Source organism: Macaca thibetana, chromosome 17, assembly GCF_024542745.1.
Source record: "Macaca thibetana thibetana isolate TM-01 chromosome 17, ASM2454274v1, whole genome shotgun sequence".
NCBI lineage: Eukaryota > Metazoa > Chordata > Mammalia > Primates > Cercopithecidae > Macaca > Macaca thibetana.
In genome coordinates this window covers 60,581,205-60,725,383 of record NC_065594.1, presented here as the reverse complement: position 1 = coordinate 60,725,383, position 144,179 = coordinate 60,581,205, and the positions used below count along the sequence as shown (strand labels likewise).

Below are 144,179 nucleotides of genomic sequence, written 5' to 3'. Positions count from 1 at the left end.
CCCGCTTCTGATCCATAGATTGCATGTTATTGCACCCCTCAGCGTTCAGGGCCTCGATGGCCTTATTAACAAGCTCTGGTGCTGGGACTGAAATAGAAGACAATGGTACCTTTTAGTTAGAGATGTTCAGCCAAGCTCCTTGGGCAATTCACTTAACTCTGGGTTTACATACCTTATGCAATGACTACTTAGTTTAACCCTTCCTTTATCAACATTAATGTTCCTTTATTTGTGGTCTTTTATTTGCTCATTCGTAACAATTCGCCTCATCAGGTTAGTGTAAATGATTTAGCCATTTATAATAAGATATTTCAATCAAACTTTGCAAAGTTAATGTAGAGACACAGAATATTCGCATGACTGATCAAATGTTGTAATCAGTAATTATTATGTTTTAAATTTGAAGACAATTTAAAATAAATTCATAAACTATAATTCTAAAAGGGGATTTGGATTTGTTTTTGTTCACTAATCTATTAGTATATCCCTATTATATACTATATGCTAATTAGTATATTAGTATATCCCTAATATACTAATCTATTAGTATATTGAAGTTAAAATAAAGTGCACTTAGGCAGAATATTGACACCTTTTTTATAAAAGCAACCACTGATAATAAAGTAAATGAACTTTGCTGTAGTTATGGTCTTTTAGTGGCAAGGAAGAATCTTCATTAAATTACTCCAAGTAATGTACAATTTCACATCAGAATCTGTGTGAATAGGAGGAAAACAGTAAGTGCTAAAATGGGACCGGGTCTCATAGGAACCCAAAACTACAGAACCAGGACACGTGGAAAACACAAAGAAAATGGATCACATAGGATATGTGTCTTTACTTACTTAGAGAACTTTTCTTGCTGTCAAGAGCAGAGATTTCCTGATGTGGACTGCTCTATCAATGGCATCTTCTCTCTGCATTAATTCTGTTTCTGCTTCCAAACCTGAATGTCTCACTGCAGCTCCAGTGTAAATTTCTTTCCTCTTTTGGCATGTTTATATAACTCCAGGTTAATTTCATAGTTTGTAAATAGACCATGTCTTCAACTTTATCCTATAGATTAAAGAAATATAAGTATTATAAACTTTATCTTTCTGGAAAAAAAAATGAACCATGCTTTGCTGACCACCAACAGGAGACAATTACCTTTTGAAAATGCATCCCATACATAACAATTCAACTGGAGATAGACAACTCCAGGCTGTGCTGACTCAAAGTTTTGACCACATCTTGGCCCTTGCTTGGTGTGACTGTAATTCTGTTTTCCTCAGCTCTGCAAAGCATGCATTCTTTTGCAACAACCCATAAAAGCAGAAAAATAGGAAAAGATAATTAAAGATTCAGATATTTAAACCCTATTTGGCAGTTTCAGAAAAATTACATAAGATAAACAATAATCAATATACTTACTACTTAGGAAGATTTCATTTTCTTAGCCTAATTTTGAAAAGTATAACTCAATGTCTGCAGAGCTGATTTATGAAAGCACATCAACTGAAAAATCTCTTTTACCCATTCACAGGGAACTTCCTCATTAGAAGTTGCTATATCTTAAGTAATGTGCTGAATAAAACAACGCCCTATTTTGTCTTAGGAATATTTAACCTGGATACCATTACACTATTTTTGAGTCAGTTTTAACATCAACTTTCAGTTTTTTTTTTAAAAAATCTCCATTTGCTTAAATGACTGGAAGTAGGAAAATGAGTGAATCCAGAGAAATTTCTTGGTGTGAAAATTACCAAATATTGCATTTATTTTTATATGTTATTTATTACTATCATGTACTTTATCCCATCTACATATTTCTTTGGCCTGGAAAAGAGATCTCGTTATATAATACCAAACTCTCTTCCCCTTTAGAGAATACAACTGCAAGACTGAAATGGGATAACAGTTTAGTTAGTCAAAATTTATTGCCTAGACCCTATATGTCCTATATGTATAATGTGGAATTTGATTATTTTGCTGAAGAAAATGAATCAGGGCTTATAGACTAACGCATAAAAAGACTGAATAAGAAATAAACTATAATGTAAACAATGGATGTATATTAAATATAAATACACAGTATCAATAAATAGTACTGGTAAAGAAGGATCATTTGTTTTCAGGATAGACTTTCCCATGAGACGATGGGAATTTCCTCACAAGCAATTTTCCCCTGACTTTCTCCCAATAGTACTGAATGTATCACTGATTACATGCATTCAAACATACACATGCAGACAAACACACAAACACAGACATAGACCTCTGCACATCATTATCACTCTCCTCCTCCTCTCTCATAATTTTTAATGGGAAAAAACTTTTTTCAATATACTAGATAAGTCTGAAATTTAAATCATTTGGGAGAGGATTTTAATAAATTCATGGTCATGGCAGTAGCAAAGATGAAATAAAACGATTTATTTAAAAATTCAGTCTTCAAATGAAGTCAGTCGATTTGTTAACAGACGGTTGTAGAATAGGATTGCACCCACAGTTTCAACAGGACGGATAAGGGTCTGAATGTGAATTTTACAGAAGAAAGTGAGCCTGAGGGAACTGAGGCATACAGAGTCTTATTTGATAGCATTTTCAGAGAGTAACATTTTTATCATATTTGTGGTCATAATTATCATGTTTGATAACATTTCAGAAGAGAAAAAAATGTACAATGCATCTGCACTTTTTGTGTTTTGCTTTGTTTTTACCACTTCTCATACTCACACCAATGTCCTACATAATGCTTTCTCTATATTGCCTCTATTCTCAATATTTTTATTTTATTCTCAATATGAATATTCACTTGTATTATCTCTATATTTTACATAAATATATATTATGCTAAAAATAAAAATAAATTTGAAAATCTAATAATGGATGTCATGCCTAGGTTTCCAAGGGATTATTAAAAAGCAAAGCTAAGCACAATGTGCTTTTAGCATATATTTTTATATTTACCATATTTCTTGACTTGTCTGTCATCCTTTCCTGCTTCTTTTTTTAAGACTGAAAGCACTGTGCATGTGTGTGTGTGTGTGTGTGTAAGTAAAAAGCCTAGAAGAATTTAACAAATCAATATCTTAAACATGAATAATGATTGAAATGATTATTGAAATAACTTGAAGTTTTCATCTTCAATGAGGTGTGGTGAGAATTACTATAAATTGGAAAAATATGGGCACCAAGACTATTATGTGCTTTCCTCTATCTCCTGACCTAGAAAAAAAAAATCAACAGAGAAATGGCCTCAAACTAAACTACATTATCAGAGGAGAAAATTAGGGAAAAATCAATATAGCAAACTAAACCAAAATTAACACTCCCTGTAGCATTTTGATATGTTGCTAAGGGTTTTGTGTCTCATTCTGTTGGGGTCCGCATGTTTCCTAAACAAAGGAATGAACACACAAGACAACACAAGACAAGACAAACATGGCGGCCGCCTCAAATGGCGTGCTGTGCTTTATTTTATACAGTCGTTTGTGGAATGTTGCCAAGTCACAAGACACATTGTTGTTTTTCTGACCTTTCCCTGACTTTCTGGATTTTCAAGATGTTTACACATAAACAAGCCCCCAACGCCCTGCTTCGTTTGCAAGAGCAGGACTTATCGGGAACGCCCTGCTTCGTTTGCGAGAGCAAGACTTATCGGGGACGCCCTGCTTCCTTTGCAAGAGCAGGACTTACCAGGAACGTCTCATTTGCGAGCACATAGTCCTCTACACATTCACATCCTATATCCCTACATGTCCACCATCTTTCTTTCTACCTCTTGGTATAAAACAACATAAGTAAGTTATTTTGGTATACAAAGTCTACTATTGACAACAGATTCAATGCATCTCACCTCTACAGGTGAATATAACAGGTAAATTATTTTGGCATAATTTCTCTAAGCCCTTTCCATGTTATATGTTAAAACCAGAGTAACTTTGGATTACTTTTAAAAGATATAAAATCTATGTGACAAAGGCATTGCCCTCTGAGAATAAAAGCAGATAATAACAAACATAAAATTAAACATTGGAGACAGAGGTAGCTTTTACCATTTATGATAAAAAAAGAAGTTACACATAGTAAAATCCTGAAACAGCAGTTAATATGTAAGTGTATAGGCAGACAAACATGATTCAATTCATAAAATAAATGCCTGGAATTTCTAGTCACATTCTTTCTGGTAGAAATGTGATCATCATTATCTCTATGTCAAAGAAAAATGACAATGATACTGATAGTGAACTTAACAGGTTTCAAGTAAATTAATTAATACACTTTAAGAAATGGTTTTGGGATCTTCTAAGAGTGACTATTAAAGAAAACAATGTTGACGTTGATACATAGCTTGGGAAGAAAGACAAATTCTGAATCTACATTTTTATAAAGTATCCAGATGAAAGTGAAAACTAAATAAAGTATTACCATTACATCAACAAGTCATAAAATACATAAAATATTATCATATTTGAACAGATCTAGATTAAATGAGTTATTTCACTTTTTAATCTACTATGATGGCACAATACTTAAATCAGTGGTTTCCAAAGTACAGTCTCTAGCCTACAATCATCAGTATCTTGCAGGCACTTGTTAGAAATACTGGTTCTTAGACCCACCCAGACCTAATGAATCAGAAACGGTAGGGTGGGGCCCAGCAATCTGTGTTTTAACAAGCCCTCCAGGTGATTCTGAGCCACCATAATTTGCACCATTTATTTAGATAAAACTACAAAGGAAGGTAAATTATTATTTTCAAATTGTAAAAGAGTACTACAAAACGTAGAAGCACATTACAGAAGAAACTAATTTTGTGTACATATTTTTCCAAGAGTTAAAATAAGGATAAAGAATAACTGTGTTAAATAATAAACTGGCTTAATTTCAGAGTATTTTACAATATTCATAAAGCACTTTTCCATACATTACTTATTTCATTGTCCTGGTAACACCTCCAGATTACTTGCCAAACATATCTTTATAAGCATATTCATTTCCTAGAGGTATTGAACTATACAAAATGCTGAATATCAGCAAAATAATTTACATGGATTAGCGATAAAATGACCCTACATGAAAGAAAAAAAGTGACAAAACATGAAAAAATGCTTTAACAGGTATTGCTATATTTAAAGAAAATAAGGGTCTGGACATAACTGTTGCTTTTTTTCTCTTTTTTTTTTTTTTTCTAATCTTCAATATTTCTAGTCACTGTTGCCTTTCTTCTTCACTTTTTTTATATTTTTTCTAGGTCTGCAATTACACTCAGAGACATCGGCCAGGGTATAATTTTTCAACAATGGGAAAAATTATTATAACCGTATTACTAATCTTACATGACCTACATCCTTCATAAGGAGAAATCTGAATGAAACTTTAATGCTTATGAATACTTTTAGCTCCATGGCCTATTTGTTATCCCTAGGAGGTGGGTATTTAATCTGTCAAACATTTGTATAACACCAAAAGCAGTATGACCTTTGACCTGGGTCACTAAAATTGCACCCCATTCCAGTGACTTTTTGATTTCACCCAGCAGGTCTCATACATTTGTACTGTGCCTTATGGAGCGTTCAAGCAGAGTATGATCTTTGACTTCTGACCACCTGTGTCCCATACTTTTTGTGCGAAAGAAATAAATGACAGGCTTGGAGATTAAGTCTAGCACTCCTTTTTTTTTGTTCAGGTGTATTGCCAGCTGAGTTGAATGACCCATGGGTGCCTTAATTTATAATAATTTTTTTTTTACTGTTATAACTTGTAGCAATGCATGTGTTACTGACAAATTATCTTAACATTCTGTGTCACAAATGGTTCTATTCTTTGGTAAGTAGCTATATCAATCCAATAGAAAAGTATAACACAGTGCATGCACACATGCATACACATCCTTAATTACGGCATGTGTTTTCCATATTAATGTCATCGTCATTGTTCTTAAATCCAGGATCTGTGACATTTTGGAATGCTTTCCATGCGTGTACAAGTGGGTTGTTTTACCTATTACTATTCCAGACCTATCCTGAGAATCACATTTGGAGATTCCATCGTGAGCCACTCTCATTTTAGCAGTTCTGAAAATTTCTATGAGAACCAACAAAAAAAGAACCTCGCTAACAAAGCATAAAATCTAAATTTTCTCTTCATTTGTCAATCACTTTAATTCATTCATTCAAGAGATAATTATTGAACATCTACTATGTATCAAGAGTTACACCAAGCACTGTGGAAAATACAAACGGGAGTTTCTTTTCTCCAAGAACCTGATAAAGGAGTTAAGACAGATGCACAAATAACTATAGCATAGGATCAGACTGCGTCAGTTTCAAACAAGAGATGCAAGCGATAGTTGGCTTGACTAAGAGACAGGAGGAAAGGCTTCATGGAAGAGGTGGTATTGATCCTAGGACTTGAATGATATAAAATATCAAGAAATATGTATAAAGGAAAAGAAAATAATTTCAGTGGGAATGAACAGCACAGATTGTTAAAGGAGTGGGGGGAACTAGTCTTGTTTAGCAAAATAGTCCATACTGAATACATAAAAGACAGGAGAAGAAAAGAAGTGAGACAACTAGAAAAATATAGAGGGAGCTGGATTAAGGAGGATATTAAATTTCATGCTAAGGATTTTTAACTTTATAACAATAAGGAGTTAAGAGTCATCAGATTTTTAAATCAAGGAAATAAATTTTGATCAGAGATTTTAAAATAAGATTGTATCAGTAGACGATATCACCATTATTGGAGTCACGTGAGGCTGATTCCTATTTCCAAGTTGTAAACATATTAGTGATATGAAGAAGCATGTTTATCATTCTTCTTGTGTCTAAATTTCCTCACCTGAAAAAGTCAGGTTGCTTTTGTATCAGAGTTGCTTTGAGAATTTATTTAGGTAATATTAATATACGTAAAGCATCTGTAAACTAAAGAGCTTCTGCACAGCAAAAGAAACTACCATCAGAGTGAACAGGCAACCTACAGAATGGGAGAACATTTTTGCAATCTACTCATCTGACAAAGGGCTAATATCCAGAACCTACAAAGAACTCAAACAAATTTACAAGAAAAAAACAAACAACCCCATCCAAAAGTGGGCAAAGGATATGAACAGACATTTCTCAAAAGAAGACATGCATACAGCCAACAGACACATGAAAAAATGCTCATCATCACTGGCCATCAGAGAAATGCAAATCAAAACCACAATGAGATACCATCTCACACCAGTTAGAATGGCAATCATTAAAGAGTCAGGAAACAACAGGTGCTGGAGAGGATGTGAAGAAATAGGAACACTTTTACACTGTTGGTGGGATTGTAAACTAGTTCAACCATTATGGAAAACAGTATGGCGATTCCTCAAGGATCTAGAACTAGAAGTACCATATGACCCAGCCATCCCATTACTGGGTATATACCCAAAGGATTATAAATCATGCTGCTATAAAGACACATGCACACGTATGTTTATTGCAGCACTATTCACAATAGCAAAGACTTGGAATCAACCCAAGTGTCCATCAGTGACAGACTGGATTAAGAAAATGTGGCACATATACACCATGGAATACTATGCAGCCATAAAAAAAGATGAGTTTGTGTTCTTTGTAGGGACATGGATGCAGCTGGAAACCATCATTCTCAGCAAACTATTGCAAGAACAGAAAACCAAACACCGCATGTTCTCACTCATAGGTGGGAACAGAACAATGAGATCACTTGGACTCTGGAAGGGGAACATCACACACCGGGGCCTATCATGGGGAGGGGGAAGTGGGGAGGGATTGCATTGGGAGTTATACCTGATGTAAATGACGAGTTGATGGGTGCTGATGAGTTGATGGGTGCAGCACACCAACATGGCACAAGTATACATATGTAACAAACCTGCACGTTATGCACATGTACCCTAGAACTTAAAGTATAATAAAAATAAAAATAAAAATAAAAAGCATCTGGGCTATAATGGCTGAACAAAAATCTTGCATTTCTCTATTTTTCTCCAAGTGTTTAAATGAATGGAGAATTGGAAACTGGAAGTAGGAAAATAAAAATGTAAATGTAAACCAGGGTGGCTTACATTACAGCATATTAAGATTTTATTTTAATAGCAGTTTCTATAAAATACAATAGGTCTTCAACATAGATGTGTACACATGTTTATGGCATATAGATACAGTAGAATAATACTTAGCTGATCTAATTTACACTACTTAATTTCAGTATCATGGATGAAAACATTTCAAGTTATAGGTCAAACTTCATATTTCAGTTCACACCTTAACCATGTAGATAACATGCTCCAATATTTGGTTGCACAAGTCAAATGAGTCATTTCAGTATGAACTCAGCTTTAAGTCTCTTAATTTACATAAGACAGAAGCCTCTTGTACTTTAGCAGAATTCTAAACAGTATTTTCATCTTCTAAAAACCTATTCCTCCTCATATATACATAAAAATATGTAAAACAGTAGTTTATATAACTTTTACTTGTATATATGAAATAGTATAACCAGTAAAATTGTTAACAGAATATCACAACACAATTCTCAATTAAAATATGAATAGTTTGAAATGTGTACATAACTTTTTTTTGACTTCACAATTCAAGGAATGCATATAAAACTCAAAATGGGTCACTGTGGAAGACTAAGTGTCTCCTGTCAGGGTATTGGATTCAGCATTCCACTTGTGGCATCTCCCCCCCCCCAAAAAAAAAAATCCTCTTTATTAATAGCACTTGTTTTTCGAACATTAAGTCATTAATAAGCAATGTGACTTTAGATTTTACCTATTTGCCTGTGCGTGAAGAGGCTACAAACTCTCAGTCAGAAGATGTCATCTGGAAGTTGTTATGGTAGAGACTAGAGGTGTTGGGAAAAAAACAAATGTAAATAAATACAATAATGAAATCCAAAACACTCATGAATATTTAGCTATGTTCTGGACATTGCCAAATCTGACTCCCGAATTTGGTCTTCTCAAATGTTCTCCAACCCCTAACCCTCTCCACAATGCCTGCATCTTCTCTTGTGAATGTCCCAGATTGTAAAATGAAGCTGATGAGGACCAAAGACTAGCAGACTGACTGACAAAAGACAACAGAACAAGGGGTGATGAGGGCACCAAAGAGCTGAGGAACTCTGCAAACAGTTGATGCCCTTCCAGTCTGGAGAAAGATGACCTTGCCTGGAACCTCAAAGTAATGGCTCTCACATTCTATAAACAGATTCTTTACATGTGCCTATGAAATAGCATAACCAGTCAAATCAATTGTTAAAAGAATATTATAATACATCTCCACCTCCCTCTCTATCCTTCATACATTTTTTTGCTTCTCCTTTTGTAATGGTTGATGGATGGAAATTGCTACAAGTGCCACTAAACTTGACTCAGCAGAACCTAGGCTAAGTTGGAACAAAATTTTATTTACAATCATGATATAGTCCTGATCTCTTAACTTACACACTGGCAATGATTTTCAATGTCACAGATACACAGATCAGTGTCCATGCATGTCCTCATGCTGCAGATGCTCAAGAAGACTTGCTGAGTCTCTGCCTACCTTAAAAAAAGACTTATTTATTTATAGACATAGAGTTTTTAGTTTGGGGATTATTCCTATAAATGTGGCAATTCTTGTGCTCACATTCAGTGAAGATGGAATGAATTTGTTGCGTAAGAAAATAGTATATTGTGCTTATGTTTTTAACTATCAACCTACCCTTACAAATTTGCAACCACGGTTCTTTTACTTTAAGAAAACAAGTCATGCATTAACCTTCACCAGGGAAAATTTATACAGAAGAAATTCTGCATCTAAATATGTTCTAGAAATATGGCAATCTAAATAATTATGTAAATATACCACCATATCTTACTGAAAATAGATGGAAAAAGGAAGACGGTGAATGGGTGAGTGGGTGGGAAAGGGGCATATTCAGTCTTTAATTTATTTCATTTTACATTTTCACCTCCTTACCTTTCCTACCTTTTCTTTCCTTCTTTCCCTTGTCTAATGACTGAGGAAGGGCAAATTGCTGCAAGTGTCACTACTTAAATTGGAGGAAACTAGACCAAGTTGGAACAAAATTTTCTTTACATCATGATACAGTCCTCATTACTTGGCACTGGCAATGATTTCTAGTGACACACACACACACACATATATATATGTATATATATACACACATATACCTGTATATATGTGTGTATATATATACATATATATATAAACACACACACACACACACATATACACACACACACACACACACACACACACACACACCAGTGTCCTAAATAACACTGCAAAAATGGGAAGGTTTGTTTCGCTTTCACAGAAACAACAATTTTACTCCTTGTTTAAGGAATGAAAATTTCCAAATTTGAGAATCACTGGCTTAGTTAATTAATAAAGAAATCTTAAGTTAAAGCTGTGTCCAGTTCCCTGCTCAGTCACTTCCCAGCTGTGTGATTACAGGTTAAACTCCTTGAATCTCAGTTCCTTCAACTGTAAAGTAGCTAGGGTTGTAGTGAAAATTTCATGCATCAATGCAAAGTGCTTACCATGTGATTCTTAATAAATGGTACCTATTCTTATTAATACCTCCATACCATTTAACTGCAACCACTCACTGCCTTTGGTAAGAATATTGTTATGACACAAATAAAAGCTGGAAACAAATGAGTTTTTTTATAGACTCTAAGGATTAGCTTTAAAAATGATAGAAGCAAATGACGGTGACCTCCAATGTACTCATAAAGATTTTTAACTTGCCAAAATAAATTTTTATTAAATTTCATCGATATTGTCAATAGTTGTATCTAATAACATTTTTCAAAAGGGCAGAAAACAATAGAGAGGACCAACAACAGCATGGAAAGTAACCAAAGTGTATAAGAAAAATAAGGGGGCTGGATGCGGTGGCTCACACCTGTAATCCCAGAATTTTGGGAGGCTGAGGTGGGTGGATTGCTGGAAGTCAGGAGTTTGAGACCAGCCTGACCCACATGGCGAAATTCCATCTACACTGAAAATACAAAAATTAGCTGGATGTGGTGGTGCATACCTGTAGTCCCAGCTACTCAGGAAGCTGAGGCAGGAGAATTGCTTGAGCCCAGGAGTCAAAGGTTGCAGTGAACCAAGATCACCCACTGCTCTACAGCCTGGGTAACAAAGCAAGACTCCACCTCAAAAAAAAAAAAAAAAAAAAAGAAAGAAAGAAAGAAAAAAGAAAGAAAGAAAAGAAAACTAAGGAACCACAATAGGAAAGTGTGTGACTGTCTGAGAATTTCTGCTTGCTGTGTCCTAACAAAGGATAGACCGAGAATCAACTAAAATAAGAAAAGAAAGATTAAAAATTAAAACAGATTACTGAAATCTTTAAATTCTCAAATATTAGATTGAACAGTATGAGATTGCTATGAGTTGCTTCTATGTGATTTAAATAATGAATGAAGAATGCAATAATTATAAAAATGCTTTACTTAGAATATACACCAATTTTTACCATATTGAGAGAGAAAAATAAGTAAACTCTGTTAAATTATCCTGTATATAAAGAATAATTTAATAGGACAGTTTTTTCTGCTTCTACTATTTTTAGCTTACAAATAAGAAATAGAGAATTTTTAATATTTATTATTGATTATGGTGGGTATTATCCTAACAGCTTATAAGTTTTACCTCATTCCATCATGACCCTTTTTTGGGACATGATAACCCAGTGAGTTGAGGGCTATTATTTCCCTATTCTACATGTAGGAAAATAGGATGAAGTATCTTAATAACTTAAGTATCTTAATCGAAGTCACTAGTTTATTTAGTGGAGCCATCTGAATATGAACCTGGACCATCAGGCTCCAGAGCCCAAACTATATTCTTTAATATAGAAAGGGAGAAAAAAAATGAAGCAACTACTAAATATCATTTAAAAACACAAAGGATATGGTAAATTTGGTGTGATAATCTTGTATTTTTATTATCTCATTTATTTAACTTACAAACAAAAATGAAATTTTATTATTTAAAATGATTATTGACATGATTAAATTGACACCACAGTTGTTAAAGGTAAAAAATATATATATCACGAAAACATTAGTACAAAATTGTTAGGAGCATCAACCCTAACTTACAATGCAAATCTTTCCTAGTCCCACTTTTAAATATGCATAAAAGTAACAATATTTAGTCCACATAAAGGCAAGTAGTGTAACTCATTACTAAATATCAGAAATAATTCCATTTCTTAATAGCGAAAAAAGATAATTGTTTGTACAATAAAAAGTAATTTCCATTCACACTTTAAATTATGTTTTCTTTTATATATTTTTCAACCTACACTAAGCTCATCTCAAAATTCTTATTGTCATTGAAGATTTTATGAGAAGCCTGGAAGTCTACATAATGGGAAGGAAAGATGAATTTGATTCACCTTTCTGATTGATTCTAATTTTTTATTTTAATATTAGCCAGTGAAATACCCCAATCCTAGAAAAATAACAACAGTGTTTTCTATTTAAGGGAAAAGTCAGAGAAATTGAGGTTGGACGGGCCCATCAAAGAAAATAGAGATAATTGCAATTTAGCATTACAAATTAATTTCCTTGGATTCTGATATAATACATCACTCTTGAGGTCTTAGTTTATGGTATAGTATGGTACTTTAAAAAAAAAAAACATATTTTACCTGTGTCATAACTTTTAGAGCTGACAGTCATACCCTGCACTATTATAATTTCATTAAGCTGGTAAGTCTCAACTTATGAGGTCTTCTGGGGAATAATTCTAATATATACTTTCCACAGAGGATACCTTGTTATCAATAAGTGCTATGCTTCCAATAATTAATTATATCCAGCCTTATTTTGACATATTTTATAATTAGTCAGTGTATGTCTATATTTTATATTGATACCATTTATTATATATTTGGCTAAAATATTACTGCCATAATTATAAAATAGAATTTTTTAATTGCACATTTTTTGCTCGCTGAAGCAAAAACCAAAAATTTTTGCAAAATACGTTAAAAATATGTATTTCTGCATTAAGAGAAACATTTTAGCAATAATTTTTTACCATCTTATTTGCAATAATAGTACATACCAAATAAATGTCTATGCACTGTTTTCAATTATAAAGAAGTACTTAATGCTTCTGTTGCATAAAGCACAGTTCTAGATAAGGTAGAGAGTACTTTAGAAAATGACACAGTCTGGTGTGGGAGATAGGGCATGATAAAAAGTAGTCATTGTCACACCAGAGGTAGGATAAATCACTAGGAAGAAAGAAATTAAATCCAGGTGGGCTCAGGAAAGGCTTCTGAGTGGAGATGGTGTTTAAACCAATCTTTGAAGGATGGAAGTTCTCTTTTGAGTCACATTCTTAGATACATTTATATTATATATCGATAAAACATTCTTCTAATCTGTATTAGTTAATACATTTGAGTTATTCTTTCAGCATCCCTCACTCTGCACAGTTTAGTCACTCAACATAGTTTCATTTTATGAAGTAAACTATACATTGGAATTTATTTTTTATAAAATACAGCTATACAATGTGCTTGTGTTTTAAGCTTAATTACAAGAGTCACACAGATTTCAAAAATTAAAAACTTTACTAAATTAAAAAGTTACTGTAAGCTAAAGACAATTTATTATTGAAGAAAGAAAAATGTTTTTGTATAAATTTAGTGTAGCCTAAGTGTACAGTGTTTTGAAAGTCTACAGTAGTGCACAGTAATGTCCTAGGTCTTCACCACTCGCCAGTCACTAACAGACTCACCCAGATAAACTGCCAGTCCTGCAAGCTCCATTTGTAGCTCAGTGCACATATACAGGTGTACCAGTTTTTAATCTATTATACCTATTTTTACTATATCTTGTCTATGTTTAGTACCCAAATACTTGCCACTGTGTTACAATCACTTACAGGATTCAGCACAGTAACAGGTACCACAGGTTTCCAGTCTAGGAGTAACAGGCTATATATACCTTATAGCCTAGATATGCAGTAGGCCATACCAACCAGGTTAGTGTAAGTACATTCTGTGATGTTCACACAACAACAAAATCGCCTGATGGTGCATTTCGCAGAACTTATTCCCTTGGTTAAACAACACTGTATATGCTTTTAAATGAGTAGTGAAGATCATAGCACTGTGCCTACTACCATAAAAGAGGTCCTCAATTATTAACTATCAAATTAATTTAAAAATTACATAATTGCATATTTGATTCGCTTCTTCTTGGAGCCATTTTATCCATACAGCTTGTCATCATGTGCCACATACATAAAAACAGTAAAGGACTTGGGCGAAGGCTCTGCCTTGTCTTCGACAGCTATCCATCTGTAGTAAATATCTGCATCTCTTTGCCGCTGAACTTCCACATAATTTGGTTAACGTGTGAGTGTGACCTTTTATCTGCATCTGCTTTAAACTGTGCTTACCATTGAAGGTCTGGAAGATACTACAAACTTAATAAATGCTTGCCTCATTTTTCATATTAAAAAAACTATACGGATATCTATAGTAAAGGACTACGATGAGGATAAAATGGGATAATACATGCAAAAATTTTTAAAATTTCTACACTGTATGTCTTGTGTGTTACATACACACAGTTTCACATGTGTGGCTAGAGTTTTTCCCTTCCCTTCTTCCTCCAAACTTTTTAAAAATAGTAGCATCCTGTTTTTCTTTTTAACAGGAAACCTCTGACTAAGAAGCAACATGTAGTTTTAGAAGTAAAATACTGTTGAACCAACTATCATTCCCAAGACCCCCCACTATAAACATGTTAGCAGCGGTGATAAGCATTGTTTCAGCAAACTTGGACTTTTAAAATGTAGACAATTTAGTTTACTCTTTGCTATTTGGTTTTTAAAGAGTCTTGTTCAATAGGAAACTAGCTGCTAGACAGATTGAGTTCCTCCTTAGAAAGCAGATAAGATTCATCATGGACACAACTGCTTAATGCAAGACTTACTGAAAAACAAAAATGATGTTCCCCCCCAGTTGAAGACTTTCATTCTTTAAAAGCTGATTAAGTTTTAGAACCAGCTGTGTAAGAACTGCCAAGTCAGTGTTGAAAGGTGATTCTGCATGCAAGTATTCCAATTCATGTCAGACCTTAAAAACACAAAACCATCTTAAGCATTTGATGGAATCCATCAAATGACCATTACCACAACCACACATACAAAGGATGGACAAATTAAAGCAGCAACATAAAAAGAGACACATGATGTGACTCAAAAATAAGGAAAATAAGACAGGCATGGTGGTTCACGCCTGCAATCCCAGCACTGTGGGAGGCGGAGTTGGGCGGATCACCTGAGGTCAGGAGTTCGAGACCAGCCTGCCCAACATGGTGAAACCCCATCTCGACTAAAAATAAAAAAATTACAGGCGGTACATGCCTGTAATCCCAGCTACTCGGGAGTCTGAGGCAGGAGAATCGCTTGAACCTGGGAGGTAGAGACTATGGTTAGCTGAGATCGTGCCATTGCACTCCAGTCTGGGTGACAAAGTGAGACTCTGTCTCAAAAAAAAAAAAAGAGGAAAGTGAAGACATTGTTATTATAGCAAATAAAGTAAAAGCAAGTAAGACCATCCATAATGGGAGCTAAATGGACAGAATAACTAACACCTGAGGCTGAGGAGCAGAAGCAGAGTAACCCAAAAGAATGAACATCACAGTTAATAAGAGGAGACAATGTGTCCAAAAGGGAGTGAGGTTCAGCTCCCTTCCTAGGAGGAGAAGCGTTGCCAGGAAGGACATTCTAGAGAATAGAGATTGAAGACCATAAACTTTTGAGAAACTGAAGATGTACTGAAAAAGGTAGATGAGCAAACCCCAAAACACCAACCACAGTGGCTGTTGTTTAGGTCAAAACATCTGATTAGAATTTCTGTGAGTTTGCCGTATGACCTCCCTATTACAAATGCAGTGGTCAGTTCTCCATTCCTCCTCTTATGTGACTCCTCAGTCATGTTTGATGTTATTATTCATTCCCTTCTTAAAATAGCTTTGACTCTGAAACATCATTCTCTCGGTATTCTGGTCTACCTGTCTCACTGGTCTCTCCTTTAAAGCTTCCTTTTCTGTCATTTTCTATCCCCTTAACCTCACTTTCATGGGAATTTAATAAATACATTCGCTTTGGTCAGTATTTATACTAACAATAAAAGAACAGATAAGGACTTACCAGATAACTTAGATGTTTTTCTAAGTAATATCTGAATGTCATTATAGTACCATAGTATGTTTCACAAATTCAAAAGAAATTTGAAGAGAGAAAAGCTGTATGAGAATTTATTATGAATTACGTGCTAGTTTATGTATGTCAGATTCAAAATATCCACACAGGAACAGTCAGCATTATATTCAGCTCTACATTGTAATTTATACAAAGCATACCATCATCATCAGTCAACAAATTAATGTTGTCAACCTTACTCTTTTGTTTTTATAATTGTTTTTTCATTTTTTAGTTATGTCAGTGCTATAAGCATAACAATTTACTTAACTTTATGTTTATCTATATAAGGTGATGCTCGTATTTTATAACAATCTTTCTATTGTGTTTCTCATATTTGAAAAGTATTGTGTAGAAAAAGCAGGAAAACCATTATTTGAATTAGTTACTTAATGATATAAGAATGTATAATTCCTATAGGGGATAATGATATAAAAATTGATTACTTCTTTACAACATATGAACTCTGCTAAATAAGTCAATAATTTTGACCTTAATAATAATTTTAGTATTATAATTTTGAATCAAGTTTTCAATAGTCTGCATCATGTAAAAAGTTTCTATTGATTAATATTTTCTGAGCCACAGAAATAAAAATGTCAAAAATTTATAAAGAGAAAAAAAATCCTTTTTTATTTTGTAATCAGTTGTTATAAAATTACTGCCAGCAGTAGCTTTGTTAAGTCTATACAACACAAGGGTAGTAGCCATTTGATTGGAAATGATTGATTACCTAATACTTCAGGCATTTTAATAAATGGTTAAGATAGATTGAATTTTCTAATAAGACAACTTAATTGACTTTGTAAATATAATCTGAGGTTGACAGCCGGTGACAAACTCAGAAACTTTGTCAATAGAACTGTCATGACCACACTATTATAGTGACATTAAGAAAAAGGTCTTATCTGTGGAATTCCCATTTTCTTATTTGAAACTTAAGACTAGTTTCTTGAATTTTTCTCATTGATGGCTTTTTTGCTCTCTGTACTATCAGGTCTGTGATAGTGTTTGTTTAAATGTCTGGTTCATCCTCTGGAGTCTATATGGTTCAACACAGTAGATTTCCTTGAATCTTATCTAACATCTAACATAATGCCTTACACATGTTAGGCACTCAAGAAATATTTTTTTAATTTTAATGAATTTTAGCTATGTTTAATATATACATATATTTACATTTATATTTTTTCCATACCTTGTGCAAAGGACGGCAAAGGAGAAAATAAGTCATTTATATAAGATGCAAAGTTGGTTGTCAGGGGTTGTCCTGCAAATTTATTTGCACCTTCCAATCCAGATAAACCGAAAGGATTCGACTGAGGCTAGCTTACCAGGCCGTTACAATTGGTCCACACATTGTTGTGATTTTAATAATTTCTCCTGCTTATTTGTCCTTCAGAGCTTGTTTAGGAAACTGATCTGGAATAAGGTGTTCAATTCTCACCTCTACTGCTATCCATCTAAACATTCTTACCCTGATCCAGAATTTGGAAGCAAATTCCATTTTAGTAATTTTATATTGCATGCTGTGCTATTTTTACTTTCCTAATTTTAAATTTGTATTTTCTAATTCTTTACCTGCCTATGTTCTTAATCTGAAAATTCTTCATAAACATTCACAGCCTTCTGGTTGAGATCTTCCCTTCTTTGAAACAAATCCTTATGTTTTCATCCCTCATACAAAGGCCTGTTTAAGTTCTTCTGTAAACTCTGTTATGTCTTCACTGCCAACATTGTGGGATTAGGGATCAAAGAGGAAGCAAAGCCAACTCTTCTGAACTCTGATTTCCATTCATCTGAGCATTTTTAAAAAATGGCAAATTAACCAATCCTGGTGACTAGTAAGGCTCAAGTATTTTATAACTATTGTAACTATCCCAACAAAATAAAGGCATAAGGGCAACAGGTAAAGTGAAAGGTCTTCTAAGATATGGAAATAACTTTCTTGTGTCTGTAACTTTTACTTTAAATGTTTCAATCATACAGGTTTTATCTTAAATCCAATAATATATCAGTTAAAAATGCATCGTGAAAAAGTTACAATAATAAAATTATAGAGAATAGATCTCTTAAGTTGACTGATAAACTCTTCATGTTTTCAATATTTTATTGCAATTAAAATTTAACTTTTCCTAGTTATGAAAGTAGTACCACAAAATGAATGAATGCTAGATTGTCTGCTCCATAATGATGTTTCTTATTATGAACCAATTACTTCACTTATTTTCAAAGTTGATAAAAACCTTGCTCAATATGAGTTTTCTAGACAACTCTCTCACTGTGTCATTAATAGTCATAGCTCCTGGTTTTCTTTCTTTGATTCAGATTAAGCACAAAAGAAAGGCTACAAACTCAGAAACCACTTTATAGCAAGTAGCATGACTTCGGTTCTACAACTTTTTCCATGAGACAGAAAGCAATTGATGTATGTCTCCATGGCTTTATTGAAAGTTTTTATAAGTCTAGACAAAAACCTATACAGAAACTGCTTACAACCCTGTAACTACAGAACAAAATGTGTGCAGCCTGACTCTCCATGGAGAGTCAATAATTCCAGTTAGACTCCTGATTTCTAGGAGTAGACCATTTATTTGTTTATAACTTAGTTACAATTCTAAATATTTTCATGTCCTTATTTAAACCTCACTAAACTGAAGATTTCATGAACTAATAAAAAACTCTTGATATATTATTCCAGTCTTCACTTGAAATCCACTTATAACACAGTATTATAAATTAACATTTGGTGTTTTTTTTTTATTCTTACCTAAATGTAATAGGATAACAATTGCATAGAAATACATAATATTTTAAGTGCTTCTTGTAAGATCATAATATTTATTTTTGAAAAAACAGTCTACAGAAAGACAAGGGCAGAGTATTGGATAATAACCAAATGTCTTTGTAAATAATCAGTGCAAGCATTATAATTAATTGACTATTCATGCATTGAAATTGCCTCTTAAAAAGGAGTACTAAATCAAATCTATTTGGCTTTTAGTAAAGTTTGATTTAATCCTGTGTACCATATCTGTCATTAAACCAATATTGCTGGGCCTAGTAATGTTTAAATGTGTCGGAAGAATGAAAAGTTATGTTTACTAAGATAGGTAGCAGAAATCAGCCAGAGCTAGTTTAGGTAGAAAGAAATAATTCCATATAAGGATACAAAAATTCTCTTGGAGTAAGTCAATGCCTCTTAAGTTTCTAGAAAGAGAAAGTCGTAAAGTCAAACTACTCACTACCCGTGCACATCTACTATACGATAGTAGCTTCAATTATTTTCTTTCTAAGATAACTTCTTTGCTTCTCTCACCAAGAGTGCAGATGGATCATGATCTTCCATGTTATAGGTCTTCCTTTGGTCTTAACTCTAAATATGAGAAATAAACTACATTTGACCCTCAGGTACTCACTCCTGGCCCCAATTAATTATAAAGAGGGGCCAGAATCATATTTTGCCAAAACATGACTTGGCAGTGTGGTGTGGGCTAGAGTATACCTCCAGATTGGAGATAGTTTTTGGAAAAAGGAGAGTCTTGGTGAACTTGGTAGGCATTCAATACAAAATTGAGTCCTTCTTATTATCATTACCGGATTTTATTCGCAAATTAATGAAAAGACTTTCATAGCTGTTTTGAAAGTAGCTCTTGTACAAAGAACTTTTCTACAGAAGGAGGAATATAAAAATGAGGTAGATAAGATTCCTATTCTCAAAGTGCTTTATAATTGGATAGTTGCAGTACTTGAGGATTTCTCCAATTACCTCACTGTCTATTATGAGATTATCATATATTTCTGTTACAAAATGCAGATTTACTAACTTATAAAACGTATACATATGTATATATTTATGTATATGTATATGTATATATATGCTTTGCATAGATATTGCAAAGATAGGTAGATAGATATTGTACATATGGGTATATGTGTATATCTGCCAATAATGTCCTCAATAAATAGCAATAAGGGTAAAATATTTTAAAAATCAAAGATTTACTAACAGTGAATGGTGTGAGTCCTGTTTCCTAGATTTAAGAGGTATATAAAGATACAAAAGAATTGATCCAAAACTCTTCTAAAAAGCCCCAATGTCAGCTTTGAGTAGTCCACCAACTATTTTGTTTCTATTGTTTTGTAAAATTGTTAGAAGATGAGATATTTACAAAAGTGCTGAAGGTGTGGGGAAAGTTACCCCTGGAGAGACAGTGGCCCCCTCTTTTTACCCTTGCCCTCACATTTTAAAGCTAAAGTCAGATCATGCCACTCCTCAGCCCAAAAACTGCCAAGGCTTCACATCTCCAAATGAAAGACAAAAATCCTCCCAGTGGTCCTCAGACGCCACAAAATCTGCTCTTCCCTCTTCACTCTCTGATCTGTGCTAAAACTCTCCCTCACCCATTCCGCTCCTAACACACGACTCTTCTCACGACCCTTCACACATCCTAGGAGCTTCTGCACTTGCTGTTCCATCCACCTGGAGTTCTCTTTCTCAATTTTTATATGGCCCCTTCCCTCATTTTCTTTGGTGCTAAAATAGAAACGCTCTTTCGACACCCCAGCCTTTTTAAATCTCACCTGCTTTATTTGCCTGCCTCTATATCTGGCATAGCATATTCGCTTAGACTGAAGCATGAGGGTTATAGATGAATGTAGTCATTTTGTCATAGAGGGAGCTCTGAAGCATTATATGAAAACACAGATCCTAGAAAAGTTGTGAAATCATGTTGGGAGATAATTAAAAAGTCATAGATTCTCACCGGTCTGAAATAGTTTATGAGCAATCTACCCCAAAGTTGATAAGAAGTTGAGATTATGTGGCCATGAAGAAGAGGGTTGGCAAAGTTTTGTAGTGGCCCAAGTGTTATTTAATAGGCAATGAAGTGTATGGTATTGGAGTCAGAAGAAAAGAGTTCAAATATTAGTAATGCCACATCTTTGTTACAATGTTGGGCAAGACCATAAAATAGTTCATAAAACGTGAATAATAGAAACTTTAAAAATGAAAGAATAAAGAATGAATGTTTAAAGTCACTTATACTTATTTATTAAAAAGAAAAAGAAGGGCCAGGGGTAGTGGCTCACATTTGTAATCTCAGCATTTTGGGAAGCCAAGGCAGGTGGATGACCTGTGGTCAGGAGTTCGAGACCAGCCCGGCCAAGATAGCAAAACCCTGTTGCTAATAAAAAATACAAAAAAATTAGCCAGATATGGTGGTGCAGGCCTGTAATCCCAGCTACTCAGGAGGCTGAGGCAGTTAAATCGCTTGAACCTGGGAGGCGGAGGTTGCAGTGAGTCGAGATCATGCCACTGCACTCCAGCCTGGCTGACAGAGTGAGATTCCATCTCAAAAACAAAAAAAGAAAAAGAACTTATAATATCTGGTTCATTTGGTTGTAGTGAGAATGAGAGAAAATATGAAAATGTTCTATATAAAAAGACAATCTGTTATTATTGTTTTTGATGATTAGAATAGTAGTAAGATAAACACATTGAAAAAAACGTGAGAAAATTTGAAGAAAGATTATAAAACCTGGTGTGAGAAAATATACTCATTGATACAAAGATGTGCACAATTGGAATCACAATGTGATGATGAAAGTATAATAAATAAGAAAAAATAAAATAATAATAATGTAGAGGATTACTATGTGCCAGATACTGAGCTAAAATTTTTACAGCACTATCTCTCCAAACAATTATAGCAATCCTATGAGGCAAGGACCTTATTATTCCAATTTTACAGAGGAGAAAACTAAAATAGTAACCAGCTGAAGTGCATGTATGTGGCAAATGCCTCAACAGTGATGAGAATTGTAAATTTATTACTCATTTGGTGTTTTACCACTCATATTCACATTATTAATCTAAACACATAACAATATATATCTTTCATATAACCAGTTTCTAGTTCTTCTTTGAAAGTGAAAATAAAAAGTAAACAAAATTAATATTTGCCAGGACTCAAAAGCAGACACACACACACACACACACACACACACACACATCACATTAGTCAGAAAAGCATAAGGTCAGGAGTGTTTATGTGAATTCAAAATAACTATCCATAATAGGATACATCCTCAGTGGCATTTATACATTTTATTGCAGGATGTGTCTCAAGGAATTTGCAAATAAAATCCTCAGTAGTTCCAGCTGAGTTGTCCCTTACAGAGTCTAATGGTTCTCTCTCCCTCTGCTTCAACAGAGGTCACAGTGCCACCGGCCAGGGGAGGCCCCCAGCAGCTGAGGATGGGAACTCCCTCTCCCTCCTTCTTAGGTCCTAAGAGTGACTGGTGCGTCAACTTAACTGAGCTGTTACCACAGAATCTAAAGAACATGTAAGGAAGTTGTCACCGGTAGAGGGTCGTGACTGCAAGTTGTCCAGGGTTTTGGTATTTTGAAGAAAGAATTGGACAAAACGCCCAAAAAAGCAAAGAAAGAATAAAGCAACAAAAGAATGAAAGCAGGGATTTATTGAAAACGAAAGCACACTCCACAGTGAGGGGACCGGATGCGAGCAGCCGCTCAAGGACTCAGATACAGAATTTTCTTGTGTCCAAATACCCTCTAGAAATTTCCCATTGGCCACTTCATGCTTACCTCATGTAAATGAAGTTGTAGCTTGCAATCAGTCTGATTGGTTGCAGAAAGCAGCCAACCAGAGGCTGAAGTGAAGTTACAAAGGTCACGCTCCTGTGCAACCAATCAGAGGCTAGGGTGAAGTTACAAAGTTATACTTCTAAGCAAAGGAAGACTCGCCTGAAATCAGTCTGATTGGTTGTGGGCAGCAGCCATTCAGAAGCTGGAGTGAAATTACAAAATTGCAAAAGAAGACTACACCTGCAATCAGTCTGATTTGTTGTGGACAGCCAATTTCTCATCTGCCCAGCAGAAAAGGTCAAAGGGAGTAGCCTCTGGTCCTTCTGTTACTTAGGCATGAAAAGTTAGGATTTTCCTTTCATTTTAGTTCTAGGAAGTCGGTGTGAAACAGCCTTAGGTTCCCTGCCTCCAGATCCTATTCTTCTGCCTCAGAAGTGATTAACTGTCCAGGCCCCAGAAATTAAAATTCATCTCATCTCATGCTTGAATATAGGAAAAAGAACTGTAATAATTGCTAAAAAGCTGTGACTTAAATAAGGCCAAAACCCAAGGTCTAGAATGTAACAGAATTGCCACTAACTGATTTCTTTTATGATCTAAAAGACAAGCTGTGCCATGAATAACTTTTAGAAATTACATAGTTGGTATTTTTAAGATGTTGTGATTTTTAACTTCAACATAGCTGACAAGAAAGAGTTAAATGGTTTGAGGGGAGTGAAAAACATTTACTAGGAAAACAGCCATCTGATTGTGAACTAAGTCTTGCATATTAAACAGCACAGTTTTGTCTCTTGTCTCATAACTGTGGAAAAAAATAGGAAGTTTTTGGAAAAAAAATTAGGGTTAACAGGAGGTGGGGGTGGGGAAGTGTAATTTGTCTATGTGACATATTTCTCATTGGCACTGTGCCTAGAAATTTATTTCATTATTTAAATTCATGCATAATATTTTACTTATTTATAGGGAACATGTATTTGTTACATGCATAGAATGTGTAATGATCAAGTCAAGGTATTTGTGATATCCATCATCTTAAATATTTACCATTTCTGTATGCTGGGAACATTTCAACTCTTCTAGCTACTTTGAAATATACAATTCATTGTTGCTAACTATAGTCATATTACTCTGCTATTGAACATTAGAACTTACATCTTCTAACTATATGTTTATATCCATTAACCAACCTTCCATTATCCCTCCCTCCAACACACACATTCTTCCTGTCCACTGAAAGAGATCATTCTATACTCTAACATGAGATCAACTCTTTTAGCTCCCACATATAAGTGAGGACAGGGCAATATTTGTCATTTTGTGCCTGGCTTATTTCACTTAACACAATGACCTCCAGTTCCATCCATGTTGCTGCGAATGACATTATTTCATTCTTTTTTATGCCTAAATAGTGTTCCCTTGTGTGTTTACATATATGTACTATTTTCATAGTGGCCGTTCTAGTATTACATTAACAATAATATATATATGTATTTGTACACACACAAGGGAATACTATTTGTGTATATATATGTACACACTATTAATGTAATACTATTTGTGTACATATATACATACACAAGGGAATGCACACACACATATATACACTTGTATGTACACACTCACACTCACATATCACATTTTCTTTATCCATTTGTTCATTGATGAAAACTTAGGGTGATTCCATATCTTTGCTGTTGTGAATAGTGCTGAATAAACAAGCAAGTGCAGGGTTTTTTTTTTTTTTTTTTACTTTGGATAAATACCCAGTAGTTGAATTTCTGGATTGTACGATAGTTCTATTTTTAGTTCTCTAAGAATTCACTGCACTGTTTTCATAGGGGCTGTTCTAGAATCACATTAACAATAATGTGTAAGACTTTTATTTCCTCTGCATCCTCACCATTATCCATTATTTTTTGTCTTTTTAATATTGGCATTCTGACTGGTGTAAGATGATATTAAACTGTAGTTTTGATTTTATTTTTCCCTGATGATTAGTGAAATGTTGAGCATTTCTTCATATACTAGCGGCCATTTGCATGTCTTCCTTTGGGACATGTCTATTCATGTGCTTAGCCACCTTTTAATAGAATAATTTGTATTTTTACTATTAAGCATTTTTAGTTCTATGTATATTCTGAATATAAGTCACTTGTCAGATGAATAGTTTGCAAATATTTTCTCCCATTCAACAGGCTGTCTCTTCACTCTATTAATTGTTTCCTTTCCTGTGCAGAAGCTTTTTTGTTTAACATAATCCCATTTATTTATTTTTCTTTTGCTGCCTGTGCTTTTGAGGTCTTAGTCATAAAATCTTTGCCTAGACCAGTGTTCTAAGAAAACAATGGTCAGCTAGATTCTAGTTGAATTTGGCCGCTAGGGGAAATGAGAGGCTGACTTACTCCATCCCACATTCTTCTGGACTGGCCCAGAATCTCTAGCTGACTGGAGCTGACTGACCCTTCCTTGACATTTCCAGCTTTCATTGAGCTCCTCTTTTCTCCTCTACCCCACTATGTTCCCTTTATCCATAGCTTAGAGACAGCTTTCTGCCCCACCAGAGGATACTTCCTTCATGGAAACATTTGGAAATACATTGACGTGGGGAGCATCAGGGTCCTTATAAAGGTCAGTGGTGCTATCCTGCACAAGCTGGAAATGACAGTGGGAAATGCTGATCCGGAATTGCTCTTATTGATTGCAGAAGAAACAGGGAACCCTACAGAGGCAGAGTCCAGACAGCAACACTGTCATGGGTTGAATGTTTGTATGCCCTCACCCAAATTTGTATGTTGAAGTCCTAACCCTCAATATTAGGTGTTAGAAAGCCAGGTCTTTGGGAGGTCATTGTGTTTAGATAAAATCATGAGGCTGGAGCCCCTATGATAGGATTAGTGTCTTTATGAGAAAACAAAGAGAAAACAGAATGTACTACCTCTTTCTTTCTCTTTCTCTCTCTCCCCCTCTCTCATGTGCTCTCTCTCTTTTTTTCTCTCTGCCCCATGTGAGAATACAGCCATAATGTGACCATCTGCAAGCAAGGAAGTTCATCAAAAACTGGATCTTCTAGCACCTTGAACTTGGACTTCCCAGTCTCCAGAACTGTAGAAGTAAATGTCTGTTATTTAAGCTACTCAGTCTATGGTATTTTGTTATAATGGCCTGAAAAGACTAAGATAAGCATCCAATCATCAGAGATTGTTGGGAAAAATCATGATACAGTAATCCTTTTTATCCCCAGGAGATATTTTCTAAGACAATGAATTTCTAAAACCTCAGATACTATGGATCCTTATATATTCCACGGTTTTTTTTCCCCATATATACATAGTAATGATTAAGTTTAATTTATAAATTAGGCATAGTGAGACTTTAACAGTAACCAGTACTAAAGTAGAACAACTATAACAATATGCCAGCATTACTACTATTGGTGCTTTGGGGCTATTACTAAGGAAAATAAAGTTTACTTGAACACAAGGGCTGTAATACCATTAACAGTTGATCTGGTAACCAAAATGGCTATTAAGTTGCTAATGGGTATGGAACATATACAAGGTGGATACGCTGGACATAGTTATGGGCGGGACAGAGTGGGACAGCATGAGATTTCATCATGCTACTAAGAATGGTACACAATTTCAAACTTATCGTTTATTTCTGGAATATTCCATTGAATATTTTTTGGACCACAGTTGACCTCAGGTACCTAAAATCCTGGAAAACAAATCTGCAGATAATAAGAGACTACTGTAATAGAAGAAACAGAGTTTCTAATTTTCAAGGATCTCTGGTTGTGGTTAATTACTAACAATAAAATATATTTAAAAGTGAATAAAGTATATCATTACAAATATGATCAAAACAAGCAAAACTATAAGTCTAATGAGTGGAGTAACCATAGTGGAAACTTATTATTTTGACCTATTTTTTAATGTAAGTCAGTTTACAAATCCTGTGCCCCTTGATTGAGAGGAAGTCTGGTTCCTCCAGAAGAAAAACTTGAGATGCAACGAGTGATGAGTATTGTACTACTCAGGTAGCTCCTGAAGCTTTCTTTATATGGTCATCTATTTTTGTAACATATTTTCTTAATTTGGGATTTCTTTCTATTAGTCATGCAGTACATACATAAGTAATTTTTTCCCAGAAAGGATAACAGGAAGCTGTCTTACCTTGCATTTCTAAATATGTCTAAAATATACCATGACATTTAAAAGCTAGTTTAGCCAAGCATAAAATTTTGGGAAAAAGTTTTGTTTTTTTTTGTTTGTTTGTTTGTTTTCCGGAGAACTTTCTCTTTCCCTAAAAACTTTTGAAGACACAAGTATTACAGAATTTTTCAGTTGGATGTTAGTCTGATTCTCACTAAATTTTAATTAACATGTAGTTTCCTCCTTCTTGCTTTTATATTCTTAGAGGACTTGGTTGACACACCAAAGCCATCAGCTAATATATTTCACAAAGGTCAGAAACTAATATGAATTCATATGTCATATTAAATGAAATATTACATTTCTTATATACTCTCAGAGAGCTGTGGTGAAATTAAGTGGTTTAGGAGATTTGAAAATGTTAATAATTTTATCTGATACAGAAGAATTATAATATTTTTTATCCTGTAATGGTAATCTATAATCATCTAAGATTTACCTCTTCCTCCTCCCCCAAAAATGTCTAATTTAGTAGGTTTAAATCCTGAACATTTGCATTTTTAACACATGATTTTGATGTTCTTTAAAGTTTAAGAACTATTTTTCTGAATATCTGCCCTAATACAATCTGCTATATAAGAGGCACTAAGTAACTATATTTGAATGAGTGGGTGAATAAAATGAGTGAATCAAAGCACACTTAAAGAAAAAACAAAGCCTGAGACCCATTCTCTCTGTGGATAAAATGTTATTTCTAAATCTGCAGACTTGATGAGCTAATAGAGGATGACAAATAGTCATGCAGTGACAATGGTATATCAGCCTGTCTGAATCTCAACTCCTTCAGCAGCAAAATGGTAACAGTGTTCACCAGATTCCTATAAAGATTGCTTTAGCCAATTTACATCAATCCCTCAGCATTTAATAGGCACCAAAGTTATGGTAACTCTTATTCCAGGAAAGATAAATCTTTCATTTTCTTAGACATATAACTCAATGCACTTACTTGAAGCTGTAGAGCATGGGCACCTTTTCTTTTCATTCAAGTGTGAAGATCAAAGTCATAAAATGAATTTGACTCCTGCTAACCTGAGCATAATAATTTCAATGATATCAATTTTCTTCACTATGACAAAGCCTCTTTGGTGCTATCTTAGCTATAGAAAGAAACAAGATAATATTCTAGATGAAACTATGAATGAAAATATTGTGGACCAGCACTGATTTTGATAGCATGGAAAATAAAGCCTCTGAATTTGTCAGAGAGATAAAGAAGGAAAGCAAATCAGGCTTGTGAGGAAAAAAAATAGAGATACATCTTAGTGAGATTTATCCCCCTTGCACCCAACAGAAATTTGTGAGTTAAGCCCCAGAATCCAAGTAAGCAATGAGAGTCCAAAGTATTTAAAGCAGCTGGATTCTAGCAAACTGACAATAAATATCCAAAAGTGATACCACAGCAGATGCCTTAGGCAGGTGCCAATTGGAAAAAGCCTCTTCAAAAGATTTGCCCACCTCGTCCTCAGGCACATCATCCACAGTCATTAGTCATGATAAGCTATTGGGCAAGTAGGTGTAGACTCAGATACTTGGTAATTTGGGAACAGAGTTTCCCAGAGTCAAATTGGAGAAGTGAAGGATGCTATGTAATCTTAACAATAAACTATGAGAAAAGAGAATGGGTAGCAAAGGTCAGATTTTGCTGGAATAAAGAAATATGCAAAGCCTACATAGTTTCTATTAGAAATTACCTGGAGAAATAAAAGAAAAAATTTATATTACTAACTTATACAATGATGAGGAAACTTGTCCTGGTATTTCTTTATACTTGTGTTGTTTTGCAAAAGATAATATACTAGAGAAGCATAACTTACTACATCTAAAATAATGTGTGATTCCAGCTTTCTTATGTCTGCAAATGGATGATAATAGGACATCACACATCAAAAAAAAAATGTAAATTGTCAGGGGACTGTCATATATAGAGAATGCAAATGTCCACCAGCACAGTAAATCCTCGGGGTTCTTGGATACAGTGATGAGGGGCTACATGGGGCTGTGTTGACACCTTATATATGAAATATGAACAAATATGAGAGAGGATGGAAAAGTCATATGGTGCTTGGTGTGATTTTTCTAACCTGATGAAGTTTTAGATCCCTTGAGAAGTATCTGGGAATAGAAAGAGTGGAAATGGGTAATTTAGCCTACTAATACAAATCCAGGCTTCATGGAGAGTTAAGAGATGGCTCTAGCCTATCTGTCAGGGTTCGAAAGTGTGAGACCTACCCTCAAAGCTTAATAAATTTCCAGACTGTTTGCCATAGAGTAAATAATATGGCCTTGGTTGATTTTCTACTACAAATTTTGGGTAGTCTGCAGGAAAAGCTTTTCTACAAAATAAAAGGGTAGTTCTGACCCCTTGTGAGAGTGCTGTAGGGACAGTTAGTGCCAGAACGAAGGCAGGGGAGAGCTCTCAGACAAGGAGAACAGAATGCAACAACACCCCACCCCCAGCAGGTAGGATGCTCTGGAGGCAAAAGCAAGTTTTCAAGGTTTGCAATAATTGTTTCACTCACACCGTTACTTTGTCCTTGTGACTAAGAAAGCAATTTAAGCTGTTACAGATGGCTTCATGCTTAGCCTGGAGAGAGCATTTTATTCAGAAGACAGTGCCTGCCAGGAACCCTCCAGTTTGCCAGCTTGAGACTAGCAAATAATGAAACTTGATACATCTACAACTTGGAGCTCTTGGTTTCAATTCACTGAAAAGCTTCAAGCACATATTTAAGGTTCACTTTTTCACTCGAAGCATGGATCTGCAACATTTCAGTAGCAGACATTCTATTAAGTGATGGCTAGATGTCCTGCCAACTCTAAGTTCAATAGCCTGAGAAAAGTAGTATGAATACTCATGCTCTGTCCGCGGTCCCAGCCTTCTTATAGAGTGGGTAAAATAAACTGTAATTTATGGGAGAATTGAATTGAATGACCCAATAGGGAGCCTCAAAATATCTGAAACACCTTCCAAAAGCTGTACCACTAATAGAAACAAACCAATCCTCTGGGCTATGTTGAAAAAATGTCAATTAATAAATGACATTAATACATGGGTAGTTTTGCTGTCAAATAGAAGAAATTTCAAAGAACAAAGATAACATTATTTTTATGGAATGGCAAAACCATAAATGGATAATAGATTCCAAGTAAATTTCCTGAAATCTGCTAATGCTGCAGAGCTGCAGTTTCACGTTTATGAGAGCTCATCACAGTGGCTTTGCTTACTGAGACTGGACTCTGGATCATTAGCCCAATATAACCTATCAATCCCCAAAACAGCATATATGAATAAAAGATGTAAGACATTTTCCAGCTATGTTCAATTAACATATAAGCAGAATAGGCACTTCATCTGGAAAACATGACATGTAGCAAATGTCGAAAAAGAGTCTATTAGACAAATGCAACAAAAATGTAACTTGAATGTGCTTTAGCAACAATAGTACAGGGAGGAGGGAAAGCAGGAAGGAAGGAAGGAAGGAACGAAGAAAGGAAGGAAAAAAGGAAGGAAGAAAGGAGGGAGGGAGGATAAGGAAACAATTTCCTCATTAAACTGAAAGATTTAGGGATATTTTGTTACTGTGTTGCCACTATTCTCAGGAAGACTTTAACCATGATAAAATGTCTGCCAACAGTTGCAGAAACCCTCCTTGAAAATGTGATTGCTTTCTCAAGGGCTCTAATGAAAGTTCCAAAATTGAGACTCATTGGCTTCCACTGGGTCTCATTGCCATCTTTAAGTCACTGTAGCTGGAGGAATGAAATACTTTGATTGCCTGGGCATGGATCATATTTGTTCTTCTGAATGTAGGATTGATTCTATTTAACCACATAAAGCTAGGAGTAAGGAAAATCAGGGAACTGTAACTAGTAAAAGAGAATGGATATCAAGCAGGCTAAAGGAGCTTTTCTAATGAACTGTGAATAGATTTCATACCTCAAGAAGGGGATATAAATAATATTAATACAACATCTTCACATTGGCCTTTTACAGAAAGCTAATGCTCCTGTTCTATTCTTTGCACATCTAGCAGCCAAATGAGACTGGCCCCTGCCTTCACCTCACTCATCCTTCTTCCACCAAGAATGGATCATTGTCAAAGACAGAAATTGTTATTTGGCCTCCATCCTAATGGGTAGAAGGTTTGTGATGCAAAGTTAAACCCTAAGTCTGCAGTGGTGGGATCTGCTCCCACTGGTTTGACAGGTGAGAGTCTGGGGCCAGTTCCATTTAGTAACCGCCTGAGGAAGTGATATTACATTGGGATTCAGAGCAAAAGCCACATACTGATGAAGAATATGCCTTCACTTCATTTGCCCTCTGTGCACATATCTCTCAGGCACATTGCAGTTGGGGCAGAGTGGATTGAGAGAAAGATTCAAATATTTGACATCCTGCATCCTGGCCCAAATACCATCTCTTTTCACCCTTTAACATGATTTACAGTTGGCCCAGTTTCTGCACATGATATATGTGCAGGGAATTTGGAATTAGGAGGAAAGTGCTCCAAAAGAAAGAGTGAGATTCATGCTTTAGAAAAGGCCTCAGATGTTTATATAAAACTGCAAAGGCAGCTGTGCCTGCTGAGTAATATCCCACATGCAGTAAGCAGGATCTGGTGTTAGTGGGGATAGGGATTTATTTCTCCTTCCAGACAGGGTCTCCTGGGAACTCTAAATGGTAAAAGCAGTGAACTTCCATATGGGCTGGGGTAGGCCATAAGTAGTTTTCTGCATATGGGATTTTTTGGCCATGAGCCTCCTCACCTTGCTTTGAACTCTGTATTTCCTTTCCTTTGCCAGCTGAAGCCTTCATCCAGGATCAATGATGGATTTGTGATGGACGAAATTGGGAGATTCTTGCAGCCTGCTTGAAATATCTCTGAGCTATCTTTTCCATCACCAGTCAGTCCATTAACCCTCATCTCCGAACTCTTATAGGGTCAGTCAGGAAGAGACATGTGGAAAGGAAAAAAAAAAAGTGTTAATATGCAAGACTTGACTGCTGAATATCCAAAGGCAAGCCTGTTGCATTCTTTTTTCTGCAAAGGATCCATACAGTGCATTTGATAATCCCTCAACTTGGTGGCAGGTATCATACACCACAGATGTGGGTCTAGTCACATTGGGTAAAATATTTCATCACTTGAATTATGCTTTTTCTTCATTGATTTAGGTAGATGAATAGAAGCTATTGGAGGAGGAAAAAGAAAAAAAACTGTAATGATTAAGTTAGGCTGCATGCAACAACAAAAAAAATAATAGTAGTTGAAACATTCATATGTACTGCTCACATAACAGACCTCCAGAGGAATGCAGTAAGGTAACTTTGCTGGCTCTGTATTCATCTAGCACCCAGGTTTCCTCTCCTTTTCTGATATATCATTCTACTACATAACACCTATACGTGAGATTCACGTTATAGTTTAACAGGGCCACTGGAGCTCCAAATGTCAATTCAGCATTTCAAATAACAAGAAAGGGGAAGAATATAAGAATAAAAATGTTGTTAGGCATGGTGGCTCATACCTGTAATCCTAGCACTTTGGGAAGCTGAGGCGGTCAGATCGCCTGAGGTCAGAAATTCAAGACCAGCCTGACCAACATGGTGAAACCCTATATCCACTAAAAAATAAAATAAAATAAAATAATAATGAAATAAAATAAAATAAATTAATTTAAAAAAAATAAAATTAGCCAGGCGTGGTAGCACACACCTGTAATCCCTGGGAGGCTGAGGCATGAGAATGGTTTGAACCCAGGAGGTGGAGCTTGCAGTGAGCCAAAATCACGCCACTGCACTCCAGCCTGGGCAACAGAGCGAGACTCCATCTCAAAAAAAAAAAAAAAAAAAAAAAAAAAAAAAAAAAAAAAGTAATAAAAATGTCTATCAGCTAAGTCAGTTCTCTTTAAGCATTTTTCCTAAATTTACTAACAACTATTTAATGACACAGTCTCAACTTGCTGCTAGGCAGTTGGAACATGTGTTTTTTAGCTAAATGTAATGTCAATCCAAATAAAACTGGGTACAAACCAATAGCCTCTGCCACAGGAAGCAATCCCACATCCCTTCAAGATCTGGTTTTCTGATTCCCTGATAATTTCTTCCAACAGCAATATCCACATTCTTAGTTCACTACAGGCATAACTATTAAGCCCACTGATTTAAAAGAGAAGACCAAAACCTGGGGAAGCTATTGGTGCCTAGGAAACATTTAAAATATACTCCACTTTTTGCTCATACCAACATTCTTCTTCCCTTTCCTTTCTCCACCAAGAATTTGCCAAAATCAAGAAATAAGTGAGTTTATTGATCTACAGTACCATCACTGGCACTCTCACTTTGACAAATAGAAGGATTAATCCTTTAGACCTGAGGAATTCACACTTTCTCTTTGCTCTTTCCCACAAAGCCAGTCTACTAACCAAACTAGTCTAGGCTGTTGTGCCAATCAACAGTCATTTTGTTTAAGATTCACACTTTGCTTCAAGCCTCTCCCCTGCATTGGTCTATATTGCATGAACATTCCCTAGCTCCATTTTCCTCTGGATTCTTGACAGGAGAAGACAAAGATAAGTTCGGACAGAAGATTAGGGAAGGAGAAGAAGGGAGAACTGTGATTGTCCCATCACTTTTGCTTTCTGTTACATCTGTTACAAGTTGCCACTAGATAGCCCCTTCCTCCATTGTTCTAATTTCCATCAGGTAGGCCTTGCAGTGGTTCCAGCTCTCATTGTATGGGCTTGGCTTCTGAGTCAATACCGTCTTCTCCCATTGTCCTTCTCTTTCAAGGGTAGCAGCTTCTTGTGGCTAATCTCTGGGTTGCGTTACTGTCTTGTTTGCTTTGTCTAGTCTGTGTATCCAATTTCCTTCCTTTGTCTAGTCTGTGTAACCAGTTTCCTACCTTAAATTCACTTAGTTCAAACAATCTAAACTGCTTTCCGGTGAGTCCTTGGCAGATAAAATTATGCTGTAATAATCAATGCGCTCTCAAATCTCAGTAGTTTAACACATAAATGCATGTTTTGTACACAGTGCTGATGCAAGGCAGCCCCTGTCCAAGCAGTGGTTTAGGGATCCAGGTGGCTTACACTCTTACCTATGTATTTGGAGCATTTGGCTTTTGAATCACTGCAATAAGGGAAAAGAATGAATGGGTAATTCTAATCTGCTCCATTTTGCTTAATCTAGAAATGATACATGTCAAATTCAACTTCTGTCCATTGGCCAGGAGTAGTCATAAGGCCCAAAATGATTAGAAGAGATGCTCAGAAATGTATCCTTCTTGTATGTATGTGCATGTATATGTATGCACACATATACACACACTGAAATAAAGATGACTTTGGTAATCTCATGTAGCATAAAATAAATAAGGCAAAAAAGGCCCACAGTTTGGGTAACTTGGAATGTGGATCCAAGGCAAGTATGTATTTGTATCTTTTATCTTTTTTTTTGTCTTTTTTTTTTTTTTTTTTTTTTTTTTTGAGACAAAGTCTTACTCTGTCACCCAGGCTGCAGTACAGTAGTGCAATCATGGTTCACTGCAGCCTCAACCTCCCCAGCTCAAGTGATCCTCCCATCTCAGCCTCCCGAGTAGCCGGGACTATAGGCAGACACCACCACACCCAACTAAGTTTTGTACTTTTTGTAGAGGCAGGGTTTTGCCATGTTCCCTAGCCTGGTCCTGAACTCCTGATCTCAAGAAATCTGCTTGCGTTGGCTTCCCAACATGCTGAGATTACAGGTGTAAACCACACTGCACCCAACCTGTGTTTGTGTCATAAGAACACACCTTTACTCTTGGCAGTGGTTAACTACTTCAACTGCTTTTTTTTGAGGTCTCTCTTACTCAACATCCAAAGGCTTCCACTGTAGAAATGTTCTAGAATTACATTCCAGTGTGTGATTTCTACTCAAAGATGCATGAATATTATTAACTGGACTTAAATTGCACAAATCAGAATAAAATCTAATAATTAACTGTAGCATAGATAATACCTCAGTAAAATCCTCGAGAGGAATAATTCTAGTTGAGTATGATGAGAATTCTCAGACTAGAATCAAGCCAAAGCATTAGCTTTCTCATGCGCATCTATAACATCAGCTGGAATCATTAGTGAAATGAGGATAATAATTAGTATCCATTCATAATGTTGTAATAAGGATTAAGTGACTTAATATTGATAAACTGCCTTTTATCAGCACCTACAATTACTTATATAAATGCATGTTAAATCTGAAAGATCCATTTTGTACAAATGATGTATCAGTGATAAGTATTATTCTGTGCTATATTTTTAAATGTTCAGTCAAAGCCACCTAGAAATGAATGGCTACAGAAATGTTCTTTTTAAGTTCACTGTATTGTTAAATTAGGTAACCATGGCAATCCATCACAGTAGGTGTAAACCACATGCTGATTAGTCTTAAAATAAGGATACAGAGAGAAGGCAGGAAAAATCAAGTCCTGAGGAAATTCATTTTTATAGGCTGAGAAAGAAAGACTTCCCTAATTTGCAACCCAATCTTTCATCTACTAGCATAGAAACTTTATTTAACCTCTCTGAGGCTCCATTTATTTTTCCACAGAATCACAGGAATAAACATAGTACTTCTCATAGAATTGTTGTGAATTTAAATTCATTTATTAAATAGAAGAATTAAAGGACTTTATAGAATATCCTAAAAATAGTATTAAATAAGTGTTTGATATATTATTTTGTTATATCATTATTTACTTTTATTGATTGAGCTATGATTTTGAATACTTTTAACTATATTGTTTACTTAAGTGAGCAATTATTTATCTGAATAAGTTTACTAATTAGAATATGAACCAAAGGTCACTTAATATCTTGTCTTTAGAGAGAATCAAAGAAAATCGTAAGAACAAAATGCACCTATTTTCTCATTGCAACTGCCCTCCTTCTCTCTATCATCTCTATCCCAGTTTGTTGAAAAGTGAATGTAAAACAGGAGTAATACCTGACTGGAGATATGTCATGATTTTTCTTAGGAAAAAGGAAAGAGATTTGTCTAAGCTTATGATATAATTAAAGCTCTAAGTTGCTAAGAAGCTTAAAACTATTAAAACTTAAAAGAAAATAAATGTTAATAGAAAATAATAATTGTATATATTTGAATGAACTCCAGGTATACCCAAATAAAATGTCCACTCTAGTTCTGCTCATGCTGTTTATTTTCTTCATCCAAAAGTTCAGAACTTTCTCATAGAACTCTGGGGCATAGAACTCAGTGGTATTTCTACTTATATTTATGGGCTAGCTTTCTGCTATAACTTTTCTTCTGTGTATTCTGTTGATATTTTGGGGTTACAATTTATATATGAATAAATAAGAGCAGCACACCAAATCAACGTATCATACTGTGTAACACAAATGGATAAAATGAAGGCAATTAACCATAGTACAACACCAGAATGACACCCATTAAACAAATTTAAAGCTTTTCAAAATAGATAAATTAAATTAAAATGTATGTATAATTTTTTTAAATACTTGAGCTTGTTCTTCATTTTTTATTTAATTTCTAAAAGGAGCTAATGTATGCAGAAAGCAAGTTCATTTAACACATACTTGGCATCTATTATGTGCCAGGCACTGTCTTAGGTGCTTGGATTAGAGCACGGAATAAGACACAGACATTTTCTGTTCTTGGGAATTTTATATTTTAGTGAAAGATATAGACAATGAATAACAGTGAACATGAAAATAAAAGGTGACCAAGATATTTTTTGAGGAATCTAAAAGATAGTATAGCTGGTGCATATAAGCAAAGCTTAACACAGTAAGTTTGGCATGTGGGTACACCTCAGATTATATGTAGCCCTAATACTTGGAAAATAATTTTGGATTTTATTCTCAATGGGAAGGCATTTCAAAGTTCTAAGTATGACTCATGGTTTAAAAAATAATAATAATAATAAAAAAACCCTGGGTTTGTGTGTACAGAATAGTTTTAATTAAGAAAGAATAGAGGCAGAGAACAAGTTAGGAAGCTTTTAGAAGTTGTCCAGTTGAGAGATTATGATAATTAGCAACATTCCAGGTTGCAAAAGCTTTTCGCATTTGAAGAGCACATACATCAACAAAAGAACAAAGTAAATATGGGATATATTACCAACCCTTTGACGTAGAGACAAACTGACATGCTGAAAGGTTAAAGTCACGATTCAAGTTTTTTGCTTCCAAAAGGAGAGAGTATTTCTTTTTCCATTTTATCCCCCATTACATTTAAGAAAAAAGTGGGCACAGTTGTATGCGGTGGAATCAAAGCATGTTATAGAGATTTAAAGATATTTTATAGGCTTGATGAATTTGAAGTAGTTCACAAATCATAGTATGTTATGTGAAAAACATTGTGAGACAAGAGTGAGACTTCCACAACCACTGACACATGAACGTCCATAGGTTTTCAGATTAATGCTACTAAGTGAATGTGGGTCTCTTTTGAGTTCCAAGTGTGTGGTGTCATCCTGACCTCCCTGTTCAGAAGCACTTCCACACTCTCTTCTGTCATCCAATGTAGCTGTGAATTTGCCCTCACATCAATCCATGTTTTATATTTGTTTTGTTTTGTTTTTTTGGTGGAAGGGAGTGATATCCTCTCTTTCTAATGCTGCTCCTGATTCAGGGTGGCCTTAGAATAAAAAAAAAAATTCTGTATAATTGCTTATTTAAAAATAAGAGGAAGAAAGCATTTCTCTGAAAATTTGAGAATCAAATGAGAGATTTTATATCCAAAGTGAGAATAATTTTTCAAAATTTAGGCAATGTCCTTCAAAGCAGAGAAAGGCTTTCAAAATTTTATAATCAAAGTTCTGATTAGCTTTAAAAAGAAAAAAAAAATGCTTTTAAACATATATCAAACTACATGTGGAAACTAACATTCATTTTTAAATAGATACAAAGTGTTTGCTTCTGTCTCAAATACTCAAATGTGATGCTTCTCATTATTTATGTCAATGATAGAGCTTATATTTTTAGATTAAGAAAGTAATTATTTTTATATCTCAAAAACTGTAAATAAGATTGTCTGGTTTATTTATATCCAGAAGTTCATTTTTTGCTGGAACCAAATGTAACTCACTAATTACCTAATTTATATCAAAGTGCATTTATTTAAAGAAAACAATAATAATAGCAACAAAATGACCGTTTATCAAAGCCTATTCCTACTTTGTGCCCTGAATAACCTTACTCATATTATACAGCAGCCAATTTAACCTTTACAACAATTCTATTAAGTTTATTTAGCTAGAGTATTTCCATGTTAAGGACAAGGAAATAGAGGGTTAAAAGAATAGGAGCTTAAAAGTAAGTTCTGAAGTTCTCACAATTAATGACTGTCAAAGAGAGATTTGAACCCAGGCATCATCCTTTTTAACACTCATACTTTATTAATTAGGCTATATTGTTTTCTTTAGTAAAATATATATATATAAAACTAATTTTCTCATATCTTCCTTATAGTCAGTCATAGATATATGACAGCCATATTCCTGATAAATTACAATAAGAGTAACAAGTTCATATATTTCGTCTAATTGAATAGCATCATTGTGAAGAAAACTTGAAGGTGAGACTGTGGAACTGACCATGATACTGAAACCTATCTGGACTATCATGGTGACCTCTAGTTCTGCATTTTTTACTCCAAATTCTGCCTGCTTAGGATGATTTTCATTTCTTTACTTCACAAAGCAATTCTTTATATCTTTACTGGAATCCATGCAAATAGCAAACTCAAACTTTTTCTTAATTTTAACCAAATTAAGCTAGCAAGCATTTAAAAAAAACCTGCAACACACACACACACAACTACTTGTTGTTTATGTATATAGCAGACACTGTAAGCAGGTCAGGTCAAGAGATCTGCAGAAGAATATGAAGAAGAGAATTGGATAAGAATACCTAACAGACTTTGGTTGTGCCACTTACTGCTTGTGCAATCTTACTTATACTACTTGTAAAATGATAGCACCACCTCAAATAGCTGTTTTAGGGAGTTAATAACATATGTTGAATTATCACAAGAACTGGACACAAGGAAAGAGCCCAATAAATATTAGTTATCAAAATAATTGCATTGTAATTAAGAAAGCAAACAAAATCTAATCTCTATTCATAGAAGTCCTTTGGCCTGTCAGCAAAGAGAAAATCATCCTTTCTCTTTTTTCTTTGTACCTGCTGTAAATCTACTCTCCTCTTTCACCACTGTATGCTAGAAGGAGCAAAAAGAAACAAAATTGTGTGTAGAGCAATTTCATTTTCTTCAACATCTGATAAATCAAATTCTGAAATTTCTGTTGCTCAGTCTAAGATTTAACTGAGGCTAAGAATAATCTAAATACTTGCAAGGGCCTGATTAAATGTACAGACAGAACACAACGCAGGTCTAGCAGTAGAGGAGGTAGAAAATGATTTCTTTCTTCCACTTTCACAATCTCATTTCCTCTAAGCAAGATTTCTGGATGTTTGAACAAGGTATGTCCACAGAAAGATCTCAAAAGTCAATTATCGCAATTTCTTACTCTATGATTGCACATAAAAAAGACAAATGGGGCTAAATGATACTATTTTTTACTAAATTGACTACTGATTTTACCTAAAAAGCATTATGATGGAACCTATTTCTCCCTACCTAATTGTAGATTTTTAGAGATTGGGCTATTGGATCAAAGCATAATTGAGAACTCCGACCACTTTGAAATTCTGACAAATACATCAACACAAAGAATATACTAATTTGAGCACATATTCATATAGATAAATGAACATATCTCCAGATAAATATATCTATTGGAAATTTACACAGAATACATACACACACATATTTGGGGATGGGGGTGATGCAAATAACACCTGAAACTCATGAGGGCTCATAAACCCCACATAATATCCTTGATCAAAGAACAATTGAAAAATGAGAATCCACCCTTTCATAGGAGATGCTATATAGAAAATAAGTCTGAATCTAGTGTATCAGTTCGTTCCCATATTGCTGTGAAGAACTACCTGAGAATGGGTAATGTATAAAGGAAAGAGGTTTAATTGCCTCACAGTTCTGCAGGTGGTACAAGAAGCATGGCTGGGGAGCCCTCAGGAAACTTATAATCATGACAGAAGACAAAGGAGAAGCTGTCATGTCCTTTATGGCTGGAGCAGGAGGAAAAGAGAGTGGGAAGGTGCCCCATACTTTTAAACAACCAGATTTTTTGTGAGAACTCAATCACTACCATGAGAACATCACCAAAAGGGGAAATCTACCCCCTGATCTAATGACCCCCTGATCTAATGATCTAATGACCTGATCTAATGACCAGGCCCCACCTCCAACACTGGGGATTACAATTTGACACGAGATTTGGACAGGGACTCGAATCCAAAACATCTCTCTCAGTTTTTACATATTTGAATATCAATGGACTCATAAATATTTGAAACATAGAATGAATACTTCTAATCATTAATAAATATTGTTAACAGAGTGTCATAACAGCCACCTAAAAATGAAGCAAAAAGATACAGGGATCCGCTGTAGCTACCAGAGCTCACTAATAATCACTATTCTCAAACTAGGCCCAATATCTAGATGTAAATTTGTACTATAACTGAAACTTCCATCAGTGGTACCACAATATTTTACAATAGCCCAATGTAGCTGAGTTCAGCATACCTGGATTCAAATCCTAGCTCTGTTACTTGATAGTTGTAAACTTAAGCTAAATGATTTAATCCTTCCAAGTTTCATTATTCTAAATTGAGATATCAAGATCATGATATCTATAAGTAATATTATTATGACATGTAAAAAAAAGAAATACACATAAAATAATTGTACTGTGCTGGGCACATGATAAGTGCTTAATTAATGACTGTCATTTTAAATAAGCTGCTAAATACTTAGTTGTAAAACTATTGCAACATATTATTATGATTACAAAATATAAATATTATTATGTCATATAGGTCATTACAATTACAATTATTTTCTCAACTCTCTTAAGAAAAAAATATTCAATAATGCTTTGTTGAATCATGGAACGCAGCCAGTTGTGAATTTAGGGCAAGGATTGCAGACGCTTAGTCAAAGGAGACAAGAAGAGTTGTCCAGAATAAAAGCTAGACATAGAGAAATATATACAGCATGAAGGTCAGGAAAAGCTTCAGAGCCAGGGAGACTGTGAAGAGATAGATGTCCACAGATACCACAAGGTAGGGTAAGTTTTCAGTGTCCTTTGGGAAACAGAGCTTTGAACATGTTGAAAAAGGAAAGGTAAAGAAAGCAGGAGAATAGATTCAAAGTGATAATAACAAAAAATATCTTGGTTGGTAAACAACCCTTGCTTTAGTGAGAAAGTTTTTATATGCTCCCTGGTAAGGATGCATTTATCTCCATGGACGGCCTGACATGAACATTTAGAATCTACAGTAAGTGGACTGGACTAAGGGGAAAGAAAGAGAGAAAAGAAGTGATGACAAGCCACACCAGCACAGGATCAAACTGTTCTTTCAATAACTAGAAAGCATTCTAGAAGTTTCTCTCTTGCCTTAAAGTTCTTCCTCCAAAATTCTGTTTTTTTTTTTTAAAGATGGAGTCTCATTCTGTTGCCCAGGCTAGAGTGCAGTGGCATGATCTCAGTTCACTGCAACCTCCGCCTCCCAAGTTCAAGTGATCCTCCTGCCTCAGCCCCCACCAGTAGCTGGGATTACAGGCACGCACCACCATGCCCAGCTAATTTTTGTGTTTTGGGGAGAGACCGGGTTTCGCCATGTTGGCCAGGCTCATCTCGAACTCCAGACCTCAGGAGATCCACGTGCCTCAGTCTCCCAAAGTGCTGGGATTATAGGCATGAGCCACTGCACCTGGCCAACTCTGTACCCTTAAAGGCATTTATTTCACTTACCTTCTTACTATACAGTCAATTTAGAATATCAATGCTGAAATAATCATTCCATTTAGAGTTTTAATCAACATTCAGTAAGACCACGACAATACAGAGGAGGATATGTATCCTAAGTATAGCACATGTTATGCCTGATTCAATCAGAATGTATCATACTTAACTACAGCACTTGGTAGAAACATTTGGATAATTTTAATGTACTTGAAAATAAAGCATATAAGAATGGACCAAATTAAAAACTAGTTAATATATGTTAGAATATTATTTTTCTGGGAAAGTAATAATGTATAGTATTCAGTTTGACATTTTGCACACATTATTTATTAGTTTTTTCTGACCACTATTTCACTAATTTCTCAGAGAAGTGATTTATCCTATCTCAAATCTACTATAATACAGACCCAACGTCTTGAAATGAAGTCATGGAAAGAGCGATCACCTTGAAGTCAGGAGAGCTGCTTTCAAGGTCTAGCTTTACCGTTCGTCAATAAATGACCTCAGAAAATTCACCTAACCTTTATGCTTTTCAGTTTTTCACATATAAAATGAAGGGAAATCAAACTGTTGGTGTTTCAGATTCTTTTCCAGGTTGAAAAAAGAAAGAAAAGAACTTGGTTAACATTTTCAAAATCACTTTATTTCTTATTCATTTAAGTACACGCTAAATGTTTTACTTTTTAACCATATCCTTTTTTTCTTTCAACGGGGATCTTTGTTTTCTGATATACACTGTTACCTCTCTTTCCAACTGTTTAAGTTTTTTTACCTAAAAAAATATAATATAGTTGGAAACTCTCATCTTATGACTGATGTCACTGAGTCTTGAGATATAAAATAATTCCCAAAGGTGACATGATTAAATCCCACACAATGACAATACATATATGTATATTTATATACTCTTCACTTCAAATATTATAAACACTCACCTCAAGATGTGTTATTTTAAATAAAAGATAGTTCAAACACAGATAACGTTACATGTATTTTTATTTAATTTGAAAACATTATATTAAAGGAAGTATTTGGAAAGCTAGCATTTGTTACAATGAGAATTTTTCTCACATGGTAAAGTCAGAAGATTGAGTGCAGGAAATAAATTATCAACCAATTAATGTGCATTTTTTTCAGCTCTTACTCATAACCTCCCTAGCTGTCATTTCATATAACCATACCTTACCTGTAAATTAAGCTTTCCTTTTATCAGACTCAGCTGGGGGTTATTATATCAGTTTTAATGCCTCTAAAAAATGGTAATAAAGGTAGATTTATATCACAAATGGAAAATCTGAGAGTGGAGGACATTTTCCATGTGGCAGTCTCATAAAACTATCACTTTTAACAAACAACTTGAATTCAAGAGAAATTTGCTAAAATCTTTTAAGCATATTCGTGGTCTTAGGAGGAAGTGCTAATATGGAATCTGTCTGCTCTGCTGCAGCTGCCTGATTTATGAAAGCATAAACAACCCTGACTCATTCTAGGGAAGTTGTAATTACCATATGGACTGTTAAATGTACAGGCACTTCATAAGGACCAATGCAGTAGCTTAAATTAGAGTCATTATGCTATCCTTGCTCCCAAATCTTGCTTTAATCCCCACTAAGAAAAAAAAAAAGCCTCAGTTCAGTACCCTTCACTATCAATTCCATTGCACCTTGAGAATAAGTGTACATCAAGATGCTTTATAAGAGAGTAAGTAAAAGCTAATTAGCAAGGTAAGACATAAATGACTACTTCCTCAAATGTTTGATAGAGGCATTATCAATATGGGCACTCTATACATTATGCATTATGCTTTAAATCTTCTTCTAACTAAAAGAAAGAATGAAAATTTGGTTAACATTTTCATAACCACTGAATTGCATATTTACTTAAGCATACTCTTGTTATGATTTTTAACCATACATTCTTTCATTATATGGCCAGGATCTATTATTAAATGGCCTGGACCATTATATGGCCAGGATCTTTAAGATTCCACAATGTAGTAGGAGAGGCAAATACATACATACTTGAAATACACTGTTATGTTATCATATTAAACATGATTCAATAAAACTGTGATCAGTCCTGCCTTATTTTACCAAAATCAATAGTGAAAAACCACTATAAATACGATGAGCAGTTTCCACATTCTAGCAAGAAAGATTTCTGTCTAGAGTCCAAAGAAGTATTTATTGGCATTATATTTTTCTATCAATTGTTTAAATAGCCACTTGGTATCCTAAAACTCAATTCATTTTTAGTCAGCATCTTCCCTAATCCAGACACTCAACTCTGTGTGTTGGAGTACAATATCTGTACAAATCTCAAAGAATCTTGGCTATACCATTAAGATGTCCTGTAGCCAATGAGACTCTATTTATGGCATTAAATAATACTAGAAATGACTTATGTAGGGCTTAGTATGTGCTAGGCACTATTCTAAAAACTCAAAATATATCAACGTATTTAACCCTAGAAAACTCTATGAGAGACACTATTATTATTCCTGTATTATATTTGGAATGCAGAAGCACAGAGAGTTTAAGTAACTCCCCTAAAGGTACACATAATGGAGTCATAATTCAAACACCCTGGAGTCTCTTAACTGTATTACCGTACATCTCAAACAATGTACATCTCTATCTCAAACAATAAAATATCAGAGCTGAACTTTGAGATCATGGCATCAATGTGTAGTCTGAACAGGCACAAAACTGGATAGAGGTCTACTAGAGAATTACAAGTGTATGCCTGGAAAAAAACCAATAATATATGTAAGAAATAAAATGAAAACAATTTTTTAAAATGTGGTGACTAATTGGATATGGAGAACATAGGAGAAATAATTGAAATATGACTAAGAATTTGAACTTTGAAAAATGAGATGTCTTAATAGAAATAGAGATGTTTAAAAGAAAGAGTGGAGGAAAGAGAAAACCAGACTTAAACTTTCTATCACTAGGGAGGGAGCTCTGGAGGAGGCTCATATTGTGTATACAAAACACAAATAGATTCCATTATTGAGGAAGTTGGGCACATATACATTAAAAATAACTTTCACAAGACATTATCAGAGATATCTTATTCCTCTGGAAAATTCTGCAATTGCATCTATAAATAGATACTCACTCTGAAGGAACTTTGCTGACATAAAAGGTATTTAACATCCTTCAGGCTAAATGTTCAATGGGGAAGGATCACCATGGCTTGTTGTCCTGTGATATAATCCATCCCATTCCCTCTGTAATTCCTCTGCATGAAGTCAATTGATTTTGGCTGTTGGAAATTATTAAAGGGCTGAACACGAAGCAAGGCAAAGTGAATCACAAAAGGGAAAAAAATTCAGCCATGGGAATGTAAAACTCTGTCCAGGTAGCCAGGTGGTCTACATATGCCTGCTAGCACTATTTCTTCCAGTTGGCACATAACATCTGTTTCTACAGTGAAAGGGTGTGAAGAAAATGACACAAGTGGTAAGCACTGACATATGCAGGGGAAAGGAAGTGATTTATTTTATATTAAAGATTATTACTGTTGCAAAAAAAAAGCACAACCTGAATATGCCTCTGTAAGACTTGTATAATATGTGTGTGTTTAAGAGAAAGATTGTATATTTTTATTAAATCATAACACAAAAATACGGGGCTCTGAAAATCTAATTAGCACAATGAATAAAAACAGGAGGCCTATAAAAATTATATTCTGAAATAATGGTAGGATTCTACCAAGAGTTTAGAAATAAGACAGGAGGGAGGATAACCTAACAAAAATAGATAAAAGTATTTATTTTCATCAAGTAGAAATATTTTATTTAAAAGGATTGATGTTTACTAAGAAATAATCAAAAAATAATTTAAAATAATGTTAATTATAAATTATTAGTATATTAATAAACCACTCATTAAATTAGGAAATATAGTATTCAGCTATTGAGATTACTGAAAATGACAGCATTTCTAACAGAAGTATCCATTACATTAGCTCCATAGAATGAGTTTATGGAAAAGAGGAAATGAAAGGTAACATAGGATAAAGAATAATCTTTAATTTATTATTTAAATTGACAAAAGACTATATATTGATGTACAACATGATGTTTTGAAATATGTGTATTTCCACACACATAGGGTGCTCTCTCCCTAGTGATAGAAAGTTTAAGTCTGGTTTTCTCTTTCCTCCACTCTTTCTTTTAAACATCTCTATTTCTATTAAGACATCTTCTCATTTTTCAAAGCTCAAATATTGTGGAATGGCTAAATTGAGCTACTTAACATACATTAGATCACATACTTATTACATTTTGTGGTGAGACCACTTCAAATATACTCTGTCAGCAATTTTCAAGGATACAATACATTGTTATTAATTATAGTCACCATGTGTACAATAGATCTCTTAAACTTATTCCTCTTGTCTTACTAAAAGCTCATATCATTTTACCAACATCACTCCAAGCACCCCACTGCCCAGTCCTGGTAACCACCATTCTACTCTCTACTACTATGAGTTCAACTTTTTTAGATTCCACATAAAAGTGAAATCACATGGTATATATCTTTCTATGCCAGGCTTATTTCACTTAACATAACGCCCTCCAGGTGTATCCATGTTGACACAAGGACAGGATTTCCTCTTTTTTTAAGGGTGAATAATTCCACTGTTTATATATACCACACTTTCTTTACTTATGCATCTGTTGTTGGACCTTTAGGTTGATTTTATATCTTGGTTATTATGAATAATGTTGCTGTGAACATGGGAGTGCAGATACCTCTTTGACATAGGAATTTCAATTTGTTTTGATATATGTTGCAAAGAGCTTTTTAGTTTGATGCAATCCTATTTGTTTACTTTTGCTTTTGTTGCTTGTACTTTTGGGGTCATATCCAAAATATCATTGTCTGTATCAATATCATGAAGTTTTTTCCTTAGGTTTTCTTCTAGTAGTTTTACAGTTTGTGGTTTTAAGTCTTTAATCCATCTTGAGTTTATTTTGCGTGTGGTGCGAAATAAGGATCTAATTTCATTTTTCTGCATGTGGCTATCCAACTGTTTCAAAAACATTTATGGAAGAGATTGTCCTTTCCTCATTGTGTGTTCTTTGCATCTTGACCAAAAACCAATTCACCATAAATGCATGGATTTATTTCTGCACTCTCTAATCTGTTCTACTGGTCTATGTATCTGTGTTTATGTCAGCACCATGTTGTTTTTATTACTACAGCTTTGTAGTATATTTTAAAGTCAGACAATGTGATTTCTCCAGCTTTGCTATTGTTTGTAAAGATTGCTTTGGCTACTCAAGGGTGTTTTTTGCTTCCTTACAAATTTTAGAATTGCTATTTCAATTTCAATGAAAAAGGTCATTTGAATTTTGATTACACTTGCGATTAACCTGTAGATTGTTTTGGCCAGTGTGGCCTAATATGCAGCGGGGTGGAGGCTTCAAATCCATGAACATAAATTTATTTCAATTTATTTGTGTCCTGTTCAATTTATTTTATCAATGTTTTATAGTTTTCATTGTACAAGTCTTTCACTTTCTTAATTAAATTTATCTTATTTTATTTTGTTTTAGCTATAGGAAATGAGATTGTTTTCTTTTCTGGATAGTTCACTATTAGTTTATAGAAATGCTACTGATTTTTGTATGTTTATTTTGTATCCTGCAACTTTGCTGAATTCATTTATTTGTTCTAATTGTTCGTTTGTTTTTTCAGGGAGTCCTTAGGCTTTTCTATATATAAAATCATGTTGTTTGCCAACAGTGACTATTTAACTTCTTTCTTTCCAGTTTGCATGCATTTAATGTCTTCCTCTTGCCTAACAGCTCCAGCTAGGAGTTCCAGTATATGTTAAATAGAAGTGGTGAGAGTGGGCATCTTTGTCTTGTTCCAGAACTTCAAGAAAAACCCTTCAAGTTTTCATCAAGTCTGCTAGGCAGACCTAGAGACTGGGGCTGGGGCTGGGGCTGGGGCTGGTGCCAGGGCAGACCTGAAGGCTCAGTTCACTGATATCAGCCTGGAGTCTGGGGTTCTGAGGGCCTGCCTAGTGATAGGTTTTATTGGAATAGTCCAATATTAAAGTATAGATAGCCCAGTGTTCACTTCTTTCTCTTTCCCCAAATAGGAAGGTATGTCTCTCCACAATGTTGTGCCTGGGTTTCGGAGAGGAGAGACATAGGTAATGTAAAACTGTCCTTCGTACCCTCTTCAGTGTGTCTTTTCTGATTTCTGTTCTACACCCAGGTGCTGTAATCTCTTGCCTTGTGTTCCTGGCTCTTGTGAAGGTATTTTCTTGCATAGATACTTGTTTAAATTGATGTTTCTGTGGGCGGATATGTACCAGAAGTCCTTTTCTGCCATTTTGCTGACCTTTTTCTCCTGAAGATTAATTTAGATACAGAATGAACTCCAGGTGTCAAACAATTCCAACCCCATTCTTACAAATAAAAAGTGAAAATCCAGAAAGATGACAGGACTTAGGTCATAGAATTAAATGATCAGCGAAAAGATAGGTTTGGGAGATTTCTAGCAATAGTAAATGGAGACTATCTTTGGGGTTGCAATAAGAAATGGTAAGTGGTAATGGGGGAGGGATGCAATAGTATCACTGTCCTAGAAAGAAGGGGAACTGGGTGAAGAATTAGGCATAAGGTCACGGGGGTGGCAAAAACATTTTACTTACAATAAAAGAATGGAGAACATATTAGATCATAGAAAGTCAGAAAGAGCCATTGAAAATAATTACAATAAATTATTAAGAAAGCAAATGTGGGCAAGGCATGGTGGCTCACACCTGTAATCCCAGCACTTTAGAGGCCGAGGCAGGAGGATCACAAGGTCAAGAGATTGAGACCATCCTGGCCAACATAGTGAAACCCTGTTTCTACTAAAAGTACAAAAATTAGCCAGGCATGGTGGCACGCACCTGTTAGTCCCAGCTACTCAGGAGGCTGAGGCAGGAGAATCACTGGAACCCAGGAGGTGAAGGTTATAGTGAGCTGAGATCATGGCCACTGCACTCTGGCGAGAGAGTGAGAGTTCATCTCAAAAAAAAAAAAAATCAAATGTGATAAGTTGGTTAATAATTTATTAAAATTTTTCTAATAAAAGACAACTTTTTCCAAAGTCTTGAGGAAGCACTGAACCCACTGGTACAGCTTGGACATGCACAAAGTGTACAGCCAAGTATGTAATTACAGTTTTATCCCTTTTCCTGAATGAAAAAGGACTAAAAGACATTAAATACAGTATATGTAATAAAACATTATTGATCTATTATTTTTTAATATCTGAGGAAACTATCTGGCAGAGGCAAGAGAGTGGAAGGCAGAAGAAAATTTTTTTAAAAAATTGGAGGTTCTACTTCAAAATTAGAAAGCGCTTTATTTTAGTAATCATTTTATTTTAGAAAATATTTTATGTTGCAACATAGCGAGACCTGGTCTCTACAAAAATTAAAAAATAAATAGAATTAGCAGGACGTGGTGGTGCATGCTTATCATCCTACCTACTTGGGAGGCTGACGCAGAAGTATTACTTAAGCCCAGGAGCTTGAGATCACAATGACCTATGATGGAGCCACCACACTCCAGCCTGGACAACAGAGTAAGATTCTGTCTTGAAAAAAAAAAGAAAAGAAAAGAAAGAAAACATTAAAATAAACAGAAATAAGTAGTGTGCTCAAAATAAGATATCAAAATGATCCCTTCTTACATAATTTCTCAGTTATTTATGTGGTGAAACATGAAACAAAAATCTCATTAAATTTTACAAGATGCAAGATTCTGAAAGTCACTCTGCCTCATCTCTTTTGTGCTCTATAGTGTCCTGTGGCGATGTCTACTACAGTATCTATCTTATTGTGTTTTCATTGATCACTTCACATATTTCATGCCCTACCACTTACAGGACCCTTATTTTCTAAATCTTTGTTATTGTTGAGGATAGCTCATAGTCAATATCTGACAATGTTAAATTATTAAACTTAAAAGTACCTTTTTTATCATGAGAATAATACTATTATATAATATGCATGTAATAATAGTTTATCGCATATTTACAATAAATGAAGTGAGGTGGTACTGTCATGCAGAAAGATGCAAGTGGAAAACATTGTTCAAGCACTGTCTTCAGAAATGATATTTCCAGAGCTTATGCAAGGGCTTTCAAGGTAGGAAAAGTAAATGAAAAGCAGATTTTTCTCCCTAACAAAATTGCCAGTGGGTAAGGCAAAGGTTCAGGAAAACAGGAGGTTTCTAATATATTAACCACCCGTTCAATGTCTGGCAGCAATTAGGAAAATAAACAGGATCCTGAGTAGAATTAACAGCACCAATTAAATACTGCAAGCACATTTATACCGATAACTAGTGGTGCAACATCTGGAAAGTTATTCACAAAATTGATGCCAAGTATTTCTGATATTCTCAAACAAAACAAAACAAAACAAAATTAAAACTAGCAAATGGGTAAGAGGTGTGAGCTTTGTACCAAAAAAGTACTAATTCTGACTTTTTCCACAATTTTAAACAAAAGCCAGGATAGAGTTGTTTAAAAGTTTAAAGGGCACAATTACCTTTTTAGTCTATTTTTGTAGGCAAAGAGCTATTTCTAAATATGGGCTAAGTCATAGAAATTCAAAATATTATATTTAAGCTAGATGTAACAACCTTAGAAAATTGAAAGTGAGGTAAGGATATTGGCCTTAATATAACACATACTGGAAAATTTGACAGAAATGGTTTTGAATTCATAAAATCTTTAGCATTTTAAGCAACTTTTTTTCTCCAAAGGTTTTTAATATTTTTGTTTATAAACCAAAAATCCACTGTAATAAAATGAATCTCCTTATATCTATTTCAGCTGCATATCAGCAATCCAAGTTATGTATATGTTGAATTAAAAAGCTTATCATTAATCATTCTTTTGAAGTTTGGGAAACATTTCCCTATGGAGATTTCAGTAATTGTAGTTTGGTTCTCAGAATAGTCCTCAGTGTTTTCGCCCCCTCTGAAATATTGTGCTAATTGCCCTACTTTAACTACACCTAACCAACATATACATTTTTCCTAACTTGAAAGTTAATTCCAAATTCTAATTTAGAAGGCTAAATTAGAAAGACCTTTCTATCTCACAAAAATCTACCATTCACCTCCCCCCAAAAGAAATATATTTAATTAAAGACAATCACTAAATTTACCCTTTTTAAAAAAAGACACTCCTTTAAGACATGTACTCTTCTACTGAAATGAAGGGGAGAAGAAAGTGAACATGGAGGGATCTTTTGTCTCAGACTTTCAAACACAATTGTTTATTCAACAAACATATACAAGCATCTTAGGTAACAACCCAAGGCAGGCATTATGTTACCTGGAAAAAAACAAGGATGAATTAAATATGGAACATGTCTTCCAGGAAACTAGTAGAGTTTGGGAATATGAAAGACATGTGCACAAATACTATGATATAAAATATCATGCCATGAACTTTGGCAGAGCAATGGAGGGTCTTACATGCTGGGCCAAAGAGATTAGCCTTTACCAATCTCTTTACACAGTCTGTTCTGTGTTAGCTGGGGACAGTGAAATGACAATATCTGACTCAAACTTTAGGAAAAGTGTTTTAAAACCACAAGTAAAATGAAACACAAAGGATCGGGGTAGTTATTGAGAGAAATTGATGTTGGGTGACATGCCCTAAAATAATACTAAATAATATAGGCCAAACAAGACTGTGCAGCACTGGATTTTGAAGATAAGGAGAAATATTTAAGAAACTTTTTGCAGACTTGACTAATTCTGATGCTAAACTACACTAAATCATGTTGGAGAGCCAAACAGAGTAAGACATTATAAGGCTTTCAAGTTGAATTTGGATAAATAAGAGGATGGAAATAAAAAGAGTTGGGTTGCCTGGAAAACTTACGTGCTTAATTTAAGATTGCAGCAAATTGAGTTGATAGAGTTTTAGTTATATTCTTAATATTGAATGAGATTATGGGCAAGGAGAAGACTTGGGGAAATACATGTGTTTAAGGAGTTAGGAAATAAAAGGTAAAAAATTATTTAAATGCAGTTTGTCAAAGCAGAACTTGAAGAGTGTTCCTTCATGGAAACCAAGGGAAAAGAGTATGTCACAGAAGGGCTGGGGACATAAATAGAATCCTGCAGAGTAGGGGAGGAAGATGAGAAATGAAAAAGAGCCCGTCAAGTCTTCAAATAGGACCCATTCATTCCTATGACATTCTTTAATTCCAAACTTGCCTGCATCTAATTTACTTTATAAAACAGGGTTTACTCCTACCATCCATTTCACAGCATTTCAATAAGCAAGCCTTTATTTCATTGGAATCTACCTCTGTGCTTCACAAATTTCTCCAGCAAATTATTCAGTCTCTAGGATATTGCCTGGCCTGAAGAAATCATCAAATATTGGTATGTTGGATAAAACAAAGCTACTTGATAGGGGATTTGTTAGGGAGTAAGACTGAAAAAGGCTTGAGGAACTGTGAAGAGACAGAGTAAAGGGTCTATTTGAGCAAAGTGTGGACTTTATGCAGGTAGAATGTTTATTATTTGTGATAATGAGAAGATTACGAAATGACAGTGTTTAATCAAGACTTAAAGGTAAAACCCCAAATTACAAAACACCCTAGACGCCAACCTAGACAATACCATTCAGGACATGGGTATAGGCAAAGATTTTATGACCAAGATGCCAAAAGCAATTTGCAACAAAAGTAAAAATTGACAAATGGGATTGAATTAAACTAAAAAGCTTCTGCACAGCAAAAGAAACTATCAATAGAATAAGCAGACAACCTACAGAATAGGTGAAAATTTTTGCAATCTATGCATCTGACAAAGGTCTAATATCCAACATCTGTAAGGAACTTAAACAAATCTACAAGGAAAAAAAAACCCTATTAAAAAGTGGGCACAGGAAATGAACAGGCACTTCTCAAAAGAAGACATACATGCTGCCAACAATCATAGAGAAAACAGCTCAATATCACTGGTCATTAGAGAAATACAAATCAACACACAATGAGATACCATCTCACACTAGTCATAATGGCTACTGATAAAAAGTCAAAAAATAACAAATATTGGCAAGGTTGTGGAGAAAAAGGAACACATATACACTGTTGGTGGGAGTGTAAATTAGTTCGGCCATTGTGGAAGTCAGTGTGGCAATTCCTCAAAGACCTAAAGAAAAAATAACTAATGGTTACCAGGCTTAATACCTGGATAATCAAATAATCTGTACAACAAATCCCCATGATACAAGTTTATCTATGTAACAAAACTGATTTGTATCCGTGAATATAAACATTAAAAAAAAAAAAAGTGCAACATATACACCATGGAATACTATGCAGCCATCAAAAAGGATGAGTTTGTGTCCTTTGTAGGGACATGGATGCAGCTGGAAACCATCATTCTTAGCAAACTATCACAAGAACAGAAAACCAAACACCGCATGTTCTCACTCATAGGTGGGAACTGAACAATGAGATCACTTGGACTCAGGAAGGGGAACATCACACACAGGGGCCTATCATGGGGAGGGGGGAGGGGGGAGGGATTGCATTGGGAGTTATACCTGATGTAAATGATGAGTTGATGGGTGCAGCACACCACCATGGCACAAGTATACATATGTAACAAACCTGCACGTTATGCACATGTACCCTACAACTTAAAGTATAATAATAATAAATAAATTAAAAAAAAAAAAGTGCAAGTGAAATAAGGTGGAGCTTTTGAAATATCACAAATTTTCTCAACATTACCTCAAAAGTCATTAGATTCCACTGCACTTGTTTAAATCTCTCAGTCTTAGATATGTTCACCTTGTCTTTATTTCACACAATTTTTCTAGAGTATAGAATTCCATTTTATCAAAGTATCACATTTAAAAGTCAATAATTCCTTTAAATATTACCTGTGTTTTCAACTGTAAATGCTAAAAGTCTTTACCTAATGAAACTCTTAGAGTAACACTGAAATTCTACCAAAAAACCTATGCCAATATATGTAAAATATTCATACACATTACCCAAGCCACAGTTAATAAAAATGTAAATCCAGTAAAAGTTTCTAATAATTCTGCTTAATTAAAATTTTACCCCTGTATAATGAATTATTAGGAAATACTGTATTTTCTTATTTCTTCTTACCAACACCTAAATGGCATGGTTCTCTCCTCACCTCTGCCCCACTATTACCTTATTAATAAGTTATTTTTATTTCTGACAAGGAAAATTAAAACCAAGTTTTTGTGTTATTCTGCCCTTCTTTTCACCCTTAACCTGAACTTGGCATTATGACAATTGGAAAGGAGGAGAATTACGTCAGCTCTTCCTTGAGCTTTTGAGACCCTTTCAATTTCCTCTGGTGCTTCATTCATCTTCGGTTACTTTCTTTGGCTCATGACAGAAGGTAACCAGCAAGATAGGGCAAACGAGTTATGTAAGAGGTTTAACCTTGAATCATTAAAACTAACACTTGAGCTTCTAAGGTAAATTTCAGAACAATACAGTAAATTCCAATGCTCAGTACCAGTGATTTTGTTCTGACAAGCAAGAATATTATAACTTGGAATCTTCATAGTGCCTTTTTTTTTTTTTTTTTAACTTTTCTCTTTGAATTAAACACCTTTTTGCACATCTGCTCAGCTGGTAAACCCTCTACAACAGATACATGAAGTAGAAATTTGTCCTGTCCAAATTCGAGTTTTACCTGTATTTGTTGCCCAAGTTGTTCTGTGTGGATCAATATCAACTTTAACTGTGCTCCTTCTATAAATCTTTCATTTCCTCAAATTTGAATATTTTGGGTAGTGAGTTAACTGTTATAACTTGAAGGGCAAATATTATTCTATGCAAATAATATCCTTGTATTAGGAAAGCTTTACCACTAACCTCTTTAAATGGATGTCTTGATAGTATTTGTAAACTTCAACATGCTTTTAAAATTGGTCGTCTTTCTCCTTTATTTGAAGGACAAACATGTTGCCATTGATCTTCCCTTTTCTTCCCTTCCAGATGGATTATTTGTGTGCAATATCAAATGTTTGATTTTGTGTAAAAAAATGATCCAGTGCCTCACTAAGTTTTTTTTTTTTCCACTTTCCAAAAATCTCAACCATAGTTTTTGTTTCACTCACAACGTTGGCATGTTTATTTCTGGCAGTTTTCCTCTGTCTCTTATTAAACTTGACTCCAATTTGGATGGTTCCATGAAGGATGAGTTTTGGGGTTTGTATTAACTTGGTTGCGTTTTTCCTCTATCTGATATTAAGGCAGAAAATTATTTATGTGACACAGGCATGAGTTTCCATTTATCTTTGTTTGTTAACTAACTCTACTGCACTTCCTGTGGGTTAATTCATGCCCTGTGGCTAAAATCTGAACTCACACTTACCTAATACTATTTGGGAGTCTTTAGCCAGGACAGACAACCATAGAAGCATCTTTAGATGCTCTGGAGACAAAGCAAACAGATGACTATGGTTACAGTTTTCATTCTTTTCCATTTATCCCCTTTCTCATCCTCTCCTCACTGCCCTCCACCCCTGCCCCACTCCCTGACAAACACACACACACAAAACAAGAGTTTATTTGGGAGTAATTTATAGAATGGTTCTCAGGGTGGACCACAATAAGCCCTTCCTAATGTTTATCCTGCCAAAGCTGCCTTTTTTGCTCCTGTAAGTTAGTGAAGGTAGAAAGGAAGAAGAGAAAAAGAAGGAAGGAAGGAAGGAAGGAAGGAAGGAAGGAAGGAAGGAAGGAAGGAAGGAAGGAAGGAAGGGAGGAAGGGAGGAGGGGGAGGAAGGGAGGAAGGGAGGAAGGGAGGGAGGGAGGGAGGGAGGGAGGGAGGGAGGGAGGGAGGGAGGGAGGGAGGGAGGGGAGGAGGAGGAGGAAGGAAGGAAGGAAGGAAGGAAGGAAGGAAGGAAGGAAGGAAGGAAGGAAGGGAGAAAAGAAATAGAATCTGGACAGCCAGTCCTGTAACACTCAGATCTGTCTAACACTGCCAATCTAAAATCTAAAATCTAAAAACGTATGCCTCTTTTAATGGGAAGTCATCTTGATTCTAAGAAAAAATCTCCTATCACCACTAAATTTAGATGCTCATTAATTGGACATTTTGGTTTTAATCTATTTCTAACGCAAGGATTTACCTTTGCATAAGTAAGATATTGGCTTAAGATTCTGAAGTCCCTTTCACAAATCTTGTCAAAGCAAACCAAAGGTGGAGATGGATGGGCAGGATAAAAATCCTGGAGGTTCCCCACATCTCCTAATGATTCATGTGTGAAAAACTGAGTAGATAGTCCAGGAAAATCATGCTATAATTATTGGTTTTGAAACCTACATGTGAGCAGCACAAAGTAGTATGTACTATTATTGCCTTAAATTCTATGCATTTTCCATCCTTGGGCCCTAGCAAGATTACAGAGAGAAGTGGTAAGGTCTTTTTTTTTTTTTTTTTTTTTTTTTTTTTTTTTTTTTTTTTTTTTTTTTTTTAGATTCAGCCCGATCTTCCCCATCACACTAATAGACATACAAGTGTAAGCTCCATCTTCCCCATCACACTGACAGACACTAAGTGTTACATAGGTAAATTACAGAAAAAAAAATATAGAAATTTATGTACAAAACAATTCATTCTGTTTCTTTCTAAATTCTGATGGCTCATTCCAGACAATGGTGTGTCTTTCTTGGATATTGTTCATATCTATGAAACAAAACACTTTAGGTAAATATTTAAAATAAAAAAACAGTCTATTATATTTCTCGAGTACTCTGAAAATTTATTTCCATAGTAAAAATGGATGGGAATTAGGTAAGTATATTAATTTTAATATTAATTTCACTCTTTCACTTACCAAGTCACTAGTGATAAATTCTCAATGTACGGTCATTCTTAAAGATCACAGAAACCGATAGGAGGAGTACACAAGCACATCAGATTAAGATAAGGTAGAATCAATAATAGAAGGGTATCACACGGGAGCTAGAAAGTTATGTGCTTTAATCTCATTTTATAATAATAAAAACAAGATCTCAAATAATAACACTAACTATAGTTAAACCACTAAGGAAGTGACCAAAGCTAGGTGTAAAGTCTGTCTTTTGACTTCCAGTCCAGTATTCTTTTCCACTCTATCATAAAAGAGGTAGAGTGGACATTTTTTATTATCTTAGTCTGCATTTTTCTGTGCCTAGGAAATCCCCAACCTTAAAAGACTAAGAACACTTCCCACAACTGAAATTGCAAATGCGAGATATTTTGTAACTTTCTACACAGGGAAGGCAAGAATGCATGAAATCAGCTGCCAGATAGTCACCCTTCACAGATTTTAGAATAGAAACAAGTAAGGCAAGGAAACCAAGGATTTACAGACCTCAGTCTGGTAAGCCAGTAGCAGCAGTCACAGTCATGTCCCGGTTTTGACATCATTGCCAAGTGGTTCCGGAAGCAATGCCCACAGTCCATCTAATGACAGTGGGTTCACAGTGAATCTGCAGTATTCGTGTCCACTTGTGGTGGCAATAATGTCTTCACAGGGCCAACTTGAAGAATTTTGGGTGTGTTCAAGACACAGAACAGAGAGGAAAGGAGAAAGATGGCCCAAGAATAAACAATCAAAGGTCATCCAACTTTCTGCCTTAGTCTAGATACATTGGGTTTTCCTTGTCAAGCAGTTCTCAGGACACCTTTAGCCATAAGGCCTCCTATAAGCTGTAAATGGGGTTGGAGTGTGTACCATGAACAGCCATTAATTCCATCAGACCATGCGATACCGCACTTGGTAACAAAGGGGAGAGTTAGTCATGTTTTTTTCCCTTAAGTTTTTATGTTTGTTTTCTTTTCAAATATAAATTTAGAAACTAGTTAAAAATTATGACTTCAAAAATAAAAGAAAAAAATAATTTATATCTGGCTGTAAAGATACAATGAATCTGGTAGGATGGGGAATACCAAACTACTTTATAAAATCCATAGTTCAGACTACAAATACTGAGATTACGCAATTCAAATGTGTACTGAGTGTTTTATTTGCCATTTACAGAACTGTTCCAAGCAAATGACTTCCATGAATCCAACTTGCTTAAAATAGTTTAAAAGATCTGGACCTTGAAGCAAGTCCTTGCTTTTTGTTGTGTTTTGTTGCTGTGCACTGGTGTAAACAGTTGCTATGTTTCATGGAAGGTGTTAATGCCACATCTATTGGGAATTAAAACCATTCTCTGTGACAGTAATTGTTATACCTTCCAAAATAGCATCACTGTCTCCAACTCCTGTGGGATTTCCGAAAAAGTAATTTTTTTTAATCTTAAAAGTGTGGCTTTCCCGCTTAGAAAACTGAAGGCTTGAATTTTCCTCTTTGAAATGAGTTTATATATTGGCTTTAATAGATCCTACCCATAGGAACATAAATTAGTTCAACTGTTGTGGAAGACAGTGTGGCAATTCCTCAAGTAACCAGAAATGCCATTTGACCCAGCAATCCCATTACTGGGTATATACCCAAAGGAATATAAATCATTCTCTTATAAAGATACATGCACACATTTGTTTATTGCAGCATTATTCACAATAGCAAAGACATGGAACCAACCCAAATGCCTATCAATGATAGACCGGGTAAAGAAAATGTGGTACATATATACCATGGAACATTATGCTGCCATAAAAAGGAACAAGATCATATTCTTTGCAGGGACATAGATGAAGCTGGAAGCCATCATCCTCAACAAACAAGAACAGTAAACCAAACACCACATGTTCTCACTGATAAGTGGGAACTGAACAATGAAAACAAATGGACACAGGGACAGGAACAACATACACTGGGACCTGTCAGGGGAAGGGGGGGAAGGGAGAGCATCAGGACAAATAGCTAATGCATGCAGGGCTTAATACCTAGGTGACAAGTTGACAGGTGCACCAAACCTCCGTGGCACACATTTACCTATGCAACAAACCTGCACATTCTGCACATGTATCCCAGAACTTAAAGTAAAATTTAAAAAAATAGATCAGTGAAAGCAAAATTTATACTAAATACATATATGATTACAATTATCCATACTTCTGCAAATCTGGTATCTTTCCCTTAAACCTTGATTTTTGTCATTTCAATTTTATTTAATGTCTTAGGTTTGGTTTTCAAAAATATCTTCTACAGTGCTTAATGCAGTATCTTGCATGTAGGTGTTTAATTATTAGCAAGAGTCAATAAAGTCTTGATATAAAATATCAATCCATTATCAAAGTCATATTCAACTACCATTTCAATTTGTCAAATTTCCAGTTATGAGATGCTAAAACAATACGATCAATGTTTGACAAATCATATATTCAAATTTTCTATATTAGCAAGTCTAAGACATAACATGAACCAAATCATGAAAATTTGCCATCTTTTGTACCAAAAGAAAGTCCTCTGGAATTATATTGAATAAATTTGGATTCTATATTGCTCATTTAATAATATTCACCTTCATTTTATTATTCTGGCCTTACTTTACCTATGTATAAATTTCAATGCTGTAGTGTTGTCTGTTGGATAAGAAATATATAAATTGAAAATGATTTTAGCAAAACAATAGATCTTATTAAATACATTAGGAATTTTACATATTTTGATATCCAAATTATAGTTACCATAGTAAAAGAAAATTGACAAATACATAATAAAGAGATATCTTATTAAATAAATTATTCAACAAAAATGGAAGTTAGAAGACAGCATCATTTATTAAACCATGACTATTTCAGACTGGTTTCCTTATATTATCAAAGCATTCTTCTGAGTTAGGTGTTAAAAACGTTAGGATATAATAGAGAAGGTATCAGGTCACAGCTTCACAACAGTAAGGAGTTGAGTAAGTATTAAAATGTGTTTTCATTCAACTGTGCCTTAGTGGTTTGCTTGCAGAATTTAATGAATATCACATATGGACAATACATATAGACATTATTTATTGTCATTCCAACAGTTCCACCACTTTTAATTTAGTTATGCTAAATAGAGTATAATATTTCATTCCCTAGTCACTTCAAGCGACGAAAGAAAATTATCTGTTCCCAAAATAACTATAGAAAGGAATGTGTAAGTTCCAATAAAGAATGCTCTATAACTGAAATTTTGTAAGAATAAAGCTTCCTCAAGGAAAACATTCCCTGTTAAACTGGACTTGTGCTATTTTAAAATCATATGATTTATCCATTTAATAACATCTTTCTATGTGTTAAGTATGAAAGGACAAAGACTTGCTGGATGCGAGTCTGTCAGCACTCCACGAGCAGCCATAGGCCTTGACACTGTGGCTGCAAGGGCACAGAGTGACACAAGGAATGTAGAGGCCCAGCTGCTAAATGGATAAGAATATTTTGGTTATCTGTTGCACATAGATATCACAAACTTATTTTAATCAATAACTAAGCTAGATATTGATGCCACTAACATATACTGAGCAGCAATTATATGTGAGGCCTTATGTAAAGAATTCTCTAATCTTTCCTGTCTATTAGAGTTAGCAACTGACCAATAAGGAGCTGGCATGGCAAATAATAAAGATATATAATTTTAAGAGTAATAACTGTAACCAAAAATCAAAGGAGCTTCACATATCTTGGCACCTGCCTGTCATTTTTTTTTTATTTCTTATTGTTTTAATTTTGATTTTTAGAGACAGGACCTTGCTCTGTAGCCCAGGTTGGAATGCAATGGTGCAATCATGGCTCACTGCAGCCTCAAACTCCTGGGCTCCAGCAATCCTCCCACATAAGCCTCCTGAGTAGCTAGGACAACAGGCGTATGCCACCACATCTGGTCAATTTTAAAAATTTTTATAGAGACGAAGTCTCAGTATGTTGCCAAGGTTGGTCTCCAACTCGTTGCCTCCAGAGATCCTCCTGCCTTGGCCTCCCAAAGTGTTGGGATTATAGGCATGAACGACCATGCCTAGCCCCTGTCACTCCTTTCTTTCCACAGTGGTCCATGCCTGTACTAATCACTTCAGCTGGATTCTCACATCCTTTCCCACAATGCTGTGCCCCTTCCTTAGCGTTCCTGGTCTTGAACTCTGCTCTAATCTTCCTCCCTCAATTTTTCATGATTTAAACTTCCAAATCCCTCAGGATACTCCATGCATTACCAACAGAGATGTGACAGCATAGGCCAGACAACCCTTTTTTCATCCAGAAAAATAAACTTGTCTCAGAAACACACGGTATTACAACTTCCACAGTTTTGAGTTTTGGAGTCTGAAATGAGAACACATGGGGATCGAGGTTTGTGAGGAATGGACTTCCAAGTGTATTCCCCTTTGAGGTCCCTCCACCATTGTGTGGTAAAGGTATGTTATCTCATATTTCCCATGGTCTACAGTTTTCACATTCTTCTCCTGGACACACATAGACACACATACACATACATACTAACATGCCCATCACATAGGTATACAACTTCAAGAAACTTTTCTCCAAGGCGTTATGGTTAAATTAAGGTAAAAATGTCTTCTCTAGAAGGCAATCAAGCCTTGGAAATTGTTCTTGCCTAAATACACTGTTATAAAGGATATGTTTGTCTTCTTTTTGTATTAATAGCTATGTCCACATGACATATTAGTGCATAGAAACCAAAGTCGTTAAAGTGCCTGCTCTGAAGTCTTTATTCAGCTACCCTAATCCATTCAGAATGCAAAATAAGTTGTGTTTGAGCTCTTTATTTTATTCCATTAGGTAATAAACCTTAGTACACAGGTTTTAATGCATACATTCAACATACATGTTGGTCTTTAGTTAAAACAACTTAGGATCACAGAATAGATTAATTTACTTATTCTCATTTATCTAACAAACCCAGAAATAATATACTTGATTATCTATTTCCAAATTACCTTTCTAGGTTCTCCCACACTCTTAGAAAATTTCTTAAATTTCCTGGGACAAGCATGTAAGATTATTTTATATTCTAACTTTTCTCTGACTTCTTTTTCTAGCCTTCTCCTGCTCCATGCCCTAGAATTATATTAATTCAAGTCTCAATTCCTTTTATGTAGTCTCCACTATACCTAAATTCTCCCCCTTACTTTATAAAAAAAGGCACTCCCATCCTGTGTGCCTCCATGGAGGGTCTATCATAGCCCTAAATGATGATTTCACTTAGTATCATGTTTTACTATTGGGCTATATTCTACCTGATCTCACAGGAAATGACCATTTTCTCCTTGTATTTCCAGGAATTACCACGGGGTCTAGCACATTATAGGGGTTCAATAAATGTTTAAAGAATAATTAATATTATAAGTTTTAAAAAGTTTTCATATTCCTTTGCATTCATGAAAAAAATGGAGCTTAAAACAAGCACGTAGTTTATATGGAAGCAAACTAAGGGAGAATAAGTGAAGAAACAGGGATAGTAAGATAGATTCAGCAGAAGAGTCAATACAAGTTTGAGCCTTTTACATCTTGTCAGCTGAGACCCACATAGAATATTACAAAAAATTGTCCCTCCAAGCTTTCAGACTGCATTTCCATGTGAGCTGAACAGAACCCTGAGAAGTACCTGAGGCAGAATATTAGAGAAATACGTGTTGATCATGTGATATGGGATGCTATCAGCGAATATGGGATTTTTCTAATGCAGCTGCAGTTCACATCGGAGGGGGCCCTGAGGATAATACATGAAGTGTCAAAATAACATGCTAAAATTTCATTAAAAATGGGGTTCAGATATCTTATTCAGATATGTGATGGCTTCTAAGTGCCAGGTATAAAACCATTGTTTCTATCTTTTCTTTTACTAACATATGTTGAGATGTTTATGTGTTTTCACAATACCAAAATGCAAGTAAATTCAATATAAAGTGATACAGTCCTTTGCCAAATCAACTTACAAAACTATATTGAATATCTAAAATATTAATCCTTTCAACTAATTCTCATGCATTGTATAAGTGCACAACCAGAGGCTGAAAATTGAACGTGGCCGGCTAAAGCACCTGGCCTGAGCTTGGTTTATAAAGCTCTCTAAACAGGACATTCTACTGCTAATGTTACTGAATGGTTTGAATAATTGCATTCGATTTGTATAAAGTAGTAGCAGTCAATCTTTTATTTAATCACTGCCTAATACTCTTTATAAAATTCAGAAAATATGTGACATACATGATTTTTAAAAGATTAACCACATCCTCCCTTTGTTAAACAAATTTGAAGCTCTACATTTTTTATGTTTTATTCTGCAGGAGTAAAAGAAACCACATTCTAGGCATTAAGAGCATTGAATATGGGTTAAGTGGTTCTCTGGGTTCTAATTATATTGACTACATAAATATAGTATACATTGTGTTCCTGAGAGCATATCCTATGCTATTATAGACATATGAACAGCAATAGCATAATTGGCTCACAATATCCTAAGAAATCAGAAGATTTCATCTAAACTTCAAAGAATCATGCTTTCTTTTATAATTGTGTAACTAATTTAAGAAGCACAGATCTAGAGAATAGTTTTTTCCATTGAAACTACATATTGTTTTCAGAATGGGAGATGGATGATGGTAATGTTCTTTGCTTATACCAATTATCCCACAGGTTTTTTTTCTCTGGTTTGCACAACTGAGATCTCTATCAGGTAATTTCCTAAGAACTATTCCCATCTTATTCCCTTCTAATTTAATTCATTATCCTCCCTCTTTTGCAAAGCCAGAGTCTTCACACACAATGAGAATATCCCCAGACTCAGAGAGTAAACCATGACTCTTTTAAGTCAATACCAATGTTTCTTTACTATTACCCGCAATTGGTTTGGGTTTGGACATGTGAAAGTGTAATAAGCAGATTTTTATTAATCTTATGCATTGTCTGAGTCTTGTAGAAGGAAGCTATAGTGAAGTATAGTTCAAAGTAATTCTAAATCAGAAGAAATTAATGAATACTAAGAAAAATTTAAGCCAGAACTTTAGAGAAAAAAGATATCTTTCAACCATAAAATACTAGTAAGTTTTTCTATGCTATTATGCATTGCTATTGATTTTCTCTTTGTTTAGGAATACTTTCTCTCAATGACTCTATTACCCATAAACAAAAAAGTACAATGAAGGAATCAATATATCACAGTCTTGAACAATATAGAGGTAATGTTTAAATTATGTTTAAAAATATCTATCTTCTCCCAGATAAACTTTTGCATTTGGGAAACTCTCTTCAGATCTGGAGTTGCTTCAATGAGTAATGTTGACCTTAAACTTAAGGAAGTCAGTAGGTTCTGTATTTTAAAGAAGGGTTCAGGAGAAGTTACATAGCAAAGATCATGATGCTTTACAGCAGTCCTGGGGAAAAGACACTACTGACTTGCCCAGTGAATCTCTTTATCCTTTTGGCAAAGCCAAGGAAATCAGACTGGAGATTTGGCTTCACCAATTTTCTAACTAAAATATCTGAGTTAGAGAAACCTAAAGCTTTTGATTATAAAGGAAATTGTTTCCAAGCTCTGATCCCCTTCCCATGGATTTGGCAGGGAAACACAATATAACATTTTTGGAGTTAGGAATTTTCAGTAGGAGTTCTAATAAATTACATATCTCTGTACAAATATATTACAATTAATAACAGTTGATCCTAGTTAGGATAATGGATTGTAACCAAAGATTTATTCATTTGAGATTAGAAAAATTTCTAATCTGAGAGGACCTTAGGAATTATATAGCCCAATGCTATAATTTAATGAATGAAGAAATTGCAATAAAAGATTTTAGGTGATTTTTCCCAATGTCAGACCTAACGAGTGTCAGAATCATGACTAGAACCTACTTTTTACCACTTAGTCTCATGATCCATATATTAAAGCATCCTACCTCTTGCTTTCATAATCATCAGTGAATGATTGAATCATTGATTGAATCATTAATGATTGAATCATTGATTGAATCATTGATGGTTCAGGGTAAATTTTTACTTATGCATTTGTTATATGAAAATGGCATGCTTAATTTCAGAATCTAAACTGAAGTGTTCTCTCTGAAGTGAAGAAATAATCTGCACTGGTACCTTGTGGTTGTTTCCTACCAACAGGATCAAAAACATCTTGTGATATGGTTTGTTTTTGGATCTGTGTCCCCACCCAAATCTCATGTCAATTGTAATCCCCAGTGTTGGAAGTGGGGCCTGGTGGAAGGTGATAGGATCATGGGGGGTGGATTTCCCCCTTGGTGCTGCTCTAGTGATAGTGAGTAGGTACTCACAAGATCTGGTTGTTTAAAAGTGTGCGGCACATTTGTCATCTCATCTCTCTTTTCCTCCTGCTTTAGCCATGTGAAGATGTGCCTGCTTCCCATTTGCCTTCCACCATGATTGTATGTTTCCAGAGGCCACCCCAGACATGCTTCCTGTATAGTCTGTGGAACCATGCACCAAGTAAAACTCTTTTCTTTACAAATTACCCAGTCTCAGGTATTTCTTCATAGCAGAGCAAGAATAGAATAATATATCTTGTTTCTGAGCATGTAAAGTTTTATTAAACAGGCTTATCACACAAGTTTTCAATTAGTCATAGAGTGAATGCAATTATGTATTTTTCTTGTTTACAATAGACATATTGTTGTGCCATTTACAGACTTTCTAAAGAACGATCTTTTCCAAAACTCTAATAATATAACATGAAAATTGTTATTGACCAATGTTCAAGGGCCACAATTTGCTTTCAGTAAAATTTCAGTGATCCCTTCATTTTAGTAATCTGGAAACTGTATAAACTCTATGTTTAAATATTATTTGTTCATCATTTTGATGGCTGAATGTTTAATTGCTACTATTCCTTGATGCATATCATGTATAATCCCCAAATATCAAACTATAATAGTAAGTACCCCCAGATATTTTAATCCCTGTTTACTGTAATTCTATACCAATTTTATTTCTTATAGATTAGTAAGTGTATTTTCTGTCATTGTAATATAGCTGTGAACTAATTATTAATATTTATCCTATAATAATTTCAGGAAGTCCACCAATCCCATAGATTTCTTTTTAATGAGAAATACTATAACTATAAAATATCTTGGTTAATAAAAACTCTAGGTCCATTTTATCTCAATATAGGCATCATCCTATCTCTAACAATCTGATAGGTGGTTATCCACAGTCAGGTTTATTTCAGATTCCATTCTGTTCTGATTGTTAGAAAAGCACTTACTCTTCTAATTTCTTATCATAACTTCAATGCATTGGATTTAGTTTGGTATGTGAGGTAACAGAATAAGTCTACCAATTTTTTTTTCAAAGTGATGAGTTTTTTATTTTCAGTGTTAGGCATTATTTATATTATACTTGCATTTTCTCTTTTCCAGGTCCTGACATGATGACGATAATAATACCTGATATTTACAGAGCACCTACTATGTCAGAAATGATTCATTGTCTTCTATATGCTTTAGTTAATTTAATTTCCCCCAACATACCTGCAAAGGTGACATCAATATCTCAGTTTAATATATGAGAAAACTGGGACTCAGTTTCTAAAAGTTATACCAGCTAACAAGTGGCAAGCAAGAAACAAACTCAGGTTTCTCTAGCATTAGAGTCAAATTCTTCCCACCAGATACTCTGTCTTTTACTCTATGTCATGTTTCTTTATCCATTCTTCTTATGACAGAAGTCATCATTGGAGTTCTTTACTCTCAGTGCTCCTATTAAGTTTTTTCTTTCTCTTGGGCTGATATTTTGCTGTATAATTCATTTATTTATATATTGATATTGCTACTCTAATAAAGAATTCCATTTTAGTAAAACTTTCAACTTTCAACACAAAGACGCTGTTAAAAATTAAGAGTTGCTGGGCCCTGTTCTAACTAGCTTTTCCAAAATCTCAGTTATTCTTTTATGCTGTACATATTTAAGAACTTTTCAGTAAGTACCCCCAATCTCCCCCAAATACCAATGTGGTTACTGTGGAGACATAAATGTAAGTTAGAAAGCAGTCAGGCCCCTAATTGATACCGACAGTCAATTAGTGCTTCAAAGGAGCTGGCTCAGTTTTTGCACATAGAGAACATGAGAGAAAGAGTATAGTTTGTTGTGGCATAATCTCTGTTGCTTCATTGTGGACCAGAGCTATATATGCTATTGGATGGTTTCTACAGAAAACTAAGCAAGTTTCTCACTGGTTGCTAATGGGATGGTAGCATTATGGGAAACAATGATATTGTGTGATTTGAACCCATTAGTGTTCCCTTTCTAAAGTTCCAGACTGAACCAACTCTGACTCTGTTCAGGTCAAAAGTCTTCTTAATCTCTGTGTTGTGCTGATCAAACCTCAAACTGTCGGGTCAAATTATTTCCATTGGGCCAGTTCTATTTGTGATTAATTAAAATTTCTTCTTGATTGCATACAGTTCTTTTAAATGTATAATCCCTTTATTGTGTAGCGAATTGAGAATATGGTCCTAATTTAAAAACAAATATTCATGTGGGCCCCTCAGTATGATGTAAGCCACCAATTTCAGTAAAGGAAAAAAAGAAAAATAAAACATTTTACTATTTTTGCATGAGTGTTTGAGTGTAATAACAAAGAGAAAAATTATACCTGACTTGCCTATCATTGTAGATTGCAAGCATTCATTAAAGGGAAAAATACTTTATACAAATAGAATGCATGTGTATTTTTATCCAGAGGTATTTTAGTGTTAAAAATATATAAAAGGTGACACTATATGGAAAAATTTAAAAGGTGTCAGACCTTTTTCTCATTAGACTATAGGCCTTCAGAAATTCAGGTTAATTTTCCTTAAGGTTAATCTATAACTTTAATACCAAATTAGTCTGAAGTTTCTCTTTCTCTCTCTCTCTATAATTTTGTTGTGATTTACTACATGATTTTTATATTGTGTTTATTATGAGGGATAGGATACCTTTGTTATTTTATACATTTTCTCCCTGCCAAGGAAATATAGAATCTGTATGAGTTAAAGTGTTTGACACAAATCTTGTATTACCAAGAGGGTTGTGAAACATTCACCCTGTACAAAAATAAACTTGACTTTTCTCACCACAAAGGGCTCTCCCAAGGGGGGGGGTGGGGTCGGGGGGGGGGCGCGAAATATATACATGTAAATAAAGCAGTTGAACCAAACAGTCTGGAAACCTAGTGTATTACCGAGAACTGCTAAGTTGGCAGTGGGCCAAGTGGTGGGGCAACCTTTAAGTCTGTGTGAAGGGTAGTGAGGAAAGAGATGAAAAGAAAAAGAGAAAAAAAAAAAACAGAAAGGGAAAGACAAAAGGCAGGAAGAGGTGGAGAAGCGACTCTCAGAAAGGGACTAGCAATCAAAGAAATCTGGGAGATTCTTAAGGCCTGAGAAAAGGAAAGCTTATGAAAGGCTGGTGAACTCTAAGATGAATGAGGGAGAGGGCTCTGCTTGCAGATGTGCTAGCAAAGTGCCTAGTGGGTCTACAGAGGTCACGCAAGGAACCCAACCCTTTGCTCCTGCCAAGGCTGGTCACTGGCCCAAGTTCAGTGTAAAGTGATAATATACAAAACAAATGCAGAGTGCATTTGTGGTAAGACCTAGCATGGAAAAGAGTCTGGCATTTTAATTAAATATCAACAAAGATTCTTTGCTTGGCCATACATTAGTCAGGCTTCTGAAACTTCTCCTAGGCCCATCTGTATACTTCCTTGTAAAACTCAGTTTTAGGAAAGAATCTTGGTAAGTTAGTTTAGTAAAAACCCCAGAGCCCCATCCTTGGTATCTGATCATCCTCAATGTCTAATCAGGTTCTTCATATCCACCATCTGATCACTCCAGCCTGTTTTCAGCAAAAATCCCGTTAGGTCAGTTTAACCAGAATCCCCTTTATCCTTGAAGTTTCCTCTTAGTAATTTTCCATCCACTGATCTTGGAGTCTGCACCTTGTCTATAAATTCTCACTTGCCCACACTATATTCAGAATTGAACTCACACTCCCCAACTGCAAGACCCTATTGCAGTGGTCCCTATACCTATCCCCATGGTCCTGAATGAAGTCTCCCTTACCATGGTTTAGCAGGTATCATTGGGTAATTTTTCTTTAGCAATGTCATATGCCCCCGCATTGAGTAGTTTTGAAGCCAAAAAATAAAAGAGCCTTGTCTAGGCAAATCAAAGTTTTGAGTGAAGGAGAATCTGTTCATAATCTTTGCACTGAGACATTGCCATGGCCCCAAGTTGTACAATATATTAACATTATGAAAGAAATTGAGAAGGAAGTATTGTTTGACTAGATTATCTATTCATAACGGAACCCAAGAGGGCTCTGCCACTTGCTAGTTTTGAGACCTTGAGGATGTTATTTAACCTCTTGGTACTTTCATATGTTCATGTGTAAGATGTATATTTAAGATTGTCCAACTCATAGGGTTAATTAGATGATTTAATATTTGTGAAGCATTTAGAGTATGGTGCACAGGAATATATAGTGGTTTACTTGATTTAAATAATAAAGTTAGTTTTTCATAAAATTAACTTCTTTTCTCTATCATTTATACGCCTATGCAAACATAACAGTTTCTTTACAGGACATTATATTTATTTTTTTCTTCCAAATTCTTATCCAAAAGGACTTCCTGGCTTCACTGAAGGGCATTCAACTCTACCTTTCCTTAAAAATAAAAATCTTTACACAGAAAAAAAAAAAAAAAAACTTTCTAAAACATACAGTCTTAAGTAATCACCCTGTACTGCAGACTTCACCCTGAAATTAGCACAAAGACATTTTTAAAAATGGGAGATTACTTCGTACCATTCTTTCTTCCAAGTGTGAAGTCTTCTGTAGTATCTTCTTGCTTATGTTTACTCTCTAATACCCTTGGATAGCTTTAAAAATATTTTGTCCAAAGTGTATAGTTATATCAATGAGAGATTGGTCCAGTAGAAATTTATCTGGCCTCCACTGGAAGCACAGCACTCTGCATTCTATTCTAATGTGATCGAGTGGAAGGGATAGGACCCCTTTTTTCTCGTATTTTTGGTGGCCATTTATTGTCAACTTACATGCATAAATTAGGCATTAAAGCTGAGTACACGTTCTAAGAGTATGGAATATGCCGTCAATGGGCAACAAACTGATGTCCAACCTATGTTTTGGAAACTTCTAAACATCAGAATGTGGAGGTATTTTATCTGGAACATTAAACTTCTTCAGAGAAAGATCTTTTAATTACCAGTCTGGAGTATTGCCAGGCTACCAGCAAATGTGACATAGGTGTGGAATGGGAGCTATAAGTCTTAATGTTTAGGATATAGACATTTATATGACTTCATATTTTTACTTAGACATTTATGTCTATCCTCCTCTCTGTCTAGAGAAACTGATTTTATGGTAATCCAATTGAAATTTCCCTAGATAAAATATATAATCTCTCCTAAGGAAGGAAAACATGCAAGCAATCTAAATGCATATGATAAAGGTACCTGAAGGTCTAACTTCTTCCAATAAAAAATTTCAAATAATCTACCTGTGTCCAGCCCTTTTCCCCAGCTTTATGTTCCAGGGTTATGCTCACTATTTAATTTTCTATGATTTTAAAATAAATCAGCAACTGGTTTGATCATGCTCTGTAAACATTTACTTTTGACCTTCTTTTGCTTTGTCGTATCATTTACCATTTCCATTTTAAACTTGGGGGGATTATAGATCTTGACAAATTGTAGCAAATATGTCATTTGTTATTGTGTTTCTTGTTCGCTTTTTCACAAGGGTAATTTTTAAAAGAAGCAGGTAGATATATTTTGCATTTTCAAAACTCCTTTTGGTATACTTTTAATCAACAATGTAGTTGATTCAATAAATTGAACTACTTTTGAGAAGTTAATGATACACTAGAAATGAGAAATTCTAGTGTATGATTATTGACAAAATTTTAAGTGAATTCCAATTTTTTCCATCATGGGTGTTGTTATGGTTTGGCTCTATGTCCCCACCCAAATCTCATCTTGAATTGTAATTCTCACGTGTCAGGAGAGGGGCCTAGTGGGAGGTGATAGGATCACAGGGGCAGTTTCCCCCATCCTGTTCTTGTGATAGTGAGTTCTCATAAGATCTGATGGTTTAAAGGTGTGGCGCTTCCCCCCTTACTCTCTTTCTCTCCTGCCACTATGACTTGCTATCCCTTTGCCTTCCGCCACGATTGTAAGTTTCCTGGGGTCTCCACAACCATGTGGAACTGGGAGTCAATTAATCCTTTTTTCATTATAAATTACCCAGTGTCAGGTAGTTCTTCAAAGCAGTATGAAAATGGACTAATACAGAAAACTGGTACTGACAGAAATGGGGCATTGATATAAAGATACCTGAAAATGTGGAAGTGACTTTGGAATTGGATAATGGGAAAAGGTTGGAAGAGTTTGGGGGCTTAGAAGAGGTTGGAATAGTTTGGGGGCTTAGAAGAAGACAGAAAGATGTGGAAAGTTTGGAACTTCCTAGAGTTTTGTTGCATGGTTTTGACCAAAATGCTGACAGTGATATGGACAATGAAGTCCAGGCTGAGGTGGTCTCAGATAGAGATGAGAAATTTGTTGGAAACTGGAATAAAGGTGACTCTTGCTATGCTTTAGCAAAAAGACTGGTGGCGTTTTGCCCTTGCCCTAGAGATCTGTGGAACTTTAAGCTTTAGAGAAATGATTTAGGCTATCTGGTAGAAGAAATTTCTAAGCCGCAAGCATTCAAGATGTGAACTGACTTTTTCTGAAAGCATACAGTCATACGTGTTCACAAAAAGACAGTCTGAAATTGAAACTTATGTTAAAAAGAAAGTAGAGTAAGGCCAGGCGCGGTGGCTCATGCCTGTACTCCCAGCACTTTGGGAGGCTGAGATGGGCGGATCACGAGGTCAGGAGATTGAGACCATTCCGGCTAACATGGTGAAACCCCGTCTCTACTAAAAATACAAAAAAAAAAAAAAATTAGCCGGGCGTAGTGGCAGGCGCCTGTAGTCCCAGCTACTTGGGAGGCTGAGGCAGGAGAATGGCATGAACCCGGGAGGTGGAGCTTGCAGTGAGCCAAGATCAAGCCACTACACTCCAGCCGGGGCGACAGAGCAAGACTCCATCTCAAAAAAAAAAAAAAAAAAAAAAAAGAAAAGAAAAAAAGAAAGTAGAGTATATGTTTGGAAACTTTGCAGCATGACCATGTGGTGGAAAAGAAAAAATCATTTTCTGGGGAGAAATTCAAGCCACTGGATACAGAAATTTGCACAAGAGAAGCAAAATGTTAATACCCAAGACAATGGGGAAAATGTCTGCAGGGCACTTTAGACATTTTCATAGCAGCCCCTCCGATCACAGTCCCAGAGGCTAAGAAGGGAAAAATGGTTTCATGGGCTGGGCTTAGGGCCCCATTGCTCCGTGCAGCCTCAGGACATGGCACCCTGCATCTCAACTGCTCCAGCTCCAGCCAAGGATAAAAGGGGCCAAGGTACAGCTTGGGCCATTGCTTCAGAGGGTGTCAAACCTTGGAGGCTTCCATGTGGTGTTGGGCCTGAAGGTATGCAGAAGACAAGAGTTGAGGTTTGGGAACCTCCACCTAGATTTCAGAGGATGCATGAAAATGCCTGGATGTTCAGGCAGAAGGCTGCTGCAGGGTCAGAGCCCCCATGGAGAACCTCTGGTTATTTAAAAGTGTGTGGCACTTCCACCTTCACTCTCTTCCTCCTGCTCCAGCTATGTAAGACACAACTCCTTCCTCTTTGCCTTCTGCCATGACTGTAAGTTTTTTGAGGCCTCCCTAGCCATGCAGAACTATGAGTCAATTAATCTTCTTTTCTTCATAAATTACCCAGTTTTAGGTAGTTCTTTATAGCAGTTTGAAAACGAACTAATACAGGTTTCATACTACATTCAGTATTAACACATTATAATTTTTGGCCCAGAAACTGTACTTTTTCACTACAAATGCATACTGGTTATGATTTCAGGAAAGTATAAATTTAAATTAAGAGTGTAGACATCATGAATTGTAAAATAACATACAATCTCTGTCAAGAAGAAAGATGATATAAAATTTTACATTTTAGAAATATTATACTTATTTCTCACATAAAGTAAAAAGGAAAATAGGAAATACATAGTTTTAATTAGAAACAATTTTAAAAATAAGAAAATTTCACATTAAAAAAAATCAAGCTATGATCTTGCTTGAAAAAAGCAGAGATCTGTCACATTGCTTCCCTATTCATAAATGGCAAAAATCATTAGGAATTGAGTAACTAATGCCACCACTGATCAGACATGTGCTTTCACTTCTCCACAGTCCCCAGCCCTGTCTACAGAGTCTCTAAAACCCAGCCTATCTCAGATATTATATGCCTTGTTCTTACTGGGTAAAAACAAGGATGTATGTGTTTCCTCAACATAAGGAAGATTATCCAATAAACTGGATATATGTGTTTCCTCAACATTCTTATGTTCAAATCCAGATCTGAAGGTAATGGTACTAGGAGGTGGGGCATATGAGATGTGGATGGCAGAGCCCTCATAAATGGGACTAGTGCCTTTATTAAAGAGACTCGGGGGGGCGGGATGAAGCAAGATGGCCAAATAGGAACAGCTCCAGTCTCCAGCTCCCAGCACGAGCCACACAGAAGACAGGTGATTTCTGCATCTTCAACTGAGGTACCGAGTTCATCTCACTAGGGAGTGCCGGACAATCCGTACTGGTCAGCTGCTGCAGCCAGACCAGCGAGAGCTGAAGTAGGGCGAGGCATCGCCTCACCTGGGAAGCGCAAGGGAGAAGGGAATCCCTTTTCCTAGCCAGGGGAACTGAGACACACAACACCTGGAAAATCGGGTAACTCCCACCCCAATACTACACTTTATCAAGGGTCTTAGCAAACAGGCCCAGCAGGAGATTATATCCCGCACCTGGCCAGGAGGGTCCCACGCCCACGGAGCCTCCCTCATTGCTAGGACAGCAGTCTGCGATCTAACTGCAAGGCAGCAGCAAGGCTGGGGGAGGGGCGCCTGCCATTGCTGAGGCTTAAGTAGGTAAACAAAGCAGCTGGGAAGCTCAAACTGGGTGGAACTCACAGCAGCTCAAGGAGGCCTGCAGGTCTCTGTAGAATCCACCTCTGGGGACAGGGCACAGCTAAACAACAACAACAACAAAAAGCAGCAGAAACCTCTGCAGATGCAAACGACTCTGTCTGACAGCTTTGAAGAGAGCAGTGGCTCTCCCAACATGGAGGTTGAGATCTGAGAACAGACAGAATGCCTGCTCAAGTGGGTCCCTGACCCCTGAGTAGCCTAACCGGGAGACATCCCCCACTAGGGGCAGACCGACACCCCACACCTCACACGGTGGAGTACACCCCTGAGAGGAAGCTTCCAAAGCAAGAATCAGACAGGTACACTCGCTGTTCAGAAATATTCTATCTTCTGCAGCCTCTGCTGCTGATACCCAGGCAAACAGGGTCTGGAGTGGACCTCAAGCAATCTCCAACAGACCTACAGCTGAGGGTCCTGACTGTTAGAAGGAAAACTAACAAACAGGAAGGATTCCCACACCAAAACCCCATCAGTAGGGTCACCATCATCAAAGACCAGAGGCAGATAAAACCACAAAGATGGGGAAAAAGCAGGGCAGGAAAGCTGGAAATTCAAAAAATGAGAGTGCATCTCCCCCTGCAAAGGAACACAGCTCATCACCAGCAACGGATCAAAGCTGGACAGAGAATGACTTTGACAAGATGAGAGAAGAAGGCTTCAGTCCATCAAACTTCTCAGAGCTAAAGGAGGAATTACATACCCAGCGCAAAAAAACTAAAAATCTTGAAAAAAGAGTGGAAGAATTGATAACTAGAATAATTAATGCAGACAAGGCCATAAACGAACTAACAGAGATGAAAACCATGACACGAGAAATACGTGACAAATGCACAAGCTTCAGTAACCAACTCAATCAACTGGAAGAAAGAGTATCAGTGATTAAGGATCAAAGGAATGAAATGAAGTGAGAAGTGAAACCTAAAGAAAAAAGAAGAAAAAGAAATGAACAAAGCCTGCAAGAAGTATGGGATTATGTAAAAAGACCAAATCTTCGTCTGATTGGGGTGCCTGAAAGTGAGGGGGAAAATGGAACCAAGTTGGAAAACACTCTTCAGGATATCATCCAGGAGAACTTCTCCAATCTAACAGGGCAGGCCAACATTCAAATTCAGGAAATACAGAGAATGCCACAAAGATACTCCTTGAGAAGAGCAACTCCAAGACACATAATTGCCAGATTCACCAAAGTGGAAATGAAGGAAAAAATCTTAAGGGCAGCCAGAGAGAAAGGTCGGGTTACCCACAAAGGGAAGCCCATCACACTAACAGCAGATCTCTCGGCAGAAACTCTACAAGCCAGAAGAGAGTGGGGGCCAATATTCAACATTCTTAAAGAAAATAATTTTAAACCCAGAATTTCATATCCAGCCAAACTAAGTTTCATAAGTGAAGGAGAAATAAAATCCTTTACAGATAAAGAAATGCTTAGAGATTTTGTCACCACCAGGCCTGCCTTACAAGAGACCCTGAAGGAAGCACTAAACATGGAAAGGAACAACCGGTACCAGCCATTGCAAAAACATGCCAAAATGTAAAGACCATCGAGGCTAGGAAGAAACTGCATCAACTAACGAGCAAATAACCAGTTAATATCATAATGGCAGGATCAAGTTCACACATAACAATATTAACCTTAAATGTAAATGGACTAAATGATCCAATTAAAAGACAGAGACTGGCAAACTAGATAAAGAGTCAAGACCCATCAGTCTGCTGTATTCAGGAGACCCATCTCACATGCAGAGACACACATGGGCTCAAAATAAAGGGATGGAGGAAGATTTACCAAGCAAATGGAGAACAAAAAAAAGCAGGGGTTGCAATACTAGTCTCCAATAAAACATACTTTAAACCATCAAAGATCAAAAGAGACAAAGAAGGCCATTACATAATGGTAAAGGGATCAATTCAACAGGAAGAGCTAACTATCCTAAATATATATGCACCCAATACAGGAGCACCCAGATTCATAAAGCAAGTCCTTAGAGACTTACAAAGAGACTTAGACTCCCATACAATAATAATGGGAGACTTCAACACCCCATTGTCAACATTAGACAGATCAAAGAGACAGAAAGTTAACAAGGATATCCAGGAATTGAACTCATCTCTGCAGCAAGCAGACCTAATAGACATCTATAGAACTCTCCACCCCAAATCAACAGAATATACATTCTTCTCAGCACCACATCACACTTATTCCAAAATCGACCACGTAATTGGAAGTAAAGCACTCCTCAGCAAATGCACAAGAACAGAAATTATAACAAACTGTCTCTCAGACCACAGTGCAATCAAACTAGAACTCAGGACTAAGAAACTCAATCAAAACCGCTCAACTACATGAAAAGTGAATAACCTGCTCCTGAATGACTACTGGGTACATAACGAAATGAAGGCAGAAATAAAGATGTTCTTTGAAACCAATGAGAACAAAGATACAACATACCAGAATCTCTGGGACACATTTAAAGCAGTGTGTAGAGGGAAATTTATAGCACTAAATGCCCACAAGAGAAAGCAGCAAAGATCTAAAATTGACATCCTAACATCACAATTAAAAGAACTAGAGAAGCAAGAGCAAACACATTCGAAAGCTTGCAGAAGGCAAGAAATAACTAAGATCAGAGCAGTACTGAAGGAGATAGAGACACAAAAAACCCTCCAAAAAATCATAGAATCCAGGAGCTGGTTTTTTGAAAAGATCAACAAAATTGATAGACCGCTAGCAAGACTAATAAAGAAGAAAAGAGAGAAGAATCAAATAGATGCAATAAAAAAAATGATAAAGGGGATATCATCACTGACCCGACAGAAATACAAACTACCATCAGAGAATACTATAAACATCTCTATGCAAATACACTAGAAAATCTAGAAGGAAGGGATAATTTCCTGGACACTTACACTCTCCCAAGACTAAACCAAGAAGAAGCTGAATCCCTGAATAGACCAATAGCAGGCTCTGAAATTGAGGCAATAATTAATAGCCTACCAACCAAACAAAGTCCAGGACCAGATGGATTCACAGCTGAATTCTACCAGAGGTACAAGGAGGAGCTGGTACCATTCCTTCTGAAACTATTCCAATCAATAGAAAAAGAGGGAATCCTCCCTAACTCATTTTATGAGGCCAACATCATCCTGATACCAAAGCCTGGCAGAGACACAACAAAAAAAGAGAATTTTAGACCAAAATCCCTGATGAATATCGATGCAAAAATCCTCAATAAAATACTGGCAAACTGGATCCAGCAGCACATCAAAAAGCTTATCCACCATCATCAAGTGGGCTTCATCCCTGGGATGCAAGGCTGGTTCAACATATGCAAATCAATAAACATAATCCAGCATATAAACAGACCAAAGACAAAAACCACATGATTATCTCAATAGATGCAGAAAAGGCCTTTGACAAAATTCAACAGCCCTTCATGCTAAAAACGCTCAATAAATTCGGTATTGATGGAACATATCTCAAAATAATAAGAACTATTTATGACAAACCCACAGCCAATATCATACTGAATGGGCAAAAACTGGAAAAATTCCCTTTGAAAACTGGCACAAGACAGCGATGCCCTCTCTCACCACTCCTATTCAACATAGTGTTGGAAGTTCTGGCTAGCGCAATCAGGCAAGAGAAAGAAATAAAGGGTATTCACTTAGGAAAAGTAGAAGTCAAATTGTCCCTCTTTGCAGATGACATGATTGTATATTTAGAAAACCCCATTGTCTCAGCCCAAAATCTCCTTAAGCTGATAAGCAACTTCAGCAAAGTCTCAGGATACAAAATTAATGTGCAAAAATCACAAGCATTCTTATACACCAGTAACAGACAAACAGAGAGCCAAATCAGGAATGAACTTCCATTCACAATTGCTTCAAAGAGAATCAAATACCTAGGATTCCAACTTACAAGGGATTTAAAGGACCTCTTCAAGGAGAACTACAAACCACTGCTCAGTGAAATAAAAGAGGACACAAACAAATGGAAGAACATGCCATGCTCATGGATAGGAAGAATCAATATCGTGAAAATGGCCATACTGCCCAAGGTAATTTATAGATTCAATGCCATCCCCATCAAGCTACCAATGAGTTTCTTCACAGAATTGGAAAAAACTGCTTTAAAGTTCATATGGAACCAAAAAAGAGCCTGCATTGCCAAGACAATCCTAAGTCAAAAGAACAAAGCTGGAGGCATCACACTACCTGACTTCAAACTATACTACAAGGCTACAGTAACCAAAACAGCATGGTACCGGTACCAAAACAGAGATATAGACCAATGGAACAGAACAGAGTCCTCAGAAATAATACCACACATCTACAGCCATCTGATCTTTGACACACCTCAGAAAAACAAGAAGTGGGGAAAGGATTCCCTATTTAATAAATGGTGCTGGGAAAATTGGCTAGCCATAAGTAGAAAGCTGAAACTGAATCCTTTCCTTACTCCTTATACGAAAATTAATTCAAGATGGATTAGAGACTTAAATGTTAGACCTAATACCATAATAACCCTAGAAGAAAACCTAGGTAATACCATTCAGGACATAGGCATGGGCAAGGACTTCATGTCTAAAACACCAAAAGCAACGGCAACAAAAGCCACAATTGACAAATGGGATCTAATTAAACTAAAGAGCTTCTGCACAGCAAAAGAAACTACCATCAGAGTGAACAGGCAATCTACAGAATGGGAGAACATTTTTGCAATCTACTCATCTGACAAAGGGCTAATATCCAGAACTTACAAAGAACTCAAACAAATTTACAAGAAAAAAACAAACAACCCCACCCAAAAGTGGGCAAAGGATATGAACAGACACTTCTCAAAAGAAGACATTCATACAGCCAACAGACACATGAAAAAATGCTCATCATCACTGGCCATCAGAGAAATGAAAATCAAAACCACAATGAGATACCATCTCACACCAATTAGAATGGCAATCATTAAAAAGTCAGGAAACAGGTGCTGGAGAGGATGTGGAGAAATAGGAACACTTTTACACTGTTGGTGGGACTGTAAACTAGTTGAACTATTATGGAAAACAGTATGGCGATTCCTCAAGGATCTAGAACTAGAAATGTCATATGACCCAGCCATCCCATTACTGGGTATATATCCAAAGGATTATAAATCATGCTGCTATCAAGACACATGCACACATATGTTTATTGAGGCACTATTCACAATAGCAAAGACTTGGAATCAACCCAAATGTCCATTAGTGACAGACTGGATTAAGAAAATCTGGCACATATACACCATGGAATACTATGTAGCCATAAAAAAGGAGGAGTTTGTGTCCTTTGTAGGGACATGGATGCAGCTGGAAACCATCATTCTCAGCAAACTATCGCAAAAACAGAAAACCAAACACCACATGTTCTCACTCATAGGTGGGAACTGAACAATGAGATCACTTGGACTCGGGAAGGGAAACATCACACACCGTGGCCTGTCATGGAGAGGGGGGAAGGCGGAGGGATGGCATTGGGAGTTATACCTGATGTAAATGACGAATTGATGGGTGCTGACGAGTTGATGGGTGCAGCACACCAACATGACACAAGTATACATATGTAACAAACCTGCACATTATGCACACGTAGCCTAGAACTTAAAGTATAATAATAATAATAATAATAATAATAATAATAATAAAAAGAGAGACTCCGGAGAGATGCCTCCCCTGCCATGTGAGATTATGATGAAAAATGGCCATCTCTGAAGCCAGCCCTCAACAGACTTTGAATCTGCCAGCATCTTGATTTCAGATTTACAGCCTCCAGAACTTTGAGAAACAAATTTACAGGGTTGGCTTATTAACTACCTCTAGTCTATGTTATTTTTGTCATAGCAGCCTGAAGAGACTAATACATGAAGTTAATTCATTCTATATAGAACTTTGTGCCTAGAATAGTTTTTCCCAAGAGTAAATGAATCAGTAAACTTTGTAATACAATTGTATTACTGCAACAATAATTATGCTAACAGTCTTCAAATTATGATAGACAGACAATAAGTGTTATTTAAAACTCCTCCAGATAGTTCCTCTTTGAGATTTTGTGTGTACATTACTAAAATTATTGCATGTTTCTTTCTGGTATTAATAAATAGTTATGTATTTTACATAAAGCATATATCACATATTTAGTGTTTTATCCAAAGAATATACTTAAATGTAATAAGATCATCCATGTATCCCTCAGCTGGAGCTGTCTTAAATAGTAGCTACCTATATATAAATGTTTACTGTGAAACTGCAATATTTTACACCAAACCTTTTAATATTTGATGGCTGTAATATGTCTTACTCTGCAATACGTATGTTTTCTATCTTTTTTCTTTTTTTTTTTTTTGTTTGCTAAATGACTAATGACTGCAGAAACACTTTTATTATATGATTGAGTCACTTTGGAATATATATTTAAACAGAAAAATTAAGCTTGCTTCACTTTCAATTGTGTTGAAACAGTAAAGATTTTTGTCCTGAAAAACATCTGAAAGTTTGGAGAACGTTGAGCTAAGATTTATTTTCTAAAGGTGATAGCACAAACCACACATCACCTGACCATTTAAGAGACATTAGCGTGATGCCTATGAGAGAAACAAAAGAACATTAGCCAGGTGAGCTCTAGAGAAATACTAATAATTAATCACAAAGAGAAAAAGAGGAACCAACTATCTGGATAATTAGCAGACTAAGAAATAATTCATGTGAGTTAACCTCCTGATAAGAAAAAAAAAAAAAAAAAACAGGCTTATTAGAAGCATTTTAAAGCGGAATAAACCTTCAAACAATGTACACATTGTCAGTCTTTGCCTTATTTTCCCAGAGATGAGTTTCTTAGTCTTTTCAAAAAGCTAGCCATGTAAATAATGCCATTTACTGCTTCTCAGTTTTATCATCAGTAAAATGTCTCTTAAAAAAATGTATCTCATTAATCTGATAGCATGCCAAAAGCACTTAGGATAGTGTCTAGCAATTAATTGGTATTCAAAAGACATCAGTCCCTCTCCAACCACCCTATCCCATGTTATGCTCCCTCAAGGTTCAGTCTGCCCCTGGAGCATCACTTGAAGGTTAATTCCAGTGTCACATCCTACCAATATGAGAAAGAGCTTCAGGGCTGGTCCACTTCATTGGATAATCTGGTTCAAAATGTAATACTAGATGTGTGATCACAAACCCTGTGCTTTTCCTATTAAGCACTCTTCTTCTTTCTGAGAGTGAGGCTATCAAATCTGACTTTCCTATGGTGAAGCCCTCCCTGTTCCTTTGTCATCTTTGTCTCTGATTCAAGTCCTAAAACTGGACTTTTCTCCTTACCCCATTCCCAGTTATCAAAAACTTGAATGATGCCAGGAAGAGATAAATGTCTAAAATTCTCTTCAACCACTTAGGGAGAAATCTACCCAATAAACATTTTCTTCCAGCCCATAAAGCTGTCACCATTTTTTAAAAATAGCTAAAAAACCTAAACTTCCCAGCACCCTCAAGCTGCCCTGCTTGCCTCAAGGTGCCAAAATCATGAAGCCAACCTGTGCAAGAAATATGTTATGGAACAAGTTGCTTTCGCATTGAATCTTTCAGGTTTCCAGTTACAATCAAGGTAACTATGCTCATTATCTCTTTCATGCTGAGCCACTTGCCAAAATGTCCTTCATTTGCTGTCATCCACCACTATGAGCTGAAATAATCAATTAGAAAAATTCAGCTAATTTTTAAAAGCTGGTATCGCAATCCAAGTAATTTATTTTTCTGTATCTTGATGACATTATTTAGTTATGAAACATTTAAACTTCTTTAGCCCTTGACCCCTCACCCTGAGCAGCACAGAAAGACCATCCCCAAATAAGCTATATGTTCTTATTATCCTTCTATAGAGGACGACTTCTCTCTCAACAATACTCACTGTTTTCTCCCCAAACCTACTTTCATTTCAAATAGCTTTAATCTGTATGCTCTACCCCTTCAATCATGTTCACATTCTCTCCTTGCCTTAATAAAAATCTCCTCTTTTTTACAAAACATTAAGATCTTGTTTAACATATGTGCCTGTCAAGTGGACACTGCTCATTCTCATCTTTCCACATGCCATGGGATTCATGCTATTGGAATTAAGTGCACTTAGCTAGCAGTTGTGTGGAGACAGCGAAGATTTTGTTCTAAAGAATACCTGAAAGTTTTAATTCCAACTTACTGAAACTTAAACTATTTCACATGTGTTATTGTCATCTTTTGATTTTCTATTCCAAGGCAAGAGCCCTTTGACTTTTGAGGCTCATGTCATCCCTCACCATGCTAATCATGACAAAAATCATTAAATTTAACTCATCATTTTACTAAATTTTAGAATGAAAAATCAAGGATATTATATATAGATTTCTCAACAGTGAAACTATTGATACTTGTATCAGATCATTTTTGATGCAGAAAATTCTTCTGTGCATTGTAGGAGGTTTGGCAGCTTCCCAGTCCTATATCATGTCAGTAGCAACTCTTCCCTCCCTCCTCAACTTTAGTAACAATTAACGATGTCTCCAGGCATTATCAAACATCCCCTGGGTGAAAATTGCCTCTGATTAAGAACTACTGGCATAAAGCAAATAACAAAAAAAAATTTCATTCTTTTCATCTGGGATTTATAAGCCTGAACTGACACAGTAATTCAGAGTGCAGCTGCAGAGAGAAAAGGCAACAAAATCTTAAGTAATAAAACTTAAACATATAAATTTGAAACTGGAAATTTGGTAACAGTAAGACTCCTAAAAAAAATGCATTAAAAAATGTAGAAGCCTCTATTCAGTTCAACGAATCTGAAACTGAAGAATACATTCATTTCATAATTATACATTCATTTAATTTATGCTTGGAATTACAAGTGGTTTTAATTTGGTTATTATCATTTGTCAGATACTACAATGAAGAAATAAACAAGAAAAAAAAGCAAAGAATTGTTTAAATGGCTTCAAATGTAATAGATTCAGAGAAGAACAGAATATATTCAGTTGAAAAAGTAGCTTGAAAATGTCATAGCTCTATAATTACATCATTATCTTTTCTTAATGTGTTATTTACACTAAAAACAACTATTTAATATAATCTACTTATTTCATGAAAAATAACAATCACAAAATCAAGATTTGACCCCTAATTATAGTGCAATGCAATATACAAAGGCGCAAAAAACCCATAAGTATCTGTTGACTAAATGAATTATGATGCCACGTTAACTAAATTTGTGCCAAAAACATAGTTTTTTTTTTATTGTAAGAAATTTTCAAAGAAGTAATAACTATTATCCTTGATTTATACATCTTATCAAGATGTTTGATTTTGGAGTTGTCCAAATCAATTTCTTAAATATAGTCACAGTATACAAGGCATGTTAGAATTACTTTAAAAACTAGACATTCTGAGATGTATTAATGACATCATATCAGCCTGCAGCTATTGCAGCTTGAGGGCTATAAGTGACTTTTCTCTCCTCTCTTTGGGTATGAGTTTTCTAGTGTGCAGGAAGATAAATGCTCTCCTGAGTATGGTAGTGTCCAAGAGATACAAAAAAAATCAAGAAAAGTGTTTTTTCAAAAAGTTATCCACTATTATTTCTCTTCCATAACAAATATAACTATGGCGAAAAGTGAATAATTTATTTACTAAATTTATAGTCTAATTTACATAGGGCCAAATATTAATACATGAGCTCCGCTTTCACTCCAAAGTTATCATATAAATGCAATTTAAATGACACTGAAGAAATGGGCTAACTGCTTTGTTTTTTACACTCTTTCAGTAGAGAAAAATATCAGGAATTTTATTCAGTTGGGCAGACTATTTCTGTGTAACTAAGAATTTAGTTTTATTCTTAATTAACCATCACTAATAGAATTGTCCTAAAATTGGGATCTTTTTTCTTTTTTTTTAAAAAAAGGGTCTTACAAAGAATAGATCTCTCTTCAGTTTTAGAAGCTCATAGAAATAGTCAGCTTGTTGAACTATTTCTGGCAGGGTGATCAATCTATACAGTGAATTTCCATCAATACTAAAAATTCCAGTTTATCTGGAATTTTAATTTTTGACGATGTAAACAAATGAGTTGACTTAAATTCTCTAGAGTCAAAAGTCTTCTATGCAAAAGGCACTGTGGCATTGCAGTTTAGAACTTAAAACTTTGGACTTAAATCTAAATTTGAATCGTATTGCCATCACTTCCTAGCTGTGTATACAGTTAGCCAACTTCCATAAGCCCCACTATTCTCATCTGTAAAATAGGACAGTAACGTCGTGGGTCACTGGGAGTTAAAATGAGATCATTTTGTTTAAATGCTTAGCATGGTGACTGGCACAAATGATCAATAATTATTTTTATTAGTAGAACAAATAAATTACTTTTGTAAAAATAAATTTGACTTATTATTTGGGTTTTCTGTGCAAAATATAAACTACCCTGTGTGGTTTAGATAACAATATTAAGCTGCATGCCTGGTCTTTTTTTTTTTCAATGGAGGTGTGAAAGAAATACTCAAGTGACTGTGTTGCTGGTGGGAAAAAGCATATCATTTCCTGGGGTCTTCAGGGTACAGTTGTGCTCAAAATTAAACACTTCTAGGGATTATGCTGTGACCCTTTTAATATGTGCCTTTAATTCTTTTCATTCCTTAATACTCTTCTTTATACTCAATGGTGCAGGATTCTGGTTTTCTACTGGCTCCTTATTTAAGAATGTGAAAACATTCAGATATTTGAGAGGGTAGAAGTGGAAATTAGGAATGCCTAAACAAACTCTAAAAGGAGTAAGAGTCTATTTTTAGCAGTATTAATTTATTGGCTTTATCAATTAATTGGTATTATGGCTACTATCCTATTTCAATCCCTACTTACTCAATAATAAATATGAAAATATCTAAGCTTTTCTTCTGGCCTATAAAATTTAAAAAATTAGCAAAACATATCACGTTGAAGACATTTATTTTTCACAGAGAGCAGTGAAGGCATTTCTCTACTTCCTTTCCCCCATACTACCCTAGGATTGCTCTGCAGTATTCATGTGTTAGTATAGGTCAACAAAAAGTACTATACGTGTGTTCAGCTGTTTAAAATGATGTTAATACACTTAATGCTATTAAAGAAAGAACCCAAAAAGGTTCAATATGTACATTCACTCTCATGAAGAAGTTGTTTAGATGTAACAATGTAAACAAAATCTAAATAAACGCAACAATTTTCATCTTCTCAGGATTGGTGAAAAATGTTATTCTTTTGATTATAGTTACTTCTGTCCCTGTACCTTGAACATACTGAACAGCATCTTACTCTGTAAACTGTTAGCCCTTAATGTGGGGGTCTCAATTTTATTTTTTCTTTTTTATTGCTAACTGATTATTACTACCACTGGGGAAAGTTATTGGTTTCTACATATTTATTATGTATTCTGCTATGATATACAAATGTCTTATAAATTCTAAATTTAGTTAGTTGCTTTTCTCCCTATAAACTTCAAAATATTTCTAAGAGATTTTCATAGGTATGTAACAATATATAAAATTTAAAATAATCCTTATATCTGATTTATATTACTTCATTTGTTGTATTCAGATATAACTTCAAAAACAATTCAATTTGTACAGCTTGCTTAACACCATTAATATTTATTAAGCTAATTACTATTGGTTTGTAGTAGTTTTAACATAATGTTTATATACTTTTGTTCTACTTTTCTTCATACAGACTTTTGTTTAAAATGCAGAAGGGCTACCAAGTTTTTCCAAATTCTTTTTGTTTGTTTGTTTGTTTCAAGGGATATAGACGCATTGCTTTATTGTAATTTGTTCCTGAAATGAATTACTCTGAGAGATTTGCTAATATTAGGTAATCACTGAAAAGCTAATAAGCTAAACTCTTTGTATGTACTGCAGTCAAACATAAAGAATAAAATTATTTTGGGTTTTCTTACTCTCTGAGGTGCTGCTGATTGTCTCCTTTCTCCCCATGGATTAGGACCTCAGAACTGGCAAACTCGTTGTTTGCTGCCAGACTCTAAGAAATTCAGCATTTCTGTGTGTGTTATCTGGCTTCACAAGTAGCCTCCATGTGAGTGACTATGCAGTCTGTGCAGTGAAGGGGAGTTTATCCCTATGGGGTGAGAATGAAACAATAGGAAACTTCTTATGAGACACAGTAAAGCAGATAAATCCCTCCTCCTTTTTCCTTCTGTTAACTTCTCTTCCATAAACTTTGGTGAATTCCTTCATACCACAGGTCTGTTGAGGGACTTTCTATGCTTCTGCAGTAGATTAAGGGGCAGTTACCAGCACAGTAATGCAATGGACTCCATTCCTTTTCATCTTTCCTTGCTTCCCTTAACTGCTCCTGAATTGCATCTTCTAAATAGATCAAATCCTTACCTTTATACTTGCCTCAGGTTCTGCTGCTTAAAGACAACAACTAAGATATTTGCTGTATATTATTAGCATTATTCTGACAAAAAGTAGTATATCAGGGCTCATATTTTTTTAAATTATACTTTAAGTTCTGGGATACATGTGCAGAATGTGCAGGTTACACAGGTATACACGTGCCATGGTGGTTTGCTGCACCCATCAACCTGTCATCTACATTAGGCATTTCTCCTAATGCTATTCCTCCATGCCCCTCCACCTATTGACAGGCCCTGGTGTGTGATATTTCCCTCCCTATGCCCATATGTTCTCATTGTACAACTCCAACTTATGAGTGAAAACATGTGGTGTTTGGTTTTCTGTTCCTGGTTTAGTTTGCTGAGAATGATGGTTTCCAGCTTCATCCATTTTTTTATGGTTTCATAGTATTCCATGGAGTATATGTGCCAAATGTTCTTTATCCAGTCTATATTGACGGGCATTTGAGTTGGTTCCAAGTCTTTGCTATTGTGAATAGTGCTGGAATAAACATACATGTGTGTGTGTCTTTAGAGTAGAATGATTTATTATCCTTTGGGTATATACCCAGTAATGGGACTGCTGGATCAAATGGTATTTCTGGTTATAGATTCTTGAGGAATCGCTATACTGTCTTCCACAATGGTTGAACTAATTTACATTCCCACCAACAGTGCAAAAGCCTTCCTATTTCTCCACATCCTCTCCAGCATCTGTTATTTCTTGACTTTTTAATAACTGCCATTCTAACTGGCATAAGATGGTATCTCATTGTGGTTTTGATTTGTATTTCTCCAATGACCAGTGATGAGCTTTTTTTTTTTCATGTTTGTTGGCTGCCTAAATGTATTCTTTTGAGAAGTATCTGTTTGTGTCCTTCACCCACTTTTTGATGGGGTTGTTTTTTCTCATAAATTTGTTTAAGTTCCTTGTAGAGTCTGGATGTTAGACCTTTGTCAGATGAGTAGATTGCAAAAATTTTCTGCCATTTTCTAGGTTGCCTATTCATTCTGATGACAGTTTCTTTTGCTATGCAGAAGCTCTTTAGTTTAATTAGATTCCATTTGTCAATTTTGGCTTTTGTTGCAATTGCTTTTGTTATTTCAGTCATGAAGTCTTTGCTCATGCCTATGTCCTGAATAGTATCATCTAGGTTTTCTTCGAGGCTTTTTATTATTTAGGTCTTACATTTAAATCGTTAATCCAGCTTCAGTTAATTTTTGTATAAGGTATAAGGAAGGAGTCCAGTTTCAGTTTTCTGCATATGGCTAGCTAGTTTTCCCAACATCATTTATTAAATAGGGAATCCTTTCCCCATCTTTTGTTTTTGTCAGGTTTGCCAAAGATCAGATGGTTGTAGATGTGTGGTGTTATTTCTGAGGCCTCTGTTCTACTCCATTGGTCTATACATGTTTTGGTACCAGTACCATGCTGTTATGGTTACTGTAGCCTTGCAGTATAGCTTGAAGTCAGGTAATGTGATGCCTCCAGGTTTCTTTTGCTTACAATTTTCTTGCCTATATGGGCTCCTTTTTGGTTCCATATAAAATTTAAAGTAGCTTTCTAATTCTGTGAAGAAAGTCAATGGTAGCTTGATGGAAATAGCATTGAATCTATAAATTACTTTAGGCAGTATGGCCATTTTCACAATATTGATGCTTCCTATCCATGAGCATGGAATGTTTTTCCATTTCTTTGTGTCCTCTCTTATTTCCTTGAGCAGTGGTTTGTAGTTCTCCTTGAAGAGGTCCTTCACATCCCTTGTAAGTTATGTCCTAGGTATTTTATTCTCTTTGTAGCAATTGTGAATGGGAGTTTGCTCATGATTTGGCTCCCTGTTTGTCTATTATTGGTGTACAGGAATGCTTGTGATTATTGCACACTGAGTTTGTATCATGAGACTTTGCTGAAGTTGCTTATCAGCTTAAGGAGATTTTGGACTGAGACAATGGGGTTTTCCAAATATAAAACATGTCATCTACAAACAGAGATAATTTGACTTCCTCTCTTCTTATTTCAATAGCCTTTATTTCTTTCTCTTGCCTGATTTCCCTGCCAGAACTTCCAACACTATGTTGAATAGGAGTGGTGAGAAAGGGCAACCTTGTCTTGTGCTGGTTTTCAAAGGGGGTGCTTCCAGCTTTTACCCATTCCATATGATATTGGCTGTGGGTTTGTCATAAATAGCTCTTAATATTTTGAGATATGTTCCATCGATACCTAGTTTATTGAGTGTTTTTACCAGGAAGCAATGTTGAATCTTACCAAAGGCATTTTCTGAATCTATTGAGATAATCACGTGGTTTTTGTCATTGGTTCTGTTTATATCATGGATTATGTCTATTGATTTGTGTACGTTGAACCAGCCTTGCCTCCCAGGGATGAAGCCAACTTGATCGTGGTAGATAAGCTTTTTAATGTGCTGCTGGATTCAGTTTGCCAATATTTTATTGAGGATTTCTGCATCGATGTTCATCAGGGATATTGGCCTGAAATTTTCTTTTTTATTGTGTCTCTGCCAGAGTTGGTATAAGAATGATGCTGGCCTCATAAAATGCATTAGTAAGGAGTTCCTCTTTTTCTGTTTGGAATAGTTTCAGGAGGAATGGTACCAGCTCTTCTTTGTACCTCTGGTAGAATCTGGCTGTGAATCCATCTGGTCCTGGGCTTTCTTCAGATGGTAGCCTATTAATTACTGCCTCAATTTCAGAACTTGTTATTGGTCTATTCAGGGATTCAACTTCTTCCTGATTTAGTCTTGGGAGGGTGTATGTGTCCAGGAATTTATCCATTTCTTCCAGATTTTCTAGTTTATTTGCATAGAGGTGTTTATAGTATTCACTGATAGTAGTTTGTATTTCTGGGGGAGCAGTAGTGATCGCTCCTTCATCATTTTTTATTGCATCTATTTGATTACTCTCTCTTTTCTTCTTTATTAGTCTGGTTAGTGGTCTATTTTGTTAATTCTTTCAAAAAACAAGCTCCTGGATTCATTGATTTTTTTGAAGGGGTTTTTGTGTCTCTATGTCCTTCAGTTCTGCTCTAATCTCAGTTACTTCTTGCCTTCTGCTAGCTTTTGAATTTGTTTGCTCTTGCTTCTCTAGTTCTTTTCATTGTGATGTTAGAGTGTCGATTTTAGATCTTTCCTGCTTTCTCCTGTGGGCATTTAGTGCTATAAATTTCACTCTAAACACTGCTTTAGCTGTGTCCCAGAGATTCTGGTACATTGCATCTTTGTTCTCATTAGTTTCAAAGAATTTATTTATTTCTGCCTTAATTTTATTATTTACCCAGTAGTCATTCAGGAGCAGGTTGTTTAGTTTCCATGTAGTTGCGTTGTTTTGAGTGAGTTTCTTAATCCTGAGTTCCAACTTGGTTGCACTGTGGTCTGAAAGATTGTTATAATTTCCATTCTTTTGCATTTGCTGAGTAGTGTTTTACTTCCAATTATGTAGTCAATTTTAGAATAAGTGTGATGTGATGCTGAGAAGAATGTATATTCTCTTGATTTGAGGTGGAGAGTTCTGTAGATGTCTATTAGGTCTGCTTGGTCCAGAGCTGAGTTCAAGTCCTGAATATCTTTGTTAATTTTCTGTCTCATTAATCTGTCTAATATTTACAGTGGGGTGTTAATGACTCCCACTATTATTGTGTTGGAGTCTAAGCCTCCTTGTAGGTCTCTAAGAATTTGCTTTCTGAATCTGGGTGCTCCTGTATTGGGTGCATATATATTTAGGATAGTTAGCTCTTCTTGCTGCATTGATCCCTTTACCATTATGTAATGCACTTGTCTTTTTTGATCTTTGTTGGTTTAAAGTCTGTTTTATCAAAGACTAGGATTGTAACTCCTGCTTTATTTTCCTTTCCATTTGCTTGGTAAATATTCCTCCATCCCTTTATTTTGAGCCTATGTGTGTCTTTGCACATGAGATAGGTCTCCTGAATACAGCACCCCAATGGGTCTTGACTATTTATCCAATTTGCCAGTCTGTGTCTTTTAATTGGGGCATTTGGCCCATTTACATTTAAGGTTAATACTGTTATGTGTGAATTTCATCCTGTCATTATGATGCTAGCTGGTTATTTTGCCCCTTAGTTGATGCAGTTTCTTCATAGTGTTGATGGTCTTTATATTTTGGTTTGTTTTTGCAGTGGCTCATACCAGTTTTCCCTTTCCATATTTGGGGCTTCCTTCCAGAGCTCTTGTAAGGCAGCCTTGGTTGTAACAACCTACCTCAGCATTTGCTTTTCTGTAAACGATTTTATTTCTCCTTCCCTTATGAAGCTTATTGTGGCTTGATATAAAATTCTGGGTTGAAAATTCTTTTCTTTAAGAATGTTGAACATTGGCCCTCACTCTCTTCTGGCTTGTAGGATTTGTGCAGAAAGATCTGCTGTTAGTCTGATGGGTTTCCCTTTGTGGGCAATCCGACCTTTCTCTCTGGCTGCCCTTAACATTTTTTCCTCCATTTCAATCTTGGTGAATCTGACAACTATGTGACTTGGGGTAGCTCTTCTTGAGGAGTATCTTTGTGGTGTTCTCTGTATTTCCTGAATTAGAATGTTGGCCTATCTTGCTAGGTTGGGAAGTTCTCCTGGATAATATCTTGAAGTGTTTTCCAACTTGGTTCCATTCTCCCCATCACTTTCAGGAACACCAATCAAATGTAGGTTTGTTCTTTTCACATAGACCCATGTTTCTTGGAGGCTTTGTTCATCCCTTTTCATTCTTTTTTCTCTAATCTTGTCTTCATGCTTTATTTCATTAAGTTGATCTTTAATCTCTGATATCCTTTCTTCCACTTGACCAATTCAGCTATTAATGCTTATGCATGCTTCACAACATTCTTGTACTGTGTTTTTCAGCTCCATCAGGTCACTTATGTTCTTCTCTAAACTGGTTATTCTAGTTAGCAATTCCTCTAACTTTTTAATCAATGTTCTTAGCTTCCTTGCATTGGGTTAGAACATGCTCCTTTAGCTCGGAGGAGTTTGTTATTACCCACCTCCTGAAGCTTACTTCAGTCAATTAGTCAAACTCATTCTCCATCCAGTTTTGTTCCCTTGCTGGCAAGGAGCTGTGATCCTTTGGAGGAGAAGAGGCATTCTGGTTTTTGGAATTTTCAGCCCTTTTGCACTGGTTTTTCCTCATCTTTGTGGATTTATCTACTTTGGTTGTTGCTGTTGGTGACCTTTGAACGGAGTTTTTGCTTGTCATCCTTTTTTTTTTTTTTTTTTCCTGATGTTGATGCTATTACCTCTGGTTGTTAGTTTTTCTTCTAACAGGCCCCTCTTCTGCAGGTCTACTGCAGTTTGCTGGGGGTCCACTCCAGACCCTCTTGCCTGGGTAGCACCACCAGAGGCTACAGAACAGCAAAGATTGCTGCCTGCTTAGGTAGCACCACCAGAGGCTGCAGAACAGCAAAGATTGCTGCCTGCTCTTTCCTCTGGAAGCTTTGTCCCAGAAGGGCACCCACCAAATGTCAGCCAGAGCTTTCCTGTATAAGTTGTCTGTCGACTCCTGCTGGGAAGTGTCTCCCCATCAGGAGGCTTAGGGGTCAGGGACACACTTGAGGAGGTCTTCTGTCCTTTAGCAGAGCTTGAGCATTGTGCTGGGAGATCCACTGCTTTCTTCAGAGTTGGCAGGCAGGAATGTTTAAGTCTGCTGAAGCTGTGCCCACAGCTACCCCTTCCCCCAGGTGCTCTGTCCCAGGAAGCTGGGAGTTTTATCCATAAGCCCCTGACTGGGGCTGCTGCCTTTCTTTTAGCAATGCCCTGCCCAGATAGGAGGAATCTAGAGAGGAAGTCTGGTTACCATGGCTTTGCGGTGCTGTGGTAGATTCTGCCAAGTCTGAATTTCCCACTGACTTTGTTTATACTATGAGAGGAATACCACCTACTCAAGTCTCAGTAATGGTGGACTCCCCTCCCTCAACCAAGCTCAAGCGTCCCAGGTTGACGTTAGACTGCTGTGCTGGCAGCAAGAATTTCAAGCCACTGGATTTCATCTTGCTGGGCTCCATGGTGGTGGGATCCACTGAGCAAGACCACTTGACTCCCTGGCTTCAGCCCCCTTTCCAGGGGAGTAAACAGTTCTATCTCGCTGGCATTCCAGGCACCACTGGGGTACAAAAAAAAAAAAAAAAAAAACTTCTGCAGCCAGCTTGGTGTCTGCCCAAACAGCCACCCAGTTTTGTTCTTGAAACCCAGGGCCCTTGTGGTGTAGGCACATGGGCAGAGTTTGGAAGATTTTGGAGGGTTCAGAAGAAGACAGGAAGATGAAGGAAAGTTTGGAACTTCTTAAAGACTGATTAAATGGTTGTAATCGAAATACTGATAATGATATGGACAATGAAGTCCAGGCTGAGGAGGTCTCAGACTGAAATAAGGAACTTATTGGGAACTGGAGCAGAGGCCACCCATGTTATGCCTTAATAAACAGCTTGATTGAATTCTGTTCATACCCTAGGGATCTGTGAAAGTTTGAACTTTAGAGTGATGACCTAAGGTATCTGGTGGAAGATATTTTTAAGCAGCAAAGTGTCCAAGGTGTGATTTGACTGCTTCTACCAGCCTATACACAGATGCAGGAGCAAATAAAGAAGTTGGAACTTATATTTAAAGGGAAGCAGGATGTAAATAAACATTTGAAAAATTTGCAGCCTGGCCATGTGGTACAAAAGCAAAGCCCATTTTCAGTGAAGGAATTCAAGCAGGCTTTTAAATTTGCATAACAAAAAAGGAAGTAAGTGCTGATAGCCAAGACAATGGGAAAAGGCCTCAAGGGCATTTTGGAGATCTAAGAGGCAGCCCCTACCGCCACATGCCCACAGGTTTAGGAAGACAGAATGGTTTCCTGGGCCAGGCCTGAAGTCCCACTGCCCTGTACAGTCTCAGGAAACTTCTCCCTGCATTCCAGACACTCCAGCTCCAGTCCCAGCTGTGGCTTAAATGGGTCCAGTTATAACTCCAGCCACTGCTTCAGAGAGTGCAAGCAGTAAGCCTTGGAGGCCTCTATGTGTTAATGTTGTGGGTGTGCAGAATGCAAGAGATGAGGATTCGGAGCCTTCACCTAGATTTCAGAGAATATATTTGAAAAGCCTGGATGTCCAGGCAGAAGCCTGCTGAGATGGGTTGTGCCTTCACAGGAAACCTCTACTAGGGCAGTATGGAGGGGAAATGTGTGTGGAGCCACCACACAGAGTTTTCACTGGGTCATCCCGGGATGGTCAAGCCAATGGCACATCCAAGTGCCCATGTTCCCTAAATGTGAGGCATGAAGTCAAAGGAGATTATTTTGAAGCTTTAAGATTTGATGACTGCCCTGCTGGGTTTTGAACATGTATGTGGCCGGTCACTCCTTTCTCTTTGCTGATTTTGCCCTTTTGGAATGGAAATGTTTACTCAATGTCTATAACCTCAGGTATTTTGGAAGTAACTAGTTTCTTGTTGTTGTTGTTTTTGTTTTTCTTACAGGCTCATAGGTAGAAGAGACTTGCCTTGTATCAGATGAGACTTTAGACTTTGAACTTTTGAGTCAGTGCTAAAATAAGACTTTGGGGGACTACTGGGAGGGCATGATTGCATTTTGCAATGTGAGAGGGATATAAGCTTTGGGAGGGGCCAGGGGCCAAATGATATGGTTTGTATCTGTGTCCTCACCAAATCTCAGGTTGAACTGTAATCCCCAATGTTGGAGGTGGGGCCGGGTAAGAGATGACTGGATTGTGAGGGTGGATTTCTCATGAATGGGTTAGCACCACCCCCTTCATGCTATCCTCAAGATGCTGAGTAAATTCTCATGAGATCTGGTTGTTTAAAGTGTGGGGCACCTCACTTTCACTCTCTTGCTCCTGCTCCTGCCATGTAAGATGTCAGCGCTCCCCCTTCACCTTCTACCATGATTTTAAGTTTCCTGAGGAAGTTGAACAGATGCCAGCATCATGCTTTCCGCACAGCTTGCAGAACCATGAGCCAATTAATCCTCTCTTCTTTGTAAATTATCCAGTCTCAGGTATTTTTTATAGCAATGCGAGAATGAACTGATATAACTAAGTATCTATCAATGCAGGACTTATAAATAAATTATGTTATATCCATAAACTGAAACATTCCAGCTTGCATACAAAAGGATATGCTAATTTGGAAAGATCTCTAAGACACAGAATAAAGCAAACTATGTGAGATAGATATAAATTGTACTTATACTTGATTGAATTTACATAATTTTTGAAAGGAACACAAGAAACTAATAAAACATGTTTTTAGTTTGGGGCTGGTGCCAACTAATGGATGATATACCAGGGTAGGAGTGAGACAACCATTTTTATTTTTGCACCAGTATAGCAAATAAATACAAAAAATTTTGTACATCACCTGTCATATTTCCTTAGTCTCTTAGTTGTCCCTTATCTTGATATTTCTATTCTGTTTCTATTTTCATTTTGTAGTTGCAACTTGCCACATTCTTGATGAGTAGAATATTTTCTGATTTCTGTACACCTCCTACATTAATTACCTATTGAAGAAATTAAATCAATAAAAATGAAATACATCATCTCCCTGAGTACAGAAGTTTTTAATGATTTCTCACATTCTCAAGGCATTCCCTCATTTAACAATCACATCTAAGTTATATTAGACACCATGCTAAGTACTGGAAATACATAATGCAAAAAGAGAGAGACAAGGAGAAGAGAGTGAAGAAGGCAGAAGAAGAAAAGAATAGATTCTCTGCTCTAAAGGAACTTGCATTCTAGTATGCAAAGATATGTCAGGTAGCAATAATTTTTTTAATTAACTGTCTTGAAAATAATGCTATTTTAAAAAGCTTTGCAAATAAAGATAAATATAATAGAGCACTAAAAATAAGGATGTGGCTTGATTTGAAAGTAATCTTACTGTGACATAATTTACTCATAGATTAACTGGTTTGATTTTGCCAGTTGTCAGGTGGATGTCTTTCTTTTTTCTATTTCATGTGTGTCTATTTCAGTTAAAAATGTGTAAGAATTTCTTTCTACATGAAGCTTCTTGGAACATTAAAAACATCTTGGAAATTTTTAAATGCCAGAATTATTTGGAATTGACATTACTCAGAATAGTCCTGATCAATTACCATTGCCTTCTATACTAGGAGGATGTATAGGTGAAATGATATCTTCTCTGGTGTCTCCTGAAGTCTTCAAAACATCAATGTATCCTTCCAACCAATGTTTCCACCATGCCCTGAGGCTGATTGGCTGGTAAAATGGCCAATGCCAATGCTACCAGAGTTTAGGTTCTTTAAGGGACTGTCTTGTTATTTTTTTTCCATCCATTATAATTCTGGAAAATTTTCCTAACAGAGTAAGTTCAGCACTTTTTAAATGCCTTTAACCTTCTGAACCTCTAGTTAGTATAGATACATTTTCTCGTATTCATTTCAGTGGGTGAGTCTTCCTGACTTCTCTCCCTGGTATCTTTTACTTTAGCAGCTTGGTCCCTGATCTAATAACATAAAGAATCAAGAAAAACAAAACCATTAATGGGAAATTCATATAGTGAGGTGAATATGAAAGAAATAAAGCTAGATCCTCTGAGTGCCATTAACCTCTAGAAAGGACCTGAGACAGTGGGCCTATGGGGTAGAACATAAGAAAGAGGAAGGGCCTTGAGAGGTAATTAGAGACAGGAAAGCAAAACCAGATAACTGGTCAATTCTTTTTCTACCTTCTGAAAATCATTATAAATGGTCTCCATACCTTCAATAACCAGGGATTCCTGGTCCTAAAGAATTTGTACCAAATTCCTTCATAGTAGAAACATTGGTAGGCATTACTGTTTTATGCAAGAATCTTGTTATATCCATTAAACTTTGCCTGGAGAAAAGTTTTGTTATCATTTGCACTCATTAGGGGCTTCTTGGAAAAAAAAAAAATTATAAAGTTTTGAGATTGGGCTTGTGAGTTTAGTATTCCACAATTCTTATGTATTAGGGGAGAATATATTGCCATTCTTCTCTACCTTAAAAATCCCTAACGAGGTATCACAAATTCTTTATTGCATTATGACAGCCTATATCCTTACCAGAAAGGTGAAAAGGAGAAAGATTAAAATTATATTTTCACTGTGTTAACATTTAATCATTACTTCAAAATGCCAGTTTTTAAATTAAGAGGTTCTCAAAAATAATTATTTAATTATATTGTTCTACGCCAATAAATAGCTTTGGAAATTAAATATTTAACTGCAATCATACAGCTAATAGTTAATAAAGACAACATCATTTTTGTTTCCTTTTCTTACTGAATTTATTGTGATGTTAAAATTACTTGTTTTATGTAAATTATCCCCACCCAGTCCTCTAGCACAATTTGGAATAACTGTATAACTAACTTAAATAATTTCTATCTTAAAAAGTTTAACTGTCTAATTCATCTAGCAAATATTATTTATTTTATATAAATTTGTGAAACAAATGAAAAGTAAACAAATCGCAAGGCTCTAGATTTGGAAACAAGTCAATAAATAAGTCTAAAGTAGAATCACACATTTATTTTCCTATCATGCTGGTTTGATTTTGATGAGTTCTATATTACTACAAGACTCACAAGAAAATAAAATTTTTGAAATAAATAATCTAAAACTTCAGGTGTTTTTAAACATGTTAGTTATTTGAGGTATATGTCCTCAATTTAAAGAAATTAACTCCCTTCTTTTTTCCCTGGCATTTTATGAAATTTAATGCACAAATATATGTGCATTCCAAAATGTCAAAAGATTATTTTTATGTGTCAGAAGATTCAATCCATGCTTCTCTTAAAAATTTAGAACTTGTTTACTTCTAAGGCTGAGTGCATTTTAGAATAACTTTGTGTTAGCTACAAATAACAATCTTTTCAAGCCCTAGCAACCAGGCTCTGCCTCCGCAAAGGCCTTTGAAGGGTTTCTTTCACTGCCTTTGCCCCTCCTCCTTCTGTATCCACCCAGGTTCTCAGCATAACAATTTCAAAAAATAGAGAGGGAGGGAGGGAGGAAGGAAGGGAAGAAGGAAGGAAGGAAGGAAGGAAGGAAGGAAGGAAGGAAGGAAGGAAGGAAGGAAGGAAGGAAGGAAGGAAGGAAGGAAGGAAGGAAGGAAGGAAGGAAGGAAGGAAGGAAGGAAGGAAGGAAGGAAGGAAAAGGGGGAGGGAGAGAGAAAGAAAACTTGTTAAAAATGAGGTAGTTCAGTGTTTTATGGTTTAAAAGTGTATGAAAGCCAAATGTACACATTCTCACCTACTTAACATGCAAGTTTTGGGATATAATCCTTCAGCAAACAATAGGTTTATTGATTATAAAGGCTCCAGTAGAAGTTTCTTACCAGTGTGTGGCTTTTTCGTGAAGGGGGAAAAAATGATTTGGAAATGAGCCACCTTTATTTTTAAATTCCCCAGTCAATATGTTGCCACAGCAACCAAAGTTCTTGCTATCTGGGAAAAGACAGATGTCTTTGCTTCAATCAAGATGCAAAGCTAGAGAAAAAGAAAAAAAAGCAATGAAAATACTTCATTTCATTTTTTGAAAATGTGAATTGCCCTGAGCTGGCTTTGAGACATAGTTCTTATCTATAATATCCATCAACATGCATTCAAGTCCCTCAATATTGCAATACTTCATTTTCATTAATTATTACCTCGAATGCTGTCTCATAACATTCAGTTGAGTTCATTCATTGTCGAAAATGTCATTCAATTTAAAATAGTTCATATTATTGTGCAGTTTATTGACAAAGATGATGTTTAAGTCTATTTAATAAGAGTGGTTGTGTCCAGAAGAAAAGAAAGATGGGAACCACAAAAGGACTGCTGAGAAAAAGAACCAGAAAACCTCCTTTATTTTAACATTGTTGTTGTCTTATATGTGCTTATTCCTTAACCCTTGAATCTTAACTAAAATGAAGGTAAAGTAATTTTTGAATGTTTAAACTAACGAGAACAAAAAGGATACAAGAAGAGACAACAGTAGACCAAAGATTACAACAAACTTTTGAATATGGGAAACAAGTAGCAAGTGAATTAACAAAAGTGAGATGCTTGGGAAAAAATACTGAACACTGAACAAACGTACAGAGAATTACAGATAAACTCAAGAGTGAGATCTAGAGAAAGCAGAATGTTAAGACAGAAAATATAAAGACATTCAGTGAAAACTGGGCTTCAAGAAAAGACAGAGCTTTTAGCCCCTTTTCAACTACTGTGTGCTGGAGAGGAAAGGGAAATTTCATGCCTGAGACCTAAACAACAGGAAAATAAACTAAAGATGAAGGAGTGGCTCAGCTCTCAAAATAGAAAAAAAAAATACAAATTTTGCATATTAAATATTAGACTCTACAATTTCCTTCCCCACCCTACCAGAACTCTCACTAAGAAGGATTCAACCTTCTAGGTATAAAGCTAAACAATTTTTATCTGAAGAAATTGAAAACAAAAGCAACACATACACACATTTTAGCATCACTCCAGTAGAAGAAATAGCTTGCCACCAAATCACCCAGATGAGAATCCCACAAGTCAACAAACACTTCTCACACGCACAGAGTTCCTGATCCACATTAACTTGTTGCATACTTCATCACACATAGCTCAAAGACTAAATAAATGGGCATGAATAAATAAGAACTTAGATGAAACAAAGACATTGCTGGGCAAAGAACAAAAAGTAAAACTATTGTTAATTACCTTGTAGAGAAAGAAGATATTAAAAAGAATTGAGAGCTATAGAATGGAACATCAAAGGTAATTAAGACTCCTGGTAATTAAAAATATGCTATCCAAAATTTAAAAAGAAAACTAAAATAGATTATGCAAAATCTTAAAAAGTGTTAACAGAAAAAGTTATAATAAAAAATAAAAAGTTATAGAATTAGATGATCAGCCCAGGTGCTCTAACTTCTAAATTCTACATACAAAGAAATAGAGAAGCAAAAAGGGAAGAAATTATCAAAGGACGAATACAACACATTTTTTCCCCAGAAATGCTATTAGATTATTCTGGGCTCTCATTGAAAATTTTTTCAATAAATGAACCCAAGCAAGGCACATTGTACATATTTCAAAACACCAGTTATTAAAAGATATCCTAAAAACTTACAAAGACAAAAAATGAGAGATCACAAAATATCAGGTAAATGAATAACAGAATTCTCAACAGCAATACTACAAGTCAAATATACATGAAGAGAAGAAACTAAAAATTATCCAGATAAACTGTTAAGAGTACAAAAAAGATATTTTCAGACATTGGTGCAATAAAAAATATGTATTTTCCATAAACACTTTCTTAGGAAGCTACTGGAAAATATACTCTTATAAAACAAACAAAGGAAAAAGAAGAACACTGTATTAGTTAGGGTTCTCCAGAGAAACAGAACCAATAGGATATAGATAGACATATAGATATAAACAGATAGATGTATAGATATATAGAAAGGTATTTATAATAAGGAATTGACTCTCTTAATTATGGATGCTGTCACATGATCTACCTTCTGCAAGGAGGAGACTCAGGAAAGCTGGTAGTGTAACTAAGAATAAGAGGACCAATGATGTAAGGTCCGGTCTAAAGACAGAAGAAGACTGATGTCCCAGCTCAAGCAGTCAGGCAGCGATAGAAAAACATCTCCCTTCTTCTGCCTTTTTGTTCTATTCATGCCCTCAGTGGATTGGATGGTGCCTATGTCCACCTGTATTGTGAAGGGCAATTGGCTTTGCTCTCTACCACTTCAAATGCTCATATTTTCCAGAAACAGCCTCACAGACACACTCAGAAATGTTTAGCCAATTATCTTGGAAACCCTTGATCCAGTAAAGTTGAGACTAAAATTAAACATCACAAACACAAAACTCAGGAAACAGAATCCATCCTAAGAAAAAAGGAAGGAAAGTACTTTGTTAATGGGAAGAAGCAAATCTATCAAGAAAATTGTTTTTACTAGAGAGGTATATTAAAGATAGTGAGATGGAGATCTGCAGAAAAACAACAACAGCAACCTTAGATCTTCTAGAATGTATGTTTGTAGAATCTTTATTCATAATCACCCAAACTGAAAAAAAACAAGATGTCCTCCAATGGATGAAGGAATAAACAAACTCTGGTACATCCATACAACAGAATATTATTCAGTGGTCAAAAGAAATGCACTATCAAGCCCCAAAGAGACATGGAGGAAACTTAAAGGCATATTACTAAGTGAACAAAGCCAATCTAAAAGGGTACATATGGTGTGACTTCAACGGACATCCTGGATAAAATAATATTAAAAAGTTTGTCCATCCATGGTTAACAGAGGTTCAGGTGGAGTGGGAAGAGGGATGAATACAAGGATGAAGCACAGGAGATTTTTAGAATGGGGAAACTATGCTGTATGATATTTTAATGCTGAATAAATGACATTATGCATTTGCAAAAAAACATAGAACTGTACAATATAGGGAAAGAAAACAATGTTAAACTATAGTTTTTCATTAATGATAATGTGTAATATTGGGTAATCAATTATAACAAATGAGCCACACTAGTGCAAGATGTTAAAAATAGGGGAAACAGTGTGCAAGAGGGAGGGATATATGAGAGGTCTCTGTACTAGCTGCTCAATTTTTCTGTACACTTAAAACTGTTCAAAAAAACAAAATCTGTTCATTAAATAGTACAAGTTAAAAAAGGAAATAAATACATGTATAGAAAGTCATGCCAATAAAATACGATGCAAGAAATAAATATCTGAGAAACAAAGTGTTATTTATAAAAGGAATCATGATGATTGTTTGGGTCAAGAGTAAACTATGCATTCATTATTTATGGAACATGTATTCTGTTCTAAGTACTCTTCAACTGCTTAAGATACATTAGGAAACAAAACAATAAAACACTTTATTCTCAAGGGGCTTATGGTATAGTGATATTGCATAATCATATTTTTTAAAAAAATAAAAATTTAAAGACTGATTATTGTTTTAGCCCCTATGTATCATACAGTTATACTGATGAATAAATATATTAGAAGTAGAGATGGGAAGAAGGAATTAAGTCCTTATCTTTCACAGCAAGAAATCAACTGAAAATGTATATAATCAATAAATATCAGTATAGATTTACAATGTAGAAATATGTAGGTAAATACCAGGGAAACATGTAGAAGAGTGAAATGTAGTTGATTCTGTAGAGAAAGAGAGGCACATGGGTGGGTTGTGAGAGAGGAGGAAAATGACTGCTATTTCTCTTTATGAGACTATTAATAATTTGATTTTTAAAATCTATACATGTATAAATCATATAAATTTCAATGAATTAGAAAATAAATCTAACAATTAAAGACAAAATTCAAGATCTATGGCATGAGATGTGGAGTTTAACACTGAAAAACCATAACTCTCTCTAATACTATATTCAAAAGGTATCAATATGCTATGTCACTGTATGCCCTAGAGATTATTGGTATTGCAAAAGAATAAATAAATAAGGTTTGTGTTTACAAGATTGCAGAGATATCACTTTTATATAAAATACAATGTTATTCCACATTTTCTTCTTTCATTTTGTCATCAGTTTTATTTAATCATGATGTAGCATATAGAAAAATTACTATCTAAATGTTAGCACTTCAGAGCTAATAGTAAAGTGGTACCTCTGTGTATAGATATTACAATATCAAAGCTTCTACCAAATCTACAGTTTCTTTAAACCATGACTTACACTGTGTTTATATTAACCTCCATAAGATTAGAAAACTTATGATATACATATTTTATTTCCAAAGAAGATGGTATTAATATGAGATTATAACTGTTATGCTTTATAAGGGGAAGAAATGTCAATAATAAATCACTGCCTGCTATGGAGACATCATGATAATTATTTTTTCTTCTGTTGAAGCAAAAAGGACTGAGCATTAGAAACATCACTGAAATCCAATTCTCCTTTCTCAAGAAAGTGTTATTGTAAAATTTCAAATAATGAAATTTTAAAGAATGCTTTTATTTTGCCTTTCAGTAGAAAAATATGTCTCATCAGAAAAACAAAGGGTTCCATAATATTGTGATATAATCAGAAATATATATTTTGTCTCCATCCCTGGCTTTTGGCATGGAGCTTGTAAAACCTTTGGAATTTTCTGGAAGATAGGGTAAGGGTGCCTTTCATATAAAATAAACCTCTTTCAATCATAGTTTATGCTAATAAAGCAACTCTTGAAGGATGACTGCTGGTTCCCAGAGGAACCAACCATGAGATAAGAAAGTTGGCTCTTTCAGCTCCATGCCCCAAACTCTGGGTAGAGGAAAAGGGCTGAGAATTGAGTCAATCACCAATGGCCAATGATTTCATCAACCATGCCTCTATAATGAAACTTCAAAAAAGCCTAAATGACAGGGCTGGGAGAGCTTCTGGGTTGGTAAGAACACTTATGTGCTGAGAAGTGACAAACTCTGACTCCATGGGAACAGAGGCACCTGTGCTAGGAACCCTTCTGGACCTTGTCCTATGTACATCTTCAACTAATCTGTTAATTTGTATTCTTTGTAATTTTTTTAAATAATAAACTGGCAATTGTAAGTAAAGTATTTCCCTGAGTTCTGTGACACATTATAGCAAATTACCAAATGTGAAGAGGGGGTTGTGAGAAGCCCAACTTGTAGTCAAATCAGACACAGGTGTGGGAAACCTTGGGCCCTGCTAATCAAAATTGGCATCTGACATGAGGGAGCAGTCTTACAGGACTAAACCCTTAAACTTTGATGTCTGTGCTAACTCCAGGTAATTAGTGTTAGCATTAAATTAAATTGTAGGACATCCAGTTGGCATTTAAAGGAATTTAGAGAAATGTTTGATGTGGAAAATTCACATATTTGATGTCAGAAGTCTTATGAGTATAGAAAAACAAGTATTTTCTATTTAAGATTCAATATCAAGAAAGATATCAAGTAGATATCTAATAACTGTGTACAAATAGAACATAAACAGAAGGGTAGCTCTATCCCAGAAAAGGGAAATATACACAGATATTTTTACAGCATTTTGCAAGATGTTTTATATAGAAAATTAGACAGAGAGGATTATTGATAGATGTTACATAGTGTATACATGCACATATACATTCACATAAGGTTAAGGTTAAATATGTTTGAGAGACACTGCAATGAGCATTTGAGAATCTTCAAAATAAGATTTTAGTGTTTTGTCCTCAAGCTGATAAGCAACTTCAGCAAAGTCTCATGATACAAAATCAATGTGCAAAAATCACAAGCATTCTTATACACCAACAATAAGCAAGAAGAGAGCTAAATCATGAGTGAATTCCCATTCACAATTTCTACAAAGAGAATAAAATACCTAAGAATACAACTTACAAGGGACATGAAGAACCTCTTCAAGGAGAACTACAAACCAATCCTCAAGGAAATAAGACAGGACATAAACAAATGGGAAAAAAAATTACATGCTCATGGATAGGAAGAATCAATATTGTGAAAATGGCCATATCACCCCCAAAAATTCGTGGATTCAAGGCTATTCTCATCAAGCTATCATTGACTTTCTTGGCAGAATTAGAAAAAAACTACTTTAAGTTTCATATGGAACCAAAAAAGAGAGCCCACATTGCCAAGACAATCCTAAGCAAAAAGAGCAAAGCTGGAGGCATCATGCTACCTGACTTCAAACTATACTACAAGGCTACAGTAACCAAAACAGCATGGTACTGGTACCAAAACAGATATATAGACCAATGGAACAGAACAGAGGCCTCAGAAATAATGCCACACATCTACAACCATCTGATATTTGACAAACCCGACAAAAACAAGAAATAGGGAAATGATTACCTATTTAATAAATGGTGCTGGGAAAACTGGCTAGCCATATGTAGAAAACAGAACATTGATCCCTTCCTTACACCTTATACAAAAATTAACTCAAGATAGATTAACGACTTAAATGTAAAACCTAAAACCATAAAAACCCTAGAAGAAAACCTAGGCAATACCATTCAGGACATAGGTATGAGCAAAGACTTCATGACTAAAATACCAAAAGCAATTGCAATAAAAGCTAAAATTGACAAATGGAACCTATTCAAACTAAAGAGCTTCTGAACAGCAAAGGAAATTAGCATTAGAGTGAACAGACAACCTACAGAATGGGTGAAAATTTTTTTAAGCTACACATCTGACAAAGGTCTAATACCCAGAATCTACAAGGAACTTAAACAAATTTACAAGAAAAAAACAACCCCATCAAAAACTGGGTGAAGGATATGAACAGACACTTCTCAAAAGAAGACATGTATGCAGCCAACAAACACATGAAAAAATGCTCATCATCACTGGTCATTAGAGGAATGCAAATCAAAACCACAATGAGATACCATCTCATGCCAGTCAGAATGATGATTATTAAAAAGTCAGGAAACAACAGAAGCTGGTGAGGATGTAGAGAAATAGGAACGCTTTTACACTGTTGGGAGTGTAAATTAGTTCAACCATTGTGGAAGACAGTGTGGTGATTCCTCAAGGATCTAGAACCAGAAATACCATTTGACCCAGCAATCCCATTACTGGGCATATACCCAAAGGATTATAAATCATTCTACTATAAAGACACATGCACGCATATATTTATTTTGCTATTTACAATAGCAAAGACTTGGAACCAACCCAAATGCCTGTCAATGATAGACTGGATAAAGAAAATGTGGCACATATACACTATGGAATACTATGCAGCCATAAAAAAGAATGAGTTTGTGTCTTTGGCCCAGACACGGATGAAGCTGGAAGCCATCATTCTCAGCAAACTAACACAGGAACAGAAAACCAAACACCATGTGTTCTCACTCATAGGTGGGAGTTAAACAATGAGAACACATGGACACAGGGAGGGGAACATCACACACCAGGGCCTGTCAGGGTTTGGGGAGCAAGGGAAGGGAGAGCATTAGGACAAATACCTAATGCACGTGGAGCTTAAAACCTAGATAATGGATTGATAGGTACAGCAAACCACCATGGCACACGTATACCTAAGTAACAAACCTGCACGTTCTGCACATGTATCCCAGAACTTAAAGTAAAATTTTTTTAAAAAATTGTGTTTCGCATTTCCTAACTTCATTTGATCATCCAAATCCTCCCACGTGTGTGTGTGTGTGTGTGTGTACACACATTTTTTTTGCTTGTTTGTTTTAGTCAGAGTCTTACTTTGTCACCCAAGCTGGACAGCAGTGTTTCAATCATGGCTTGCTGCAGCCTACAATTTCTAGGCTCAAGTGATCCTCCCTCCTCAGCCTCCTGTGTATCTAGAGCTACAGGCACACACCACCATGCCCATCTATTTTTTTATTTTTTGTAGAAACAGAGCATCACTGTCTTTGCCCAGGCTGGTCTCAAACTCCTGGCCTCAAGCAATTCCCCTGCCTCGGCCTCCCAAAATGTTGCAATTACAAGTGTGAGCCACCATGCTTGGCCTAAAACTGGAATATTTTAAAGATTTTATTTGGCTACCAATTTATTTATTTTCCATTTAAACAGTAAACTAGTAGAAAGATGGTAGAATAGAAAGCTCCATTGATTGCCTGTCCCCCAATGAGGACACCAAGTTAACAACTATCTACACAGTAATAACACCTTCATAAGAACCAAAAATCAGATAAACACACATAGTACCTGGTTCCAAGTTCATATTACTGAAAGAGGCACTGAAGAGATAGGAAAAGCAGTCCTGAATTGTCCATGCCACTCCTCCCTCACCCCGGCAACAGTGGTGGGGTGGTGCAGAGAGCGTCTCTGGGCACCAGGAGAGGGAGAATACAGCAATTATGAGGCATTGAACACACTTCTGTCCTGTTAGAGCAGAAAAAGAAACTGGACCAAATTCAGCTGATGCCTGCCCACAAGGGAAGCATTTAAACCAGCTCTAGCCAGAGGGGAATCACTGATCCCAGGAGACTGAACTTGTGTGCCTGCAAACTTTGCACAGAGGGCTACAGCACTCTGAGTCTCCAAGTAAACTTGAAAGGCAGTCTGGGCTGTAAGAACTGCAACTCTTAGGTGAGTCCTATCGCTGAATTAGGCCCAGAGACAGTGGACTGGGGGTACACATGATATACTGAGAAACCAGGTGGGGCACAGAAGGGAGTTCTGGCATCACCCTTTCCCTAACACCAGGCTACACAGCTCAGCTCCAAAAGAGACCCTTTCCTTCCTCCTCAGGAGAAGAGAGGGAAGAGTTGGGAGGACTATGCCTTACATCTAGAATAACAGCAGAGCCACAGCAGGATAGGGCATCAGTTGGAGTCTTGAAGCTCCTGTTTCAGGCCCTAGCTCCCTGAGACAGAAGGGAATCAGCTGCCTTGAAGGAAAGGACCAAGTCCTGGCAGCATTCATCACCTGCTAACTGAAGAGCGTTGGACCCTGAGTAGCCAGAAGCAATACCCAGGGACTACATCAAGGGCCTTGGATGAGCCTCTGAGACTTGATGGCCTCAGGTGAGAATCAACACATAACCAGCTGTGGTAGCTATGGGGAAAACTTCCTTCCACTTGAGAAAAGCAGAGGGAAAAGGGGACTTTGTCATTCACCTTAGGTACCAGCATGGCCAGAGGAGGGTTGTGATGGTTAGTATTGAGTGTGTCAACTCGACTGGATTGAAGGATGTAAAGCATTGTTCCTGGGTGTGTCTGTGAGGGTGTTGCCAAAGGAGATTAACATTCGAGTCAGTACACTGAGAGAGGCAGACACACCCTCAATCTGGGTTGGCACCATCTAATCAGTTGCCAGCGTGGCCAGCATAAAAGTAGGCAGAGGAATGTGAAAGGACTAGACTGGCTGAGTCTTCTAGCCTACATCTTTCTCCTGTGCTGAATGATTCCTGCCCTCAAACATTAGACTTAAGTTCTTCAGCTTTTGGACTCTTGGACCTTCGACCACAGACTGAAGGCTGTACTGTCAGCTTCCCTACTTTTGAAGTTTTGTGACTTGGACTGGCTTCCTTGCTCCTCAACTTGCAGATGACCTACTGTGGGACTTCACCTTATGATCGTGTGAGTAAATACTCCTTAATAAACTCCCCTTTATATATACATCTATCCTATTAGTTCTGCCCTCTAGAGAACCCTGAATAATACAACGGTAGGGCACCAAGTGGGTTCTTGGAGTCCCCAACTCCATGACTCTTAGACTGCATTTCTGGACCTGCCCTGGGCCAGAGGAAAACTCACTGCCCTGATGGGTGAGTCCAAGGCCCAGCAGCATTCATGACAAGCTGACTTAAAAGACCTTGGGCCTTAAGGGAATATCAGCAGTAGTCTGGCAGTACTCCTCCTGACGTGTTAGTGGCTACAACGTGAGGCTCCTCTGCCTTTAGAAAGGGGAGGGAAGAGTGGGAAGGACCGTATCATATGGTTTGTCAGCTCACCTGCAATACAACAGGACACCAGATAGAATTATAAGGTTTTTGACTTTAGTCCCTGACTCCTAGATGACACCTCTGGACCTACCCGGGGCTGAAGGGACCTCAACGCCCTGAAGGGAAGGACACAGGCCTGGTTGGATTTGCCACCTTCTGATTATAGACCCCAGGGCCTTGAGTGAATATAGGTAGTAGCCAGGGAGTGGTTACAGCAGGCCTTAGGTAAAACCCAGTGCTGTGCTGGCTTCAGTTCTGACCCAGTATAGTCACAGTGGTGGTGGCCACAGAGTGCTTGTGTCACTCTACTTCCAGCTTTAGGCAACTCAGAACAAGGAGAGAGACTGTACATTTGAGAGAAAGAAATGGAAGGAAACAAGAGTCTCTGTCTGGTAATCCAGAGAATTCTTCTGGATCTTGTCCAAGACCATTAAGGCAGTACCTCTATGAGTCTGTTAGAACCACAGTGTTACTGGGCTTCCAGTGTCCCCTAAAGGAGATACATCTTCAATCACAACACCCAAGTTTTTAAAATATCTGAAAAGCCTTCCCAAGAAGGATGGCTATAAATAAGCACAGAGAGTGAAAACTAAAATAAATACCTAACCCTTCAATGCCCAGACACCAAGAACATCTTCTAGCATCAACACCATCCAGGAAAAAATAACCTCACCAAATGAACTAAATAAGGCACCAAGGACCAATCCAGAAGAAACAGAGATATGTGGCCTTTCAGACAAAGAATTCAAAAGAGCTCTGTTGTAGAAACTCAAAGAAATTCAGGATAACACAGAGAAGAAATTCAGAATTCTATCAGATAAATTTAACAGAGACTGAGATAATTTTAAAAGAATCAAGCAAAAATTCTGCAGCTGAAAAAAATGCAGCTGGTATACTGAAGAATGTATCAGTCCTTCTATAGCAGAATGGGTCAAACAGAAGCAAGAATTAGTGTTATTTGAAAATACACAGAGGAGCCAGCTGAGGTGGCTCATGCCTGTAATCCTAACACTTTGGGAGACCAAGGTAGGCTGATCACTTGAAGCCAGCAGTTCAAGACCAGCATGGCTAACATGGTGAAAACTCATCTCTACTAAACATACAAAAATTAGCCAGGTGTGGTGGTGCATGCCTGTAATCCTAGTTACCTGGGAGGCTAAGGCACAAGAATCACTTGAACGTGGGAAGTGGAGGTTGCAGTCAGCTGAGGTCGTGTCTCTGCACTCCAGTCTGGGTGACAGTGCAAGGCCCTGTCTCAAAAATTAAATAAATAAATAAAATAAAGTAAAGAAAGAAAAATAAAATATACAGAGGAGACAAAAAATAAAATAAAATAAAAAACAATGAAGCCAGCCTACAAGATCTAGAAAATAACCTCAAAAGGGCAAGTCTAGGAGTTACTGGCCTTAAAGAGGAAGTAGAGAAAGAGATAGGGGTAGAAAGAAGAGACAATAATAGAGAACTTCCCAAACCTGGAGAAATATATCAATATCCAAGTACAAGAAAGTTATAGACTATCAAGCAGATCTAACCCAAAGAAGACTGTTTTAAGGCATTTAATAATCAAACTCCCAAGGGTAAAGGATAAAGAAAGAATTGACTATAAAAGCAGCAAGAGAAAAGAAACAACTAATACAAAATGACTCCAATATGTCTGCTGGCAGACTTTTCACTGGAAAACTTACAGGCCAGGAGAGTGGCATAACATATTTAAAGTACTGCAGGAAGAAAACTTTTACTGTGGAATGGTATAGCCAGTGAAAGTATCTTTCAAACATGAAGGACAAATAAAGACTTTCCCAGACAAACAAAAGCTGAGGGATTTCACCAATATCAGACCTGTCCTATAACACATGCTAAAAAGAGTACTTCAATCAGAAAGAAAAAGGCATTAATGAGCAATAAGTAATCACTTGAAGGTACAAAACTTCCTGGTAATAGTAAGTACACAGAATTTTGTATTTTACAAACACAGAATATTATAACGCTATAACTGTGGTATATAAACTACTCTTAAGTAAAAAGACTAAATGATGAACCAATCAAAAATAATAACTACAATAACTTTTCCAGACACAGTCAATACAATAAGATATAAATAGAAACAACAAAAAGCTAAAAAGCAAGGGGATAAAATTAAGTCACGGGGTCAGGCATGGGGGCTCATGCCTGTAGTCCCAACACTTTGGGAGGCTGAGGTGGGCAGATCATGAGGTCAGGAGTTTGAGATCAGCCTGACCAGCATGGTGAAACCAGTCTCTACTAAAAATACAAAAATTAGCCAGGCGTGGTGACTAATGCCTATAATCCCAGCTACTCAGAAGGCTGAGGCAGGAGAATCACTTGAACCCAGGAGGCGAAGGTTGCAGTGAGCTGAGATCACGCCACTGTGTTCCAGCCTGTGCGACAGAGCAAGACTTTGTCTCAAATAAATAAATAAATAAATAAATAAATAAATAAATAAATAAAACTAAGGCATGGAGTTTTTATTAGTGTTCTTTTTCCTTGTTTGTTTTTGCAAATAGTGTCAAGTTGTTATCAGGTTAAAATACTGGGTTATAAGAGCATTTGCAAGCCTCATGGCAACCTCAAACCAAAAAAGAAACAAAATGGATACACACAAATTTTCAAAGCAAGAAATTAAATCATATCACTAGAGAAAATCACCTTCACCACAGGAAGACAAGAAGGAAAGAAACAAGGAAGAGAAGACCACAAAACAACCAGAAAACAATAAAATGGCAAAAGTAAGTCCTTATCAGTATCATTGAATGTAAATAGACTAAACTCTCTAATCAAAATACATATACTGACTGAATAAAAAAAACAAGACCCATTGATCTGCTATCTATGAGAAATACATTTCACCTATATAGACACACAGAAACTGAAAATAAAGGGATACAAACAGATATTCCATGCCAATGGAATCCAAAAATAAGAGTAGGAGTAGCCATACTTACATCAGACAAAATAGACTTCAAGACAAAAATTACAAGAAGAGACAAAGAAGATCACCATATAATGGTAAAAATGTCACTACAGCAAGAGGATATAACAATTCTAAATATATATGTACCCAAAACTAGAGCACCCAGATGTATAAAAGAAATATTATTAGAGGTAAAGAGAGAGATAGTCCCCAATACAATAATAGCTACAGAATTCAACCCCCAAGTTTCAGCATTGGACAGATCTTTCAAACAGAAAATCAACAAAGAAACATCAGACATAATCTGCACTATAAACCGAATGGATCTAATAGATATTTACAGAACATTTCATCCAAGGACTGCAGAATAAACATTCTTTTCCTCAACACGTGGATCATTCTGCAGGATAGACCATATATTAGGTCATAAAACAAGTCTTAAAACATTAAAAATATATGTATCAAGCCTATTGTCTGACCACAATGAAATAAAACTAGAAATTAATAACAGGAAATTTGGAAAATATATAAACACATGGAAATTATACAATATTCTCCTGAATGACCTGTGGATCAATGAAAAAATTAAGAAGAAAATTGAAAAATGTCTAAAAATAAATGATAAAGAAAACACAATATACCAAAACCGATGGAATACAGCAATAGCAGTACTCAGAGGGAAGTTTATAGCTACAAGTGCCTACAACAAAAAAATAAGAAAAACTTCAAAAAATCAATCTAATGATGTATCTTAAAGAACTACAAAAGTGAGAACAAACCAAACCCAAAACTAGTAGGAGAAAAAAAATAATAATAAAGATCAGAGCAGAAATAAATGAAATTGAAAAAAAATACAAAACAAAAGATAAAATTGTTACAAAGTTTTACTTTTGAAAAGTTAAACTAAATTGACAAACCTTTAACTAGACTAAGTAAAAAAGAGAGAAGGCCCAAATAAATAAAATCAGAAATGAAAAAGGAGACATTACAACTGATACTGCAGAAATTCAAAGTATTATTATTGGCTACTATGAGCAACTATATGCCAATAAATTGGAAAATCTAGAAGAAATGAACAAATTCCTATATACATACAACTTACCAAGATTGAATCAAGAAGAAATACAAAACCTGAACAGACCAATAACAAATAATGAGATTGAAGCCATAATAAAATGTTTCCCAGTAAAGAAAAGCCCAAGACCTAATGGTTTCACTGCTGAATTCTACCAAACATCTAAAGAAGAACCAATATCAATCCTACTCAAACTATTCTGAAAAATTGAAAAAGAGGGAATACATCCAAATTCATTCTATGAATTTGGTATCTACCCTGATACCAAAACCAGACAAAGACATATCAAAAAGAAAAAAAAAGAAAGAAACTTCAGGCCAATATATCTGATGAATACTAATGCAAAAACCCTCAACAAAATGCTAGCAAACCAAATTCAACAACATATTAGAAAGATCATTCATCACAACCAAGAGGGATTTATCCCTAGGATGCAAGGATGGTTCAACACACACAAATCAATCATGTGTATGATACATTGCATCAACAGTACTAAGGACCAAAACCCATATGAGCATTTAAATTGATGATGAAAAAGCACTTGATAAAATTCAACATCCCTTCAGATAAAAACCCTCAAAACACTGGGGTTAGAAGTAACATACTTTAACATAATAAAAGCTACATATAACAGACTCACAGCTAGTATCCCACTGAATGGAGAAAAACTAAAAGCCTTTCCTCTAAGATCTGAAACACAAGGATACCACTGTCATCGTTGTTATTCAACATAGTACTGGAAATCCTAGCCAAAGCAATCAGACAAGAGAAAGATAGAAAGAGCATTCAAAGTAGAAAGGAGGAAGTTGATTATCCTTGTTGGCAGGTGATATGATCTTATATTTAGAAAACTCAAAAGACTCCACAAGAAACTTACTAGAACTGATAAAGTTGCAGGACACAAAATCAGCATACAAAAATAAATAACATTTCTATATGCCAACAGTGAACAATGTGAAAAAGAATTTTTTTTTAAATACCATTTACAATAGCCACACATAAATTAAATACCTAGGAATTAACCAAAGAAGTGAAAAATGTCTAAGATTTCACACCACCAAGAATATTTCCTCTGAGGTTCTACTAGTCAAGTTAAGGCCATAACTTGTGTCCTTTCTCTTTATTTTTTTCTCCTTTTTCCTTCCAAGCTGTGTTTGTGATTCTCCCTTGCACAATTATTCACTTGGTAATGGGCTATGGCAACAAATAGATTCTCAAGCCTAATGGCATTACCCATTCAGGGCTCAACATCATTTCAGTCTAAGAAAGTATTTCATTAGGGGTTTAGGATTCCCCAGTTAGGAATCCCCCGAGGCTATCAGAACGATTAAAACAAGATCTGTGGTTTAGACTTTCTTGTAAGGGAATCAGTTGGGCTCATTCTCATCAATCCAAAACAGCTTCTTTACCCAGACCTACTCAGCTATTGCGTAGCCTCTTCTCTTAGTGCTAATAGATTTTCATTTTTCCTGGTTCCTTTCATTTTGTGTTTAGAATGAGAGATAAATGTACACTAAGGTGGTGTGGGGTTTGGAGGCTCACTTACTGGAATTCTTGAAGTCAGGCTCTGCGTGTACTTCATCCCTATATGTCTTGTAGAAATAGTACACTGTCTTAGACAGTATATGCGCTCAATGAATATTAATTTAAACTGTGAGTTAAGGCCAAGTGGATTAGGCAAAGTGAAAATATACATAATGTGGAAAATTTTAAAAAGGATAGTATTACATTTTTGGATACTAACTTAAGCAAACAGTATCTTACACAAGTGGATGTGTTCCGGGGGCAGATGCCTATAACAGATTAGGACCAGAGACTTTGTTAAGTGTCTCATTGTATTTACCATTTATACAAACCTCAGCTATTCCATTTAATTGTGCAAATTTTCTCGACATAAAAAATAAAATTAGTGTTACTGGTCCAGTATGAGTAGATTTAGATTTTCCTGTTATTCAAGTATATTTTCTCATCTGGTGTTCACAAGCTGCATTTTCTAAGGGATGATGTCAGATAAGGGTATATTCAATAACTGTGGAACACAGTAGCAGATTAAGGTGCACCAACAGATAGAATCTCGGTCCATGAACCTGGGATTTGCAACTACTGAATTAAACAATGCAAATGCTTAGTTTAACATGGCAGGACATATTTCTTGGAAATATTTTTTTGGATGATTGGTTTCTTCACACACAAAAAGACAATTATTTCCTAGAATATTTGGTTATTTTTTAACTTTCTCATAATTGATTATATATAATAAACAAGAACACATCACATGCATAGCTTCAAAGTTTACAACAAATTACAGGTTTTTTAAATGTTGGAATTTATCTATATTTTCATGAAAATAATTACAATTTGGCTATATTTTATCACATGGTGCAGTTAAAAATTAAGCAAAATTAGTCTTGTTATATTACACTCGTATTACTTACTACACAAAGTATATCACACAGATCATACTTTGTTATGACTATAGAGAAATTATGCCTACTGTGTTTACTGCTGTAACACAGTAATTCCATAAGCGTTTCAGAGTCCCTTTGGGAATTCCTCATAGTGACATGACATCCCAAACTGCCAGAACCCACATTTGGATATGTATGATTTTGCTTAAAAATATGTTAAATTTTATGTAGTCAAGCAGTTCTCCCTTTGGCTACTCATCTGAGGAGTCCCAGGAAATTATGCACTTCTATTCTAGGGCTGGAACTATTTACCCTTTGAAAGAAATATAAGGAAATAAAATAAACTCAAGTTCCCTTTAAAATTATTACTTTAAAGGCAATGTTACCCACACAGAAGATCTTTAGTAAAGCAACTAAATGCCTATTTAACACTTATAACATGTTAAGAGATTTATTATTACCTATATCAATAAAGGATTGAAAAATATCTTAAAAGTCTTCTTCAAGTTACAACTTGATTTGGATTATTTAAGCAGAATCCAATGAAAACCTGTTCTATTTGTAGAAATTGCTGACAAAGACTATTTAACAAATTCCTCTTAAAGAAACTGGTCAGATAATTGTTACTGTGATTTAATATACAGCTTTCAGTCTGTTTCTTGATAATTCTGAGTGAAAATGAAGATGACTGATTACCAATCTCTGCACAGAGTTTCAATTGACGTTCAGACTAAGTAACTTTTCAGCCTTCTGCTTTTCCATTAATAAACTCAAATTCTTTTCTCAAAATCTATTTGCCCAATTCTGTCATGTGAGAAAATGGAGTAGGCAAACATTTCCCTATTCTTCCACAATGTACAACTAAAAACCCTGGCATTGTTACACAAAAGCAAACAGAGCAAACCTGATAAATAGGAAAAAAAAAAAAGTCAGAACAGCTAGCAGCTAGGAACATAAGGACGCAAAGAACACCATGATGGTGAGTTCCTCACATGTATCCCAGACTTGGAGCTGAAGAAGCTGGCAATCCAACAGACATGGGAAAAGTGAAATAAAATGAAAGCCACAGAAAAATCTTACTCTTCCTAAACAAACAAAACAACACCAATAACAACAAAAAAAAAAAGAAAAAAAAAACAGAATGGGCAGCTTAGCAAGAAACCTTCAGCAATAACTGCTTGACTCAAGCCAAACGTCGAAAGAAAAATGGTAGTCTTATCCCCTTCCTCATCAACAAAGTCAGAGAGAAAATCTGGCTATTTACTCCCATCTATTAATAGTAATAATAAGGTGTCCCCTCCTCTATCTGCTGAGGGTGGTGCCTGAAGGAGTTAGTGGAGAGTCAGTATTCTCACCACCTCCTTGACAAATGAGGTCACTCTCTCCACGGTGTCAGTAGAGGAATGTGGGAGCAGTAAAGAGGCACTCCTAGCCATCTTAGCCAGAAAAGTATGAGTGGATTTCACCTGGGGAGCCATAATTCCCATCTCTGCCCAGCAGTAATGAGAAACTTTCCCCAGATGTTATTAGGCTGAGTAGGGAGCCTAGATTTCCTCTCTCACCTAACAGCACTTACAAAGCAACAGCACTGATTCCCCCTCTCCAACTGTCCCCTGAAAGAGTGGTGTCAAAGAAGTCAGCTAAAACAAAGATTTAAATAAGATCCAGAGTCTCACACATAATAATAGAAGCTTCCAAGTTTCAAACAAAAGTCACTGATTACTTTAAGAATTAGAAAATTCTCAAAGTGAATGAAGAAAATATTAATAGAAGTCAACGCTGATGAGAGAGATATTAGGATTAACTGACAAAGACTTTACAGCAACCATTATAAAATTGCTTCAATATGCAATTATGAACATGCTTCGACCAATTAAAACACATAAAGACTCAGCAGAAAAAAAAAAAAGGACATCTCAGCAAAGAGAGAGAAGATATAAAGAATACTAGATAGAAATTTAAGAAATGAAAAATATGATTGTTTTTAAAAATATAAATGGATGTGTTCAAAAACAAAATGGAGAGGGAAGACAAAACAACTAATGGACTTGAAAATAGAAAATATAAATTGTCAAATGTGAGCAACAGAAAGAAAATATACTAAAAATATAAAATAAACACAGTCAGAGGGACTTGTGGGACAAAAAGAAAAGAGCTAACATTTGTGTCATCAGAGTTCTAGGGGAAGAGAATAAGGAATGTGGGGCTAAAAACTTAAAGAAATATGTGAAAAATATTTCCAAATTTGGCAAAAGAAATAAATCTACATAATCAAGAAGCTGGATGAATGACAACAGTATAACTCAGAGAAATCACAGCAAAACACATAATGCTCAAACTTTGGAAAATAAAGACAAAGAAAAATCTTGAAAGCAGTGAGACAGAAACTACACTTTATCTCTAGGGAAAAATAATTTGAATTACAATGGATTTTTTTTATCAGAAACCACAGAGGTTAGAAGGAAGTGACACATTTTCTAAGAACTGAAAAAAAAAATAAACTACTAACCCAGAACTCTATAGTCAGCAAAATATTTTTCAGGACTGGAAGAAAAATCAAGGTATTCTCAGATGAAAAAAAAAAAGAGAGAAATTGTACAATCAAACCTACCCTGCATATCAGATCCTAATAATCTTAACTCAGGTACTGTCTTTAGCATCCCACTGTCCTCCCTACTCCAAGCCAGAGCCTATGTAAACAGAGAAAATAGTTTTTCACCCTTCTTACTGAGAATACACATAGAAGTATTTTATGTGTCACTATCGAATTGATTATATTTATATGTGTTTAAATAAACAATAGTGTATTTATTTATTTATTTATTTTTGAGATGGAGTCTTACAGTGTCAGGATCTCGGCTCACTGCAACCTCCGCCTCCTGGGTTCAAGCAATTCTCCTGCCTCAGCCTCCCAAGTAGCTGGGACTACAGGCATGTGCCACCACATCCAGCTAATTTTTGTATTTTTAGTAGAGACCAGGTTTCACCATGAGGCCAGGATGGTCTCGATCTCTTGACCTTGTGATCCAAACCACCCACCTGGCCTCCCAAAGTGCTGGGATTACAGGAGTGAGCCACTGTATCCGTATTTTAAATGTTGGTTTTGTCACTCTCAGTTAATCCTTTAGCATATTTGTGAAGCTTAGTGCATCCATTGCTGGTGAGTTAGTGTGATCTTCAGGGGATGTTACAGAACCCTGTTTTTCACATTACCAGAATTATCTTTCTGGACTCTCCAGCAGTGGATCCAAATAAAGATGAAATATTTAAAATACCAGATAAAGAATTCAAAAGGTTATTAAGTTACTTACGGAGATACAGAGAAAGGTGAAAGTCAACATTAAAAATATTTAAAACAATTCAGGATATGAATGAAAAACTTCTTAAAGAAATAGATATTTCAGAGAAAAAGAAATAGAACTTCTGGAAATGAAAGACACATTTAGGAAACTATGAAATGATGTGGAAAGTTTTAAAAACAAACTAAACCAAGTAGAAGAAAGTATTTCAGAGCTCAAAGATGAGGCTTTTGAATGAACTCAACCAGACAAAAACTTTTTTTAAAAATATTGAAAATAAGTGAACGAAGTCTCCAAGAAATATGGAATTATGTAAACTGGCCAGACCTAAGAATTATACATGTTCCTGAGGGAGAAGAAAACGCAAAAAGTTTGAAAAACCTATTTGAAATAATAATCAAGTATAATTTACTGGGTCTTGCTAGAGATTTAGACATTCAAATATAAGGAGCTCAAATGACTTCTAGGAGATTCGTTGCAAAAACAAAAAAAAAAGAGAGAAATCACCAAGGCATATAATCATCAGACTATCTGGAGTCGACGTAAAGAAAATAATTTTAAGAGCAGTGAGACAAAAACATCAGATAATCTCTAAAAGAAAATCTATCGAACTACTAACAGATTTCTCAGCAGAAATCTTACAAGCCTAGGAAGGATTTGGGGTCCTATCTTTAGTCTCCATAAACAAAATAATTGTCAGCCAAGAATTCTGTATCCAACAAAATTAAGTGTCATAAATGATGAAGAAATAGCCTTTCTCAAACAAACAAAGGCTGAGGGAATTTGTCAATGCCCAACTAGCCCTACAATAAACATTAAAAGGAGTTATGTATCTTGAAACAAAAGGTTGGAACACAACAGAATGGAACCACTGGAAGCATAAAATGCAAATGGCTTGCAAAACAATAACACAATGAAGGAAACAAAGTCACTAGGTAACAACATGATCACTGGAACATTACCTCACATCTTAATATTAACATTGAATGTAAATGGCCTAAATGTTCAATTTAAAAGATACAAATTAGCAGAATGGATTTTTAAGAATCACAAACCAAATATCTGCTATCTTCAGGAGACAAATCTAAAATGTAAAGGATCCTTACAGACTCAAGATAAAGGGGTGGAAAAAGATATTTCATGTAAATATAAACCAAAGTGACAGAAATTGCTATTCCTAGATAAAACAGACTTTAAAGCAACAATAATTATTTAAGCAAAAAAAAAAGACAAAGTCATATAATAATAAAAGGATCAATTCAACACAAATATATTAATAATCTTAACTATATACGCACCTAACTGTAGAGCTCCCAGATTCATAAAGCTATTACTACTAAGCCTAAGAAAAGAGATAGACAGTAACACAGTAATAGTGGAGCACTTTGACACTCCACTGACAGCACTAGACAAATCATCAAGGCAGAAAGTCAACAAAGATATACTGAACTTAAACTGCACTCTAGAACAAATGGAATCTAACAGATACTTACAGAACACTTTACCCAAGAACTGTGAACTATACATTCTTCTTACCAGCACATGGAACATTCTCCAAGATAGATCATATGATGGGTTGCAAAACAAGTTTTAATAAATTTTTAAAAATTGAAATAATAGCCAATATCTTTTCAGAGCAGAGCAGAATAAAATTAGAAATCAATTCCAAAAGAAACCCTCCAAAACTATACATGTACATGGAAATTAAACAATCTGCTCCTAAATTATTTCTGGATTAAAAATAAAATCAAAATAGAAATTTTAAAAATTATCAAAATGAATGACACTAGTGACAAAAGTTATCAAGCCTGTGGGATACAATAAAAACAGTGGTAAGAGGAAAGTTTACAGCACGGAATGCCTACATCAAAAAGTCTGGAAGATCACAAACTGACAAACTGACAAGCAAATGTCACACCTCAAGGAACCAGAGAAAAAAGAACAAACCAAACTCAAAGCTAGCAGAAGAAAATAAATATCAAAGATAACAGCAGAACTAAATGAAATTGAAACAAAAAAATACAAAAGATCAATGAAACAAAAAGCTGGTTCTCTGAAAGGATAAACAAAATTGATAGACTACTAGCTAGGTTAACCAAGAATAGAAGAGATATTCAAATAAGCTCAATGAGAAATAGATATCGGGGAAACTCCACCCCTGATATTCAATGTGGGTTCTTTTCTATTTTCCTAAGCATTAGGTGGTCTGAGAAATAAAGGGAAAGAGTACAAAAGACAGAAATTTTAAAGCTGGGTGTCCAGGGGAGACATCACATGTCGGCAGGTTCCGTGATGTTCCCTGAGCCGTAAAACCAGCAAGTTTTATTAATGATTTTCAAAAGGAGAGGGAGTGTACGAATAGGGTGTGGGTCACAGAGATCACATGCTTCAAAAGGTAATAAAATATCACAAAGCAAATGGAGGCAGAGCAAGATTACAGGACCACAGGATAGGGCGACGTTAAAATTGCTAATGAACTTTCAGGCATGCATTGTCATCAATAACATCTTATCAGGAGACAGGGTTTGAGAACAGACAACCAGTCTAACCAAAATGTATTAGGCAGGAATTTCCTCATCCTAATAAGCCTGGGAGTGCTACGGGAGACGGGGGCTTATTTCATCCCTTTGTTTACGACTGTAAAAGGCAGCTGCCCCCAAAGTGGCCATTTTAGAGGCCTCCCCTCAGGGACGCATTCTCTTTCTCAGGAATGTTCCTTGCTGAGAAAAAGAATTCAGCAATAGTTCTCCAATTTGCTTTTGAAAGAAGAGAAATATGGCTCTGTTCCACCCGGCTCACTGGCAGTCAGAGTTTGAGGTTATCTCCCTTGTTCCCTGAACATTGCTGTTATCCTGTTCTTTTTTCAAGGTGCACAGATTTCATATTGTTCAAACACACATGCTCTACAAACAATTTGCACAGTTAATGCAATTATCACAGAGTCCCGGGGCGACATACATACTCCTCAGCTTATGAAGATGATGGGATTATGACATTAAAGATAGGCACAGGAAATCACAAGGGTATTGACTGGGGAAGTGATACGTGTCCATGAAATCTTCACAATTTATGTTCAGAGACTGCAGTAAAGGCAGGCGTAAGAAATTATAAAAGCATTAATTTGATGAACTAATAAATGTCCATGAAATCTTCACAATTTATGTTCTTCTGCCATGGCTTCAGCCAGTCCCTCCCATCGGAGTCCCTGACTTCCTGCAACAAATAAAAATGGACACATTACAACTGACACCACAGAAATACAAAAGGTCATTCAAGTATACATAAACACCTCTATGCAAAACTAGAAAATCTAGCAGGAATGGATAAATTTAGAACCTCTTTAGCTGGAATCAGAAAGAAATAGAAATCCTGAAGAGACAAATAACAAGCAGTGAGAGCAAATCAGTAATTGAAAAAACAAACTGCCAACACACACACAAAAAGCCCAGGGCCAGATGGGTTCATAGCCAAATTCTACCAGACATTCAAAGAAGAACTGGTACCAATTCTACTGAAACTATTCCAAAAGATTGAAAAGGATGGAATCCTCCCTAACTCATTCTATGAAGCCAGTATCACCTTGATACTAAGCCAGGAAAGGAGATAACAAAAAATGGAAACTACAAACCAATATCCCTGATAAATATAGATGCAAAAATCCTCAACAAAATACTAGTTAACTAAATCCAGCAGCACATCAAAAAAGTAATTCTTCATAATCAAGTAGGTTTCATTCCAGGGATGCATGGATGATTCAATATACACAAGATAATAAATTAAGTACATTATACAAACAGAATTAAAACCAAAAACCGTATGTTCACTTCAGTAGATGCAGAAAAAGCATTCAATAAAATCCTGCATTGTTTTGTGATAAAAATCCTCAACAAACTAGGCACAGAAAGAACACACCTGAAGATAATAAAATCCATATATAAAAAACTCACAGCCTACATCATACTGAACATAGAAAAGTTGAAAGAATTCCCCCTAAGAACCAGAACAAGACAAGGATGCCCACTTTCACCACTTCTATTCAACATAGCACTGGAAGCCCTAGCCAGAGCTATCAGGAAAAAGAAATAAATAAAGGACTTCAGAATTGGGAAAGAGAAAGTCAAACTCTGTTTGCTGATGATATGATCTTGTAACTAGAAACCCTAAAGACTTCTCCAAAAGACTCCTAGATCTGATCAATGATTTCACGAAAATCTCTGGTTACAAAATCAATGTACAAATTAGTAGCACTGCTATACACCAACCATGACATAGCTGAGATTCAAATCAAGTACTCAATCCCTTTTACAATATTTAGAAAAAAATAAAATACCTAGGAATATGCTTAACTAAGGAGATGAACAATCTCTATAAGGAGAACTTCAAAACACTGCTGAGAGAAATCATAGATGACACAAACATATGGAAATACATCCCATGGTCATAAATTGGGGGAATCCATATTGTGAAAATGACCATAATTCCCAAAGCAATCTACAGATTCATGCAATTCTAATAAAAATGTTAAATAACAATAGTATTTTTCACAGATTTAGAAAAAAATCCCAAAATTCATCTGGAGCCAAAAATGAGCCTAAATAGCCAAAGAAATCCTAAGCAAAAAGAAGAAATCTAGAGGCATAACATGACCCAACTTCAAATTATACTACAAGGCTACAGTAACCAAGACAGCATGGTACTGGTATAAAAGTAGTTACATAGACCTATGGAACATAATAGAGTACCAATAAATAAAGCCAAATACCTACAACTGGCTGATCTTTGGCAAAGCATACAATAATATAACCTGGGAAAAGGATACTATATTCAATAAACAGTGCTGGGAAAATTGGATAGCCACATATTGAAGAATGAAACTGGATCTTTATCTCTCACCACATAAAAAATTAACTAAAGATGGATTAAAGATCTAAATTTAGGATCTAAAACCATAAAAATTCTAGATGAAAACCTAGGAAAAACTCTTCTGGACATTGGCCTAGGCAAAGAATTAATGAGTAAGACCCCAAAAACAAAGGCAACAAAAATAAAAATAAGTAAATGGGGCCTATTAAACAAAAGCTTTTGTATAGCAAAAAAAAATAGAAAAAGAAAAAAAAATCATCAGAGTAAACAGAAAACCCACAGAATGGGAGAAAATGTTTGTAAACAATGTATCCGACAAAGGACAAATATCCAGAACTTATAAGGATCTCAAACAAATCAGTAAGAGAAAAACAAAATAATCCCATTTAAAAGTAGGCAAGGAACATGACTAGAGATTCCTCAAAAGAAGATATACAAATTGCCAACAAACATGAAAAAACTCCTCAACATCAATAATCATCAGGGAAATGCAAATTAAAGCGTTAAAATACCACCTTACCCCAACTAGAATGGCCATTACTAAAAAGTTAAAAAACAATAGATGTTAGTGTTGATGTGAGGAAAAAGGAATGCTTCCACGCAGTTTGTGGGAATGTAAATTAGCACAACCTCTATGGAAAACCGTATTGAAATTTCTCAAAGAACTAAAAGTAGACCTACCATTTGATCCAGCAATCCCACTATTATCTACCCAAAGGAAAAGAAGCCACTGTATCAAAAAGACACCACCAGCACATGTTTGTTTATCACAGCGTGATTCATAATTGCAAAGATACAGAACCAACCTAAGTGCCCATCAACCGATGACTGGATAAATAATATGTGATGTGTGTATATATATACATACACACACACACACACACACCATGAAATACTGTTCAGCTATAAAAAAGAATGAAATAATGTCTTTGCACAACTTGGATGGAACTTGAGGACATTATTATAAATGAAGTAATTCATGAATCAAAAACCAGATTCAGCATGTTCTCACTCATAAGTGGGAGTTAAGTTATGCGTACGCAAGGACATATAGACTGGTATAATGGATACTGGAGACTCAGAAGGGGGTAAGGTGGTAGGGAATGAGAACTGAAAAACTGCATGTTGGGTTTGATGTTGGGAAAAAGCTGAGTGTTGGGAAGAAAGTTAAGGCAGGGCTTGCATAATGTCCTCTGGAATGTGTCTAGACTTGCTGGCTCCTTGCTTCTAGCCCTCCTAGGCTCTTGGATCAATTGTATTCCCATTATCTCAAGTAGCAGAACATGTTCCATATAAATGCTAAACCATCACAGCTGTAGATCGTGCACCTGCCCTTTTGACCACCACATTCTCACCACCTGTTTCTTTGTTGGATTACCAATAAATAGCATGAACTCCCAGAGCTTGGGGCCTTCGCAGCCTCCACAATTGTGATGGCCCCCTGGTCCCACTTTACTTCTCAAACTTTTTTCTCAATTCCTTGACTCTGCCTAACTTTGTTGCCCCCATGACCTGGTGTTGGGTCTGATCACCCCAACAGTTTGATGTACACTAATCAGGTGACAAGCACAATAAAATGCTAGACTTCACCACTACACAGTTCATCCATGGAACCAAAAACCAATTGTACCCCTCAAGCTACTGAAATAAAAATACATTAAAAATAAGTAGTCGTTAAATATCCACACTATTCCTGCACCTCACCAGCCCTTACAGCAATCCCCAATATGCAGCCTGTGTCCATGTTCCATAGTCACAGGCTATACTTTACATAGACACACACACATACACATGGTATTAGGTACAAATAACAATTAACAGTCCTCACGAAAATTCAATTTCAATTTGAGGCTATGGTTTCTATGCCTTGGAATGGTTTTAGACTTCAAAACTGAAAAATATTCCTAAAATCTCACTTCCTTAAGACCAAATTTTGATTACATGTTCAGTTTAAGCTTCTGAGTCTAAAAATGGCTATAAGGTAAGTATTTTTTAAAATAGCCAATTCAGTGCAATCTCTCTCCAATTTGGCCAAGTTATGTAGTAGAAATTATTCCTAAACAGACTGAAAATCTATGACGACTTCCAATGGTCTTGCCTACCTTACTGTGTTTATGTTTCAAACAGTCAACAGAGCCTTTACTTCAGAGGTCAGTTGCTTGGCAGTTTTAGCTGCCTCTGTAATAGCCTTGCAATACAGGCCCCTTCTCTTCTTATTCAAGTGTGTCTGGAAGTTTTCTAAAAAGTGAGAAAGGTACAGAAGAGAGAAAAAAAATGCTGGAGAATTGAACCATAAAATACAGTCCTCCTATAGGACTAAAAGGCCGTTATCTTTAGTAAGAACAGGGGCTGGCACCAAGGGAAGTCATGTATCTTGGCCCAAACAATGTCCCCAACACATATGGTCCTGCCATGTGGTATGATGCATTTAGAGACAATTTTGGAAGATTCATTTTCAAGGAATTACTGAAATTTTCCTCTTCCTTTGACGAGAAGGAAGTGAAGGATTTGGAAGGTGCATGCATACTGCCTGGAGGAAAATGAAAGCTTTCCGAGGAGCTACATTCAGAGTTGGATGATTTCAAATCATCTATGCTATCAATGCTACACACTGACGCATGGGAAGTGTCAGATATCTTTTGGTTTAAGTCCAGAGATAATGCTTTTGCTGCCCTTTTTGTCCAATGTCTATGGTTCATCCAGTTCACCAGGAGCATGCATTTCAGTTGGGTCCTGAACCTCTCACTGCTGGCCTCTTCCCGGCCTTTTCAGGGACTCTGATTTTCAGAAGGCCTTTACCTGGTGAGCGCATAGAGGTGCAGCAAGACTGGAGTTGGGGACCATCTCTGCACTCCACACTTCCTCGAGTCCTGTCTTCAGAGAAGAGTCATTTTCTTCATTCCTGTACCTCTGTGTTTTTAAATGAAACCTGGGCAGAAGGGCACCTGACTAGGATTCTGATATTCACCCATGAAATGGACTTTCGAATGTGCATTTTTGGAGTACAGGCTTCAGTTTGCTTCTCTTATGCCTTTTCCTTGGCAATTTTTGACAATTCCCTGAGCTTTTGCATGATCCATGTTCTTACTCTAGGAGCTGATTTTTAGTACTTAACTGAGCTTTTGACCTATCTACCTGAGCAGAAACATTTACTACTCTGCCTCTTCTGTGAGCAGTATTTGAAACCATAACCACAGAATTTCTTCTCTGGCTTTCATTTTGGGTTTTTCCATCCACTTTATGGCCAGTTTTTACTTTTTTGTTCACAGTAGGTACATTTTCATATCTCCGTTTTTTACTGTCATATTTAGCAGTCACTTGCATTACTACCTTTTCTAATTTTATTTTCAACAACAGCATTTTTTTTTAAACATTTATCACATACGACTTGCCTAGGTCACAGTTTAATGGGATTATTGAAGTGGGTTCTTCCCCAAATATCTTCGTTTGGGTAGCTTAATTTTCTGAGGAGGGGGCTGAGGTACTGATTGGTTAGATGGATTCTGATAGAGCAGGGAGGATAAGGTGGTCCTTCATGGGAAAGAGGTGATGTTTTGGAAGTCCACAGGCTTTCAGGCAAGCTTAGCACACGAGGTAGGGCAGGAAAAAGGTCACTGGGAACAGTACCATTCACTTCACACTTGACTTCCGTCCCTTCTTGGAATGTATGAGGTTGAAGCTACATGGCTGCGGGTTATCTTTATAGTCCCTTTTGGGAAATACTGTCACAGGGATGCGAGCCCAAACAGCATCACCAGAAGAGCTGTATATGTTTCCCACCAAAAGTTGGGCTATGGCACCAAATGTTTCATGGTCTCTTTTGAACAGATCCACGAGGACCCCGGAGAAGAGCGTCTACCCGAGGAAGGACGACAAGATGAGCACGTCCTCAATGCAGCGTGACCTGCACCTCCGAGCCCGGGGTCAGCTGCGACACCAAGAAGTCCCCCCTCGCCGCCCCTGCCCGACGGCGGCACGAGTCCCCAGGTGCTGCGGCAGGAGGCATACCGAGTCTCCTCGCACTCCTCAGGAGCTGGGATGCTTCGGAGGCGAGGCAGGCAAAGGCGGGTAAGGTCAGACTCTTGAGAGGCGTGGCTGCCTCAGATCCGTCACCCTCTCAAGCAGCTTCCCCTCAGCCTCCAGCTCCGGCCCCTCTGCCTTCAGGCTGCGGGCAAGCTCCCCGCAGCGACAGCAGCGGCATTGCCTTAGGAGCGGGCTCCTGGGCGGCGGCCTCACGGTTGGGCACAGACACTTCAGGGGCCGTGACTGGGAGGGGATCAGTGCGAGCCTCGCTGCTGGGGACAGATTCTATTCCCAGCCCGGCCTGGCCGGGGCCCCACTCCCTGCGTACGCGCTGTCTCCGCCGGTGCAGCCTTGGCCGCCATTTTCCTCCCGTTTTTTCCTCCTTCACCTCGGGCAGACCGGGCTCTAACAAGTGGCAAATTCTAAAACCTGGAGTGGACCACACTTGTGAAGCCGCCCACCTCAGAGAGCGCTGCCCCAACAAGTTGGCATGAAACACCTGTTGTATAGATTTAAAAATTAGAATGAAAATGTTTTTAAAACCCAACTGTTAGTATACTTAATGTTGGGTTCTGGCAATGGATTGTGGTTCTTGTTTTTCTATATTTTTCCTTTTCTTTAAAACAGGCATTTGATTCTGTAAGGGAAAAAGTAAACATTATAATATTTGGTAAATATATGCCAACTGTCCGCAGGCCCAGATTCTAGTATAGGTAGTGTGTGATGGGTAAGTATTTGGCAATGCACAATATGAGTTTGGGAAATCTGCCTACAATGTGATAATCGGCTTAGGATGAACCCTTCATCACACAGAATGAACTCATTATTTTTTAACTTGTTGCAAATTATCTTCCATCTGTTCTTTGTCTGCCCTTCTGATATCATCTTCCTTGATATTCTGTGAGTTTTGTCTGTGTTTTCTACAGCATGATCCTAATATTTTACCTATTGTCTTTCTCACATATGTGTGTGGATGTCTGTGTGTTTGTGTACGTGTGCATGTACTTGTATGTGCAAATGTGTACTTCTGTGGGTATGTCTGTGTATATTCCTGTCTATATGTGTGGTTAAGTGTGTGCATTTGTTTTTGTGTTCATGTGTATATATTAATTTTTATTCATCTAATGACTGTTAAATTATTGTCTTCTTATCTATCTTAGTTACCTATATCTTATCTACCTGTTGTACAAAGCACGAATCACTTCATCACTTTCAGAATATTATTTCAGTTAACAAATTCAAATGAACATCTAATCAGGAATATATGCCCAATGCCTAAAACATGCTAGGAACTATGGAAGTTACTCTACTTACCAAGGCTAAAACTTACAGTTTCTGATCTTAAAAAAGTTTATTTTGCCTTTAAACAATGTTTTCTTTCTTTAAATTGGGAAGATATATGACTAAAATGTAATTTATTTTAGCCACTTAACCAAAATTATACAATCCCCCCAAATTTCTCAACATTAAATAAAAACTTTAAATTCCTTAAGTTTTCTAATAATCTGACTCAGGTGTTCAAGGTCTCACTGCCACCCCACACTCCCACTTCCTGACTAACACAGGTTCTAGTGGTCCTGAGTAATTCACTGTTTCATAAATATTTATTCCTCCTGAGTTGCCTCAAAACATTGAACATGCTATTCTTTTTTTGCCTATCCACTCTCTCTTTTCCAATTTCAAGTCATTTAAATCTGAACCAACTTTTCCAAATGAACACAGAATCCACACAGTAATGTATACCTCCCTAATACTCTTTCTTTAGATTGTACCTCTTGTAACAATTCGCACAGTCTGCATGAGTCAGTAATTAATTCTATGCAGAATGTCAGTGATGTGCTCATCACTCTGTTAGGCACTAGGAATATGACACTAACAAAAGGTACACTCTTTTCATCCACATGGAGTTTAGAGTCTAGCCGTAAAGGTGGACATTAAATAAATTATTTAAAAAATAAGTACACCATGAAGAGTGAATAAATTCTGAAAAAAGATACAAAATACTATGAGAGCTTGAAAAAAGCATGTTTGTGTTATTTATGTGGAGAAACAGTGCTAGATGGCAAATGCTTTGAGGGGAAAGACCTTCTACATGTTACCTTGTATAAATAAGAAGCATTCAAATAATATTTTAATATTTTAGAGATATTAAGTAGTTAAATATTTAATATTTTGAAGATTTTTTTAAATAAAGCTTAATTCTGTTTATATTAATAAAGTGGAAAGGCTGATTTTACAATGAGGCTGCTTTTCATATTATTTAACAATGATACAGCAAGCAAAGGAGAATAAGATTCTAATATAACTTCACCATATTTTTTATTTCAGCCATATAATTTTGTGTATATCACACAAATAACTTAGAATAACTTTTTTAGATGATAACCACAATTATTGTTCTGTAACTTTAGAAATAATCTATCCTAAAATAACAAAGACTCTTAGTGAATAAAGAAGATTGACAAGTGCACTTAAAACATTAAAATTATTCTGGGAGTAGACTCAGTCACACTAATTAAATGAACATCATGACCTTACCAGTGTTTGGCCATCCATGAAGCCAGAAATCTCTGTGGATTCAATGTCAACCAAAAGAGCATCCAAGAAAAAGTCCAGCTGTGTGGAGACATCTTTGGACAACACCATTTCTGAAAATATACTCCAATATTAAACTTGATTATATTGCATTTCATATTTTGTTTTGCTTTTAAGACAGAAAAAAAAACAAGTTCAAGCATTCATTTTTTTTCTGCAAGATTTTATACAATCATTGCCTGGATTTAATACAAGTGACTTATAATTTTTGTTATCATCAAGCAAAGCTCAAAGAATAATGACAATATACTAGCAGATGGATAGAGCAATTTAATCACCAGACTAGTAATAATTTGATTTCCTGAGTCCAATAACTCAAAATATGGATGTATTCACTGAGAAATTAGGTGTGAAGTGAAGAGAACTTGAAACCTTAGAGAATAGTTATTTTCAAGGTCTGAATTACTATGTGGTTTCAAACATGCTTCTACCTCTCCCCCCGTCTCTTCTCATATTATTTCCATGTATTCTATCAAACCATAAAACACTAGATCTGGGCCGGGCGCGGTGGCTCAAGCCTGTAATCCCAGCACTTTGGGAGGCCGAGACGGGCGGATCACGAGGTCAGGAGATCGAGACCATCCTGGCTAACAGGGTGAAACCCCGTCTCTACTAAAAAATACAAAAAGCTAGTCGGGAGAGGTGGCGGGCGCCTGTAGTCTCAGCTACTCGAGAGCCTGAGGCAGGAGAATGGCGTGAACCCGGGAGGCGGAGCTTGCAGTGAGCCGAGATCCCGCCACTGCACTCCAGCCTGGGCGACAGAGCGAGACTCTGTCCCAAAAACAACAACAACAACAACAACAACAACAACAACACACTAGATCTGGTTCCTGTCTAACAGATCGTACTGCTTCCCTGTAAAATCTCTTTTTCCAGCATGTTAAAATTATGGAAGAGAAACTAAAACATGACCGGAACTTGTGATACTATGTAACTTCTGTAAGGTACTTGAGGTCAAGAAATTTGTCTTTTATTTTCAGATTTCAAATTTTATAGTCTTGAAAAAAAAAAAGACAAAAGGCATTCAATACATAAAAGTACAAACATCTAAAAAGGTATTACTATAAATTATACCACCTATAAGTTTAATATAAGTAACATTTCAGGCATATCTCTATATCACTATGTATAGTTAGATGGATATACAAATAGAAGGACAGATGGGCAGAAAGCAGATATGTAGACAGGTGGAAAGACTAAGGAATGGATAAACATGGTCTTATAAGACCTGAAATACAGTACACATGTCATTACAGTAAAAATTAAATTAAATTCTATTTAAGTTTTACTTCATAGGAAATTAACAGAAGGGGAACTTAATTAAAAACAAATAATTTCCAAACTCTAAATGAATGTTTTATCAACACAAGAGATATTATCTTAAATATTATAAAGTTAGCTATTTTTAGCAACATGTTTAATGTATACATTATTTCACTTCCTGTAAAAAAAAAAATTAAGATAGGAACTCTCTTGCTATTCCTCAATCTCATGTTAGTTAGATGTTATGTTCTTATTTTTATATTATCAAGATTTCCAATGTTTATTTTCTCCTTTTAAGCCATAATTTTGGCAGTATTTATTTTTTATTCTGTTTTTTTAATATATTCATTGCTCACCACCAGCTCCTTTACCATACCTTTCTGAGAACTTTATTTGGATGCATTTATTGGATAATAGATTTCACCCTTAAATATTATAAATGCCAGTATTACCTTAAGATGCTGTGCAAAATAAATCAATCCTTATTGTTTTAATGCTACAAAAGTTTATTTCTTGATTACACCAAATATTCAATGCATATCATACAAAGAATAAGTCTGATAGATGCTCACTTCAACATTTGTTTTCACAATTATTTTGGTAGGAAAATAGGATGATAGTGAATAATGAAATGACTGCTAAAAGATGTACATCATTTCCACTCACATAGAAAGGGAAGGCAATCTTAACACGTACACCAAAGGAAAGCTGGAATATAATTGTAATTAGCCACAATAATAACCCCAATCTAAGCTTCTAGTCCCCAATATTTGGATCACTCTTTCCTGCATTTAAAATATACTCAAAGGGGATAGCCTAAAAGTCCCATCTAGTCATAGCGTCAAGTTTGCAGAGAAAGCCTTCTGTATGATGCATGATAGTCTTTCCCTTAGGAGATGATACATGGCATTCTATATTACATTCAAAACTGGCTTTTCCTGACTTGCAAAATTGTGAACTGCCAAGCCACTCAATTTATTTGGAGAATACCTCAGGTGCAGAGCTTATTCAGTACTGGTCTCCCATTTCACAGAGCACTGCTACCTGATCAGAATGTTACCTATTCCCACCACTAAACATCATGACATCTGCCTTGGAATGAAAACAACAACAAAAAAATGAACTAAGAAGACATGATTTTTTGGCCTGCACACTCCTGATATAAAAAAAAAGAGATAAATGGTAAGAAGGTGACCTCAAAAATTAATCTTTGTCCTAAAAAGGAGAGGTAGGAAATAAACAGATTAGAGTGTGCATAATTCTGAAATATACTGTGCAGACACTTTACAATCCAATTACCCTGATGGAGGAGAATGTTCCATAAACAGATAAATTCTTCTCCTTGAACACAGCTCCTTTGTGTATTGTTCTCCACACACTTCGACTCATTATTCTGTGAGGTTTGTCCCTTTCCATTGTACATTGGATCTTAGAGGCCTAGAAGTGTCACACATAACTCCCATTCACATTGAGTGTCTAAAGCATGTTTCATAACCACATCTAAATTCAAGGAGCTAAGAGAGACCATGGACAACAACTAAAGAGAAACAAGGGAAGGATTTCTCACAAAATATAAAATATAAATAGATGAAAATTATAAACAGAAGCCAAATAGAAACTCTGGAGTAGAAAATTACAAAAACTGAAATTTTAAAAAATCACTAGAAGAGGTGGTGTTTACAGGCAGGTTTGATCACATAAAAGAAAGTAGCAGTTAAATATAGGACAATAAAAATGATCCAGTATGAAGAGCTGAAATAAAAAATAAAGAAAAATGAATAGATTTAAGGGACCAATAAGACACAATCAAGCAGACAAATATATGCATTATAGGAGTCTGAGAGAGAAAAGAGGCAAAAAGAGTAGAAAGAATATTTGAAAAATAATGTCTGAAAACATGAAATTAGATGAAAGATGTGAATCTATACATTCATGAACTCAACAAATTCCAACATAATAAACCTAAAGAGATTCACAACAAAACACACTGTAATCAAACTGTGCAAAGATAAAGACAAAGAGAAAATTTTGAAAGTAGCAAGATAGAAATGACTCATCATGTGCAAGGATTCCTTAATAAGATTAATAGCCAATTTATCATTGGAAACCATGGATAACAGAAGCTAGTCGGATGGTATATTTAAAGTGCTGAAATAAACTGTCAACGAAGAATTTTATATCTGACAAAGTTTTCTTTAAAATGAGTAAGAAATTAAGATATTTGTAGGTAAACAAAAGCTGGGGAAGTTTGTTACCAAGAGACCTGTACTACAAAATAATGATAAAGGGAGACTGAAATGAAAAGACAATAAACAGTAACTTGAAACCATCTGAAGAAATAAAGATCTCCAGTAAAGGTAACCACTTGGACAAATATAAAAGGCAGTGTTATTGCAGTTTAGATTTGTACATCTACTTTTAATTTTCAATATGATTTTTAAAGCATAAAATAACAACAAATTGAAATTATTGGGCACACAATGAATACAGATGTGATAAGTGACAAAACACCAAACTAAGGGAATACTAAAGGTTTTGTGTAGTACCTCCAATCCCATTTGAGTGCAGAGTTTTGTATAGTATTGAAGTTAACTTCATATCAATTCAAACTTGATTGTTATAAGCTTAATGTGTTATTTGTAATATCCATAGAAACTCCTAAGATAAAAACGAAAAACATATGCAAAAAGAAATAAAAAGGGAATGAAAATGATTAATAACAAAAAAAAATCAAGTAAACACAAGAGAAGGCAGTAAGAGAGGAAATGAAGAATAGAAACAACATAAGACACATAGGAAACAAATAGCAAAATAGCGGTTCTTATATGTAACTAATTCAAATAAATATAGATTAGATTATAATTAAAAGGCAGAGAGTGGAAGAAATTTTTAATTATCCAATTACATGCTATCTAAAAATGTCTCACTTTAGATTCAGTGACACAAATAATTTGAGAGTGAAAGACAGAAAAAGACATTTGATGGATATAGTAGCCAAAAGAGAGTTCAGGTGACTATTCTATGATAAAATTGACTTTAACTTGAAAGTCATAACAAGGGACAAAGACAAGCATTATATATTGATAAAAAGGTCAACCCATTATGAAGATATAGCAATTATAAGCAAATATAACATTTATATATAACTTAAAACGGTGACCCCACTGTGAATATATAAAAGTGTATTTTGATATATGAATGTGAGAAACACTGACATAATTGAAGAGAGAAATAGACAATTCTACAACAATAGTTGGAGACTTCAATAATCTACTTTAATAAATGATAAAACAACTAGACAAGTTTATTAAGAAAACATAGAATTTGAACAGTACTAAAACCTAATAAGGCCCAACAGAAATATGCATATATATAACATGTCATCCAACAACAGCAGAATACTTATTCCTGTCAAGTGCAAATGCAATATTCTTCAGAATATACTACATATGAGGTCAAAATACAAGTCTCAATAAATTTTAAAAGATTAAAATACTATAAAATATCTTTATGGATCACAGTCAAATGTAATCAGAAATAAGATCAGAAAGAAAACTACAAAATTCACAAATATATAAAGATGAAACAACACACTCTTAAACAGCATATGTTTCAAATTTTAAAAATCATGAAGAAAATTGGAAAATACTTTGAGATATATAAAATGTTATGGAACTGAATAGTGGTGATGGTTGTATAACATGTGAATGTACTAAGTGTCACTAAATTGTATCCTTTAATATGGTTAAAATGGTGAATTACAAGTCATGTACTTTATTACAGTAAAATAATTTAAGAGAAGTTGTTACATCTTGCACTCAATTTTTAAGGGTCTTTGGTAGACCTCTTTGAATTCTGTAGACAATGTGTGTTATATTTGACTATAATTTTTTTACCTAATTAATCCAATCTTAAGTTCCTTAACAAGAAAACCAACAAAAACAGTAAAATCAGTTCCTTAAGTTCCTTCACAAAGATGTACACTTTCACCTGTCCTATTTAACATAGAACTGGAAGTTCTAACCAGAGCAATTAGGCAAGAGAAACAACTAAAAGGAATAAAAAACAGGAAAAGAGTGAGTCAAATTGTTCCTCTTTGCTGATAATATAATCTTAAACCAAGGAAAACCTAAAGACTCCACCAAAAAAACTCTTAGATTTCATAAATAAATTCAACAAAGACACAGAATACAAAATCAACATCCATAAATCTGTAGCATATCTCAATGCCAATAATGATGTAGCTGAGAAAGAAAGCAATTCCATTTACGATCACTACAAAACAACACCTTAGAAAAAAGTTTAAGCAAGAAGGTGAAAGATATCTACAAGGAAACTACAAAACATTGATGAAAGAAATCGAGGTGACACAGACAAATGGAAAATTATCCTATGCTCGTGGATTGAAAGAATATTGTCAGAATGACCACATTGCATATTGCCCAAAGCAATATTCAGACAAAACAGAAGAGAGAATCTGCAAATAAAGTCACATATTTACAGTACACTGATCTTCCATAAATTTGAGAAGAACTTACTTTGAGAAAAGGAAACCCTCTTCAATAAATAGTGCTGGGAAAATAGGAGAGCCATATGCAGAAGAATGAAACTGGACTCCTAACTCTCACCATATACAAAAATCAAATTAAAATGAATTAAAGACTTAAACGTAAGACCAAAAACTATTAAAAAAATTAGAAGAAAACCTAAGAAAAACTCTCCTGGACATTGGTTTAGGCAAAGAACTTATGACTAAGACCTCAAAAGCTTGGGCAAAAATAAATAGATAAATAAATAAATAAATAAGAATTAAACTAAAAAGTTTTCACATAGTAAAAGAAATCATCAACAGACTGAAGAGATAATCTGTACAATGAGAGAAAATATTTTCAAAGTATTCATCTGACTGGCGGCTAATATCCAGAACATACAAGAAATACAAATAACTCAACAGAAAAAAAAAAATAAAACAAGTAATACCATTAAAAAGTAGGCAAAGGATGTGAATAGACATCTCTCCAAAGAAGACATACAAATGGAAAACTGCTCATTATTAATGATCAGATAAATACAAATCAAACCACAAAGAAATATCTTCTTACCTTAGTAACAAAGTACATTACTAAAAACACAAATAACAATAGATGTTGGTGAGGATGTGAAGAATAGGAAACTTATATACACTGTTGGTGGGAATGTAGACTAGTACAGTTACTGTGGAAAACAGAATAGAGATTTCTCAAAAAAACTAAAAATGGTGCTACAATTTGGTCCAGAATTTCCACTACTGGGTATCTACCCAAATGAAAAGAAAACAATATATCAAAAGGATACCTGCAATTGCATGTTTTTACACTATTCACAATAGCAAGCATATGGAATCAACCTAAATGTCCATTAATGGATGAATGGATGAAGAACATATGGCATATGCACAACTGAATTATACTTGGCCACAAAAGGAATGAAATCATGTTATTTGCAGCAACTTGGATGGAACTAAAGGTCATTCTCTTATGCGAAATAATACAGGCACAAAAAGATAACTACTGTATGTTCTAACTCATATGTGGGTGCTAAAAGTTACATCACATGGAGGTAGAGAGTGGAAAGATAGATAACAGACTTACAAGGTTAAGGAAGGGAGAAAGGAGGATAAAAAGAAGTGTGTTAAGGGGTAGAAACATACAGTAAGATAGAAGGAATAAATTTAATGTTTAATAGCTTAGTAGGATGACTATACTTAGCAAGAATGTATCATACACTCAGGAGATGGACACCTTAAATACTCTGACTTGATCACTATGCTTTATATACATGTAACAGAATTTCTCATGTATCCCATAAATGTGTACAAATAAAAAAAATAAAAACCCTCTGCAGCAGGTTCAGTTTTCAGTGAAAGTTACCTTCACTCAGACCTTTATGATCCTCCAAAACCAACGGTTTCCAAATGTTTTCATCACCTCCTTGAAAAGTTCTATGCCTGACAGAGGATAAATGGTGGGCACTGCTATACTAAGTAATCATGTAAATTAAAATGCCTATTATGAACTGGATGTTGGCTGAAATACCAACTTGTAAATTTGGATGTGCACAACAGCCCTCCATTATCAAGAAAGAGTGGCATTTACAGGACTTGATTCAAGCAAATCTTGAAGCACAGGCATGTTGCATAAGCAGGTATTATAGGTTCACAAGGCACTCACTTCTGCTGCATCAACGTCTTGGCCACAACCATTACCTATGACTTCTCAACATGTCCTCTTGTCCTTGTGATCCTTTGCTGGTGCCAGCCAGAGGCAAATAGCTGCAGCATTACAGTTATTCAGTGGTGGACTTGAAAGACAGTAGTGAAGGCAAACATTCCTTATGAGCTAAAATGATGATAGATAACTGATTGTTCACTTCATCTAGAATAAATGAAGTCTAGAGATAGATCTATATCAATTATTGGGAAGTGGCTAATAAATGTTTCAAATATCAAAGGATGTGGAAATAACAAGATTAGCAAATTGGTGACATAGAATTCTGGAGAATAGTGTGTGGATAGAATCTTGGAATGAGCACAAAGTGTAAGAATATTTGTGTCCAGTGAGATGTTTACCCATGGGCATCCACTGTAATAAAGGCTTTTATCCATCAGATGGAAAAATATATTCTGTGAATAACAACTTGCTTTTTGTCCAGGTAGCCCGGCCACTTGCTCGACGGACTAATGTACAACGTAGCCATGGAGACACAGACGGAGATTATACATGGAAATAAAAATATTGATTTTTTTGATTGATTGATATCTGGCTACAACCATTGTTGATCATCCAGCCTACCAAATAACAGAGATTAACACTAAACCACAATTTCACAGAAGGCATTAGTCAACGGCAGTTATATTCTGTTGGACATCTTCCTTCAGGGAAATGTTGGTAGTTTATCTTCACTAAACCAAAACTCAGGTTATGAATTTGACTCCATGCTTGCAATGCTTCTGCCAAGACTACCATCAATGAATTTCTAATTGCTATTTTAGTTCTATGCAACGTGATTTTTGATGTAGAAATTTTTCTCAAAAGCAATGAGGCCATAAAATCCTGATGTAGAGCTTATTTACCCAATAGCTGGCCTTAGAAAATGTTGAATGGTCTACTGAATATTTAGTTATGGTTTAGTCTGGATAGAATGACCTTGAGGGCTTGATCCTTTAGTGGTGTAGGCTTTAAATCAGCTCTTGATGTACACTGTTGTTCCTCTCATGATAAAGCTGCACTGCTCCAAGGATTTCTGTAACTATAATCACAAATGATCCATTCATAAAGCATTTCTTCTTCTCATTAAACTTTGTCTTCTGTTGGTGGACTACACGCCCTTGAGAATACTTGCCCAAGAGGACACAATGGCCATTTTATTAAACTGAAGGTTGAAACGGTCACTTGTCATTTTGGGGTTCTCATATCACTGAGACAATAGAAAAAGAAGGTTACTATATTTACAAAGGTTTTAATGAGGTTATCCTGGAAAGTAGGATTATGACCAGAAAATGGAAACAAAAAAAGTATGTTCAGAGACCTCACAGTTCCTATTTTGTCTTATCGTATTCATTTTATTTTGAAAATTTTAAAATCTACACAAGAATACTATAATAAACATCTATATTCTTTCATCTGTATTTATCTTTGTGTATATAGATAAAAGATATATGATGACGGTGATAAAGATGACAAATAGATATTGCTAGACCAATAGCTATAGATAAACAGATAATAATTTTTTCTACTAAATCATCTGGAAGTTGCAGACATTGTTTCATATTTGCAACAATGTCTGCAATAACACCATGTTGCATGACATTGTTGCTTGACACCATGGCATTTGATGTCATTGTTACATGATACCAAATACATCATCATGCATCTCTTAAGAACTAGAACATTTTCCTACATAAACATAATTCCATTATCATTTTTTAATATACCATTCACATACACAATTTCCCAAAGTTCCCAAAATAAAGCTGTAAAATGGTAAATAAGCATAAGCTAAGAGCTTGCTGTACTCTATATCTGGAGGCAAGCAGAAGAAACTAGGAGTACACTTCTGTAGGGTCACAGAAATTCATCCTCAGATCCACAGACCAGGACTAGATTTTAAAATAAAAGTGTGATCTTTTACGCCATGTAATGACATTATAGGTATTGCAGATATCAAGTCTCTGAGCCAGCAGCAAATAAGTTTCAGATTCTGTTGGTGATCCTGACTTATTTCCTCTCATGTCCCCAGGCTCACCATTTCCTGTAGCCCACAGAGCCAGAAAGCAACTGGAAGAATTTTTTTCAAGTTTCTTTCACAGGTGGGAGGTGGGAACACTGCCAACCAAATCGTTGTATTCATGCAGTGAGCCTGGCTCACATCTACCATCTCACTTAGAACACTTACTTCATATGACCCTGCAGGAGTAACTTCCTGACTACCACAGGATGCTGGTTGTACAGCCCATACATGAATTTTTCTTACTCTCATAAATTACTATTTCATTTGTGGCCACAACATTGTTTATGTTATGCTTGATCCCACCTAAGACTTCTTAGTGTTCCTTTTCATACTTTATGTATCATTATTATGAGGCTGTCACAGAGAAAATAACATTGGAGCATAAACTATTCATATCTTGACTGGGAATAATCACCAGGGCCACTGCATTTAGACATGCATGGTTGGGCAGTTTCTTTAAAGCACAAGAGCACCTAGATTCAGGTTGAGCAGGAGCAAATATCTAGTCTGATGCTTCACACCAAGTTGTGTGCATGGAAGAGGGGTACTTTAGAAAAAGAGGCACTTGTTTCTAATTCACACAAAGGAATTATCTTCTCACAAAAATATGTATCTGAAAATGTGTGCACAGTGAGAGGAAATATATATTCTCTAGTTCTCAGAGAGGCAGCTTATAGGCTTACAATATCCCTGCTCATTTTATTCATGTAAAAACCTTTCTGGAGTATTCTGGAAAGACAGTACAGAGTTCTTCAATCTCCACATAAAAATTAATAGAGAACCCACAGTTCTCTGCTGTAATGGCACAGTTCAAAGCCGTAGTGATTAAAGGTACAATTCAATAAGAAGAAATAATGTACTGTGTACTCATCTAAAAAGAGAGCTTTCAATTACATAGGAAAAATAATTATAGGAGTGAAAGCATATTTATAGTCGAAGACAATGTCAACACTCCTCTTTTAGAAATTGATAGAATAAGTAGACAACAAATAAGCTACTTGACATTAGGTTACTCCACCCAACAGAAAAATGTACATCGTTTTCAAGTACATATAAAATAGTTACCAAGATAGACAATCATTTCGGCCAAAAAAGGAAAATGCAATTGATTTTAAAGTTTGTTCTCTCATCAGAATACAATTAATTTATAAACAAAGACAGGAAATCGTCAAATATTTTGAAATAAAAAATAAGTCTAAATAACTAATGTGTCAAAGCAGCAGTCCCCCCAAAATTAGAAAATGTTTAAAATTGACTTAAAATGAAAATACAACTAAACAAAATTTGTGAGATGAAGTTACAGAATTGCTCAGAGGAAAATTTATAGCATAAACATTTATATTAGAAAGATGTCTCAAATAATTATCTAAAATTGTTCCTCAAATTAAAAAGTAGGTAAGTTACACTTAAGAAAACAAAAGACAGAAATAATAAAGATAAAAGTAGAAATCAGTAACATCTAAAATAAAAAGAAATAGGAAAAATGTGAATGAAACTAAAAGCTGGTCTGTTGAAAGCATCAGTAAAGTCAATTAACTTTATACCAGACCGACTGACCAAGAAAAATAGAGAATGGACATAGTAATGTCAGAAATAAAAGAGGGACATCCTCATTCACTACACATTCTACAGGTAATAGGAGATAAAGGAATATTATAGATAAAATTATGACCATAAATACAATAACTTAAATTGAAAGGTCTTTGAGAGATTCTAACTACCAAGAAGAAATTGAAAATTTCAATAATCTTATATCTATTAAATAAATTAAATTTATGGTTAAAACCTATCAATAGCAACGGCAACAAATTCCCAAAACAGATGCTTTACTGGGCAATTTTATCAAATATTTAATGGGTAATACAAGTTTTACTCAAACTTTCACAAGTTTTAATCAAGTATTTAATGGGTACTACAAGTTTTACTCAAAATTGAACCGAGAGAACATTTTCCAAGTCATTATGAAGTCATAATTACTCTGATACCAAAACCAAACATACCAACAGATAGAAAACCTACAGACCAATACTTCTCAAAATCATACATACAAAAATCAAGAAAGTACTAGTAAATTGAATTTAGCAATATATAAAAATGATATTACATCATGGCCAAGTTGAGTTTGTTCTGAAATATGCAAGGCTGGTTCTCATATATAAGTGAGAAGATGTGGTATTTAGTTTTCTGTTCCTGCATTAATTCACTTAGGATAATGACCTACAGCTTCATTCATGTTTCTGCAAAGGATATAATTTCATTCTTTTTTATGACTTCATAGTATTCCAAGGTATATATGTAACAGCGTTTCTTTGTCCAGTCCACCACTGAAAGGCATCTAGGTTGATTCCATGTATTTGCTGTTGTGAATAGTGCTGTGATAAACACATGAGTGCATGTATCTTCATGGTAGAATGCTTGATATTCCTCTGGGTATATACCCAGTAATGGGATTTCTGGGTAAAATGGTAGTTATATTTTAAGTTCTTTGAGAAATCTTCAGACTACTTTCCACAGTGGCTGAACTAATTTACATTCCCACAACAGTATATAAGCATTCCCTTTTCTCCACAACCTAGCCAGCATCTGCTATTTTTCTGACTTTTTAGTAATAGCCATTCTGACTAGTGTGAGATAGTGTCTCACTATGGTACTGATTTGCATTTCTCTAAAGATTAATGATATTAAACTTTTTTTCCATATGCTTGTTGACCATGTGTATGTCTTTTGAGAATTCTGTTTATGTCTTTGCCTATCTTTTAAATAGGGTTGTCTTTATCTTGTTGATTTAAGTTCCTTATACATTCTGGATATTAGACTTTCGTTAGATGCATAGTATGCAAATATTTTCTCCCATTCTGTAGGTTGTCTTCTTACTCTGTTGGTAGTTTCCTGTGCCGAAACTCTTCAGTTAAATTAGGTCCTACTTGTCAGTTTTTATTTTTATTGCAATTGTTTTTGGAGTCTTTGCCATGAATTTGCCAGGGCTGATGTCCAGAATGATATTTCCTAGGTTTTCTTCCAGGGGTTTTATATTTTTAGGTTTTACATTTAAGTCTATAATATACCTTGAGTTGATCATTTTATATGGTGAAAGAAGGGGTCCAGTTTCATTCATCTGCATATGGCTAGTCAGTTATCCAAGCACCATTTACTGAACAGTGTTTGTTATTGCTGGCTTTGTCAATGATAATTGTAGGTTTATGGCTTTATTTCTGGGTTTTCTACCTATTCCATTGGTCTATGTGTCCATTTTTGTACCAGTACCATGCTGTTTTAGTTACTGCAGACTTGTTGTATGGTTTGAAGTCAGGTAGTGTGATACTAATAACTTTGTTCTTTTTACGTAAGATTGCTTTGGCTATTCAGGTTCTTTTTTTTGTTCCAAAAGAATTTTAGAATACTGTTTTCTAATTCTGTGAAGAATGCCACTGGTAGTTTGATAGGAAAGGTATTGAATCCGAAAATTGCTTAGAGGAGTATGGCCATTTTAACAATATTGATTCTTCCTATCCATGAGAATGGAATGGTTTTTTCATTGGTTTGTGAGATCTCTGATTTATTTCAGCAATGGTTTATAATTCTTATTCTAGAGATATTTTTCTTCTACAGTTAGTTGTATTCCTAAGTATTTTTCTTTCTGTGGCTATTGTGAAAGGGACTGAGTTCTTGATTTTACTACTCCTATTTGACATTGTACTGGAGATCATAGGTAATGCAACAGTGCAAGAAAATGAAAGCCAATCACCCAGATTCAAAAGAAAAAATTCTATTTTTGCATGTGATAGTTTACCTTTAAAAAATCTCAAAGAATTTACAAAAAGTTCAGAGAATTAATCAGTGAATTTAGCAACATTGCTGCATTAAAGGTTAATATATAATAATGAACTGTGTTAAAATCTACTACCAGTAAATAATTGGAAATTGAATTTTTAAAATGGTACCATTTACAATTACAACAAATATTATGAAATGTTTTTATAGAAACCTAACAAAACATGTGCAAGTTATACATGCTAAAAACTACAAAACACTCATAAAAGAAATCAAGAAGACCCAGATAAATGAAGTGACATGCTATGTTCATGGGAAATAAAACTCAAAAGTGTTAATTCTCACTAAATCGATTTCAAGGATTCAAATGTATTGTAATAAAATCACTGGCTCCTAAGGCAAACAGTAAAAATTATTTGATCATCTATAGGAAAAGATCAAGTGACATATAAGAGAAAGAAAATAAGACGGTCATTAGAAAAGCTTTAAAGAAGAAAAAAAAAGAGTAAGCTATCAGTATAGCAAAGGAAAGAAAAAGCAAGTGAAGAACTTACATGCTGAAAAGCTAAGTATCAAGAACAAGAGTACAGAAAATCTGTTATAACATGTAAGACTTCAGAAACTATTGTGCAGTGAGGTCTTTCTGAGGTATCTACTAGAAAATGAACTTTAGATAATGAATAAAAGAGTGTTTTGATGTAAAGAATGGTAGATATTAAATATGTAGTTATTTGTAGAACTATTAATATCATTTTAAACATCTCCCTGGCCAATTTTGAAGGATAAGGAACAAATTCACTACCTAGAAAACTATGAAAAAGAAAATAGAGCATTCATTTTGCTTTTCTTATATGAAATGTATCAATGAGTAACATATACAGAGAGAGAAGCAGTTTTACATATTTTAATCAAATAAAAATGATGCTACCATCTTTTCAACCTATGATAAATCAACAAATCTTGGCATTGGGCCTCAATCACTGTGAACATAAGAAGCAAAAATGTGAAAACGAGAAATTACATATAAATACACCATCAACTATAAACCTGCCAAAGGGTTCAAATCTGAGTCTGATCAAGCCTCTGGGTTCAGATGCCAATTTGCAGGAACCAGAGAACAGAAGAATGTTTAAATGTTTAAACGTTTAAAATCAGCGGAACCAGAATATGGGAAACATTATAGGTCAAACAGCCCAGGTTCTTGAACAAATAATTTGCAGGAAAAGAAATAAATGAATGGGGAACCTGTAGATTAAGAAACATAACAAATTAAAATTAGCAAGAATAAACTATAAAGTCTAAGAATGAATAGTTATCTGACCACATATAAAGAAAAACAAAAAGGTGATCACCATAATTGTTTAGTTTGGGAGAGAATGAGGGTTTTGTGATTGAGATGGGGCAAGTGAAAGAGCTTCTTGGTCGGCTGGTATCATTTCTGATTTTGTAACCTAGGTGGTAATTACAATTGTGCCCAACTTAATATAATTCATTAAGTTATATATGTGTTTTGTATGGCTTTCTGTATTCATGTTTGATTTTATAATAAAGATGTTAAAATAAGGAATAAAAACAAAATTAATAAAACAGTTCCTGACAATATTTATGGACAGGCCTTGTTATAAGCACTGAGATATATTTTAATTAAAATAGTCACAGGCTTTGAGGAGTGGATAGATGAAATAGGAACAATGATGTATCATTTAAATATGA

At 35.6% G+C, this 144,179-nt stretch overlaps 1 pseudogene; it reads right to left on the bottom strand.

Annotated features, from left to right (window-relative positions):
• Nucleotides 1-31,938: 31,938 nt before the first annotated feature.
• LOC126940620 (PWWP domain-containing protein 2A-like) lies at nucleotides 31,939-126,231 on the bottom strand (annotated as a pseudogene).
• Between the last annotated feature and the right edge of the window lie 17,948 nt (nucleotides 126,232-144,179).